This window comes from Artibeus jamaicensis, unplaced genomic scaffold (genome assembly GCF_021234435.1).
Source record: "Artibeus jamaicensis isolate MK-2021 breed Jamaican fruit bat unplaced genomic scaffold, CSHL_Jam_final contig_786, whole genome shotgun sequence".
Lineage (NCBI taxonomy): Eukaryota > Metazoa > Chordata > Mammalia > Chiroptera > Phyllostomidae > Artibeus > Artibeus jamaicensis.
In genome coordinates, this window is record NW_026521971.1 from 4,686,031 (window position 1) to 4,828,135 (window position 142,105).

General features: G+C 47.1%; 4 protein-coding genes and 1 pseudogene across 16 annotated transcripts; 3 read left to right on the forward strand and 2 right to left on the reverse strand.

Annotated features, from left to right (window-relative positions):
• The first annotated feature begins 11,491 nt into the window (after positions 1–11,491).
• SLC25A48 (solute carrier family 25 member 48) lies at positions 11,492–50,939 on the forward strand. 12 transcript variants are annotated; one of them, XR_008392905.1, is made up of 8 exons: positions 11,492–11,646; positions 16,493–16,536; positions 21,013–21,084; positions 23,319–23,577; positions 37,995–38,252; positions 38,511–38,607; positions 40,623–40,756; positions 47,484–47,573. XR_008392905.1 is itself a non-coding variant. In XM_053672773.1 (8 exons), the coding sequence occupies exons 1-8, from the start codon at positions 11,553–11,555 to the stop codon at positions 50,830–50,832; spliced, it is 1,179 nt and encodes a 392-aa protein (XP_053528748.1). In that variant the 5' UTR covers positions 11,492–11,552; the 3' UTR covers positions 50,833–50,939. The 12 variants fall into 12 exon arrangements, 10 of the variants coding, with proteins under 10 accessions (XP_053528748.1, XP_053528747.1, XP_036994292.2 ...); XR_008392906.1 differs by lacking the exon at positions 47,484–47,573 and adding an exon at positions 46,888–46,975; XM_053672773.1 differs by lacking the exon at positions 38,511–38,607 and adding an exon at positions 50,623–50,939 and having other exon boundaries at positions 47,484–47,591.
• Positions 50,940–61,202: 10,263 nt separating this feature from the next.
• On the reverse strand, positions 61,203–64,110 carry IL9 (interleukin 9). The gene is made up of 5 exons (XM_037138388.2): positions 64,000–64,110; positions 63,840–63,875; positions 63,722–63,754; positions 62,483–62,614; positions 61,203–61,313 (listed from the first exon to the last, which is right to left on the reverse strand). Exons 1-5 carry the CDS (start codon positions 64,108–64,110, stop codon positions 61,203–61,205), a joined length of 423 nt encoding a protein of 140 aa, XP_036994283.2.
• Positions 64,111–71,199: 7,089 nt separating this feature from the next.
• On the forward strand, positions 71,200–72,604 carry LOC128628499 (40S ribosomal protein SA-like; annotated as a pseudogene).
• A 28,742-nt stretch (positions 72,605–101,346) lies between these two features.
• On the forward strand, positions 101,347–116,937 carry LOC119044150 (F-box/LRR-repeat protein 21). 2 transcript variants are annotated; one of them, XM_053672761.1, is made up of 6 exons: positions 101,347–101,537; positions 103,788–103,844; positions 110,989–111,355; positions 111,803–111,925; positions 115,299–115,470; positions 116,035–116,937. In XM_053672761.1, the coding sequence occupies exons 3-6, from the start codon at positions 110,990–110,992 to the stop codon at positions 116,676–116,678; spliced, it is 1,305 nt and encodes a 434-aa protein (XP_053528736.1). In that variant the 5' UTR covers positions 101,347–101,537; positions 103,788–103,844; position 110,989; the 3' UTR covers positions 116,679–116,937. The 2 variants fall into 2 exon arrangements, with proteins under 2 accessions (XP_053528736.1, XP_036994277.2); XM_037138382.2 differs by having other exon boundaries at positions 101,347–101,442.
• A 4,612-nt stretch (positions 116,938–121,549) lies between these two features.
• Positions 121,550–130,715, reverse strand: LECT2 (leukocyte cell derived chemotaxin 2). The gene is made up of 4 exons (XM_037138381.2): positions 130,465–130,715; positions 128,951–129,047; positions 127,311–127,456; positions 121,550–122,043 (listed from the first exon to the last, which is right to left on the reverse strand). Exons 1-4 carry the CDS (start codon positions 130,508–130,510, stop codon positions 121,877–121,879), a joined length of 456 nt encoding a protein of 151 aa, XP_036994276.2. The 5' UTR covers positions 130,511–130,715; the 3' UTR covers positions 121,550–121,876.
• Between the last annotated feature and the right edge of the window lie 11,390 nt (positions 130,716–142,105).

Sequence of the window (142,105 nt, forward strand, 5' to 3'; positions counted from 1 at the left end):
CATGTCCGATGTTGCTAGCAGCCCCTCCAGCACCAGGCAGCTGGGCCCCAGCCCGTGACTGCAAAGATGGAGGGGGCAGGAGGAGTGGGCTCTAATCCCAGACACGCCCCTGCTGCCTGGAGCCCTGGAGACCAGTGCTGCAAAGGAGTCTTTCCCAGCATGCCCACAGGCACAGGCCCCATAGACCAGTTCAGCCCTAGGTGTCTGGACTGAGCCCGGGGCCTGGCTAACGTCTCGTGTCCTCTGATCCAGGCTGCTTCAGGAGGCCCAGACCTCATCTCCTGGGTCTTGCTGAACCGCTGGCCCATCCTGACGGCCTCAGCAGGGCACCCCTGTGACAGCAGCCTGGACACCTCTCTCTCCAGTGATGCTGCAGTCAGTGGCCATGCACCGCAAGCCTCAGGATTCGTGCCTTACTACCGAACCCCCGAGGAGGGTCTCCACACTAGCCCCGGGCCTCCCGCCCCTCCGTCGGGGGCAAGGAGCCCACAGGGGAGCTGCCCCAGCCTGGTGTGGCCACACTTGGAGGAGGCAGAAGGTGGTAGTAGCGAGAGCCACCAGGGTACGGGCCCCCAGCCCCCGCGGGTCACTGAGGGTGGAGGGGGCTGGGTTGAGGGCCCCAGAGCTCAGCTGGCCCTGGGTCTGCCGCAGTGCCCACAGCCTACAGAGCTGGCAGGAGGTGCCCAGTCCCTGGCGGGCTCTGCCAGCCCCTCCTAGGGCGCTGAGCTGGCCTGGTGAAGAGACCCCACGTCCTGCTAGTGTGCGGCTCCAGGCCGGTGTCTGGCTCAGCAGGCCTGGGGTTGGCCTTCCTCCTCAGGAAACAGAGGGGAGCAGCCTGGCCATACCCCCAGGAAGTGGCCCCTCTGTCCTGGGCTGCTGACTAGAAAACCTGCCCCCACAGTGGCTCCGCAGAGGGGGTCCTGCCTGGTCTGGCATGCACACCTTCTCCCATTCTTGCTGCTGCTTGTCCCGAACCCAGAGGGAGGAAGCGGGGCCCACTGGACACCTAAAGGCTGCAGAGACAGGTTTTGTAAATAAATCGTTTTACTACAAGGTTGGATTGGTGCACTGATTCCATGCTTTGGAGTAATGTTTGCAGCTTCCATTTACTGAGCACTGACTACCTCCAGGTGCCTCATAGAGAGCATCTCCATAACCCTTAGGGGTGGGCCCAGGTGTCGCCCTCACTCTGCAGGTTAAGAAGCGGCTCAGAGAGGTGGAGGAGCGTGCCTGGGCTCACACAGTGAGCCGGAACTCGGACCCAGGTCTGTCTGGCCTGGCCCCAGTGCTCGAGCACTGCCCCTTACCCCGCCCCCCAGCCAGTCTTCATGCAGTTCTCCTGGCCGGCCTGGACCCAGCCCACCTCCCCTTTCCCTCAGGCCCCTCTGCCTTCCCCTCCCTGTCACCCCACCACTGTGTGGAGCACCAGGCTGAGGACAGTGGCATGGCACAGTCTGCCCAGGCCCCACCAGCTCGGACTCTGTGGGCATGTTTCCTGGTGCCCCCGCCCGACCCCCAGCTGCAGGCTTGCCCCACCGAGAGGGGCCTTGCAGCTGAAGCACAGGGTATGGCGACGGAGCATGTGAGCTGGGGCTCCTGTTTGAAACAGATCTTTGCACCCGGTCACACACCTGTGTCTCACCTTTGCAGCCACTGTCCTGTGGTGCTGGTTCCATGTCCCCTTCCTTGGACCCGTGCGCCCCTGTTGGCAAACCCCTACCCCTTCACGAGGGGAACACCCTCGCCCACCCCCGACTCTTCCCAAGGATGGGCATGTTGAAGAGGGGAGATATATCCGTCAGTCACGCTTTAGTTACAGTGAAGAATTTCTCCTGTGAAATCCACTGTTTAATACTTCCAAGGGGCTCCTGGGACCTCCCTAGGCCAGGCAACTCGAGGTGGGAGTGTGACAGGAGAAGTGCAGGTGCCCCGGCTGGCAGACGCCCCACTGCGCTCGGGAAGGGGTCGGGTCAGCCTGGTCCTCTTACATCCCAGTGGGTGGGCGGGGGGAGCTGGTGCCCTTGGGCCCTCACTGCCCTCGAGTAGACCAGGGTTGGGGGTGTCTGGGTGTGTATTAGAAATGGGGGCCGCCCTCCTTGCACAGTCCAAGCTGAGTCCAAGGGGTGGCCCCCCCTTTCCGTGTGAGTAACACCCAGAGCCTAAGCAGGGCCGGAGCCCTGCCGCCACCTGCCAGCGGCTCCTGAGGGGCTGGAGGGGCTTCCTTCGCTCATGAGGCTGACAAGACCCCCGAGTTTCTCGGGACTGAGACCCCTCTGGCAGGAGCGGCTGTGGGGAGACTCTGGAGCAGGGAGCCGTGGTTGCGGGATTGGGCCGAGCTGGAGCAGTCAGCCACCTCTGGTGCTTCGGGTGGCTCCGTGCGGGAGTCCACTCCTTATGGACACAGGCAGGGACAGGCGTCAGGACACAGAGGCCACAGTGGAGGTCAGAGTCACCCCTCGTCACTGCGTGCCAGCCACGGCTCTGAGCCCTTTACGTGCGTTGATTTCCAGTTCGACTTCCTTTGGATGCAGTTAACACCCCCACTTTACGAGTGGGGTGTCCAGGCACAGGCCGATTAAAGGGCTGACCTGGAGGACGGAGAGCCAGGATCTGGACCGAGTTTCTCTAGAGCCCACGCTCTAGCCGTTAGGTTCAGATTGTTAATAAACATGATGCTCACATTAACTCATACTGGATCTGTTTCTCCGCAATAAATTAGCTCAGACCCCAGTGACTTAAAATAACACTTGTTCTTATCGTTTTGGGTATCCGGAATCTGGGAGGCTTAGCTGGGTGGCTCTGGCTTGAGGTCTCGTGTGAAGTTGCCATCGAGGTCTTGGCCGGGGCTGCGGTCATCTGGAGGCTTTTTCCGGGGCCCGGGGACCTGCCGTCTCACTCACATGGCTGGCCAACCGGTGCCGGCTGTGGGAGGAGGGCTCCGTTCCTCAGGGTGGGCCTCTCCACGGCCGCCTGGGCAGCCTCCCCTAGAGCAGCTGGTCCCTGAGACCAAGACAGAGGTGGCAGAGCTTCTTACAGCTGAGCCTCAAAGTCACCCAGACCAACTGTCAGTCCCACAGATGAGGCACCATTCAACGTGGATGGAGGCTTCGCAGGGGCATGAGTGGGGGTAGCCGTGGGGACTGGCTGCCGCAGCGATGGCCTGCCCCTGTGGGGTGTATCACAAACAGTAGTGCCAACCCCTGGTGATTCTTGGGGACAGAGAGCCCATTCACCAAGGCGGGCCCGGGGTGGAGGGGTGGGGGCCGCGGCATTAACACTATACTGCACCCCAGCACCCAGCCCTGTGCCTAGTCCCTAGTAGGTGCTCCGGCATCATGGTTGGATGAATGTATGAGGCACCAATAAAGGCAGAAAGGCGGGAACATATGGAGCCTACAGTGAGGGAAGGAGGGGGGAAGGCGGATGGGGGGACGGTGAGCCAGCCATGGTCACTGTGGAGACTCCAAGGAAGGGGCAAGGCTGGCTGGCAGGAGAGAGACGGTGCGGCCGCCTCAGGCCGAGCCCCTGGTGCAGAGTGGTGTGGGGAGGAAGAACAGGACGAGCGGAGCCGAGCCCGGCTGCTTTGCTGGGCTCCGACCAGGAGCGGCTTCACCTGCCTCCCACCCTGAGCCGGCTGGCCCTCACCTCCGCTGAGCCCCTGCGCCTCCTGCCTGGCCCAGCTTCTGTCACTTGGGAAACCTCTGCCTGTCTGGGAGAAAAGCTAATGCATATGGTTTGGAAATTTTGTTGTTTTATGTTTTTTCGTTGTTCTTGCATCAAAAGTGAGGTGTCTTTGAAGTCCTTTGAAATCTCTTGTCTCCTAAAATCAGGATGTTTGTTCTTCGCCGTGTTCACACTGACCCCGAACAGAGAGCAGTGGGGTTCAAGGGGTTCAGAGCTGAGGTTCTGGTCATACCCGGTCTCTTCTCGAGGTGTAGGGTCTTGGTCTGGCCTTTCTTTTAAAGGACGGAGAGACCGAGGCCCAGAAGGGACAGTGTCTCCGAAGACCCACAAGCCAGCAGGAAGACCCGGGCTGCGCCTTGGAACAGAATGCACTGATATTCTTCTAGTTACCACCCCTGCCCCATGTCCCAGCCCGCCCCCACCCTCACCCACAGGGCCTTCGGAGACCGCCGAGCACGGGTGTGTGGGCTGCGGGTGCACCGCCCTTCTGAGAGGCTTCCCCTGAGGTCCCCACAGAGAGCAAAGGCCTGTTTGCAAGGAGCCCGAGCCCACCGCAGCACAGTGCAGGGAGCTGTGTCCAGGTGAGACGTAGTTGGCCCTTGACCGCTCCTGATCCACTCCCAGGAAGCAGCAGGAGGCTGAGGGCCCGACAACCAGCAGAGAGCACCGCCCACAGAGTCATGTCCTAGCCCTCCCATGAGGGCCAAGGCCCCTGCCCCCAGACCCCCAGTCCCTGCATCCTCTCCCAGATCAGGGGCTTGGGGTGGGCGAAGCCCCTCAGGCCCCCTGCATTCTCATGCTGGGTGTCACTCAGTCCGTGCCCTCTGTCCACCAGGCCAGCACCACCTCCACAGCCAAAACCTAGCTTGTCTTTTTAGAGCCAGTCCAAGGGCCACCGCCTTTCTCAGGCTGCCTCCAGCCTTTCTGGCCTCTGTTCTCTTCAGTCTGGGAAGGTGTGCGGGCTCCTGGTCTCCCCCAGAGCCCTACAGCTGACGCCCGAGGAACGCACAGCAGAGGAGACGTACTACCACAGGGCTGAGCTGGGCAGGCGTTCCAGCACAAATTCCCCAGCGCCGTCATCAGCGTGGCAGCTCTCTGCATCCCAGGCCAGTCGGCCCACAGCAGGCACTTAGCAGGGCCTTCTAGAAGTGACCTCAACCGCTGCAGTGGCTTGTCCCTCCCCGCCCCCCCAGATCTCCGCAGCTGGTTTCCTGGTCTCCTGACCTGCACGGCCTCCACTTGGTCTCGGCACTGGCCTTTCGTGTCTATCGGCTGAGAAGAAAAGGCGAGGATGGCCAGGCCGCCTATCCACAGATGTGTCCAGAGCCAGCCTGGCCCACGGGAGCCAGTCATAAGAGACAGGACAGATGCCATCCCAGGGCACTCCTCCTGACTGTGGAGGTGTTGGCTCTGGGAGACCTCGGAGTGTGAGTGTGGTGTGGGCCCTGGTGGGTAGCTTGGCTGGTTGGAGCATCGTCCCACACTCCATAGAGTTGTGGGTCCAATTCCCAGTCAGGGCACATGCCTGGGTTGCGTGTTTAATCCCTGGTCGGAGCACATATGTGAGGCAAATAATCAATGTTGCTCTTTCTCTCTCAAATCAATAAATGTGTCCTCAGCTGAGGATTAAAAAAATAAAATAAAAAGAATATGAGTGTAGTTGGCAAATTTCACTGATAGTGGAGAGACGGAGGCAAAGAAGTTAGGACATTTACACAGAGGGTGGGGTCAAGGTCTTTGGGGAACGTCCCTTCCACTTCCTGAGTCTTGGCCAGGAGGCAGCATCTTGGTCATGAGCTGCGCCCTAGAGTCAAGCAGCAGGTGGAAATCTGTAATCCTCCCCTTGCTGGCTGCGTGGCTTTGGAGAAATTGCTTAACCTCCCTGAGCCTCATTCTTCTCATCTGCAACATGGGGAATTGCCTCACAGAGTTTAATGAGGTGGTATAAGTTGAGCACGTAGCCCTGGGCCAGCTTGACACCCTGGGGTGGAAAAGAGCAGGGTGCATTGGAGGCCTTGATGAATCAAGGCAGGTGAAGAGTTGGGGTGTACCTCTGCTTACTGGGGCACTGTCCCTCTAAATACACAGTCAGCTCCCAAGAAGCCTCAGATTCTCATCAAGCCTCTCAGAGGCCCACCCTGTGGCCCCCTCAGGTTCCTAAGCCTCAGATCAGCATTGCTTTCATAGCCCAAGTATATACCGAGTCTGACTGCCAGTGCAAGGCTGGGGAACTGGGCCAGAAAACTCTCCCACTGGGACAGCAACTCTGGCCTTTCACTGTTCAGCAGCGCCCTCTGCTGGTGGATCTTGACAAAATACCCACAGCAGAGGTCTCCATGGCCCAGAATTTGAGATTTCTTTAACACTGCCTAAGAGGGGACCGGTGTCTACCCTCCAGAAAGACATAGGGAAAAACAGAGTCACAGACCTACCCAAGGAGCCCAGTGACTCAGCAGCAGCACCAGAAGCAGAACCCGGGCAGCCCAGCCTCCCAGCAGCTGCTTTGCCCCCTCACTTCAACGTCACTCGCCTTTGGCTGTGTCTTGACTTGGAGTGTCAAATCCAGTGGGGACTGGAGCACTTCAGATTGTTATCTGAAAGTGCTCTGAATAGACTTTCTCAAAGAATTCTCAGTAAATAAAGGAATTCTGCCCCAGCGAGAGGCTCAAATAGCACCCTGAAAATCACCGTATGCTTTCCTTCCTAGGGGACTCAGGGAAGGGACCTCGAAGCTCCCTTTGTCTGTGGTCAGTGCAGGTGCAAATGCCCGAAGAAGGAGGACAACACATGCCTGCATCCCACCCCGTCCACCCATTTGCCCTGGATCACTCAGCATCGTCTGCTGTGTGGATGAGGCTGAGAATGCCTCGGGGGTGGGCAAGTCAGGCAGACCTGCCCACCCTCCTGGGCCTCCTGGGCCTCCTGGGCCTTGCCCAAGGGCTGACCCACATGGCAGGGCTGGAAGAAAAGCAGGGATGCCTTGAGGGGGGCAAGGAGGTCTTGGCCTTGACAGAGGCCATCTGGAGAAGCCTCTTTGCAAAGGATGTTTCAGCTTCGGCCTGAAGAGGGTAGAAGCAGGCCCTGAGCAAGGCAAGAGAGGGAGCCAAAAGCCTCCCTCGGGTGATGTGCCTCCCGGGCAGTCATTTAAGAATGGAGCACAGTGGTTCATTCTGGAAAGGCGCCCACACCCTCCTCTTGGTTCCAGCTCATTAGCAGTACAAGTAGCTGCTTTCTGGGCTCAGGATTCCACCCTGGGGTTGCCAGGGCCACTGACTGCCAACTCAGGCCCTTCCCAATTGGTCCCATGGTGTCACAGGACTCAGGGAATGACAATTGCCCTGGCACCCATTAGGTGGTCCTTCAAAAGAGTGGGCCATGGAGAACTGGCAGGCTTTCCACCTATGGACTTGCTCCAGCATTGAACTCACAAAAGGCCACTCTTCGGAGACCTTTCATTTCTTCTAACTGCCCCAGCACATGCCCCAGCATGGCAGGCAGGACAGAGTCTGGGTGTCAGTGATGGTGATGACCACCACCCTCCATCCCCTGCCGGCAGGCCTCTCAGCCCTTTTAGGATCAAGCCTCAGATGTCAGACACTGCCTCGCTTTGATTGGAGGAGGCCTGGCTGGCAGTCGCTGCATGATGGCCTAGATGATGTGACATGGGTGTGACAGTGGGAGAAGAGCAGGCCCAGCAGAGCCCCTGGCTCCAGACCATACCCCTTACCATTCTCTATCATCCTGGACATCGGGGTGGGTCCCTGCTGGAGACTAGCAGGACACTGGAGGACATCAAGTCCTTTTCCTTCCCAGAGGGAGTCCAGGGAGCTCCCAGGGGGGCCCAAAACACCTTCCCCCAGCCAGGCCACATCTCTGCAGTGAGCATGGACCTCCAGCTGGGGCCTGCACAGGACCACCCCTCTCTGGGCTGGCCTAGGGCGGACCATGTGAGCTGGGCTGGGCCAGGATGGAGCTGGGCTCCTGGAGAACTGTACCTGAAAGTTAGATGTGACCCTGGCCCCTGAGGAGGCATGGCTGGAGTGGCAATAAGCATCACCACCCCAGGTTGGTATAGGGAAGAGCGCCCCCAGCTGACTGGGATCAGCAGTAGTGGCACAAGCCCAGGGGAATGGGAGCACCCCAGTAGGTGGCATTCCAGCAGGGGGAGCTGGTTGGGACAGTTGGGGGTGGGGGGAGGTGTGCAGGGATTGGTCAGAGGCCACAAGACCAGCTCCAGGTTGTCCCTAGAGCGCCTCCCCGCCTCACAGCTGCAGACTGATACTTCCGATGGATCGGATCTCATTTCACCTCTCTGAGCCTTGGGCTCCTCGTGGCCATTTCCCAGGCGAACACAGTCAGGGTTCTGCCAGAGAAAGTGGACCTGGGGAGACCTCGGCACACACCTCCTTTTATTGCACTACTGCACAGGTGTTGCGGGTGTGTGTGTTTACAAACTGAAGACAGCACCTTGCACTAGCAAAGACTATGGCTCACTCTATTGCTGAGGTCTGCAACCTAACCTGCATTAGCTCCAAGGGGTGTGTGTGTGTGTGTGTGTGTGTGTGTGTGTTGTGGGGGTGGGCTGGGCAGGTCACTACAGTCCACGGGGGAGTTTCTTCTTTCTCAGGGAAATCTCCACGTTGCCCTCAAGGCCTTTCAACGGATTGGATTGATACCCACCCGGAGCATCAGGGAGAAACTCCCTTAAAGTCAACCAGCTGTAGCTGTAAATCACATCTATAAACACCTCCACAGCAACACCTGGATTTGTGTTTGGTTGTGTCACTGGGGACTGTCATGCAGCCACCTTGATTCAGAAAACCGACCATCAGTGGGGTGGCCCTGGTGATTGCTCATAGCCTCTGTGAGGAAGAAGTGGGACCCTGTGAAGGGAGTGGGACCCTGTGAGGGGGAGCGAGACCCTGTGAGGGGGAGTGGGACCCTGTGAGGGGAGTGGGACCCTGTGAGGGGGAGTGGGACCCTGTGAGGGGGAGTGGGGCCCTGTGAGGGGGAGTGGGACCCTGTGAGGGGGAGTGGGACCCTGTGAGGGGGAGTGGGACCCTGTGAGGGGAGTGGGGCCCTGTGAGGGGGAGTGGGACCCTGTGAGGGGAGTGGGACCCTGTGAGGGGAGTGGGACCCTGTGAGGGGGAGTGGGACCCTGTGAGGGGAGTGGGACCCTGTGAGGGGAGTGGGACCCTGTGAGGGGGAGTGGGACCCTGTGAGGGGAATGGGACCCTGTGAGGGGGAGTGGGACCCTGTGAGGGGGAGTGGGACCCTGTGAGGGGGAGTGGGACCCTGTGAGGGGAGTGGGACCCTGTGAGGGGAGTGGGACCCTGTGAGGAAGAAGTGGGACAGTGTGAGGGGAGTGGGACCCTGTGAGGGGGAGTGGGACCCTGTGAGGGGGAGTGGGACCCTGTGAGGGGAGTGGGACCCTGTGAGGGGGAGTGGGACCCTGTGAGGGGGAATGGGACCCTGTGAAGGGAATGGGACCCTGTGAGGGGAGTGGGACCCTGTGAGGGGAGTGGGACCCTGTGAGGAAGAAGTGGGACAGTGTGAGGGGAGTGGGACCCTGTGAGGGGGAGTGAGACCCTGTGAGGGGAGTGGGACCCTGTGAGGGGAGTGGGACCCTGTGAGGGGGAGTGGGACCCTGTGAAGGGAGTGGGACCCTGTGAGGGGAGTGGGACCCTGTGAGGGGAGTGGGACCCTGTGAGGAAGAAGTGGGACAGTGTGAGGGGAGTGGGACCCTGTGAGGAAGAAGTGGGACCCTGTGAGGGGAGTGGGACCCTGTGAGGAAGAAGTGGGACAGTGTGAGGGGAGTGGGACCCTGTGAGGGGGAGTGAGACCCTGTGAGGGGCAGTGGACGGCATGTAAAGTCCTCAGGCCACATTTTGGCTTGAAAACATGAGTCAGGGTGAGGCAGCTCCAGAGTTCCTTTGCTTGTCTGGATCATGCAGGTAGAGAGATGGGGAGGGTGAGGGGAGCGTTTGGGGTGATAAGAAGAGTTTTAGAGGAGGTGGCAGCGCAAGTTTGGGGCCTGCTTGTCTGCAGGGGGTGGAGGCTTCCCCAGGGAGCCCTGGGGTCTGGGGGGCACCTGTGGATTCTGGGACCTGCAAGGCAGGCACTTCCAGAGGCACAGTGTGCCATGTGGCCCCCCAGTCTTCATGCCCAAGGGGCTACCAAAAAATGCTCAGCCTAGCCTCACCCCCCCGAAGGCCTGGCCAGGGCGCAGCAGTGGAAAATTGTAGGAGCAAGGATTTCTACCGCACTTCCTCATTCTTCTTAGGTTGTTGCCGTGAGTGCTCACTCTGGCACGTGGCTTGTAGATGAACAGTGTGTTTTTGTAAGAGCCCTAGGCACCTGCTTCAAAGGAGACTGACTCCGACCTGCAGGCACTCCCAGCTCCAGGAGATGTGCTGACCTTCAGCCGAGGGTCAGGATGATGTGAGGCGAGGATGATGTGAAGCCAGGATGCTGGGCACCGGACCGTCACTTATCTTATGGAATGGACTGGGCTAGTCTGCATGTAGGGACCTTTGCAAGCCCCTCCCTTGGTCTCTTTGTTCTGTTCCCCCCTCCCTCCTTATAAAAACCTCTGCCTCCAGTGACATGTGGAGATGGGCTAAGAGGTGCGAGTCCCCCATCTTCCCAGGAGATGGGCGTTCAGACAAGTGCCCCATCCTCCCAGGGGCTGGTACCTGAAAATAAACCACTTTCCTTTACGTCACAGCACCTGCCTCTTGAGTGTTGACTTTCATAGCAGCAGGCGACCAGACCCGATTTCGGTTACAAGGGCCAGGTGGAGAGCTTTCGGGGCTCTGGAAATTCCCACCTGGTCAGTATGGCCTCGGCAGGGGCCACCGCTGCAGGAGTGGAACCTTTGGCTCTGGGGGTGCTTTTCCCCGGATTCTCTACTGTGGCAGCCAGGTGCCTGGGAAGAAGCCGAAAGCTGTCCTTACATGGCTAAGCCTACGACTCAGGTGGAGAACTTTCACCTAGTTTTGGCATTTTCTAAAAGACTCAAATCTGTGTCACATACACATTAAATACACTGAACAGACGGGCCTCTTCCTCGCCTAGGAATAGGCGCCCACCCCCCAGGTTGAGTGAGGACGAGCCCAGGAACAGTGGGCGGGTTGTGATTTAAATGCTCAGGAACTGTTGGACATTAGTAATATCCAGTGCTGCTTCACAACTGACATGGAGCCCACCCCTGGACTGGGTGCTTTCTGAATGTTACTTCAGTTTCTTGTGAACAGATAGGCTTCTGAAACCCAGGAGCTGCGGAGAGGTGCGAGGAGCAGGCAGGGGGAGCGCCCCTCAGCTCTAAAGCGGCCTGGAAAACCGTGTTCCTATTTTACAGCGAAACTGCCCGTGGCTTCAACCAGCTCCTCAGAGAAGCAAGCACTCCTGGTTTAGTTGGACATTCAGTTAGAATTATTTCAGCGCCGTTTTGGTTTAAGAGAGTGCATCTTCACAGGTAAGTAATCTACATCCTGACCTTTGATAAAGCATCCTTCCCTCAGTTTCATAATGTACTTTGCAAAAAATGTCCCTGAAATCATTTCCTGTGTTGGGCGAGGTGTGAACAATGACAGGCCCCAGCAGGCACTGTCGTCGCCTCAGGGCGTCGAGGTGCCACAGTTGGCAGGGGAGAGGGCGAGAGGTCAGGCTCAGGGGATTCCCCCATGGCGGTGGCCATGGCATCTTCCAACCTGGGTGCCTGCGGCGCCTTTAAGGTCCGCCGGGGGCGTGCTGTCACTCGGCGGGGGACGGGAGACCGGGTTGGGCGTCGGACTCCCGTGCGCCCCGAGGATCTGGCGGGCCGCCCCCGCGTGCCCCTCCCGTGGGCCACGCCCCGCACACGCTACATGGGCCCGGACTCGGACCGGGGCGGGCGCGGCGCCGCAGCCCGGGCCATGGGCAGCTTCCAGCTGGAAGACTTCGCGGCTGGCTGGATAGGAGGTGAGCTCACCCTGGATGAGCGGGACCCCCAGAGGTGGGTGGGTTTTAGGGAGACCGGGGGTCGGGGAGACGGAGAGGCGGGCCAGGCGCCGGGTGGGCCGAGTTTACACCCCGGCTCGGGACGGGGCACTCGGCGCCGGCACGTCCCGGCCGCGCCACGCGCGCCTCCGGCTGCGGGGAGAGCCCGCGGCCCGGCGCTTGGGGTCTCGCGGGTCCCCGCCGGCTGCCGGCGAGAGCTCCGGATTTACCTCCAAGTGAGGGTGTACGGAGCTCGGTCGGGTAATGATTAAGCCGCTAGTCCGAGCCTGCAGCCAATGGAGCGTCCCAGCGCGTACACACCCTTCGGTTACCGGGTGCGCACTTTAATTTGGGGACGTGGCTCGTGGCTCCAAGAAACTTGTAGGTGAGGGTGGCGCTTGGTCACTGGCCCCAGGAGCGGGATGGGGAGCCCGACTTCGTGATCAGACTGGTCTTAGAGGGCTTAGAGGGCTTGGGGGAGCAGGTAGGAGGCACCCTTCCCGTCTTCGGCCGCTGCCAGCCGCTCGGTACCCTGCTGCCCACACTGTGGTCCCTTTGTACCGCCCCGGCAGCGGCTCTTTCTCTCTCTGCTCGGCCTGAGATGGGGTGGCATGGTGAGGAGTTTCATCCATTTCCTTCTCCATTCTTTTCTTTTGGAGAGGTCTATGCCTCCTCTTCTCAGATGTAGGTGGGGCATGGGGGAGGGCCAGTGGTACTCCACTTACTGTAAAATATTGTCTTTCTTTTGGCCCCATCTAAGAGGGCCATCAGCAAAGGGATGTTGGCAAATGCAGCTCCTCCCTGAAGACCAGATAAAATAGTACTGAGGTGCTGAGGCAGAGGCTATTGGTGGGGGGGGGGGGTGCAGGACAGGTCAGTTAGCATGCGGGTCCTTCCCCTCTGGCATCCCCTCCCAGCTGGCAGCTGTGTGCTTCTGTCCCCTGCAGATGGCTGCAGGGCACCTGCTTCCCCCGTCCTGAGCAGGGTCTGTTCCTTTCGTGGTGGGCAAGTCTGTTGACACGGCCTCTTTTGAGTTGGGCTGAGACCCCCCCCTAATTTTCCCACTCAGGGGGGCTACACCTGGAGACCCACCGTGCACACCCAGACCCTCTTTGGACACCCTTCAGCCATTCTGAGGGAAAGTGTTCTCTCAGCCACTTCCTTACATAGCCAGGCGACGTCAGCAGGGCTGTAGGGGGCTGGGTTTAGGAGACCCCCGAGTCCCCTCTGGCATGGAGACCCTCCCTTGTGCAACGGCGCGTAGTGGGCTGCCCTTTATCCTGGAACCGCCTGTGCTTTGGGGAAGTGAATATTTCTTTCTGCTTCCATGAAAGGCTGGTGAGTATAGCAACGGTGAGTGCACAGGGGGTGCCAGGTGAGCACTTCGTGCATGTTTTAAAAGTAACTCTGGTAAGGTTATTTTACACATGGTGAAATCCATCCATGTCCAGTATACAATTCTGTGATATTGTTAGTAACTTTACCAAGTTGCAAAACCATTACCCTAAACTTTCGCTTCCCAGCCTTTTGGCTGAGATCAGGTGCACTGTCTGTTCTTAGCAGTCCCCTTGCCCCAAACTAGTTTTGGGCCGTCATCGTCCCCGCAGGAAGGTCCTCGTTCATCCCTTGTTAAGTAAGATCCTTGTGCCCATGGCAGTTAAACTCCTTCCCTCCTTCTCCCTCCCGGCAACCACCACCCTCCACACCGCGGCTCTGCAAGTGAGCCTTTTCTGGACGTTTGATGTAAATGGAACCGTAAAACATGGGGTCTCTCGTGTCTGTTTATTTATTTCTTCACAATTCCAGTGAGGTAGCTACTATGATTGCGTCCCCACTTTACAGGTGAGGAAGTGGGCGTGCAGGGAAAGTCCCTGGCTGGCCCGAGGCCCCAGGTGCAGTGTGAGCCCAGGTCATCCGACCCGGGCAGCCTGGCTCCCGGGACACCCAGACCCCTGTTCTCGGCTATACTGTTTTCTTTCTTTTCCCTTAAAAAAAAAGATTTTATTTATTTATCTCTAGAGAGAGGGGAAGGGAGGGAGAAAGAGAGGGAGAGAAACATCAACCAGTTGCCTCTTGTAAGCACCCCGACTGGGGACTGAACCTGCAACCCAGGCATGTGCCCCGACTGGGTATGGAACCGGTGACCTTTCGCTTTGCGGGACGGTGCCCAACCAACTGAGCTACAATAGTCAGGGCTAGCTGTTTTCTCTCTTAATGACCTTGCATGATAATATTTTGCCACGATATCCTACACGTTTTGTTTGAAATTTCACTGGCCTGTGAAGTCCCAAGGGCTGGAAACCATTGATGTGATGGTCTGATTTCTCATATCTCATCCCTGCTTTCCGGTGGGTGGGCTACAGGGGCAGGGAGATGCTGGCCCAAGGCTGGACCCAGGGGGCTTCCCTGGGCTGAGGGATGCCCATAGTGAGGGATGCACTCACCGGGGTAGGGAGACCAGCTGGAGCCTTAGGACCAGACCCCTTTGTTCCCCTGATGGGAGGGGTTCAAGTGGCGTGCATACACCAGCTCCCCGCTGCCCACCACCGTCTGCCTCTGCCCAGTTCTGTGGGAGGGAGAGGCTGAGCGGGCTCTGAAGGTTTCCAGACCCAGGAAACGTTTGCTCTGGGATCAGCTGGTTTCTCTTCCCCTGTAAATATCTAAGGCTTCAGGACCCCTTCCCTGCCTTACCTGGTGAGCAGAGACACTTTGTTCCTCATCACCATGATGGGGAATTTGTCTTAGAAGGATGGCCCCTGCTCCAACCTCGAAGTCACTGACTTCTGCAGCCAGGGCTGCTTCCTCAGGGCCCCAGGGTGGCCTTCTCAGCTCCAGAATGGTTCAGGTCTCGTGAACCTGTGCAGACAGGCATGGTGTTGTGGAAAGACCCAGAGTATTCATCACCTTTTCAAAGAGGTCTTCTTTAAAAACAAACAAACAAACCAAAAAAACCCAGCAGCCCTGGTTCGTGAGGCTGAGTGGATTGGGCACCGGCGTGAGAACTGAAAGGCTGCTGGTTCGATTCCCAGTCAGGGCACATGCCTGGGTTGTGGGCCAGGTCCCCAGTTGGGGGTGTTCAAGAGGCAATGAATCCACATATCTCTCACACATTGATGTTTCTCTCCCTCTCTTTCTCCCTCCCTTCCCCTCTCCAAAAGTAAATAAATAAATAAAATCAATAGCAATAGCATCTCTTTTTGAATGTCCATGAAATGCCAGGCTCCCTCCTGGTACCTGGCATTCAGTTCCTCACTTTACTGTTACCCTCAGGTGGGTGCTGACATTATTCTCACCTACACATGCTAACCGTGAGGTGTAGGAAAGTGAAGTAACCTGCAGGCAACTGAAACGTTTCCGGGTCTTCTCCTCACACCCTCCCTGGTTTTTGAGGCGAGATTTACATAACACAGAACTAACCATTTTGAAGTGCAGGTCAGTGACATCTGGTGTGTTGCCAGAGTGTGCAACCCTCGCCTCTGTCTAGTGGCAAAGCGTTGTCCTCGTGCTCAGAGCAGTCCCTGGCCCGTGCAGGGCTCCACAGCCCCTCCCCACACCCTGGCGGTCGCTCGCCTGCTTCCTGTCCCCAAGGGTTTCCGGTTCTGGGTAAGTCATGCACATGGAATCGCACCGTAGGAGACCTTCAGGGCCTGGCCTTCCTCATTCTCACAGTGTTCCCAACATTCATCCCGCATCAGCCGGTCACTGCTGTTTCTGTCTGACAATACTCCGCTTCACTCACCCCTGAGTCCAGTGACGCACCGTTGGGCTGTCCCCACCGCCTGGCCATCAAGGCCAGTGCTGCTGTGCACACGCGTGTACGTGAACTAGTTTGAGTGCCTCTTTTCCCTTCTTTTTAGTATTTGCCCAGGAGTGGAATTCCTGGGTCGTATGGTGATTCAAGACTCACCTTTTTGAGGAGCTGCCAAACGGTTTTCCCCAGTGGCTGTCCCAGTTCATATTCCCACCAGCAAGGTCTGAGGGTGTGAATGTCTCCAAATCCTCTCCAACACCTACCTATTCCCCTCTGTTTGTGATTTACGTTACAGCTGTTCTAGGGTGTGAGGGGAATCTCATTGTGTTGTGATTGGCATGTCCCTCATGACTGACGATGGTGAGCATCTTCTCTTGTACTCATTGGCCCATGTGCATGCCTTCTTTGGAGAAATGTCTGTTCAAGTTCCTTTACCCATATTTAAAAAAAAGTTTCTTAGGTGTAAGAGTTTATATTTTCTGGATGCTAGGTTTTTACCAAATGTATGATATGCAAGTACTTCCCCCCATTCTGTAGGTCAGATTCACATTCTTGATAGAGTCTTTTGGTGCATAAAAGTTTAAAATCTTTGTGATGTTCAATTCGTCTATTTTGTATTTGCTACTTGTGCTTTTGGTCTCATATCCAAGAATCTATAGAAAATCTTGGTCATGAAGATTTTCCCGTGTTTTACTATATGATTTTTATAGTTTTAGTATTTCTATGTAGGTCTTTGTTCTACTTGGAACTAACTGTTTTATAAGGCATGGGATGAGGGGGTGCGGGTTTCTAACTTCACTCCTTTGCAGCCAAACGGTTGTCCCAGCACCTTCACCGCCCTTTTTGGGGGGCGGGAGGTGCTTGTTTCTTGACACAGAGCTGGGTTTTACTCCATTTTCTCTGCCGTCCTCCTTGCTGGGGCCAGTGCCAGGCATGTGGCGAGTCCTCTCTGGTGCCTGGGCTTTGCCCAAATAGGCTCATGCAGGAGCCTGGCCCCCTATCCTGTGCCCAAGAGCCAGCGAGTGCAAGCGAGGAGTCCAGGGGCCAAATGACCAGTTACTCTTTTTCAACCCACAGGCGCAGCCAGTGTCATTGTCGGCCACCCTCTGGACACGGTCAAGGTACGGTAGCCATGTTTGTCATTTCCTCTTGCCACATGGCCTGGTCTGAGTCCGCCTGCAGGACTGGGCCTGCCCTGTCTGCACCCCGGAGAGTCCCCAGCCCAGGTCCCCTGGGCCAGCCCGTGGGCGCGCGGTGCTGGGGCCTGGTTTGGAATGGCTCTGCCGCCTTACTTGGCAGTGATTTTGTTTTGGTGGATGTCTCTGCCTCTGGGTGCTCATGAACTAGGGGGGATGGGGGCACTGGTGAGGGTCCTGCAGGCCCCTGTGGAGCTAAGGAGCCAGGTACGGCTTCAAATGAGCCCAAAATTGAAGGCTGGGTTTTTGGGTGATTCAAAAGGACATTTGAGGCACAGACAACACCTTGGACAAAGGCACTGAGATGGGGCCACTCCGTGGGGCCTCTGTGGAGAGGCCTGCGTGCAGTGCGCCAGCACACCTTCTGGCCGCAGCCTTGAGTCCAAATCCAGGAGGGGGATGTCGGCACCCAGTGCTCAGAGCCCTTGGGTGTCAGGTCAGGACTCTGGACCCGGGTCGGGAACGGGGAGCCTCTGCCAGTCAAGGAAGCTCCCAGGTGTGAGGACTGAAGCCAGCAGGGCCACCTGGCATCTGCAGATGGAGAAGGCGGCTCAGAATGGGGAAGGGGCTTGCTCAGGTCACATGACAAGTGAAAGCATCAAGGAGTGAGACGCTACAAAGGGGCACTCTCTGGCTTCACTCCGCCCCTGCCACCAGTCCCCGCGGTGAGCAGGACGCAGAGCCGTCCTGCTCTGCGTCTGAGAGTGTGGCCCCCTGTGGTGACACCCAGGTCCGAGTCTAGGGCTCTGCCTGGCCCACGCACAGAGCAGCCTCCCAGGCCCTTCTCCCACGGCTGCTGCCGTCTCCTCTCTCCCCTTCCTGCCCCCTGCACGGCAGTGGCCCTGCCCGGGTCACAGCCAGGTCTGCTCTCTGTGTGATGGGGAGGTCAGCCTACTTGTCTTAAATACTTAGAGATATTTCCTGGCTCCTCCAGTCCCTCCTATGGGCCCTGCCTTTTGCTTACACATCAACCGCTTATTGAACACTTTGTGGGGGCGCGGTCAGGACGGTAAGGCATCAGTGGTGGACCGAGCAGGTGCCATCCCTGTGCTGCAGGCCTTACAGCCACACTCCTAATGCCAGTGAGCTGCCGCCACCTCCTTGCACAGGCAAGCGTGACCTCCCTGGGCCTGGCCACATGTCACCCGAAAACGCTCTCCTCCTTATCTCCCCTCAGTCCCTGAGCCTCTGGAGGGAACCCTTGCTGACACATAAAACCTGGTCTCTGCTCAGCCTGGCAGCCTCCCTGCTGAGGGCACAGCCTGGGATGCCAGCCTGCACGGATGCCCCCTCTGGGGCCAGCCCTTGTGGGCCCAGGCCCTTGTGTCTCCCCAGAACGTCCTCCTAGCTTCCTTCATCTGCTGACGTTTTGTCTAGAGCCCCCTGTCCACTGAGAAAGGTCCAGACAAGAGCGTCAGATAACCTGGAGCCCGCTTGCTGTCCTGCGGCTGGGACACAGCACCCAACCTCCCTGAGCCTGCGGGTCCGTGAAACGGGCAAAGAGCCCCTCCCCAGTGGGGCTGCCGTGAGGATGCTCGCCGTGACTTTGAGGGCAGGGCACTGATGCACCACTCTCGCCCTGATGCACACGCACGCTGGGGCGTGTCTGAGGCCAAGCTAGAAGGACCTGCCCGAGCTCCTGAGTTGGGTCAGAGTTTCCTTCCCCTGCCAGCAGCGGCCTCGTCACAGGTGGGAGAGCAGCTCCCGGCCTCGAGGTGACAGTGGGGCTGCAGTCAGGGCTCCTGCCTGGCCTGACGCGCTGTGACCAGGGTTTCCAGTCTGGGCCTGCCTGCCTTTCGACCAGCTAACCAGGTAGGAGAGAAGAGATGTGCATTGTTTTAAGCCACTAAGTCATTTATTACAGGCAATTAGACGACAATTAGTTGCGCCAGACAGTGAATACAGGGAGGCAGCTTCCTTCCTCTGTGAAGCGGGGATAGTATCCATGCCACATGGCGTTTCTGGGATTCAGTGAGATGGGTTCTGTGAGGCGCCCAGGGATTCCCCAGGCATTCAGCGGGTGCACATTAAATGCCAGCTCCGGCTGGAATCGGAAATTCCAGGGGCTCGAGCTGCGCTGCTGGCCTTGGTGGGTGGCAGCCTCCCACGCGCTCCGCACGGCTGGCAGACCTTTGCTCTGTGGCCATGATCTGGGTTTCGCTCTTTGCTTGAGTGACTTGACCACTCAGCCTTCTTAGTGGGGACTTGACCCTCCTGCGGCTCAACCGTTCTGTGGACTCACCCCTCAGGGCCGGCGGGAAGAGCGGTCAGCTGTGGTCAGCTGCGGGCCAGCCCTAAATGGGGCAGAGAGTGGCCTGCTCCCCCACCTGCCCTGGCCCGTGTCCATGACCTGGCTGGGGACACCCCAGCCCAAGGGGGGCCTCTGTGGTTCTGCTTAACCAGAGGACGTGAAGGCCCAATTCCCACCCGGCAGCCCCTCCCAGCGCCTCGTCCCCACCACCCAGCCCTCCGAGCCCCAGTCTGTTTCCCGCACGGCACTTGTCCTCTGGCACATCCGTTCACCTGGGGATTACTTTCTACTGGCTGTGCTTTCCAGCCCCACTCGGTATAAGTCCCATGAGGGCGGGAGTTCGTTTTCTCCGCTGTTCCCTTCCCCGAGATCGGGCCGGTGCCGGCTATAAAATAGGACTCAGCAAGTATTGGTGGAGTGAGTCAATAAGTACATTTCTCTGACTATGAAAGTAACATTTATGAACAGCGTCACACCATCGATGGATCATAGTGATGGGAGGGCTGCGTGTCTCCTCCGGCCGCCTGTCCTTGGAGAGCTGTTCCGGTGGAGGCCGGTCCGACGCAGCCGGGCCATCCGCCGGGCCCACTCGCTGCGGGGAGGGGGGGGCGGGCTGAGTCAGAGGGGTGGGCCTGGGCAGACTTCAGCTTTGTATGTAGCGTCGGAAATTTTTTATTAAGAGAATGTAGTCCCATATAAGTTTTGGACTTAGAATTATTTTGTAATTACATTAGCTGGAAATAACCAAAGTAACCCCTGCTCATCGTAGGAAAGTTGGGAAATGAAGCGAAGTTCAGCGCAGCAAAGCAGGACCCATGGTCTTCACCTCAGAGACGGTCATTTTCAGGGCTCTGCTCTGCCAGCGCCTCTGTTGCTGGCCCAGGGATCGGGCTCAGGCTGTTACTGTGAAGCGTTAGTGGCACCAGGGCCTTCGCTCCTCTTGGAACTCTGGGTTCGGGGCGGGGGGCAGGGTCCAGATCTCCTCCCCTATGGTTCTCACGGTTCCTTCCTCCCGGGCACAGCACGTTTGGGTGCTAAGGAAGTGTTTTGAGGGAGAATTATCCTCAGAGAAGTAGAACTCTCCAGGGCCAGGGTAGAGGGCACCCGGGCACTTTTGTGGGCTTACTCAGACCCTCTGTGCCCTCACGGTGCCCCTGGCCACCACAGCCAGCCTCCCTGCAGGACACTGCACCTTCACCATCCCTACAGTACCAAGGGGCCAGGTGAGCACCCCACGTGGCTCCAGGCACAAGAGGGAAGCAGGAAATGGCCCTGCTCCCCTTGGAGGGGTACCCAGGGAAACCCGGAGCAAACAGGCAAACGCGACGCCATCGCGACATTTGAGCTCAGGCCCAAAAGATGAGCAGGTCCTGGGGGAACAGCCTCTGGGAGAAAGAGCAGCGGTGGACAGTTCTGGGAGTGGGAGAGAACCAGTGCTCCGGGGAATGTGCTGTGTGTGTGTGTGTGTGTGTAGGGGGTGCGGGTCATGGAGGTAAGGGGTGGGGGAGATGGCCCAGGGGGCTGAGAGGCAGGTGTGGACGCTCACGCAGGGCCTCCTGGGAGCTGGTGGAGGGTGTACAGTGTATTCTGAGTTGGTAGGAGCGCTGAGTTGCACTGCAACGTTTCGCACAGCGGTGACACGGCTCCTCAGACCGTCATGAGTCAGTCTGTGTCAGGGAGTGGGGAGAAGCAGGAGGCATGGAGGAGGCCAGGCCGCCACCCAGGTGCGCCGTGAAGGGGCTCTGCAGGGGAGACGAGCAGGTCGCCCCGGGGAGGGTTTAGGAAGGCAGAGCCACAGGCAAGATGGGGCAGAGCCACGCCACCAGCCAGCTTTTTGTTCGCGAGAGGCAGGGATCAGACCTTCCCAGGCAAGCATCGTTTTTGCTCAACAAACTGACCTTTGTTCTTCTCTGGGACCAAGAGGGCTCCCGCTGCATTTAGGAAGGTCTGAATGAGAGGCTGGGGGACATGGTGCAGGTAGGGGAGAGAGGGTCAGCCTGTCCAGGACTGAAGCCCAGACCTCCCTCCTGCCTGGGTCGCTTTGGGCAGGGCCTGCCCTGCTCCGAACCTCAGTGCTGGATGCTCCACACCCTGGGGGCAGTGGGGATGTGAATCACCTCTGGGTCTCACACCCTTGCCTCTCTCTGCAGACTCGCCTGCAGGCCGGCGTGGGCTACGGGAACACCCTCAGCTGCATCCGCACGGTGTACAGGAAGGAGAGCGTAAGTGCCCCTCGGGCGGGCAGCTGGAGCTTTACCCACCAAGGCCTCCCACAAAATGGGGCAAAGCCCACCCGGGCCGGGGACCTCGGCCACGGCCCTCCCGCAGGCACGTGAGTGGGAGGCTGGTTTGTCCCCGCCATCGTGCTCGGCTCAATTCCCCTGCTCACCCGCCGCATGCCCCAGACAGCGTGCGTGCCCCAGACGGCGTGCGTGCCCCAGACGGCGTGCGTGCCCCACACAGCGTGCGTGACCTGAGCCAACCCCGCCCCCAGTGCCACGTTGTTGGAGAAAGAAACCGGTTTTGTGTAGCCTCTCTGCAGAAATTCTGAGGAATTTAGAGCCACAGTGGAAAATTACTGCAAAAAAAACAGGGTGCCTTGTCAAGTTTTTCAAAACCAATTGAGTGGCCAGGACTGTGTGCCCACAGGCATCCCTTCAGCCTGGCGTGGCCTGGACCGGGCGCCCCGGTGCCTACAGCTGGCTGGTGCCACAGGTCACTGAAGACAGTGGGACCCAAGGCTTTTCTTTGAAAAGGGGAAACCTGAGTAATATTTTATAGAAGACGCACCTGGGGCCCTTCCTGAGAGCTGCCGTATGCTTTAGGGAGACCTCCCAAGGCCCCTTTTTGGGGAAGTTTAAACAAACTTTAAAATTTAGGATGACAGGACCTGTTGATTTAAAGCGATGATCAGGCACCAGCCCCAAGGCAGCCCCCAGGAACTTGGGCTTGAGTCCTGGAAACGTGGCCCCACTGTGGACCTGGAGCTCGGGAACCTCCTGCCAGCCCCTGCAGTGTCCCCGCAGACTCAGCCTGTCTGGTGTCGGGGTGTCGTTCTAACTGGGATCCACTGCTTTAAACTCGGGCAAGTCTACCCACCTGCACTCGCTCTTCCGGCTCATGTGTGCTTGCTCAGTGCCCCGGAAAGCGGCTGTTGATTCTCCCTTGTTGCCACCTGTCCCTCACAGTGTCTGCCAACCAGTGTCCCAGCTCTGGGGCTCTGGTGGCCACCGTGGGCGTTCGTCTGAGAATCAGTAGCTCAGGGCTCTGCGATGTCCCAGGTTACCAGGGGAAGAGGCTGAAGCAGGTGTGTGTGTGTGTGTGTGTGTGTGTGTGTGCACGCACATCTGCTGCATGTGTGTGTAGCCACAAGCCCACGTGAGCTGCCCTGTGTCTGGCAGTTTAGGGTTGGCCAGTTTGCATCTAGCCTGGGGTTTGTGCGGCAGCTTCTGGCGCCTTTTCGCCTTTGGCAAGGGGCTCCTGGGCACTGCCCTGACTCCTCCATGGGCTGGTGGAATTTTCCGGTGTCCGCAATGCCTGTGTGGTGTCCACTGGGAATGCAGCAGACCCTGACCTCAGCCTCAGCGCCCTCTCCCCGGCCTCTTGTGCCCTGGGTGTGTGCAGAAGCCTGCAGGCGCTGTGTGTCCAGGGCATCCGCCCTTGAGTTATTCTTCCAAGAGACACTCGTGCTTGGGGCACCCCTGGGCGGCGCTGTGGGACCCTCTTCTTAGCCCCTCACCACAAGCTTGGCACATTATATATATTTTTAAAATTGTTATTGATTTCTTTTGAGGGACAGAGAGAGAGAGAGAAACATTGATTTGTTGTTCCACTTGTTTATGCAGTCATTTTAGGTCCCCTGACCGAGGATCAGACCCACAACCTTGGTTTATTGGGACTGTGCTCTAGCCAGCTGAGCTCTCCTGAGGGGCTCTTAGCACATTGTACTTTAATTTGTCCATCCAGGTTCACCACCCACCCCAGCCCCCAGACTGTGAACTTGGTGGAGGCTCTTCTTCCTTCCTGTTGTCCCCCAGGGCCTGGCGCGTGGCGAGTGCCCGGAGAATGTGTTTGTTGGAGTGGCCAGCAAGGAGGGTGTGTGTGATGCTTGGCAAGCTTGCCACCCTCCCCCCAGAGCTCCCCAGGCCCCTCCCCCAGCCACAGTCCGGGGGCACTGCCACTCCCATGACAAAAATGCTCCAGGCCCAGGACACCACCACTAGTCCAACAAGACTTCCCAGAAGCCAGCTCCTCCTCAGGGCAGGGAAGTCCCCATCCGCCCCCGTCTCTCCTTTCACAGCAGCACCGTTCTGTCCTCTTTGGTTTATTTTTGTGCTATCTCCCCCGAGCCCGCAGGACCCAGCCCACGGGAGGGCAGGGTCTGTGCCCGGGACTGCGAGGGGGCCTTGGCCCCGGCCTGCAGTTCTCACGCTCCCTCCCCCGGGTTTCCCCACAGGTGTTCGGCTTCTTCAAGGGCATGTCCTTCCCCCTGGCCAGCATCGCCGTCTACAATTCGGTGGTGTTTGGGGTCTTCAGTAACACGCAGAGGTTCCTCAGCCAGCACCAGAGCAGGGAGCTGGAGGCCGGCCCACCCCACACCCTGTCAAGCCTGCTCCTGGCCAGCGTGGTGGCCGGTGTGGTGTCCGTCGGACTGGGCACGCCCGTGGACCTCATCAAGATCCGCCTGCAGATGCAAACACAGCCGTTTCGGGAAAGTAAGAGGCCGGGAGGGGCCTGGTGTCTGGGCGCCTGTGACCCTCTCCCAGTTCGCCAGATGGGGGGTGTGGTTGGCAACATCCTTCTCATTGAGCAGGTCCCAGAGCGACTGCTACTTTATCTAGAGTAGTAATCTCAGAGGTCAGTGTTGACTACATGCCCGGCACCTGCCGAGGCCTCTGCTTGTGCTCTTTCCCTTCGTTTTCAGGGCCGTTCTGTTACGGACGGTTCGTTCTGTTATGAGGCAGGTGCTGTTGCTCTTCCCATTTACAGGGCAGAAAACTGAGGCTCCCAGAGGCTGAGACATTCGGTGAATGACTGGTGAGGGAGGACTGGCTGTGTAATTTGCGGCGCCCAGTGAAAAATGAGAATGTGGGATTCTTCTTAAAAAATTATTAAGAATTTTAAAAGGGTAGAACATTAAGCCAGGTGTGGGGACGCAGGTCTCAAAGCCGCACCTGTCCCGGGCACCTGCAGGGGCTGCGGGGTGTGGAGGGGCGCTCCGCCCCTGGCCCTTGCCGCTCCGATTAAAGCTTCGTGTCTGGGTCCTCGGGGTGCTCTGCGGCCAGTCCTGCACCATAGCCGGCCCCATCGCCTCCTCCTTGCTGGGAAAGAGGCCGCTGTGTCTTCTCCTGGGTTGGGGAGGGGCTCCGATGAGGCGAAGAGGCACCTCCCAGGCCTCAGTTTCCTTTCCAGTATAACGGAAGGGCTGGATCCATGATTCTCCCTGTCACCTCAGGTAGCCGATCGGGGCTGACCGTTCAGGTGGATAAGACGCCTCCCCTAGCCAGCCTTGTGTGTGTGACCCCAGTGTCTACAGAGGCGGGGCTCCGCTGCACCCACAGGTGGAGCTCTGAGGGTTTGCTCGGGACCACCCCGGCCCAGTACTTCTCCGGCCGCAGCCCAGATGCCTTGATTCAGTCCAGGATGGGCCTGCGCGCCTCTGAGCATGATGCCGGTGCAGCCCACGGGGCCTGCACACCCTCTGAGCATGATGCCGGTGCAGCCCACTGGGAAACGTGCAGGGCCAAGGGTCTGGCTTCCCTGGGGAGGCGGGTCATACCTACTGGGTGCCCAGTACCCCAAGCCCCACGTCACTGTCAGCATCAGGGAGACACGGGGCAGCAAACATGCTGGCTCGTCCATGGGGTCACAGAGTACACAGAGCAGGGGGAGCCCTACTTCCACCCACTCAGCGTACTGAGTGGGGTCCCAGTACAGATTCGTTTGATCAGAGGGTGGCCCCTCTGAGAAATGTTTGGGGCTTGCCTATCTGGTCCCACCCAGGGTGACAGCTGAGGTGTAGAGGAACGAAGGGCATTGTGAGAGGCTTGGATGCCACGCCAGCCTTCTGCTCTGTCCTGTCCACCTCAGGAAAGCTGAAGTTGTTCTCGGACACAGAGCAAATCTCTCCATACATCTTAAAACTCTTCGAGGACCTGGCGTTGGGGGATTCTCGGTGACAAGGCCCCTCAGCTCCTGGGGGCAGCCCTGCCTGCTCCTTCACAGCCTGGGTGCCTCGTTTCCGGCAGTGGAGGAAATGGGGGGGGGCATGCGGGGTGGGGCAGCCAGCCTGGGCCCCAGGGCAGATGTTTTTCGAGTAATACCTTCCTCCAGAAAGCCTGGGACATTTGGAGGGAGATGAGTTGGTGAGCGTTCTTCTCCTTCTCTTTTTAGCAAGAGAAAATAACCATATTTAATACACACATATGTGCGTGAGCCCCACATACATGAGAGCCAGAGGCCCCACACTCAGGGACGATTCAGATACAGAAAGGAAGCATGGGTACATATGGGGGACATTCGGAGCTAGGGACAAGGCGAGGTGCCTTGGACGCTTCAGAAGGTCACTGCCAGATGACAAGAGCAGACCTTTACTAAACAGAGGTTTGCCCTGCCCTGGTGGCAGGTCAGAAGAGGTTGTCTCCGACCATCTCTTCTGGCCAAGGCCTGTAATAATTGCTGAGCTTTCTCGACAGTGTTTGGATCCATCCTCTGTCCTGCCCTCACCCCTGCACCTTCCCCAAGGAAAGTGCTAGAATGATGGCTGACTTTGCAAGCCAAAGCCTGAGCTCTGGTGGTCCTGAGGCCAAGCTAGAAGCCTCTGGAGAGTAGAGGAAGGACGGGAGGCAGCCAGCAAATAGCAGGACCCAAGAAAGGCCCCAGAGTGGGGTGTACAGGCACCTGGGTTTGAGGGAGCCAGGCAGCCGCCACCAGCAGCTGCTGAATTGCTCGTGGCGTGTCTGACACTGTGTCAAGGGCGACGGTATTTGCATCATCTCGTTTAGCATCACCCTGAAAGTTGTGAGGTGGGTATGACCGTTAGCCTGCTCATTTACCCAACATGCAATCATTATGCACCCGCTGTATGCCAGGCACAGGGCTAGGTGATGGGGACCCAGTGGTGAGCAAAAGAACCCTCCCTGCCCCTCTTATACTGCTCTGCTCATGTCATACATGGTGGGTGGGAGGGAGTGGGTCAGGCTCTCAGCCAGGCTAGGGGTCAGGAAGGGCCCAGAGAAGCTGGTAGGAGGGGCAGCAGGAGAGGCTGGAGGTTGGGACTGTGCCCCTGGCCAGGGAAGCCCCGAAGGTCACCCATGCCTGCTTGCCTGGGGGCGGCCCAGCTGGGCTGGGATTCTCTAGAGCTGCCCATCCAGGACGTCTGGAGACATCTGGAGCCTGGCTCCCTGGAGACGCCTGGGGAACAGTGAGAACGTGGGGGCCTGGTGCCCTCCCCACGCCTCTCCACCGCAGGAGGCGCTGACCACATCTCCCGCGGGATGGGGTTCCCTGACCCTCCTCCTGCAGGGATGGGGTTCCCTGACCCTGCTCCTGCAGAGATGGGATCCTGACCTTGACCTCAGGTTGCCAGTTCATCGTGGTGCCAGAGGAGACCGCTTCTCCTAAGTAAACGCCTAAAGGCAGCCACAGAGAACGCACATGGATTTGTTAGATCCTCCCAGGGTGCCAGAAACTGGCCTCTGGGAACTCAGGGACCTCTAGGTGGCCACAGAGGTTCCCACAGGCTCAGCCCTGCCCTGTAAAGCTCTAAGTCATTAGTGCCTGGCCCCAGGGGCTGAGCTGTCAGTGCAAAGAAGAAGACAGTTTAGCTGAGTGGGTGGAAGGAGAGTAGAAACCGAGACTGGAGGGTCCACCTCCGCTGTGCCCCTCAACCCTCCAATCCGGGACGAGGCAGACTGGTCAGAGCAGTGGGGGCTGGGGAGCTGGCGTTTCCTGAGCCCTGAGCCCTGATCCTGTGCTGAGAGCTTGGCGTGTGTTCAGTCTTCACAACAACCTGGCCCCTAGACAATGACAGAAGAGGATGGAGACCCAGAGAGGTTCCCCAGCTGCCTGAGATCACTACCCTGGCGGGAGGTGGCGCTGGCAGGGGACCCAGGTGGTCTGACTCAGAGCCACCGCTGCTGTTTCTGCTTCTGGCCCAGGACTTTGTAGAAGCTGGGGCTTCCCAGGCCTTTGCACAAAGTCGTCAGGCGCCAAACCAGCTTTGCACTTCAGGGAGGGATGTGGGCCGGGAGCACGTCCTCAGAATGACACTGTTCAAGTAGATGGCTCAGCTCATGGGTTCCCGGGGATGGCTCTGAGTTCTCTGGCTTTGGGCAGCTCCTCTCCACATGGGCCACTCTCCTCACCTCCCACCCCCGCCGCCTGGGAGAAGGGCTTGGCCACTGCAGGGGCTGAGTAGACAACTTGGGTGGAGCAGGGGAGGCAGGTGAAGTGTCACCAGGCCATACTTCCTGCCAGGACTCGCTCCAAACAGGAGGACAGATGCTGTTTCCCTGCACCTGTTCCTCCGTAACCATCCAGGCCCGAGGAGAAAACTCAGAGACTCGTTAGGACCAGGGAGGTGAAGAAGTGAGCAGGAGTGACCAGCCCACAGGCCTCCCAGCCCACGCTCCCGTTTACCTCTTTGCACTGAGGCGTGGACACAGAATATATTTCACTTTCCGTATCACTCTGCTGTTAGAGAAGCAGTAGTTCAAGCACATGCGTCAGCTCGGTGTCCGAGAGGCAGCCGGGAGTGGTGGGCCCACATCAAGTCTGCGGGGCAGCTGCAGCCCCACACCTGCTCACTGTTGCCACATGGCTTGGACCTCCCGATTTTTAAGAGGAGGCAGAAAGCTAGGTTTTTCTGTGGGGCCTTTCAGTTGGAAATGATTAGATAATGAAATTAAACACAAAGCCAAACAACCAAACCAGCACAGCGCTGCATAGCCCAAAGCACTGTGTGGGCCATGCGGCGCGAGGCCGGGGCTGGCTGCAGGCTGCGGTCTCGGCTCTGGGTCCGTTCCCACTGTGTGGCAGCCTGGCGGACCAGGGCATTTCCACCAGCCTTGAGCAGGGCTTGTGGGATTGCTCAGGGCTTGTGGCTTTACCCCACAACTGCCCTCCCATTTTCTGGGTACCTTGACGATGCGCCACGAGAGATTACACCCATGTAGCAGAGCCCGGTGCCAGATGCCTCTGGCTTCTCTGCTTTGGGACATTGACAGGTGGGCTGGCCGGTCGAGGTGTGAGCTCAGGTCATGTGGTTGGTGGGTGTACAGACATGAAGCCTGGTTGTCCATCAGTGGGGACTGATGGGGACACCGGCCCACAGTGACGGCGTCATTATGGATGAAATGAGACAATCCCAGGGACTACCGAGTCCCGTGGAGGAAAAGGGACAGCATGGCCTTTCTCTCAAGGGGAGCAAAAGCCACAGCCCTTGCCATGACCAGCCTTTAGTGGGTTTCTCAGCACATTACATGATGGTCCTCATTTACTATAAACAGGTTCCCTTTAGGTGGTTACCTTTTACAGACAACAAAGGAGCCAGTGCCACTAGTCACATCACAGATATTTGCAAATGAAAAGGGAAAAGTGGTTGAACCGGTTACATTCATCCTGGGAAAGTTTGGCATGGATTTTAGGAAGTTACTTTGCAGTAAATGTTTGCCACAAATCCGGGTGAGGGATTTTTTTTAGCAAAAAGCAAGACTCAAAGTGGCCTAGGCACATTGCAGGCCTGATCCCCCACAGGAGAACCTATCTGTGGGCGTGGGTCCTGTGCATCGCTGAGTGGGAGCTGGGTCCACGCCACGCAGAACAGTCTCCTACAGGGGACCTTGGTCGAAAGTGGACAAAATACAGAACATGGACTCTCTCTCGGGAGAGAACACCCATCTGCTTAAATGCAGTTACTGTTAGTATGTAAACTTGTTTCCTTTTCTTCTTTATACACATAGATTAAATATCTTAGCAGATTGTACTCATTACAGAGTTTCATATCCTATTTTAACTCAACATTATAACAGAAACATGTTTAGGTCATTAAAATTGTGTATAAAATTACTTTAAATCAATGGGTAGTATTTTTTAAAGATGCTTAGTGTTCCATGGGATACGCATGTGTGCACACACACATGCACAGACACACACGTGCACACTCCCTGAGAGGGACGCTGTTGTGTGGTCGGAATTCAGTTTCCAGAGTGAGACCACCTGCCTCTAATCCTCTCCCGTGTCCAGACACTGTGGCCGACTCACCTGACATGGCCCGGCCTCAGTTTACTCGTCCGCAAAGCAAGGGCGATGCCTGGCACGTTGGAAACACGAAACCAGTGTTAGCTAGAATTCAGGAAACTTATTATCTACTGTTTTAGACCTTCACCTGAGGATCTATGTTTATTGATTTTTAGAGAGAAGGGAAGGGAGAGAGAGAAATGCTTATGTGAGAAATGTTGACTGGCTGTCTCCTGTGCTCACCCTGACCAGGGGTCAAACCCACAACCTAGGCGGGTGCCCTGCCTAGGGGTCGAACCCACGACCCTTTCTGGTTCACCATTGACCCTCCAACCGAGTGAGCCACCCAACCAGGGCAAGAAACTTATTATTTAACAATCACCCTAATGGTGAACAATTTCAGTTCTTTATAGTTCTTCCTTTTTTAAAAATAGCGATATGATCAGCAAATTTGTCCATACAGAATTGCCTTCATTTAGGATTATTTCCCTAAGTGTGTGGGCTCTTTGATTCGTGAGTAGGTGAGAGGCTATGGGCATTTTTAAGATTCTTGGTACAAATGTGAAATTGTTGCACAGAAAGGCTTGACCCAATGACATTGACAGTGGCTGGAGTTTAGAGGGAATTTCCGTTTGGCCTTCACCACCGCCACATCCCCACCGTGGTCCTCCCTCCTATACACGCTTCCACCTTGACCGAGGCTTTCTGCCGGGTCCTCTGCCACTTGGCCCACAGAGAGGAGTTGCCCTGAGTCCAGGTGGCTGTGGACTTGACAGTGAGTCCCCTGGAGAGAGACTCTCCCTTTTAAAGCTGTCATCACCCTTTGCCCAGGCATGCGCCCCGCTGGGTGCCCTGCCGGGCCTGTGCTACAAGCCCAGGCTCTTCCGATGCCCGGGCCAAGTCACATCCTGGAGGCCACGGCTGATGCCACTCATCGTCCCCAACCCCAGAGCTTTCGGGTCTGGGTTTTCATGAAGAGCCTAAGTACTGTGCGGAGCAGAAAGCCTTCGGTACCAGCAGAGGGCAGTCTGGGGGCTCCGAGGAGCAGGCGCACTCTGTGCTAGCCACCCTGGTGACTTCCCAGGCCCCGTGGGAGGCGCAGGGCTGACTGGCACGCCTGTCCGAATTCGCTCTTGGACGTGTTCGCTCGAGGGCATTTCCAGAGCTCTGCTCCGAGTCCAACACGGCAGGCAAGTCAGAGGTTTCAGACCACAGCCCCTGTCTTCAGGGAGCGCACAGTTTGACAGAGGGTCAGATGAGTAGGATGGGAAGGGCCCGTGGAAGGCTCCGGAACCTGGGAGCCTGGCTCTGCAGATCAGGAGGTCTCCAAAAGGGGTGGAGAAGGGAAAAGTCTTTTCCAAGTTGGGAGAGAAGGAAAGAGACAATTTGGAGAGAATATTGAGTGCAAAGAGGAAGGAAATGCTGGAGCTTGCCTCAGGGGGCCTGCCTCTCGCCTGTTCAAGATAACCTGAATAGAATAAGGGGGACAGGGAGAGGCCAGGATGTGAGGAGGAAAAGGTCCTCTGGGCATGCGGAGAGGAGACTCGCTGGGCAGGAGGGTCACAGTGGAGAGGTGGGTGTGGGCAGGCAAGGTCACCAACTGCGCACCAGGACGTGGAGCCCGTGTGAGTCCAGGAGTTGCCGTGCTGACAGCTGGAGTGAGACATTTCTCCAGTTGTCCTGAATCTGCAGAAAATGTCTGTCTGCGAAGGTCACCTACTCTGCCTCAGAGGGCTCCATATACCAGTTGGTCTCCTTGGCAACGGGTTTATTGCTACCATAAAGATGTGTGACAGCCCAGTCTGGCCTTGGGCAGGAGCAGCCTTCTGGCACAATGGGTTGTCCAACGGTTCCCTAGTGCAGGGCAGGAACTGCACAGATGCGGACTTCCTGGAGGGCAGCCTGCATGGGAAGGCAGGAACCCTTGGAGCAGGACAAGGAGCACGAAAAACTGGAGGCCAGCCAGGACCATATGGCCGGGGTCTTCTCCAGCAGGCTCTGGGCTGCTAACAGGAGGTGAGGGCTGGAGCAATGGCAGCCCAGAAGTGGAGGGAGGAGGTTTGTGGAGAGGCCAGCATTCAGCCACGTAGTTCCAGAGGAGTTCTTGAATTCTGGACAGTGTAACTGAGTCTTTTTCAAACCGTGGCCCCACACAGCTACCAGAGATTGATAAAGGTACACACAACAGAACACACCATTGTGAAGCTATGCCTATTGGGACAAAATTGTTTGTTCTTTGAATCAATGGATAAGAGCAAATATTGTCCTGATTTGTGGACTTGACGGCATGTTGGAAGTTCTTGGCCCTGTGTGAGGATTCACCATCTCCCACAGTCCGCTTGGCAGCGGGCCACCGCTGCCTCAGGTTCTCACTGCCCCAGGCCCAGCACTTCTGGAATCTGGGGTCACAGCAGGACAGGATAATAAAATTAGGAATAATAACTGTTTACCTCGAGGAGAGAACATTTGCCCAACGTGCATTTTAGGAGAGTAACTTTGCCAACATTCTCACTTAGTTTTCACAAAAGCCAACCGAGGTGCACAGGCTGCTACCCCTCCCCCTTTTGCAGATGATGAGGAAACCAAGGCCCAGTGTGGGCGAGTCCTTTCCACCGGGTCGTACATGAAATTGCACTGAGCAGGAAAGCACTTCTTGGCTGCTCCTGACCCAGGCTTCTTTCTACTAAACTGTCTGCATACCTTGGACCCTGAAGACCATGGGGAAACCGCTGGGCTCTTGGCAACGGGAACTGGGCAAGAGTCTCCCAATTGGCAGTATCCTGGGGGAGCCGACTGATAGGTTACACCATCCTGCTCCAACCCGGACCAGTGAGGTCACAGCCAGTCTGTCTGCTGGAGGAGGCCTGCCTGTGCCTGGGTGTTCCATAGCATTTTAGACCAGTGCAGTAGCTGGGACCATGGTTTGGAAGTTCCTTTTAGTATCTGCAGCCTCCAGCACAAGGAACAGCCAAGGCCAGGCCTGGATGAACCAGGAGATGGGAGGTATACCGTCAGGAGGCCCTAGTCTTGAGATCTGCCCGATCAGATGCTCCAGTGTTCACCGAATGGATGTGGAAGCACATATATGGGGCACAGTGTCAGGAAGGCACGAGGTCACGGTGCTCTGGGACATGCCACAGTGTGTGGTTCCTGCCAACTGGAAATTCGCGGATGGCAGGAAATCCAGCTAGAGCAAAATAGCAGCAGTCGGCACAGACCATACTAGGGGTGCAGCCTCGGCCTGGACTGGGGACTCTCAGCTCCCCCTAAGAGTGCCTTTTTAACGTGTAAGATGGGGTCCAGCCCACAGAGTGGTGGCCGTCCTTCCCGCACGCGTGGGTTAAGAAAACTCATATGACAAGAGACTATTATTAGTAATAATGTTTAATATTACTAACGATTATTATTAGAATATTTAAGTAAATATTTATGTGTTCCCGACCACGGTACCTATGTATATGAGGAAAATGGCTCTAATGAACCTGTCAGATATGTTAGGAGTTCTCTCAATCTAGACAGTGGCTGTGGATCCTGGAGTCAAGGTAACTCCACGCTGGCCACTTGCACTTGAGGACCCCCTGGCCTAGACGTACCTGAGCATAGACCATCTGGCGAGCCTGCACACCGTTGACTGGGGACCAGCAGGGCCTCATCCGTGGACCGCCGATTCATCCAGGATTTTCTCTAGCAAGTGAATCCCAAATCCACACATACAGGGGCAGCCTGGTGGTGATTCCCGTCCCAGAGAGCGACCTTGTGTTCCCGAGACCAGGCCCTCCTTAGCTCGGTAAACTGATGACCAGCCATGGTGTTTCCGCGAGCTTTCCTCTGTCCAGGGTCTCGGCCCATTGAGAAACGGGACCGCAGGTCTAGGAAGCAGAAAGAAATGAAACTTTTCCTGCTTGTGCCTGAGGAGAGCATGGTGGCACACTGTGGCGAGGCCCTGGGTTCTGGGAAGAGGAGCAGTGGTGGCAGATCTGTGGGGACCCTGCCCTGTGTCTGAGTCGGTCCAGCCCCCACGGAGGCGGAGGACCCCCAAAAGGTGGTTGTGTGGCTACCTCTTAGGATTGGCCAAACCTGGACGCCCTGCCCTCTGCAGAGCCTTCTTCAAAAGGACCCCTGCACGCCAGGGGGGCCAGAACCGCAGCATGTGGACTAAGGAGCAGGCCTGCCCTGGACACGGTCGGGCGGTCTTGAGGAGAGGGTCTTTTTAGAATTTCGCAGGCCGTCTTCCGCTCCAAGAGGAGAATTAGGAACACAGTGGGGGCCAATCTCATTGACCTTGAATATCCCGCCAGCCTTGGCACGGGGGCTTGAGCTGGTCCGAACGGAATTTGGGAAGACAAAGAAAAACACAGGCATTCAGAGTGTTTGGGGTGTATAATCCATACCCATTGTCGTAATAGGTAACAGGCTCTTGATTTTGAGAGCACAGCAAAAACTACTCTCAATGGAAAAGCACTCATGATAAGAAACAAGCACAATTTGGCTCATAATCTTAACCTCACTTAAAAAAGTTCTAGAGAAACCAAACACATTTCACCCTGAAGGAAGAGGACCGCCCTGCGGACTTGCACACGTGCACCCCCAGCCCAGGTCCTAAAGGCTCAGGGACAGCAGGCCAGGAGCCCGCGGTTCAGTGGGACTGGTGCCCACAGGGCTTCCAACGACGCTGTTTGGTTCAATGCCCTTCCCTAACAACAGTGATTTAGGAAACGAGTTCCGGGCTGGGGCCGCCTTCTGGGTAGAGTTTGCCTGTTCTTCCCACGCCTGTGTGGGTGTTCTCTGGGTGCTCAGATTTACTTCCACGTGCCAGAGATGTACACAGGAGGTGAACTGGCGTGTCTAAGGTGTTCCAGTGTGAGCGAGTGAGTGTGCCTTGTGTGTCCCCACCACGGAAGGGCGTCCTGTCCTGGGTGGGTCCTGCCACACCCTCAGCTGCTGGGACAGGCTCCGGCCCCCTTGCGACCCTGAACTGAAATGAATAGGCTGGAAAATAATTCTCTTTCTTGTTTCTTATTATTGTTTCTTAAATGTATGTATAGCTCACATTTATTCTACTGTTCGATCTTAGAAGTGTTTTGGGTCTTTCTTTAGAAGTTTGGTGGTGCTTTTGTGACCAGAAATATGCCAGAGGAACGTAACTCTTGTTTGTATCAATTAGCTTGTGGTGAAAGTGGTTCCTCGATGTGTTGTTTCGCTTAAAGTCACAGTGGGCAGGAACCTACCCATGACATTAAGTGGGGACGCACGGTCCCAACTGGCACCCAGCCTCCTTCCTTGGGGTCCTTGAGCGAACAACGTGCAGGCCTGTGGATTTCAGTTCACATTTCCCAGAGCTGCCTGCCAGCAACCTCCCAAGTCAGTTTTTAGGGATCAACAAAATTTGGTTTTTGCCAACTAAAATTGGCCCACCGCTGGAGTTGCCAGGAATCCTGATTCAGGATTCCAGCTGTCCCTGCTCCCAGGCCACACCTCTCAGGGCCACGCCTCCAGGCTCCCAGGCCACACCTCTCATGGCCACGCCTCCAGGCTCCCAGGCCACACCTCTCAGGGCCACGCCTCCCGGCTGAGCCAGGAGCGTTGAGCGAATGAGAGTGCTTTCTGCTGTTTTCTGCTTTGGGGTCCCAGATGACCCGTCCATACCACCATTGCTAATGCAGATGGTAACAACCATCGCCCAAAAGAAAGATTTGCGTCTCACTGAGTGACCGACACGTGGTGTCACAGAGTCTTTCACCTTGAAAAGCAGGAGAGGGTAGCTAGGCTTGGAATCTTTGCTCTGCCTGAGAGGGCTGTGACCAAAACAGTTTGTTTCAGACATAAAATGCCATTTTCTCAGTAGGGTGTGGTGACGATTGTCGGAACTCACCTGCTGTGCACTTGTTACCTATACCTTTTATTGAAGGTAAATTCTACCTCAATTAAAAAAAAATCAAACTGGAAAAAAAAAACAGATATAGGAGGCCAGAGAAGGCTCTTGGGAGGGATGCATCTTTGTGGGTAAAGAGGTGAGAACAGGGCACAGGACGCGCCAAGAGCGCCTAAGGTCTGTGTGGTGAAAAGGAAACATCGAACAAACCCCAGTGAGGAAAGTTCTGTTTACCAAAGGGGGGCCGCACGCCCTTAAAAATGTCAGAGTCGTAACAGAAGGTAGGAAGAGAGGCTGTGGAAAGGCCCCAGACTGGAGGGGGCTGAAGAGAGAGGACAGGGAAATGCAGTACCGGCCCAGCCTGGACGTGGTCCGGGGAGGGGAGGGACGCCGTGAAGGTCATCATGAAACCGATGGACAGTGGAAGACTAGACAGCAGGTCAGAGGGCAGTGTGGTCGGAGGGCAGTCTTACCTGACTGTGGGGAGGCAGGTAAGACTGTTCTCAGTAAACAGGCACCCTCATGTAAAGGGCCATTGTGTATGTAACACCCCCGCCCCCCCCCCAGAAAAGGTTGTGAAAATAAAATCACACGTGTATTCGCATGCTAACGGATTTCCTCACTGTTAACCTTGGGGGAGGGGGGGAGAAGTACAAGGCAGGGTCCTGTTCCCAGGGCTGGTTCGAGGTCTGGCCTGTTTTCTCTGTGCAGCAGCGAGACCTCCACCGAGACAGGCCCGGCCCACACCACCCTGCACTCTAGAATTCCTGAAACGCACATTGCACCCTGGCTGACTTGTGCAAACCCAGACTCCAGGCCAGGTCACTGTCACCCGGAGAGGAAAAAACCAGAGCGGGGCGGGGCAGGGCGGGGAGCTAGGGAACGTTTCCTTATTGCTCACTGTGGAAAGAAAAGGAACCAAATTCAGGTTTTAGTTAACGGGGCCAGTTCGAGTTTGGGCAAGTGCTTTTTTCAACCTCTGTTCCTCCAGACAAGGAGAGTGTTACCAGAGACCCTCCTCCTGTCAGTAACTCCTGGAAACCACGTGGTTCCCATTGGCGGTTCACGAAATCTTTGACTCCTGGGTCAGATCACTGCACTTGGACGTGAGCTGGCCCAGGCAAAGTTTGTGTGTTGGGGCAACTACATCTATTTTGTCTAATGCCAGGATTCTCCAGGATGACCCCAGCAGTGTCGTGGTCGATTTGGGAGAGGAAGGGGTGCCCAGGGACGTCTCAGCAGGCTTTCAAAGACCACAGTGTCTGAGCTCGCCCTCAGCTCAGGGGGCCCTGTGTGCCCCACCCCAAACGTGGCTCACTTCCTGTCGGATCTGCTGTAGAAGTGAATGGGACCCAGGCTCCTGTCCACACAGCATGGCTGTGATTACTCTCCCCTTGCCGCCCACAGAGGGAAAATACAGGATTGCTTTGTTCAGTGACATTTCCTAGGAGAAGAGAAACCACCACCTTGACCCCACCTACTCTGGGACGCGTGAAAGGTTGCACCTCACTCCCAGATCTCCAGTGTGGGCTGTGGTGTCGAGAAGCTGAATATTTTGTCCTAACCTTCCCTCTGAAGGTAGAACAATTTGGGGGACTTGGAAGTTCAGCTCTGTAATCAAACTGATCTGGCTCTCTGCCAGCATGTATAAAACCAAACCGAGGTGGTGCATACCGGCAATTAAAGCCCGGTGGCAGAATGGGTGCATGGCCGCAGCCCAACTTCTTTCCTGTGAATGTCATACTAACTCTCCAAGGAGGGCAAACGTTCAGAATAGCAGTCTGCTGTGTCCCCACAGGGACGGGGCGGCCTCTCTGGCCGTGAGTCAGTGGAAGCTGTGCGACAGGGTCCACAGCAGGAGAGGGGAGCGTCTGTGATGCAGACGGCAGGGGAGCAGGTGGCAGGGTTGAATCCGGAGGGAGACAGAGTCACTGCTTGTTGGCTACATGCACCCCTAGAAGATGCAAGAGACAAAGCAACCTGTGATCTGCCAGCAGAGACCCAGCAGGTCAGACAAGGGGACAGCAGCTGTGTGCTCCTGGACATCAAGGGACCAATGGCACCAGGGCTGCAGTGAGTCAGGGAGCCCAAGTCCAGCCCTCCAGCCAGTGCATCCTGCATCCGATTCGTGCTGACCAACCTGGGACTCAGAAATAACCTCCGGGTAGTGCAGAGCACCCCTTCCTAGCTGAGCACGCTACAGGTGTTGCTTATTTATACACACAACAGACTGTTCTTTTATATTTTGAACACATACTTTTCCAGCCTTATTGACATATAATTGACATAGAACACTGTGTAAGTTTAAGGCGTTCAACGTGGTGATATATGTGTATATTGCAAAATGATTGCCAAGTTCGGCTTGGTTAACACATCTATCGCCGCACATGGGTACCATTTTATGGATGTGTATGTGGTGAGAACTTTTCACCTCTACTCCCTCAGCTTTCAGAACACAATGCAGTGTTGGCCTGTGCTCTTCACAAAAACAAGGAAACAGAGGCTGAAAGAGGTGGCCTGCCAAGGACAAAATGTTTGTAATTGGGGGACCAGGATTTGGAGCTGGGTCCCAATCTCATGCATTGTACTGTTTACACACACACACACACACACACACACACACACACACACACACACACACAGAGTATGTTGGATTTCCAGTCTCTTCGTCAAGAAGGAGCTTGGTGTGGCTTTTTGTGCTTGATCCCAGGAGTTCTGCAGCCACACCTGCGTAGGAAGACACGGTGGTGTTTGGCCGGGAACCCCTGGGCGTTCTCAGGCAGCTGGTGCTTTGCCATCTGGATGGGACTGTCTGCAGCCGGGCCGTACCTGTGGGCAGGGCCTCTCTGCTAGGACTCCGGAGCCCTGGTTGGAGCTGCCAAGGAGGTCATAAGGTTTGGTAAAAACCCATGGGCCATGTGAGCAGGAGCTGTCAATGGGCCGAGCTGGCTCCAGTGCCAGAGAATGGCCAGTCTCTTGTTCCCTGGGTCACTTGTCATCTTCTGCCCCCTGTCTTTGCAGCCAACCTCAGTTTGAAGCCCAGGGCTGTGGCTCTTGGGGACCGGCCAGTCTACCAGGGGCCTGTGCATTGCATCGCCACCATCGTGCGGACGGAGGGCCTGGCAGGGCTGTACCGGGGCGCCAGCGCCATGCTGCTGAGGGACATCCCAGGCTATTGCCTCTACTTTATCCCCTACGTGTTCATGAGTGACTGGATCACCCCTGAGGCCTGTTCGGACCCCAGCCCCTATACCGTGTGGCTGGCAGGTGGCACAGCAGGTAAGGCAGCAGCGTCCATCCCCATTTCTGCACTGGCCACCGCAGAGGGAGAGCTGGGGGGCCGACCATGCCTTGCTCAGCCATGGGGAAGGTCAGGATTCACCTGCCACTCACCCAGCAATTCATGTTAAGTACCTACCATGTGCCAGAGAAGGGGCTCGGAGTGGGGAACGGTCCTTCCTTTCTCCATCTCCGCTCCACTGGACCCATGGGGGTAACAAGGACCCCTGTCTGAGCTCATTCACCTTTTTCAATCAGAAGATCCATTTGGAGCACTTCCTCTGTGCCAAGTGTTTCTGAGCTTTGCAGAGGAACTCGGTCGCTGGGGCTCACCGTTCTGGAATATCGGCGCACTGTAAGCTTTTCTTATGTGAGCGTTTCATTACCTCTAGAAGGTAGGCATCGGGCTCCCCGTGTTTCAGATGAGGAACCTCAGGCTCAGAGAGATTAGGTGACCGACCCGAGGTCACATAGCCAGTGCAGACGGTATAGCAGGGACTCGGCATCACAAAGATCCACGTTCAAATTCACACTTACTCATTTGGTGACCCTGGACCCATTACATAACCTCCCTGCTCAGAGCTCGCACCGCATCCCCACGCCTTGTGGGGTCGGAGTCAGTGTCTCAGGCCCTCTGGGCCCAGCTGCCCGTTACCTGCCCTCACTCTGCTCCCGCGCCTGACAGCTGAGCTCCAGCTGCACCGCTCTCTCTGCGGCAGGCTGCCCACGCCCGGCTCTCTCCCCTCCACGGGCCCTCTGTGGTGGCTGGAGGTCATCACAGACTTTGACAAGACCCTCTTGGGTCGAGAGAAGGTGTGATGGCCTGCTTGGAGTGGGACTGAGAGAGAGTAGGGTGAGAGACATTGGAGAACCCAAGTCTCACGGCACCGCTGGGGCGCCGGCTGTGCCGTGTCGGGGCAGAGAAACGCAGCGGCGGTGGGAGCAGCACCGCATTCCAGAGACGATTGCTGTTTAAGACGGCTGATGCTGAGAGAAGACGACTGTCGTTCCTCCTCTTCCTCCTCATCATAATTAGCTATGCTTGGAACTCAGCCAACACAGCACACAGCCCACCCCTTAGCCACCAAACACCAGTGTTTTCTCTCCCCCGCACCGGCTGAGGCCTGGCCCTTCCCAGCTCCAAGTTTTGCTCAGTGAGCACTTGCTGGCTGACAGAACAACCCCCTGTGCTCATCTCTGGTGAGAGCAGGAGCGAGTGGTGTGGCGGGCCAACCTCCACTCAGTGTACCCCCACCACGGGCTGAGGGACAGGGGCATGTGCCTGTCATGCCACCAGGGGGCAGAGGGGGCAGAGGTCCGGAGGGGTCCCTGAGGGCCGAGGGCAGGGGGCCACAGGGGCTGGGCGCCAGGGTGGGCAGAGGGCTTGGGGCAGCAGTTACAAAACCTTGCAAACCAGCTGCCTTGAACTTTGGCATCCGTTTGTTTTTCTCTCCCCATCCGAGAGTGTGCCAGCCTTTGTATTTACACAATAACCCAGAATGGTTTTCCTAGAGCTTCTTAAAGTCACAAAAGTGCTCAAACCAGGGCACCTGGGCTTAGGCAACGAGGATGACCCAGGGGCACGTGGTCCTAAGGCTTCTGTTCCACTGTCTGGAAAAGACAAGAGGTTTTTGTTGTTGTTTTTAAGATTTTATTTATTTATCTCTAGAGAGGAAGGGAAGGAGAGAAGGAGCGAAACATCAATGTATGGTTGCCTCTTGTGAGTCCCCTGCTGGGAACTGGCCCACAACCCAGGCATGTGCCCTGACTGGGAATCGAACCGCGATCATGTGGTTTGCAGGCCCGTGCTCAACCCACTGAGCTACACCAGCCAGGGCAGACAAGAGGTTTTTAAAGACCTGCTCTTGCTCTTCTTTTCCATCCCCAGGCTGGCCCCTCCTTGCCCAGCAGCCTCTTTTCGGCAGGTGTTGGTTCAGGGTGAATCCTGCCTCTGGGATCTGCCAGCCTTCACCTCGGGCCTCAGCTGGGCCCTCCCCTGCCCCTGCAAAGGCGCTGCTGAGGACTGGCGGGGCCTCATCCTGTTTCTCCACAAAAGCTACCAATAAAGGCTCCCACCTGAAAAGCACCGGCTGTGGGCCAGGCACTGGGCTGAATGCTCCACGTGCATCCGTTTGTCCATCCTCACATCAACCCCATGAAGACAGGGGCTGCGGCCCCACTTCACAGATGGCAGACCCAAGGCCTACAAGGGTCCCACGGCCAGTGGCAAGGGAGGCTCAGGAAGGCCCTAACCCTGAGCGTCTTCACTTCCCTCAGCACCTTATGGAGCCTCTGAAGGGGGAAACCTGCAGGGTCCCCTCCAGGCCCCAACAGCCAGCCCCCGACACCTGTTTGTCTCTCTCTGTACAGGAGCAATTTCTTGGGGGACAGCGACTCCTATGGATGTTGTGAAAAGTCGACTCCAAGCTGACGGGGTTTATTTAAACAAATACAAAGGTGTCCTGGACTGTATCTCCCAGAGTTACCAGCAGGATGGTCTTAAAGTAAGCCCTACAGCAGCCGTGCGGGGTCCGTGTCAGTCCCTGGAATGTGGGTCCAGCATTTGGGGGGATGTGAGATCATAGAGAAGGGAAACTGAGGTGCCGGCGGTTACCGCTTGCCAAGCACTGGGAGAGCATGGTGTCTCATCTCGTCCCTGCCCCGGGCTGGTGAGGAAGCCCCCACCCTGACGGAGCTTCAGAGACTGGTACCCGCCTGAGGTCCAGCAGCTGCGGTGTGGCAGAGCCGGGACCTGGACCCACCTCTGTGTGTCACCAGTGCTTGCCCTGTCATCGAGACAGGCTGGGCGGTCCTTCCTCACTCCCTGCTGTGGCTCCCCTCCCCTCCCCAACGTGGGAAGGCCCAGAACCACTTCCGTCGTCACATCTCACAGGTCCCAGCTCCCCAGTCTGTCTCCTGCTCTCCCACCCACATGAGTCCGGAGCCTAACACCTCTGGTCTCCGCTGTTGAGGCAGCCTCCAACCAGGCCTCGTCTCCCTCCTCCACTTCTCTCCTCCGCTTCTCTCCTCCCTGCGCCCAAGGGTCCTGTCCTAAACCCAAGCTCCTTCTTGCCTCTACACTGTCCCAGAGTGAAGACCAGACTCCCATGCCCAGTTCCAAGGTTATAAATGAATCCATCCCTGTCTTTCTTGCCTCCCACGACACCCTGAGCACCCTCCAGAGAAACCCTTGTTTGTTTTTCCTTGAGGAGGCCCCCGATTTTCCCGATATGCCTCTCAGAGTTAGCAGGCCTGAGTTCAAGGCCAGGCCTGGCTACTTGTGAGCTGGAGGAATCCAGACAAGTTGCTTCACCTCTCTGGGGCTCGGTGTGCCAAGGATAACACCATGAACAGCAGGGATATTTGTGGGTTAAATTGAATTATGCATATAAAAAATACCTACCTTTAATGCATCCCACACAGAGAACATTTACGATGAGTTATCCATTTGTCATTGGTATTAGTATTCATTTTATCTGTTTTAACGTTGCTACTTATCTCTGGGCCCTCTCTCATTTGGCTGCCTTGTGCTAAGCTCTCCAATGTTTATTAACCGCCCACTCTGATGCATCCAAATTTGTCATTTTTTCTCCATGGGAGCGCTGGAACCTCTCCTCTGAGAACCCGGACTTGCACAGAGGCTCTCTCACCTGTGGGCGCCTGCCCAAGCCGGTGGTCTGCAGGGGCTTGTGGGCCACGGCCAAGAGGGGCTAGAGCGGTTCCCCTGCTGGTACTGAGGTCTGTCTGCGTGATGTACACATGGGAGACACTCCCTTGGGTCCCTCAGTGTGTGGTGCTGGGTCCCGCAGCTCCCAGAGAGGCCCTTTTGCTCAGGGAGGGATGCCACATTTTTGTTGTTGCGATGGGGACAAAACAAGGAATGTCTTGTGCTATGCGATGCCGACATCATTCTTTCTATGAATTTGCCTTTCCTGAGGTCTTCACTTCATCGTACAGCTTCCAGTCACTGTCCAGTGTCATTTCATGTCACCCTGAAGGACAGCCCTGAGCACTTCTCACAGAGTAGGTCTAGTGGTGGTGAACTTCCTCGGCCTGTGTTTATCTAGGAATGTTTCAATTTCTCCCTCACTCTTGAAGGACAGTTTTGCTGGATATAGGACTCCTAATTGACTATTTTTTTCTTTCAGCGCTTTGACTGGATCGTCCCATTGTCTTCTGGCCTCTAAAGGTCCTGAAGATCCTTTGTGCAATGAGTTGCTTCTCTTTCGATGCTTTCAAGATTATTTCTTTGTCTTCAGCTCTGAAAAGTTTATTGTGTGTCTTGGTGTGGGTTTCTCTGAGTTCATCATACTTTGAATTTGTTGAGCTCCTTTGAGACATATTCATGTCTTTCACCAAATTTGGGAAGTGTTCAGCTGTGTTACTTCACATATTCTCCCCCCCCCTTCTCTTTCCCTCTGGGGCTCCCACAGTGCGTATATTGGTCAGCTTGAGAGTTTCCCACAGGCCCCTCAGGCTCTTTTCTTCAGTCCTTTTTCTTCCAGTAACTTGTGGTCTGAATCATTTTCATCATCTCATCTTCAAGTTTGCTGATTCTTTCTCCTGCCTGTTGAAATATGCCTTCAAATCCTTTTAGAGAATTTTTCATTTCAGTTGTTATACTTTTCAGTTCCAGAATTTCTATTTGGTTTCTTCATGAGGTTTTCTGTCTTCACTGATATATTCGTGTTGTTCATATATCATTTTCCTGACTTTTTCCACATTTCCCTTTAGTTCTTCAAGCATCTATAAGACAGTTGTTTTAAGTCTTTGTCAAGTAGTTTTGCTATCAGGTCTTTTGGGGGGGCAGTTTCTGTTGATTTATTTATTTTTGAATGGACCATACTTTCCTGTTTCTTTGTATGCCTTATGATTCTGTTGTTGAAAACTAGACACTTGAATCTACTAGTGTGGTTACTTTGGAGATCAGATTATTTTCTTTTCCAAGGGTTTAGTGCTTCTGGTTATTGCTTTTGTTCCTTGTTTTGTTTTTCCAATTTTTGCAGACAGTCTCTGTGCCAAGGATCAGGTGTGAGCCGAAGGTTTTTTCAGGTCTTTTCTGAGACTTTACCTTTCCCTGGGCATGTTCAGTCACTTCCTAATTTCCCCCAAACATGCAATTGCTTTTAAATGTCCTGGTCTTAAATGCCTGGCTCTGGAAGGGGAAAAAGTGAAAAATGCAGGGAGAAGGGCATGAGCTCTTTAAGTCCCCTGGAAGTCACTGCAGCCCAGGGGGGAGGGGCCTGTATCCATGGGAGTGGGGTGTGTGGGAAAACAACAGCTGTCAGAAACAGGTCTTCAGCACTGGGAGGACGGTCCGTTGCCTATCCTGGCTCCCACGCGCTGTGCGCACACTCTGCTCCAGGAACAGGTATGCAGCTCGCTGCCCTGCCACTGAGCTAAGGACTGAAGTTCATCACAACTTACCATCCAACCCTTCCCCTGGAAGTTGCAAGCCCTCAATAAGCTCCAGAATTCCAAAATCAGATGGATTTTGCTCGTATAGTTGTTGTCTAGAGGGGAAGGCAGATTCCTGGTATTTCCTGCTCTGCCATCTTCCCAGAATTCTCAACTCAAGTGTATTTTTTTTTGGCAGAGGAAGTTTGTGATTGACCAATAAGCACAGAGGAGCACATGAGAGAAATCCAAATGGGATGCTCCATTTTTATTTGAGATATTTCTGTCTGTTATCTGTAATATTAATGCCATAATCTAAAAGTGTCTATAAAGGCAAAATATATTGCTGGTATATTTCCTCCAAAATTACGGCGCTCTGTAAAAAAAAGTCCTCGAGGGCAACAAGGCCAGATGAGAAATTTTTTAATCTCAACAGCATTTGGCCCACATTTTAAGCAGAGAGAGCAATATACAGCCTGATTAATCAGCTCATGGAGATTACTTTTTAATTTTTTTATTAGAAGGTTAAAGGTAGATTGTGTACAAACACAGGAAGCTTCAAAAGGTATAAGAGGAGATACTGTCCAAATGTCCCTCCTGCGGCTCCGCTCTCAGAAGCAGTTGCTATCATTTCTGTGATATATTCCAAAAATATTCCAGCCTGTGCAAGCTTATAAGTGAGTATGTATTTATGTACATTGTATGTGTGTTTGTATATAAATAACATATAGTAACAAAGAAACCCCCCACAGTGCTGGAAGCTGGGCTGTTTCACGGCTGAATTCTTAGTGGTGGGAGGGACGCCTTTTCCCAGGGCTGAGGGGCGGCTCCAGCCCCAGGCAGCTCGGCCACGGGCTTTGTGGGGTGCCCTTTCTGAAGCACTTCTACTGCCACTCACAGAGGCGGGGTGCTAAGCCGCAGGCTGTTCCCACCATGGAGGAAGAGCTCAGCGGTCAGAGAGAATCGGAAAGCAGGGAAGTGATGGCGATGGTGCCCGATTCCAGGAGCCCTTTTTGTAACTCACATAGTGAGCGCCAGTCAGGCAGCCTTCACGACAGGGATCAGACGTCCATGGACTTTCAGGGCATTCCCCAGCCAGGACAGAAGAAAGGCCTGAGTCTGTTCTCTGCCTGCTGGGAGGATCGTCGTGGGCTGCGTGGGCGTACCTGGAGATCGGCTCATACCTGGAGAGCTGTCTCCGGAATAAGGATGCCAAGGGAGTGACAAGGTGTCCTTCAGCCCCACAGAGGTGGCTGTTGTGAAAGGGGTGGGGACAGTTGGATGAGACTGGATACCTCTAAGGAGAGCCAGGGAGGCACGTCTGTGGCGCCAGGCTGCTTCCCGAGGCACCAGGGCTGCCTGCTCTTTGGCTCTGCACCTTGGGGGTTCGGGAGCCTTTCGTCACTCCAGGAATCCCGACAAGGACCGTCACCACTGGGGCTCTTCCAGCTCAGAGGCCTTTCTTTTTCATATCACAGAGTTTTTCATTCATGTGTTCATTCATCCATTCCTTCATTCTTCCATCCACCCACCCATCCATCCATCCATCCACTGACTCATTTCACAGACTTCCGGAGGGTCCTCTAGGCCACACACAGTGCAGGTGCTGGGGACTCCGAGGTGAAGTGCACACACTGCCCTCCCCACCCTTGCTGGCAGTATTAGTGCAAGGACACACAAGCCACGAGCAATCTGAAGATGGTGTGAGAAGCGCTGTGTCAGCAGAGATACTGAGTGTGCAGAAGGCAACGGGCCCGATTCTAAGCTGGGGTGACCCCGGGAGGGCTATTCGAGGGTGCAGCCAGGTCTGGGGGCATTCCAGCAGGGGCCCACGGGTGCAGGGAAGTGGCCCACTAGGAGGAGTGACAGGCTGTCAGCCTGCCCAGAGTGACGGGTGTAAGGGGCAGCCAGAGAAAGTGCAGGAACAGAGAGCATGGATCCCGACAGGCCAGGAAGGGTGTGCACTTGACCCTGGGCAGTGGGGAGCCATTGAGGCTCCATGAGGAACACCTCAGTGTAGTGTTTTGTGTTCTGGAAGCTGCAGTAAGAGCCAGAAGGTCTGCACTTTTTTCGCCACCTTTCGACCTCGCAGAGCAGAGGCAGAGCAGCCACAACTATGAGAGGAGGTCACAGCTGTCTCTCTGAAGTGGCCCCTGGCTCCTGCAGGGCCCCGTGCTGTGGGACAGGAGAATCACACTCCACACTGGGGCCTGTCTGGCTTCTTGCCTCACAGAACCCAGCCCAGGCCCACAGGGGACCTCTGAGGGCACCTAGCAAGAAATTTCCCTCCAGGAGCGCGACCCAGTTCCTTGGGCATGCCTGTGGAATTCCGGGAAGGTTGGACATGAGGGGGAGTGCTAATGGTACAAAGGTCCCACCTGCCCCCCACCCGAATTGTTTCAGGGTTTGGAGGGGCCGCTGGCCCACCTCTGGGATCCTGGTCCATTGGCCCCCTTCCCTGAGGCCGAGGCTTCCCCTCAAGTCCACAAGGCCCTTCTCTCCCCGTCCCAGTCAAGCTGCGTCTCCCAGGCTGCCAGTGTCCAGGTGCAGGTACCTCTCCTGAAGGAAGGTCACCCGATGTCCTGGCCAATGACAGTGGCCTGCACCTACTCTGACACCACAGCACCTGACTACCAGGAAAAGAGGAAATGCAAAGGGCTGGATTTCTGCTTTCTTAAAATTACCACACCAGCTCTAGTTCATGAACTCAGCAAATCATACCGGAGTCAGTTCACAGGTTTGCCTCTAATGCCTGACTGTTATTGGTCCTTTGTGCTTGGGTAGGAGCTTGCCTTTAGATGGTGTGTCCAGAGAGGACCCTTGAGGACAGTTCCTCTCCATGCCGCTGTTCGCCAAAGCCCTCATCTGCTCTCAGCCTATTCTACATGACGTTTAGTTATTCCTGAGTGGGGCTCAGCTCCGCCCATAGGGTTAAACTTTCAAGGGCTGAAATTAGATTGAGTTGATGAATGTTCTTACAGCAGGCGAGGAGATCCGGGCTGGAAGGGAAGCATCTTATATTCCCCAGGAATGGGAGACACTGGCAGTCTCCTTATGTCAAAGGCTGGGCTAGCAGCTTGTCCCCACAGGCTCCACTGAGGGCCCAGGCTGATGCTTCTCTGTACAAAGCGACGGCTTGGTGATAAGGACGGCAACAGTGAATAGATAGGGAGCGCTCACGGCATGGCGGGCACCGTGTAAGGGCTTCACAGCATCGTCTCCCTTATTCCCTCAACAGCTGCATCAGGTCGGCGATGTGCTTCCCCCACAGCTGGGAAATCTGAGCACCCAGAGCCCAGCCAAGTAGCACAGCTCCTACATGGCAAAGCTGCACCTTGCCTCTGTGTCCGCCACCTCCAGTGCAGCCCCAGTTCTCCCTGACGCGGCCCCTCGGGGGACATATCTCGAAGCACCCATCGCAGCGTCAGCGGTGGCTGGGTGCTCTGTCTGCCATTGCCCAGTGGGGCGCTCTCACACCCAGACTCCTGAGAACTGTGTGCGTATATGTGCGTGCTCGTGTATCTGCACACGAGAGAGAGGTGACTGAGCAAGTGTGTGTGGGCATTCACAGGATTCACGGTGCCCCCATGGCATTTGGTGCTTGTGGACCAGGGTCTGGAAGGAAGGTGCCATCAGATGTCACCCGGGTCGGGGCAGGGGCATGGCGGGGGCGTCCCAGGTGGTCCTCGCCTGCACAGGTCCTTCGGGCCCTGTGGGCTCCGGCCCGAGATGGGGGCCTGCATGGCATCACCATCAGCCCCCTCTCTGTGCTTCAGCGGTGGCCCTGCAGAGGGTGCGGGCCAGTCCTTTGAGGTAACTCGTCTCCTGTCTAAGGTGTTTTTCAGAGGCATCACAGTGAACGCCGTGCGGGGCTTCCCGATGAGTGCGGCCATGTTCCTGGGCTACGAGCTCTCGCTGCGGGCCATCCGCGGGGACTACTCGGTGAGCGGCCCCTGAGTGCCAGGTCAGTGGGCTTCCTCCCTGGCCGACCACACCTCCCAGACCTCTGGACTCTCTTCTGTACCGTGGAAATGTCTCTCTGGCATTGGTCCGCTGTCCAGCCCGTGTTAGTCCTGGGGCTGGACTGCTGCCACCCTGCCCATCATCCAAAGGCCCCTCTCAGATGCCTCCCTGAGACAGGTGGTGAGCTGGGTGCTGAGGACTTACCTCCATAGCGTCAGCTCACCTGTCTGGTTTTCCACGCGGAGATAAGTGTAGTTTCACTGTACAAGGTAACAACCCGGGCTCGGAAGTGAGAACCCAAACCGGGGCGTCCACCCCGTCACACGGGCACCATCCCCCCATCTCCTTGCTGAACTCAGAGCCTGACTCTGAGAGCCGCCAACAGGCTCCCAAAACTCTAGGGGAGAGCCTGTGCCCCACTCCTCCCCCCACACCCTTCCCTTCTCCCTTTCTCATTGCAGAAAGGTCACGGTAGCCCAAAGGATCTAAAACCAGAAATTTGAGCTAGAGACTCCCTTGCTCAAATGCCTGCAATGGCTCCCCATTGCCCTCTAGGTAAAGCAACCGTCCTTGCCTGCCCTGCACTCACCACCCTCCTGAGCCTACTGCCCTCACTGTCATCTCTGGGTCTTTCTACATGTCCCTGAATGTCCTGCTGTCCCCACCCTGTTTTCACACCTTCCCCCTTGTCCTTGGCTACATCAACTCCTCTTTGTCATCCAGGCCTTGGTCTAGAAGACTCTTCCTTCAGGAAGCCTCCCTGATGCCTCAGCCAGGAGGAGTTGTGCCCGGTGTAGGCCCCCTCCCACAGCCCCTGCTCAGTCCCTGCCTTACAACTGCCTCTCGCTCCCCAGCCAGCATGAAAGTCCCGGGAGAGCTGCACTTCTTACTTCACCTTTGTGTGGCCTGTGCCTCTCCCAGAGCTTGGCACAAAAATAGCCAGAAACACATGGAGTGGCTGGATGAGCCACCTCCAGTTCTCCTCAGCTCTTCCCGCTGCTGTCCTCTCTCCACCTCTCACCCCAAACTGGTCACTGGTCACTTGCTGGGCTCAGCATACAAAGTGGAATAAGTCACTGAATTTTTCAGTTACCCAGAAACCATTTTGCTTGGCCATGGTAACTGCAGATTCTCCCAAGAAGGATGATCTTCATCAGGAAGGTTGAGCAAAGCCCCGGCTGCCTTCCTGAGGGAGCTGAGCCAGGACACCCGCTGGGGCCAGAGCCTGGAGCCACGGCCAGGACAGGCCGGGCCCGGGTGACTGGAGCAAGCCCAGGCTAAGGCCTAGACACGGCTCTAAGTCACATGTGCTAGCTCTTCATTGAAGCACCCACATGCACAGCTTTCCCGGCTTGCTGCCCTCTCACAAAAGGAAGGGGCAGCAACGCCATCTGCAGAGTTAAACACCCTGTGTGGCCAGTGACTACACGGAGTTCTGTCCAGGGCAGGGAGGAGAGGTCGGTTCTGAAAGCTGTGCTCAGATATTGGCCACTCCCCACTTTGGAGGGATAAAAAAAAATCCTATAATAAAACAAATGCATTTTTATTGTAGGAAAGTGGAAAAAAGAAATAAACTGAAAGAACAACAACAACAACAAAACCCCTGTAATTCCAAGACCTTCCTATTATTCTTCCGAGCGGTTTTCTGTGTGCAGCCCGGCGCCAGGCCCTGCTTCCCACGACGTTGCGTAACTCGCTGCTGCTTAGCAGTCCAGGACCGTTCTTCCACGTCCTTAAGTCTGCAGCCGCGGGGGGGTTTACCGCCAAGGCCTGGCAGGCCCGGAGCGGCTGGACGCTTGCCGAGCGGCCGCACTCTGCCACTTGGGACCACCCCGGTGACTGGCGACTGCAGGAGGAAGGAGGAGACCTTGAGCAAGCCAGGTCCTGACTGTTTTGGATTTGGCCATTCAGAACAGTGACCACCCCAACTGGAAGCTTTTCTTTCTGGAAGTGCTCTGAATGTACAAGGGCATAGATATCTGTCTGTCTATCCGTCCATCTGTCTGTCTTTCCTCTGCTGGCATGGGGAGGAGGCTGGTGCCTCTCAGCTGGGATTAGGGGGTTGCTGTGACTTTTGGGGCCCTCATCTTAAACTGGCCTCACCCAAGGAGTTCAACTTCCTGCCATAACCCAAGAACACCAAGGCCCTCTAGCAAGTCCTGGATTTGAACCTGCCGCGGAGCTCTGAGGTCTCGGGCAGGTCATGGTCCAGGCCAGGGTGACAGCCACACTCTGACCACAGAGACTCCGTGCCTCCCTCGTAGTCCAGACTGAGGACAGTGAGATGATGTTGTTAGAGGACATCAGGAAGTGGTGGGGTGGTGGCAGTCAGCGGCAGGAAGGACGGGGACCCGTATTCAGGCAAACAGCCCTGCTCCAAGCAGCCGCAGCCTCCGACCACTGACCAGACACAGAGCTTCCCGGCCCCTAAAGTCCCGGGAGGAGGAACACTTCCCGTCATCCACTTGCTCAGCTTTTTCTCTCCAAGCCCACATGTGAGTGCCCCCAGAACCATTTGTGACTGAGTGAACACAGCGTGAGGTGGTCGTTTGGTGATGTGGTTAGTTTTCTCTGCTCAGTGGAGAATCCAGAGTCAGACAATACGAGGAAGGGGACCTTCGGTGATGGAAAGGGGGGTTCCAACCACGGGCCAGCAGTCAGTTCTCAGGCTTGTCTGAGGCCTGTGAATACGCGGCACGCGTTCCTGCCTGTCCACCCGGAACCCCTGCTGCCAGAACCTTCCTGGAATAATGCTGCTCTGCCCTCTGCCCTGACTTTCATGCTCCAAACTTCACTGGCCTACTTTCAATTTCAGGAAAATTCATTTTCAAGGAAAGAAGATACATTCTTCCTGCATTTACGAATGACCTAGACAGCCTCGTTGGCCAAGTATCACCGTGCTACTGGCCGACTGCTGCTTCACTGAAACAGCTCCAAATGGGTGGGATGCCAGGCCTCGCTGACTGGTAACCCCAGGGAGGTGAAGCCAGATCTCTCCTCCTTCCCTCAGGACCAGCGCTGGTGTCACCTGACCAGGGCCACGTTCCCACGGCTGCAGGGAGGCTGTGGCCGCTCCAGAAGCTGTGAACCTCAGAACCCTGCTCTCCCGATGCCAAGCACTCTGTCCTGGCGCTCCGGGGGCCGGAGCCACCGAGCTGCTGCCTTGGAGAGACCAGTGCTCCGTCACTGCCGCTTGCAGATCAGCACTGGCATCCGGTGAAAAGTGGGGCGATGTGGACCCTGCTCCCCACGACTGCTGTAAACTCCCTGGGAATTTGCAGGGGAGCTGGAGTTGTCTCTAAGTTTCCAAATAAAAACACTGAGAACTTCTGCAGGTCCTTTCTGTGTCAGATGCTTCTTCCTGGAGAGAGACACAAGCCACTCTCGTTCCTCCCTCTGTTTAGATCCCTGTAGATGTCACCCAGAGAAGCAGCCTCTCCTGGCAGGTGAGAAGGCTCACTTGGCTTTCCCAGCTGCCCAAGGTGGGCAGGGAGGGCGCAGTGGTGGAGGGAGAGGAAGGCCCGGAGGTGCTCTCCCCACCCTCCCAGTGCCCACAATGATCCAGCGCTTCAGCAGCGAGGCCCTGAGCGCGGGTCATGTGGGCGTCCTCTGGGCCTCATTTTCACATAGAGAAACACAGCAAAGCAAAACAAAATACTCATCCACAGTCTGGTTTCCAGAATGACGCCAAGATTCTAAGTTGTATTTCTCAGTAGCGCCGTGTAGGGAGGCCACGCTCCCCTGCTGTCGTGTGGCATGGGCCCCCCTGCTGAGCCCACTACGGGGTCTTCACTTGGGCAGAGAGCCCTCTCCAGTGGAGCTGTGTGCAGCTTCAGAATTCTCCTCAACACAGTGCCCCGAACAGCCACCACCAGCCAGTCACAAGGGACACACAGAGGAATCTCTTTGCTGTTCCTGGCTTAAATCCCAGTGGGGAAAACACCCTTAGATTTCTTTTCTCTTTTTTCCCCCTAGATTTCCCCACACCCTCCCATCCCCACCTGAGTGATTCAGAGCGTGTATCTGGAAATCCCCTGCCCTAACAGACCCAGCACCAAGACAAAGCATTGCTGGGCACAAAGAAATTGAAAGTGTCCTGTCTCATCAGTTTATCCTGATGCCTTAGCAAAGGGTTCCCTCCTTGAATAAAAGCCTCAGTATGCCCCCCTTGATCTCTCTGCTTCAGGGCCCCTGGCAATGGGGCGGGGCTTTCCGGGTCACCTCTGCAGGCTACGCTGCCTGTCTCTCGCCCTCGCTGATGTAGCTCAGTTTGTTGGGGCGTCGTCCAGTAGCTGAAAGGTTGCAGGATCGACTCCTGGTCAGGGCACGTACCGAGGTTGCAGTCCAGTCCCTGGCCTGGGCATGGACCATCCCCAGTCTGGGTGTGTACGGGAGGCAACAGTCCATGTTTCTCTCTCTCCCTTCTTCTGTCTCTCTCTCTCTCTCTGAAAGCAATAAGAAAAACATGTCCTCGGGTGAGGATTTTAAAAAAATAAATAAATGAACTCTCCATCCCACCAGCTGTGGGGCATTCTTTCATTTCTTCAGTCATCATGTGTTGAAGCATGAGTTGAGCGCCTGTTACATGCAGACACCGTCCTCTGGGTTGGGGACAACCCAAAGGAAGGAACAGTCCTTCCATTCTGGTGTATGGTTCTGTAGACAGGAGAAGTGGGTCTGCCTGCCCACCCGGTGTCGCTGGTCCTGGGCAGGCATTGCGGATACTGGGGAAGAGAGGCCCATGGGCATCTTAGTCCATTCCCGGTGAACCCAGGGTCTTTTCTCTGACACGTCCTAGAATGTGTTAAGTCTGCCTCAACTAGGCCTTCTCCAGATGCTGGTGCTGGTGCTGGTGCTGGTTGCCCAGTTAGTTTGGAGGTGGTGGTGTATTCACGGTGTTACTGAGCAGAGGTCCAAGGGCGGGGGCAATATTTGGCCCACTGAGGGACGCCAAAAACTGCTACCGAACAACAGGAGCCCCTCCCAACGACAGAATACTAATATCTACTGGGCTCGTCTGTCTGCCACCAATTAGAAAGACATCTCTCAATGCCAGAGATTTGTGAAAAGGAAAGGTTTATTTAAAGTTATACAGACTTAAAGTAGTGATCTGTTGTCCTCATAAAAATATCAAAGTACTTTAGGATAACCACAGATGCCCACAGCACTTCCTTCTCCCCCTGCCCTAATTCAGGGTACCGTATCTCAGGAAAAGGAGCACACGTCTGTGTTTCCAGGCCGCTGGCACTGTCAACTGTGTTGCCGTCCAGGCAGGATCTCCAGTTAATCCAAAGTCATGTGTCACCTTCTCACGGTCCACTGGCAGGAGTTCTTAGTACCCATTTTTCCAGGCAAAGTCTCTCCTGCTTCCCAGGCCACACGGCCAAAGGGACCACCCCAAAGCCATGTGGGCCTCTTCTACCAAAGCTGCAGGGGTCAGCACTCTGATCAAAAACGTGTGGCTTTCTTCTTCACCTGGCTGCAGGGGTCCCCATTCTGGCAAAGCTGAGTGATACTCTTTCACCTGGGCAAGAGGGGGTCCTCACTCTGCCCAAAACCACATGGCTCCCTCCTCCTGGGTGGAGGGGTCTACATTCTTCCAAAAGTGGATGGCTGTCTCCTTCACCTGGCCAAGAGGGGATCCTTACTCTGCTGAAACCAAGTGGCTCTCTCCCCAATGGCTGCTGTGTCCCCAATGGCTGCTGTGTCCCCAATTGGTGCTGGGTTTAAATCCCTGTGCCAATCTTCTTTGCAGCCCCATTTCCAGCTCCTCCTACAATCAGTTACACCTGCCAGTAGCTCTGTATTATTACAAGTTTACTGGGCTGCCATAGTGAGTCTGGGCAAGTGTGGCCCCATGGTGTGGAGTCAATCAACTCCAAGCTCTCATGCAGGCGCTATAACTCAGGGGACCAGCCCCCAGTTACATCCTGGGTAGAAGCCACTCCTTTCTCCCTGGCTCAAAACATGGCCACGGCTATTTAACACATCTATGAAACCAGTTAAAGGTTATAGATATGTTAAGTGACCATTCTAGAGGTTAACTGCAAAATTGTTGCTATGCAAAACAGCTCTCAATGGCCCTGCTTCATTTGTCCCTTCCCCAACTGACACCTGGGGGGGCTGGGGGAGGACATCTTAATATTTTCTGGACATCCTGAGTTCTGGACCCCATTCCAAATTCTTTTTTGGGGCCCCCCTCCTGGCTGCACCCTGTTACAACAGTGTCTGACTGAGGGACGCCCCCGATAAGGCTGAGATCCTATGAATGACCTTCTGCAGGTATCAGGCCCCTCCCAGTTTCTCCTGATCATCTTATGATCTGCTCCGTGATAGGAGGCGGCAAGCGAAAAGCAGCACTGCTGACAGAGTTTACAGATAGAGGAACTGAGGCTGCAGTGTACCTGGGCTTCTGCAGAGAGCTTGGACTGCCAGTCCTGGTTGACAATCCTCTTGAGGCTACACTGCCCCCTGCTGGTCAGCCCCAGGAGCAGTTTTTTCATGGCATTATAAAGAAAGTTGTTTGGAGATACAGTGTACGAAGTCCCTAAGGCCGCTGAAGGCCTTTGGGAATTCCCATCGTGGCTGTTCTTCCAGGCTCCCCTCCTATTGTCCTATTCCAGGTTCCCTGTACTACAACCAGTTTTTCCATCCCATCCAGTGCCAGGAGCGTAATAGGCATTTAAATGTTTGTTGAAGGAATGACTGAGTGATCCACCCATCACACCGGACCAGCTCCTATCTGCCCACCACCTCCCAGGCTTTCCTGCCTCTGTGCTTTTCTCTAGCCTGGATACCCTGATCTCTGTGAACAGGAAACATTCCTGTTACCAGTAAGAAAAATAGGGCCAGTAATAAAACTAACATTACTCTTGTGAACCCTGAAGGCAGGGGAGAGGGGCAACACCTACTAGGAAGAGCTCCTGGTGGCTAACTGGGCTTACTTAAAAATAATAATAATAAAAACAGAGCCTAGCAGCCATTTCTGTAAGGGGCCTCTCGTGCAATCCGCGCACTTCACAGAGAAGCCCGTGCTGAATTACCTACCTGCACTGTTTCTGCCAGCTGAGCCAGCCCTTATAAAGGTTTCCTGGAATCTGATTTTAACCAATAGGATCGAGACTTTCCCCATCCAATCACAGCTGTGTAGCTGTAATCAGAGAGGCTCTGTTCTGACCAATCAGGGCAGGCCTTTTGGGTCCGTCACACTGTGAAGAGTTGGAGCCCTCATTTGCAAGAGGACAGACCAGTCAGGGACCCAGGACAGGGACTTCCGTCTGCATAAGCCATCTCTCCTCTCGCTTGGGGAGCACACGTTCCCGTTCCGCTGAGGAGGGAAGTTTGTCTCCCTGGTGAGTTGAAACTCTGCAGATGGGCATGGACTGGAGTGGAGTGGAGCTACCTAGCTAGAGAGAGGCCTGGCCCCAGGGCTGTTCGACAGCCACGCTATTTTCACAACCCGTGCTGTGTCACAATTGAGCTGTTTTTCATTGAATAGTTTCCTCCTGCACCATAAGGGAGATTTTTGCTGGCTTTGAATGGGCACCAATGACCATTAGTCGACACTGTAAAAGCAGTTCTCAACGGCGGTCCCTCTCTTTCTGCAAAATTGCCGAGGGCCTCAAAGAAACTTTGTTTCTGTAGATTATATCATTTTCCAGAAATTAAAACAGAACTTTAAACATATTTAAACTCTAATAACCCCACTACATGTTAACCCAATAACATTTTAATGAAAATAGCCATTCTCTCCAAAGATAACTAACGAGAGAACTGCACAGTTACATTTTCACAAATCTTCCGTGACTTCTGCCTTTCTCAGCAAACGGGCGAATCCCCACAGACCCCCGCTTTCACTCCGTTGTGCTGCCCTTGCCTGTACCCTTCGGAAGGCCCTACTCGCATCCCGGAGAAAATGAGAAGGGCAGGTCCTATCTCCGTGTTCTACGAAAGCGGTTTTGACCCAAGGGCCCCCTTTGAGGCCGCTGCTCCGCTCGGCAGCAGAATCTTTCCTGGCTGCTAAGCTGCAGAATCACCACTTGGTGACAGCAGAGGTCAACGACTCCGCAGGTGTCAGGTTCTGGTGGCTTGTGGCTTCGGCCTCTGGGGTGACAGCATCTGGGCCCTGTGACACTACTCTTGCTGTTTTCTGGGTCTCCTGTCCCCCTCGTTGCTGTCCTTTAACTTCTCTGCGGTGGAACAAGCCTCAGGCAAGGGAGACCTTCGCCTTGGGTTCCGGTTCCCGGTCCGTCACCAGCTACCGGCGTGACCTCAGCAAGCTCGGCCTCCGTTTCCTCATCTCTAAAATGGCCACACGGGTGTCCTGTACTTATTCCAGGGCTTCGGTAAGAATCAAGGGAAAAAATGGTATTGTAAACTATAAAGCACAGAACATAGGGGTTGAAGGAAGGCGGGGGCGGGGCAGGGGCGCCGTCCCTGTGATCGTTTTGTTTCCGGTTTCAGCCTGCCTTCCTCTCGGTGAGTCTGGCTTGTTCACATTTCTCAGGGGGGCACACGGGATGGCTGCAGTGGCATTTCCCGGGCCTTGTCCCTGCAGCTGAAACTCCGAGAGCTCCAGACGCCTGGCTCCTAGGTAGGCCTTTGGATCTGTAAGTGAGAGTCTGAAACACATTCTGTGGTTGGAGTGGCTGCAGTTGCCGGTGTGGTCCTTCTGTGGCCAGGGTGTCTGACAAGCCATTGATTCCAGCGCTCCAGGGTTCTGACCCCTCTCTACCAGGCTGACATCAGAGAGGTTTCCAGGAAAACACTTGGTCCAGTGGAGGAGTCTAGCCTCACGAGCACCTGGGTGCTGGAAAAGCCACCCAGAGAATCGCTGCTTCCCTCCTATGGCTGAGAGTGGCAGTTGCCCCTGCCAGTCATAAGACACCCCCCCACCCAGTACCTTGCCCCTCCTACCTCCCCGGGCAACACAAACCATGTCGCTCTGCTCTACACCTGCAGACCCTGAAGGCACTGCTGCCTGTTGTTGTCCTACTGAGTTCAGCACCTGGCACTCACTATGTGCTTTATTAGTTTGCTGAATGATTTAACCACTTCCTCAGGTGTACACAACGAATGAAGCTTTCCTTCCATTAACTAAATTGTTTTTTTTCAAGCATCCATTCTATCCGATGTCCTTTTCAGGGTGTGCCCTGGGCCAGTAATATAACCTCTCTGGGCCTCGGTTTCCTCATCTGTGCACTAGGAATGATTGTGTACAATATTGCTTATCTATCTCAGAGGGTGGTTGTAAAGATCCAACTATGGGAGATACTTAGCAAAACGTGCTGAGGCCAGGGAACATTCGGTAAATGGGAGTTCTTTCTCACGGGTGTCTTCCAGATAAATCCCAGCTGTGCGGGCACACAGAGGAGAGTGGGTACGGTGCCCTGGCCCAGGCCCTGACAATCCCGCTTTGAGCTGGCCTGCAGGGGTGTGTCCTGTGGGTTTCACAGCCTTTGCAGAGAAGCTGCAGGAAACCACGAAGCTATGCCTGCGATGAGTCGGTGACAGTGGGTTGCAGCTCATCCTGCCCGTCCATCTCCTCTGGCAGCGATTGGGTCCCCAGGGTCTGTTCTCAAACCAATCACCAGCATCTGTCCTCGCGGTGATCCCCGTGCAGGGTGAGCCTTGCTGAGCTGGTAGCTCTGAGGCCGGGGATATAAACCACATCGTGTAACTCGACACAGCTGTGTCTGGGGACAGTCATTCAGAAAGCCCAGGTGGGGGAGAGGCAAAGAGAAGGCCCTGCAACCTCGACCTGGGACTCCACGCAGCGGGCCATCTGGGTTGCTACACAAGCCTACGTCCTTCCTGGAGACCCCAGCCCAGCCCCAGGTAAGCCCTCAAGAGAGACAGCGCCCTTTGCCAGTGGAGCTGGAGCTGGAGCTGGAGAAATGCTCCTGGGTCCCTCATCATAACCCTGAATTCCCAGCGGCTCCCAAAGCCCAAGATTTGTTGAGACTCATTTGGCTGCCAAACCTGATCACCTCATGTGATGGCTCATGCATTTTGCTGCAGAATATTAATGTGTTTAATTGCAAAACCCTGTCCCAAACCCTGCTGTGGGTGTTATGTAATATGTGGTGCATGAAGTGTGTGTATTTCCTCCCTAAAAAGCTAAACGTTTTGACTGCTGAAGACGATCTGGCCCCAGGTGTCTGGATACGAAAGTGTGGGGGCTGTTTCACCCTCAGCCCGTACACAGTAAACACAATGTCCTTGCCTGCTACCCACAGAACAAGAGCAAAAAAGGGTTTGGAGTCCGAGACAGCGGGGCTGGGAGCCCTGCTCTAACCCTCACCAGCTGTGGGCTTCAGGGAGTCATTTAACCTTCCTGAGCCTTGATTTCCCCATCTGCAGAATAGAAACAACCCGCCCTGGCTGGTGTGGCTCAGTGGGTGGAGTGCAAGTCTGAGAGCCACAGGGTCACTGGTTCAACTCCCAGTCAGGGCACATGTCTGGGTTTCCGGCTAGGTCCCCAGTAGGGGGCATGCTAGAGGCAATCACACATTGATGTTCCCTCCTCTTTCCCCTCCTCTCTCTAAAAATAAATAAAATCTTTTTTTTAAAGGGGCAGAAATAATCAGACCCTCCCCCTCTGCTTATTAGCGGATTATATGAGATGATGCATGCTTAGTACATACAGAGCAAGTGCATAATAATTACAGGCTTAATATTAATACATAATGATAAATGTATTATTTGATCATTTTTTTTCTCAGGGCTTTGTGGGAACCCGCAGACCAGCGGGGAGACGGGCAGGACAGCCACCGCCAGGCATGTGCTCAGTGCATCGGGCAAGGCTCACTGTGCATGAGGAAGGAGGGCTTAGGACACCCAACGCCCAGAACTGCGCGTCTCGGGGAAGAGACCACGGAGGAGAGGCTGGGAGAGCCCAGTAAAGGCAGATTCTCAGGCCCACAGCCGTGGAGATCCTTGGGGAGTCTCGAGAGAACTGTGTCCCACCGCCACTGCCCACCACCGCCACACAGAGTTCTCACCTGTCGAGAGGCGCAGAAGGGTCTCAAACTGGGACTGTGGTCTGTTCATCTTAAGGTCTGTGTTGCCCAGAAGGTGCTTGGTGGCCCTTAGCCACCCACTGAAGGAGGGCAAAGGTTAAACCAGGGGTCCCCTTCTGAAATCCTCTAGACTTAGAAATCTAATTTGTTACCTTCTTATATACACACTCCTATAAATAATTCACTGGGAACTTTGTCTCTTTCAGTCCAAACTCAGATTTAAAAAGTTGTGATTGAATGTCCTCATGGACCCACCACTCCTGTACCCAGGAAATAATAAAACACACCCTGACATGGGCTTCCTTTGCTAAAACTCCTTCTCCATCTCTCCCATGTGGGAGGGGCACGGCTGCAGGCCACGCCAGACCTGCGCCCACCCCCTTGCTGAAGGTGCCGGGCAACTCCAGGCGCCGGGCTGCTTACCGTGCAGGTCACGTGAGATGTTGCTTGATGTTGTACTCGATCAATAATAAAAGTCAAGGAAAGTCCTTCAAGAAATTCTGTCTCTCAGTGCTCCAGACTTCCCATATTACTGTGATTGAAAGTACGCAAGGATGGCCCTGGCCAGGTGGCTCAGCTGGTTGGAGCGTCATACTGTACACCAGAACCACTGAGGTTCCATCCCCGGTCAGGGTGCATGAGAGAGGCAACCGATCAAAGTTTCTCTCATCAATGTTTCTCTCTTTCCTTTCCTTTCTTTCCAAAAATCAATAAAACATATCCTTGGGTGAGGACTAAATTAATAATAATAATGTTCCCAAGGATGGTCTAGGCCAGTGGGGAAGGGAAGCTCCCAAGGCCCTAAGCCTTCAGGTAGCAGGAGAGAGGACCAGCCTGATGGTCACACCACCGAACGCCAAGACACTCACCTCCACCTGCCTCCACCCACCCATCACACAGAGCCAGGGTGCCCTAGCAGCACAGCCACCCACTCCCACAGGGCCATGTCCTGTGAACCCCAGGCTTGGGGCCTGCCTAGGGGTGCTCGAAGGGATCTCACCTTTCTGAACATGTGTAGCATGTTCTGAGCGCCACCCTTTCTCCGGGTGAGCACATTCCTGACCTACACACCAGTTTATACTTTGCTTTGGCATCTCATAGGGCTTTCATGCACTTGATCAGTATTTACAAAGGGTCTGCTCTGGAACAGCAGTGGAATGGGCTCAGGATCGCATTTGGGATACGACAAAACAATGTTCTTGGGTTGCTGGCATTTGAGCCGAAAGGGACAGCAGTAGACAATAAACACAGTGAGTTAACGTATGCAAGTGTGTCTTAAAAAGTACAGAAAGTGGAACAGATCCTAGGAGCTGGGGGCCAGGTTGGGTGTTAAAGTGAGATGGTGGCCTATTAGTCAGGGTTCTCCAGAGAAACAGAACCAGTAGGACGGATGGGTGGGTGGATAGACAGACAGACAAGAAGACTGACTATAGAAATTGGCTCACAAGGTTATGGAGGCTGAGAATTCCTATAATCTGCTGTCTGCAAGCTGCAGGCCCAGGAAAGCCAGTGGTATCATTTCAGTTCAAGTCCGAAAAGCTTGACCACCAGGGAGCCGATGGCATTAGTCCCAGTTCCAGTGCAGGAGAAGACTGATGTCCCTGTTCAAGCTGTCAGGCAGAGAGCCTGTTCTCCCTCTGCCTTTTCGTTCCCCTCAGACCCTCAGGGGATTGGGCAAGACCCACGTAGGAGAGAGCATCTGCATTAGTCTAAGCTCATCCGGAACAACCTCACAGACACACCCAGAAATGATGCTCAATCAGACACCTGGGAACCCTGTGGTCTGGCCAGGTTGACACATACCATTAACCATCACTGAAAGCTATGGTGACATTGTGCCAGCCAGACAACCTAGTTCAAGTTCAAGGATCCCTCAGATATAACCCCTGTTAGCCTCTGCCTCACAGCCAGGCCCTGCCCCTGACCTGTGGTAGGTGTGTGCTAAAGGTCTTTCTGGTGAACCGGTGACTGTGGACCCCAGGGTTTCTGTGCTTTGTGCCCTGACCGAGTGTCAGCTCCAGGCCCTGCTGCTGACTCAGTTCAAGCACTCTCCAGCGCATGGACATTGGAAAGTGGACCCAGCGGTCACATTCTTGAGTCGTCTGCCACCTTCAGGGCTTGCCTAGCTGCTGCCCTCCCCCATCTCAGGTACAGGACCTCCAACTCCTGGGCAGGACCCTGAGCCTCTCACCCCCCAGCAGCCACGGCAAGGGTGTCTCAGGCATGCCCTTGATCTCCCCTGGTAGCAACCCTCAAACTCCCCCACACCCTCATATCTGCACCCCCTTCAGCCCTTCCACAGAGTTTGTGGGGGGCTCCTTTTTTTGAGTGAGCAAGGTGGGAATAAGCATCTAGAGCCCAGATTTGGGGTTTTTTTTCATCTATATATTTATTCCAAAATATATTTATTCCAAAATAAAGACAAAATGTTAAACAAATATTTTTTTTCAATTTTAAACAAATATTACAACTGATTTTGATTTAGCATGGCTTGCTTGATTTTTAAACTGCAACAACTTAAAGAGGAGACTTTTAAAATACAATAAATAGAATAAATACTACATTATCTTCATACTTGGCCTCCATTCCTTTGTTTCTGGAAAACCCCCAGGAGACTGGTCAGAAATGTCAGTGTGTTGCCTTCGGTGGTCTGGTTGCACGGAGGGCTGCAGGAGAAATGCTGTGGGGATAAAAGTCAGCAAAGATGGGGTGACTGAAACCGTTTGGAGCCCAGTGGCCCCGGGAACCACCAGGTCCAGAGCCTGGGGAGGGATGGGGGTGCTGGGTTGGGGGGCGGGGTGTGTAGGCAGCAGGGTCATAGAGTGCACAGATGGGGAGGCCCAGGGTGAGAATTTTGTGCAGACATGAAGCTGGCTGACTTTGCAGCAGGATTTCGGGGAACACACACACACACCTAGATGCCCGTCAGGTGGTCCTAAATCTCCTCATTAGAGGAAACCTTTCCTTGGGACTCTCCGAGGCCAACCCAGCATTTTGTTGTTATCATTTGGGTTGTCCTTTTAAAGTCATTTTATAGCACAGCGGCAAAGAGCAGGGCTTTGCAGTCACATAGACCAGAATTTAAATCTCAGCTTTGTCGCTTTAGCCTCAGGAAAAATGAGTTACCCTTGCTGAGCCTTAGTTTCCTCCTCTCTAGGGGGAGGGTGATAAAGCTAACAGCTGTCTGCAAGGCAGGCGTGCAGTGGAACGGTGAATATTAAGCGCTTACAACTACATGCTGCTGACAATAGGAACGTGGGCAGTGAAGTCGCTGAGTGCGGGGCCCGCCCTCTGCAAACTCAGGTGGAGGTGCTAACAGACCAGCAGCCTGAGCTCCCCTGCCCCTCCCTCCAGGGACAGCGCCCAGGCTGAAGGAGCTGATGTGCTGATGGGCATTTAGGACAAACGACAAGCTTTCACCTAGGTCTGGGGGAGCTTTCCTTTAAACACCTCCTTAGGCGATCAAAAATAAAATCTTTAACTTGCAAGTCACAACTCCCACTCAGCAAGCTGAATCTCCAGGCTAGTTTCATGTCCTGTGGGCTACAGCCCTGATTCTCTAGATTTTAGCTTCTAATGACAATCAGATGAATTTGTTCCTTATTCAGTAGGTGAGAGCAGTCAATGGCAGCCTGGACGTGAGTGTTTTTTTTTAAAGCCAGGAACGTCGGGCTAGTCAATACAGATCTCACTTAAAGTCTGTTGTTCTGATTAATTTTCTGAGATGTCTCTTATCGACCTTGAACTACCAGTTCCAATGTTATCATCCATTTACATTGAGATAGACTCAGCATCACATTCACACAGAAATAGCTAAGCAGAGCAGATTGCAGAGAAAAACAAACTCACTGGACATTTGCTGTGCCTCAGGTTCTGAACGGCCCTCTTCACCCGATTGAAGATCAGGGGGAAACTTGTCCGCACAGTGCTGTTGGCCATCTGGGCCAGACCCTCCTGGAAGCACGGTGTGGTACAGTTGTCCTGGGGAATAGGAAGGGTTTATGAAGAGAAACACTTAAAGGACCACTTTGAGACCAAATAAGAAAACGCTTTTAGAGACTTTTAATTTAACCAATGTAACCAAAAGCGACATTATTTTTAGACAGGTCCCTTGCCAGTCTAGGACATGATCAGTAGTATGTCAAGGTGAGGCCCTTCGTCCACAGTGACGCTCCCTGGAGGTTGTGGGCACGTCTCACCCAGGGACCACGAGGCCTGCGGCCCTGGAAGACAGCCAGTCCAGAGTCCCCTTTTCAAACAATGCTCCCCTGTTCCAAGTCTTGAAATAGTGAGTTTGAAAGTACAGAGAAGAAAAAGTCTTTTCACACCAGCCTGGTGGGATGTGCCAGTTGAATACAGCCCATGTTTCTATAGTAGCTAAAATCTCAGACTATAAGCAGGGGGGTGGGGCGGGGCATAACCGCATAGTGCCGCCCCATCCGGCTCTCATCTAACTGGTGGGTCCTGGTGGGGTGGGAGGTCCGACCTCAGCCTGGGCGGGAAGCTCAGATTCTCCCAGACTTTGCTTCAGAGAGGACAAAGCAGGACCCCTTGGATAAGTTCTTCCTCCTCACCTTAGCCGGAAAAATCCCGCCACATCACCTCTCAGCCCAAGTAGGTAATGAACTTCCCCTTCCACTCCTCCTCCACCCACAACCTCCATCACTCTGTCCTCCCAGAGGCCACCCTAAATGAGCTAAACAGATTGGAAGTGAGAAGGGAGAGAGTTGTCCATTTATTTACATTGCTTTGCAACCTTAGAGTCAAATGGTTTAGAAAGTAACACACTATGGGCTGTATCTCAGTTCCAGTTTGATTTAATCATGCACACGGAACAACTAATCTAAAAAGACAATCAAGATTCTTTTTTAAATACTGGAAGTGGTCAAACTTCTCAGGTGGCATAGAACTGACCAAAGACGAAGAAATCTGTATGATACAGAATTTCAAGAGCCTGGTGGTAAAAGGAAACGCCAATCTGTAACAATGAAAATTAAGTAGCACTTCTCTGAAATATCAAATAAAGCAAATATTTTTCCTTAAACGTTTAAGAAGAACAGGCTCAAGATTTTATCCTTTTATACTTACAGAAGGAATGGGCAGACACAAGCAATCGGTCACCTGCAAAAGAGTAATTTCAAAGTGAAGATTCCAGATGTGAAAGTTAAAGTTAGTTTGGAAAGCTTGTCAAAAAGCATTTACTCACGTTGCCACTACAGCTGCATTTTGACAGTGGATCTTCCTAAAGTAGACAGAGAGGAAAAAAAAACCCATAATGAGTGGTGTGTTTTTTTCATCCTCCTAAAAAAGTTCACTTACATTTTCTGGAGCTGCCTCTCCCACTGGCACCCGCCTCGGCAGCTTACCTGCAGGTTGTCAATGAGGTGCTTGATGTCCCTGATCCCTCCCGAGGTCAAGCACCCTTGGCCAGCCACGGAGCAGAGAAGGGCAGAGGCAAGGACCACAGCTGGGAGCATCTCGACACGGGGCTGGAGTCTGGCCTGCAGACACCGTCACGTCGAATTGTATTTAAAGGTCCCTTGCAAATGTGGAAAAACCCTGACATCAAACCGATACCAAGTGCCCACTTTTTCTCTGTAAATTCGGGTGACTTGACACTGAAAAAAAAAAAAAAAAGATAGGCATATTGTATCAAACTGAGTCACTTGGCAAACACTGTTACGTCATCTTAGGAAACATTCCTTAGAAAAGATGCTTTTGAAAAGGCTGGGTGCTGAGAGGCCGCAGGAAAAGTTAAAGATCTCACAAGCACACACATGTGTGTAGATGTAGATAAGTTTTTTAAGGCAGAGGTTCTGGTTGGGAGGGTTAAAACTCTTTCCATGAAAGCGCGGAGCTGTATTTTCCCTTTTTCACTTCATGGGAAATGCTGATACAATAGGAAGCCGCGTGCGTTCCGGTGAAGGAGGGGCTGGGTGGTGTGGGGAAGAGGGTGGCGGGAGAGGGCAGGGGGACGAGAGATAGTGCGGCTTCCTGAGCTGCTCTGGCTGTAGGGCTTTTGCACCCTCAGTCTTCGCAGGCTCTGTCTAGTCATTTCTACCTCAATCTCACCTCGATCTTACTACGCTTTATTTCCCAATCTTGCCAATGTCTTTTATGCCTGGGACCAGATTGCCACCTTGTACAAATGCCTCTTTATGCAAGTATTCCTTTGAACAAGGGTCACAAGAAGAACTCTTCAACTCCAAAGTGCAAGAATGCAGCAAAATGCCCCTCAGCATTGGCCTTGAAGATTCCTTACTATTTTTAGAGAACTTACGTAGCACTGTGCAACATGAAGTAAAAACTCTGTGCTTGAAATGGGATAGTAGCTAAGATTTATTGAGGACTAACTACATTCCAGCCACAATTCTAAGCACTTTACGGGACCTAAGCCATGGAACACGTAAAGCCAACCACAAGGTGGGTGCTAATTTGTCATTCCATGGTTTACCTTTCGGGCCACCATCTGTACCTTGGCTTCCCAGCCCTTCCATGGGGCTGGACTTATCACCAGGAGCACAAAAGCAGTTTCGCTGTAGCCCTATGAGCAAAGTATTATGATTAGCCTTATTATTTTATAGGTGGGGAAATCGAGGCACCAGTAATTTGCCCAAAGCCACACAGCCAGGAAGCAACAAAATGTGTACTTAAGGCCTGAAGCCTGGCTCCCGGTCTCAGGCTCTTACCCCGGCAGCGGTCGGCATCCCAGCTCCTCAGCGTGCTTCTGGCCCGCCCCTCCCAGCAGGGCAGGCACGCAAGGCGCTGGCCTGTGGGCCGGTCTGCCTCTGTGTCCTCTGCCCTTGGGAAGGCATCCAGGGAGCAGTGGATTATATGCACGGGAACTAAAGGAATGTTTACTAAGAACTTCATTTTGAAAAGGGGTTTTGAAATTGTAAGAAAGGTACACATACACAGATTTTAAAATAGGGTTTTAAATCTGGTGTCTGGGGTATGTGTTGGCAGGAATGTACATCTATGAAAATGTACGTTTTATGCACTATAGAGACTGAAAAGGTAGGGGCTCTTTCGTTTAGCACTCTGAGCTGCAGGAGCCAGTGGGGACAAGCGCATAAGATTTTTCTCACCACCACTGTGACAGGGTTGGGCACCACTGTTTTTCTCACTGCACATTATTCCAGGTGGGGTTTGGTGGCACTATGGGGAGAGGGGTATCTTGGTTCCAAATGAGGTCAAAGAAGTTGCCCTTTGCTAAGTTCCCTAAACCCTCCCGTGGTTCTGACTTCCATGTCTGTGCTCTGCAGGCACCAAAGAGAACGTCCCAAGGCTTCCCAGCCTGACTATGGCCCAAACTCTGATTACAGTCTCATGTGTACACCCCTTTCCTGCTGAAGGCATCCCGACTGGTTTAGGGTGACAATGTGAGCAGCTCAACACCCACTTTTTCAACCTCTCACATGGTGGCCGAGTCACGTGTTCAGATCAATGCAACATCTGTCGAATTCTTTTCATTTCCTGGGCATAGGAGACGAAAGTAGCTGAAACCTGCCCTGACCTTTGATTTCGATTTGGCCATGAATGTGATGGCGGGAACTTCAGCAGCAATCTTACACCTGTGAAGGAATGGACACGAGAATTGCAGCAACAGTAACGCGAACACTTTGTACAAACAGAAACTCATAAAAAGCAACAAAAATAAAGCCATGAATGCAACAATGGAAAGTAACAATAACAATACTATAGTGGCACTAAATCCGAGCTCGATTTCACTGCCTACTAAAGACCCTGGGCCTTGAAGCTCGGTAGAAATGGAAAACACTTATAAAAATAAGATAACACGTGCTGGAAAGATGTTAAAGATATGCTAGTGTCAGATTGAAACTTTCGCCCTGACACTGTCGGGAGACTTATCAGAGAGTTGAAAAGGTAACCATCTTCTCACTGTACGAACCGATATAATTTAATGCTGTGTGTGAACCATGGGAATGGTTTCACATGCCACCAGGTATGCCTCTTACTGTGCAGAGGGGGGGCCACACCCAGGAAGAAAAATGGGCTTGTCCAAAACCGTATCTCTGGTTGCTAGTGGGGGATAATATAGAGCAGTGGTGAAGAGCAGTGGCCCTGGAATCAGACAGCCTGGGTTCAAATCTTGCTTCTATCACTTGTTAGCCTCATGAACTTGGGCAGTTTGCGTGACCTCTCCAGGCTTCCATATCCTGACTATTGAACAAGAATGAGGATGTAGAAAGTGGGGGTGGGGGATGGGGTAGGGACAGTATAAGGCCTAACTCAGATAGGCCTATACTATAACTTTTAATATTCTTGTAAATATTAAAAGAAATGTTTACTTGGTGCCTCACACAATTAAGGTAGCCTCACTTTGAAGTTTGGCAGGGCAATGGAGTGTCGTATTTTGGGACATCAACAAATCATAACCTACTTGGCCAGATCCATTTAAGGCCTGCAAGTTAAGAATAGTTGTTAATCTTCTTAACAACTGGGCTGTAAAAAACAATTAGCAAATAAAAACAAAGGAGGATGTGTGACAGAGACTGTACAGAGCCTAAGCAATTTACTATCTGGTCCTTTACAGAGAGTCTCTGCCCATGCCTGGCCCAGTTCCCGCACTGCCTTCCTCATCTTCAGAAGACATCATCTATTGTCTGCCCTTCCTGGGAAGGGCAGAGCTAGGAGACCGTTGTCCGAGTGTCCCTGACCCCATTGCCACTCTGGTTACTCAACTCAGGCCTCTGTGTGGAGGGAGGGGCGCAGCAACCCCGGGCTGCCAAGCTCTCAGAAGGGCCAGAGGCCCATCACTTCCCACGGCCAGCGTCTGCAGGGTGAGCTTGTTGGCTGCGTGAGCCAAGGTCTGGTTGTGCAGTAGCCAGGGGCCCAGCGTCAGCGGTACCTTGGGTAGGCCCTGGATTACTAGGAAGAGCCCCACATATTAAAGTCAGAAACAGAGTGAACAAACTGACATTTTTTTTCTTCCCAGGACAAATCCTGGTGTAACCAGTGGGGCTTGGGTCACCCGGTCTCCTACCCACCCCCAAGACCACCTTCTACCCACCTCCTAAGTACCTCCAGTGGACACTGGAGCTCCTCGAGCTGGTTACCCAGCCCTTCCAAGCACCAGTGCAGCAGCAGCCCTGGCCCACACAGGAACCCGGGGTGGATCACCCAGCCCTATCTCAGGGAAGGACTGAAGCGTTCCGTTTGGGATGCTTCCTCAGGAGCGGACCAAGTTCCCGTGTGGGAATGTGGTCTGGCCCATCCCGTGCTCTGCTCGTGCTCTGCTCCCCCCACCTCCCACCCTCCGGTCACGTTGGTTTCTTTCCATTTCCAGCCTCCAGGCCTTTGTTCTTGCTGAGCTCTGAGTGGAGTGTTCTTCCTCAATTCTTCCATGTGCAGCCCATACTCATCCTTGAGGTCTCAACCCAAATGCCTCCTCCTCCACGAAGCCCTCCCTGACCATAGTAATCATTACAATCTGCATAATTCTGTCTCAGTATCTATTCCTCCTAGGGGGATAGAAGGTCCATGAGAGTCAACAGGACACCCAATTGTTCTTCATCGCCGTATTCCCAGGGCTTCATCTACAGTAAGTGCTCAGAAATTACTGCGTAGATAAATAAATGACAGATTTAATTTTATAAAATGTTCTTAAATTTACATTACTTATGAAATGACCAATATACAATGTTCCCAGTGGATCAGTAACAGAGAGTAGATATAACATTTAGAAAACCTGAGTAAAGTGCCCAGTGGCTGAGCATGGCCCTGTAAACTGAAAGGTTCCTGGTTTGGTTCCAGGTCTGGGCACATGCCTGGGTTATGGGCCAGGTCCCTGGTTGGTTGTGTGCCAGAGGCAACTGACTGATGTTTCTTTTACACACTGATGCTTCTCTCCCTCCCTTCCCAGCTCTCTAAAAATAAATAAAATCTTAAAAAAAAATACTGAGTAAAGGAAGACATTTCACAAATCATGAAGCAACAAGCAACGTACACCCACTTGCTTGTTGTGTAGTCTCCTGAGAATTTTAAAGGGCTTTTCGACCTCTTCCCCCTTTCAGTTCTTATAGTAACTACATGAGGAAGGCATGAGTATTTGGGAACTCCAACTCTGTAAAGGATGAGAAAGAGAGCGAGGTGACTATGCTTTCTTGCCCAATTCCCCACCTGCTAGTTATAAAAAAAAAAAAAAGAATTAAGAATATTTAAATGGCAGTTCAGCAGTTCAAAACACCATCAGATGTTTATCTAGGCACTCAGCAAGTTCTGAGGTTTAGCTTCTAGGATTTCTTTCAATATCGTGTAAATATGCAAATGATCTCCTGCAGAAAAAATACACCAAGCTCAGAAATTAATTACTCACTATTTTAAATATCAAGAAGATTGGAGAGTGGGATGCTCACCAAGATTTTGTGTAGATAACATATTTTACAATAAATGACAATACTCAACCATTTATTTCGTTCCAAAGATAAAGTCTGACATTTTTATTTTGTGATAAAAAAAACCATGTGTCATGAATTATTTCTCTAGGAATAAAACAAAATAGTTATTTGTTCTAGGAAGCCACAGCACAAATGACACGCACAAAACGGCACTAAATTTCCAAGTAAAACCTATTCTTCTTTTTTCTCTAAATAGCCAAGAGATAACTAATTATGAGAATCCTTAAACACTAATTTCTTCATCAAATAGTTATTTCTAAGTTGGTATTTCCCAACCAGGTGGGATGGGGCAAGCCCCACTGGATGGCCTGTCCTCTTCCCCAGGGAGAGTGGCTTCCGGCTGGGCGTCCTGCGCCTCTCTCCTCTCTCACAGCCCTCCCAGCAAACTCTGGGCCTTGCCTGGCTCCCATGCCATTCCTAGCGCTCCAGACCTAGGACCTCGTCCTCCTCCCATCCCTGCCCCCCTGTTCCTCCCCGTTGTGAATAACAACCCAGGCCATTCTTGTAAGTGGATTTTTTATCTTCACTGGAGAACATGCTTATTGACTTATGAGAGAGGGAGAGAAACATCGATGTGAGAAAGAAACATCCATCCGCTGTATTTCTCCGACCCCAGAGCCTGTGCTCCTGTCTGCTGTGTCATACGTCTGTCTCCACTTCTGCTGACTCAACTGCAAAGCCTATAGTCCAGGTCCACTTAACACAATCGAATAATTGAACTATAGTTGGGGCTGGGGGAGGCAGATTCTAGAGATCAGCCGCATTCAAGTGGCTTAAACAGTGAGGAAATTTACCATGTCACAGAACACTGGGTCTGTGAATCGAGTGGCCCCAGGGGGCCAGGGGGACTGGGACTGTGGCTCCTTTGTCTCTCTGTGTGTTGGCTTTGCTCGTAGGTTGCCTCCGCTGGTGGCTGCAAGACGACTGTCTCAGGTCCGTGTCTCACATCCAGACATGGTACAGATTCTAGATTTTAATTTGATGTCAAGCAATTTTAATGTTTTCACTTTAAACGTACATGACTAAACTGTCCCCCAGAAAGTTGTTCTAACATATAACTATATAGTTGATATCCATAATAGTCTTATCGGTCAGGTCTAAGAATGTCTACTTCTGCCACCCCTGCCAGCAAGGTTTCATTCACCTTGGCCAGTATGCTCAGCATATGTCTAACTGTATATGGCTGGGAATGTCTGCCTGCCTCTTATTACTTGTCATTTGCAAAAGTGGATAATTTCAAACATTTGTAGGTCTAGATTGTCTCTAAATCCTTTTGATAAGTCCCCTCTCCCCCCAAAATCCTAAATTTTTAAAATTGTGATTTAATTGAAATTTTAATTGTGATTATTTTCAACTGAAGTTGAATTTGGGAAAAACTGATACTTAAAAAATTTGAATCTTGCCATCCAAGATGATAATATGACTGTATATATTTGAGCCTTTTTTATTTCTCTCAATTCAATTATATAGGTTTTTGTTGTTGTTATTGTTGTTTTGTGGTTTGTGTTTTTTTTGCCATACAGGTTTTGCATAGTTGCATGCAGTTTATTCCTAGGTTTAACTGTTTCTTTAACAATATTTACTGAGAATTTATTGTAGCCAGCCCAGTGTTCTAGGCTTTTGGGATAAAGCAGTGAACATAACGAAGTCCCTGGTCTTGCGAGGCCTACATCCTCAAAAGCAGAGAAAGACAATAAACCAATAAATATGTTGGTAATATGTCAGGTGGTACCAAGTGCCATAAAAACCAAAGGCATGTAGGAAACAGAGAGGGGAGGTTGTTTTTTAAGGTGGCTGGTGAAGGCCTCTCTGATACAGTGCTGTGAGTAGAGCCCCAAAGAAAATGAGTGAGTAAGGAAGGTATCTTGAGGAAGAACATTTCAGGCAGAGGGAAGAGAAAGTGCAAAAGCCCCATGACTAGAGCATGTCCGCCATGTAGGAGGACCAGCACGGAGGTGAGCCTTTCTACAGCAGAGCCAATGCAGAAAAGAATGGAAGTGGGTGCCAGAGAAGGGGCAAGAAGGCAAATCACATAGAGCCTTACAGGCAGTGAGGAGGACTTAAGGTCTTACTTAGGTGAGGTGGGAGCTCTTGGGGGACTTTGAGCAAAGGAATAACGCAAGTAACGAGGATTACTTCGGTGGCATGGGCAAAGCTGGGGTACAAGAGTGGGAGACTGGATCCCCTTTTACATTTTGGAGATCAGTTAGGGTTCTGCTGAGATAGTCTGTGTAAGAGCTGATGCTGGCTTGGACCAAGGTGGTATCAACAATGGTAGTAAGAATAATCAGAATCAAGATATAACTTTTAAGGTAGAGCCAATAAATTTGCTGATGAGGTGGATGAATGATGTGAGTGAAAGACAGGAGTCCAAGATGACTCAAGGGTTTGGGGCCCGGGCAGTAGATGGGATGGAGTGAGACAGGGAGATTGCAGGAGAAGCAGGGGTTGACCTGGAGGAGCTGGTGTGTGTGGACTTTGTTTTGGGACATGTTTAGTTTGAGCATCCATAGGGCATATTGAGCAGTTGGATATAAAAGTGTAAAGTTAAAAAAAGAGGAGAGGTGTTATCTATTTTAATAGCTATTGTGTACAGGTTGTATTTTCTAACTGGTTGTTACTGGTGTGTAGATCAGAGTGAACTTCTGTTGAGTAACCAATAATCACAACTCCTTCCAGGCACGCCCCGATAGTCTGCCGGCCTCTCTGCGTGCCCAGGAGAGGGGTTCGGGTGGTGCTGTTCCGGTTTCCTGTTGTAATTTAAAGGGGCACTTTCATGGCACCCGGAGCCCCAATGTCCCACGGATGAAGGAAGAGGATGTCCTCAAACTCCTTGCAGCAGAAACCCACTTACTTAGGCGGCACCAACCTTGACTTCCACATCAAGCAGGGCATCTACAAACGGGAACGTGATGGCACCTTCACATGCCATCTGAAGAGAACCTGGGAGAAGGTTTTCACCGCCGCTCATGCCATTGTTGCCTTTGAAAATCCGACTGCTGCCAGTGCCGTATCTTCCAGGAGCACTGGCCAGTGGGCAGTGCTGAAGCTTGCTGCTGCCGCTGGAGCCACTCCTGCCACTGGCCGCTTCCCTCTCAGAGCCGTCACTGTCCAGATCCAGGCAGCCTTCCAGGAGCCACGATGTCTGGTGGTTATTGACCCCAGGCTGACCACCAGCCTCTCACAGAGGCGTCTTGCGTTGACCTGCCTACCGTTGTTCTTTGTAACAGACTCCACTCTGAGCCACGTGGATGTTGCCATCCCGTACAACAAGAGAGGTCACTCTGCCAGTCTGTGGTCTGGATACACGACGCGCAGGACGCACCATGTCCCAGGAAGCACTGCGCGGGGTACTATCCTCTGTGAGCATGCGCAGAAAGCAAGCTCTGCAGAAGTACAGTGGAGGGACGGAGGAGGGACGGAGGAGGGACGGAGGAGGGACGGAGGAGGGACGGAGGAGGAGCAGCGGTTGGTGAGAAGGCATGGCAACGGGAGGGATTTCATGGTGGGTGGATGCTTCAACTCCCAAATTTACTGCGATTTGACTTGAGGTCACAGGCTGGTCTGAAGGTGCAGGAGCCCTCGGAGACCATTCAGCGGTTCCCCCACTGGAGACTCCACCTCTGAACTGGTCCGCAGCTAGTGGGTAGGAACAAACTGAGTGGCCTTCAGCTGTACCCGCACAGGCTGTTAAACAAAATGGCAGTCAGGCTGACGGAAAAGAAAGTCTCTTAAATTTATTTATTTATTTATTTATTTATTTTGCTGAATGAATTAAGTTCTGTTAGAACTTGTCCGTGCAATATGGGTCTGATGACTTTCTGAGGCTAACAATTTGGCATTTTCTGTTTAGAAGAAATAGGCTTCATAAGAAGTCTTGTATAGTTCAGTGGTTATTAGCGCAGACAGTTCCTGCCTCTTACAATCTGACCTTGTGCCAGTGACTTCTCTGAGCTTCAGTTTCCTCATCTGTAAAATGGGAAAATCAGATCATCTACTTTATGGGGCTGTTACGAGAAATAAATAAACCAGTACACAGTAAGCCCCTCGAACAGTGGCTGGACATAATTAGCTCCATGAATGTAGTTGATATTATTATTACTTAAAGATGAGAAAATGAAGCTTTTAAAATATTAAATATCTTGCACATAAGCGACTTCTTACTAGGCAAGGAGCCATTTTCCTCTTAACATAGTCTGGGCAGCATCACATGGATTTTGGTGTGTGATTTGCTCACTCTTATAATTTCTTAATACTCTGTAATTTCAGTTTTGGTTTCTTCTTTGATGCAGTTCCTGTTGTTTTGGCCTCTGTGGGAAACTTATTTGTTTCTTCCTATCGGCACGATCTTTATCCTTGAAACTTGGGAACTTTATCATAATTTGTCTAGTTGTGGTTATTCTCTCTTTATGCTTACACGTGGCCTGTGTGATCTTAAAATCACGCTCTTTCTCTGGTACACAGCTTTCCTAGTTGTTCTTTGATCTCCACTCTTCTTTTTTCTCCTTCCATAAGTCCTATTGCGTACATATTGAAATCTGCTAAATTTCTTTTTCATACCTTTGCTTTTCCCTTAAATTTCTTATTGTTTATTTCTGATTTCTGAGGGAACTTCTGGATTGGATTTTTTTTATCCTCACGTGAAGATGTGCTTATTGATTTGAGACAGGGGGGAAGGGAGGGAGGGAGAGAAATTTCCATATGAGAGAGAAACAGTAATTGGTTGCCTCTCACACACACACCCCAACTGGGGACTGAAAGAACCACCTAGGTGTGTGCCCTGACTGGGAATCAAACCTATGACTTTTCAGGGTATGAGATGATGCTCCAACCAACTTGAACACACTGGACTGGGTTGGATTGGATTTTTTAATTCTCAATTCAGTTATCTAAAGAATTCAATCTGTTGTTTAACTGTCCCTATTGAGGGCTTTTTTTTTTCCACCAATGAATATTCTAATTTTAATATTTTTTAAAGTTTGATATGCATTTCAGAAAGCATAAACTCATAAAGCCCACCTTACATTATTTTTATAAAAATGAGAAAGAAATATGATACATGAATGACAAAGCCACATAAAAAGGCCTTTAAGTTTTCTATTAACATTAAATTAATTTAAAATTCTACTGAAACTTTTATTTCCATTAAAGTTCTACCTTAGGTAAACTCATCTAGTACTTCTTTCTCCAAAATCTGATACCCACCAGCAAACCCTAAAACCAGTTTTTTGGTTCTAGCATATTCTCCCCACACTTCACCTCAGCATCTTTGCATTTTAAAAAAATTTTTAATAAAGTTTTTATTTAGAACAGTTTAAGATTTACAAAACAATTGTAACTATAGTACAATAAGTTCTCATATACCCCACATCTAATTTCCCATATCATTAACATCTTAACATTTATTACAATATGTATACGGTACATATGTTGCAATTAACAACCCCATATTAATACCTTATTATTAGCTAAAGTCCTTGCTCTATTCTGATTTCCTTAGTTTTTACTTATTGTCTGCATTCTGTCACAGATCCCATCCAGGACAGCACACTGCGTTTAGGTCATCGTGTCTCATCAGGCTCCTCTGGGCTGTGACAGTTTCTCAGACTCTCTGTTTTTGATGACCTTGACAGTTTCGAGGCACCCTGGTCAGGTATTTCATAGAATGTTGCTCAGTTGAAATTTGCCTGATGTTTTTCTCATGAACAGACTGGGGTTTTGTGTTTGGGGAGGAAGACCACAGAAATAAAGTGCTATTTTCAGCATAAAATGCCAAAGGTACATACGTCAGTATGACTTATCCCTGTTGATGGTGACCTTGATCATCGGGCTGAGGTCATGTTTGTCAGGGGTCTGCCCTGTCATATTCCTCTTTTCCCCTCTATCCACACTGTGCTCTTCGGCTGGAAGTCCCCTTACACAGCTCACAGGTAAGAAGTAGAGAGCGATGTCCCATTTCTTTGAGTGCTGAGTATCTACATAAGTCTGCAAGGGGTATTTGTCTTCCCATTTACTTACTTGTATTAACATGGACTCAGATCTTTATTACACACTTCGGATTACAATCCAGTACTGCTGTATTTATTTCGTTGCTCAAATTATTCCAATTTTAGCCATTTGGAAGCTGTTTCTATTGTCCCCTCTGTCGCTTTTGATCTCATCATTGTGGATTCTTTGTTTTTATTTTTTGAGCACTGAATTACTTTCTGGCACTACAAGGTGCTCTGGGCTCATCTTGCCTATTTCTTGCACCAGTCCTGGAACCAGCCATTTCTCCAAAGACTGCTGGTTCCTTTTATTGGGGAATGGCATTAGAAGGCAAGATTAGAGCTAGTTATGCTCACTCCTAGTGGGGTTCTCTTTTCTTTGAATTGTGCAATTATATTTTTATCTTCAAGAATTGTTAAATATTGTTTCCTTTCCATGACAGTCCACTCTTACTTTATCAGTGCAATGTAAGTGTAAAAATTATAAGGTATATTATAAATCATATGTACATATACACACACATACCTCTATACAGGAAACAAGTGAGGAAGAAGCTCTTTTATTAGGTGCTTTTTCCACCCAAGGTTCTTTGCCCTGAATATTCCATTTAAAATGCTGAGTATTTATATCCATCTGGTCATTTTTTTGCTCTGCTGATGTACAGGAATAGTTGTTTAGAAAGATAATCAGGACTGGTAACAGAGATGGGTCCCTACAGAGACTTGTTGAAGCCAATGTAATTTCTTTCCATTCTTAACAAAAGTAGAAGGCACATTAAGATGTATGCTTTTTCTGTAGCAGCTTAGAGATCCAATAGTTTGTTCACAGGGATGCTGGGAACTACTTGGGTGGAATTTCACCTTAGCTCAGTTATGGTCTGTATCTCACAGGAGACAGGGCCCTCTAGGTCAGCAGTTTAGGATGGTAGTGGGATCCACTTCCTGTGCACCCCTCAGATCTGTTAACTTGATCCCTAACTGGTCCCAAATGCAAACTCTTGGCCTCTATCTCAGTTTCCACCTCTCTGCCTGGTTGCTCTGGATGGAATGCATTAAAAGGACTCTCTCCTTAGTTCCTGGCTCAGTCTTCTCACAACCTTGGCAAATGCTCCTCCTCTTCAATGCCTAATGACAGGTCCTAGCAACCCAACCAAACTTAGGGGCCAGATTTCTCACTCCCCACTTTCCAATATACCAGATTACTTAGGTACCAAAGGTCACTCAGCTGGTGAGAGGCAGAACCAAGATTCCACCTATTCTGTTCATATTATCTCATTCTGCCTCCCAGCTTGACCATTAATGTAAATGGATAAGTCAAACTCTAAACCACACTATTCACAGACTATTATTTCTGTGGATAGTCTAGATACTATCCATTTGGTGGAATAGACAAAATGAGTAATGTAAATCGTGTGAAGGTCAGGGAAGGGGCAGTAGGCACCAGGAGCTCAGAGGAATGGTGGGGACAGGCAGCAGGACACGGGCGTTGTGCGCATCCCAAGGATCGGTTCCCCTGCTCCTTTTGGTGTAAAAGGAGACGTTCCCTCTGGGTACCTTCTACCATCTCCAGAACACCCAAGACACCAAGCCTAGGGTCCCTGCAGAGGCCTCACCCACAAAACCATGTGCTTTAGTATCTGCCTGAAAGAATGAAAGACTAATGTGTTTCCCAAGTTGATTTCAGAAAAAGATAAGCAAAGAAAAGAAAGAAACAGTCATGATGCTCCGTGAGCGGCAGGCTGGAAGAGCCTGAGGAGTACCTCTAAAAGTTCCCAGTAACAACGGGAGATCCCCAGGGGCTGGTGCTCAGCACTCCAGTCACCCCGATGGGGTTTCAGTTTGGCTCAAAGAGCACAGCATTCACTGAATAGAGCATCATCTTAATTAAAAATGGTGACATGATTTTAGGAAGTTTTGTTTCCAGTGGGCCTTTCAGATAAGGTATTTTTTGATTCATTTCAACATGTCCTCATTATCCTTCTAAGGAAGAATTGAGGGTCAGAGACAGGGTCCGGGTCAGTGTGAAGGTTAAGATCCTTTTATAGGCTTGACTCTTGAGAACATTTGACTCCATCAAGTGCTGCCTTCCTCTGGAAACTGGTTCCTCTTGTGGCCCCAGTGATACCACACTTGCTCTTAACTTCGTTTTCCCACACACACTATGTCCTGGTGTCCCTTGCTGGCTCCTTGCTCCCGGTCTGGCCCCTTCATACAGGATCACCCCAGTACCCTCTTCTGGGCTCTCAGGTTTCTCTGTCATAAGTTAGATGTTCTTATTCAGATGTTCTTGTCCTGGCTTTGCCCCATCCACATACTGATGACTCTCAAGTTGTATCTCCAGCAGTGACGGCTTCACTGAGCTACAAATGCACCTTACAAGTATACTATATTTAAATATGTCCCGATTTTTTCTCTTATGAATAATCATATCAGCGTTCCCACACTCCCTCAGCCATCAAGGTGTGGCAGTGAGACCGAAAAGGATTTTCACATCCTCCGTATCCTGAGATCCTGTAGGTAAGGAGAAGATTGCCCCCCCCCCCACTGGCTCTGCTGCCTGGGCTGCAGTAGTTGCTGTCCCAGGCAGAATGAAAGTAGGAAGCCCATCTCTTCTGGTACCAAGGAACTATGGGGGGAAGAAGGTAGGGCAGAAGAAGCAGAGGGAGACATGTGGTATGATCTTTGCTCTCTGAACTTCCGTCCAGGCAGGGCACAAGCGTTACAACTCTTGGGGGCAATACTGAGAGTTTTTGCCCAATTTCCTTTGGAGCCTTTGAAAGGAGATCATCACCCAGTTGGCCCATATGCCAACCTGGGCAGTGAGGAGGAGGCAGTGGACATATCAGGGTAAAGCAGTGGTACAGCATGGTCGGGCCGAGACAGGGCGGGATGGTAGTTCTCTGAAGCTATCGCTGGTTCCCAGGTAGTAAGGATGGGACTCAGAAATTCCCGCAGGTTCCCAAAGTGTCCATGGGCCAGGAGCTGGGTGGAGAATGTGGCAGGTACCCACGGGGGCGCAGGGCCAGCTGACATGAGTACCCAGGGAGTCCCAGAGCCTTCACCAAGCTTTCACCAAGCCACACTGGATGCCAGCATCAGCAGTGAACAGCAGCAGGACAAGTGACCAGAGACAGGTGAATAAGATGCATTGCTGTTGAGTGCAGAGGAGGTAACAGACACCAAAAGGTATAAGAACTCCTGGCATAGTGTGAAGGGCCCCCTGAACTCCCACCACCTTGGGGGACAGAGGCGTGGTGGGGTGGAGATCTGGAAGATTGTGAACCTGTTTCAGTTCTTCCTTCAGATGAAGAATCTCAGACTGGACTCATTTTAGTTCCCTCCCTCCACCAGCCCTTCACCCCCCAGGATGGATCAGGAATCACAAGATCTAAGAGGCTATGATTTCTTTGTACTTCTAAGCTATATCGAATAGCATCATACATTTCCTCAGTTCATAAACCCATTGGACATTTAACCTATATCTTAGGCTAAACCTGGTCACACTGAATTCTTGACCCGTCTCCTAAAAAAATACACAACTCTGGTCTCCTCCCAACTTTCCCACCTCAGTCAGTGACAGCACCACACCCCAATGGGTTTAAGTGTCACCCCTCACTCATATCTAATTGATCATTAAGTCCCGTCAGCTCTCCCTGTAGACGTCTCCTAAACCCACTCCTCTCCTTCTCCACCATGGTTATTGCCATGTCCTCCCCTGTCCTGAGGCTGCGTCCTGCCCGGATGGCACATGGCGCATGCTAGGAAGAGATGCCGCTCTCTGCTGGTGAACAGCACGAAGGCTGAATTTCAACCCCCAATTACCCATTCTGCCTTGCAGCCTAGTGTGGGATCCAACCCACAAAAACACAGCCAGCAGCCCTCCTCACTCTGTGCTTCTCCCTATGATCCGTTATCCACCAGAAGCCAGAGTGACCTTTATAAACCATGGATCACGTATCGCTGCCCTGCTTGGAGACCCTCGATGTCTTGTCTAAACCCTTAGAACAAAGTTTCAACCTCCTACCACAGGCTGCGGTGCTCTGTGTGCTGGGACCCTGCTTCCTTCTCCCGCCTCGTCACACTCCCTCACAGCCCCTTTCTCTCTTGACCTCCCACACGATGGCAGTTCGTTTTTTGTGCTCTTGCCAGTTTCTCACCGCCAAATGCACACTGGCTCCTTTTTGTCATTTGGGTTTGGGGTCAAATGTTACCTCCTTAGTACGGATTTTCCTAAATGACCCATTCATATTGCCCTCCTCCCACACCCTCTGTCATATTATCTGTTTTGTTTCCTTGATAGCATTTTTCCATGTCGAAATTCATCTTTTTTATTTAGTTAGTTCATCCATTTCTTCATTGTCTCCTCTGCCTCACACAAGAATGACAGTTCCAAAAACGGGGACCGTTTCTGCCTGGCCCACCTCCGTTTCCACAGTCTTGAACAGTGAATGGCACGTATTTGTTGAATGAACGCTTGAATGAAAGAATCGATGGTGAAAATTGCATGTGGTGCTATTGTAGGTGATGCTATTGTAGGTGATTCATAAAAAGACTGCAAATTGCTGACCGGAAAAGCCAACTTTAGTATTTCTCCAAGCAACAATGATGGGGCCCTAGAGACATAGAGATGGAAAAATAAACCCAAGAAACCAATGAACAATATGCTGCGTGGTGAACAATGCAGCACATTGTTAATTGTTTAAATGTTATAAATTTTTCAATAATAAATGTCATGGCAAGTTAGTACCAGTGCCATCAGTGAGTCTTAACAAAATTCATGCTGCAGTAAAGTTTTTAAAATGTGTCAGAAGTTCAAAAGCAGTTACTATCATGTGCTGTGCTTGAAACATGAAATATTGATGAAAACTGTCTATAACTGAAACTAGATTATATAGATTGCCCTATGAGTTTGCCTGAAGATTTCTTAGCTACAGAAAACCTTAGTTAATAAGTAATTCCTGTACTACGCCATCAATACATTTTGCTAATTTGATGAGGGTGATAGTAGAATATCTCCCTCTGTCCTTTTTATAATGTCTAAATTTTAACTAAATACAGCATGGTAGATAATGCCCTTTAGTTGCATGATTATGATTCTAGGAAATCTTCTGGGGTGTTGTCTTTCATTACTAAATTTAAAACTAGAAAAGAGCAAGTTTTAAAGTGGTGACTACTTTTACAACCCAATGCAAAACAGATTCTCTTGATGACTGTCTTATTTTCTGACTCTGATACTTTTTTTTCACCATTTGTCTACATCCTGTTTGTGGGTTAAAAATTCTGATCACAAAGAATGATACAACATTACTAAACAGTAATTCAAATAGAATAGTCTTAACACCTACCTATTCATCATCAATGTTCAGGTTTTCTAAAACATTATTCATTGTGTTACTAAATCCAGGAACTTCCCACTTTCACACAATTTACTCTAATATGCAGCCCTTGTAAATGAATATCACTGATCGTGACTGAGTCCTGTTGTAAATAGTTCACAGAACTACAACAATTAGGACATTTATCAAGAGTCATTATCTTCTGTTACCTCATTTGCTCCTAATGTGGTCTAAGGCTCTGACTTGGAGTTTCTCTTCTCACAGTTTCTTCTGTTCAATTTAGGAAAAGCAGTAATTTCATAATAGACTAGATTTCATGGACATATTTTAAGATCACTATAAGATACTTTTTATTAATATAAACTCTATTGAACAATAGAAAAAAATTTTTTTGAAACCAACTCTACTTTTCATCTTCCTTCTTTCTCTCCCTTCTTGTCTTCTTCTTCATTTTCTTTCTTCCTTTTTTCCTTCATCTACCGAGTTTCTACTACCATGAAGCCCAGTGTGAGGCAACCACATGTGACCATATTTATGGAATACGCTATTGCTGTGCCTAGAACACATTAGACATTCCATTGGTAAACACACGCCTGCACACACCAAGAATCGAGTCTATGGTTTCTACTTTTGACCCTGTCATAATTGAACCTTTTATTTGGATTTACCTAGACACAAATGAATTAGTCAAAGTTCTTTTATTATATCACAGACTCCTTAATAAATGGTCCTCCATATTTTGCTTGAATGAATGGATTGTGTCCTGATCCAACATGGTAGGGAAGAAGACCTGCACTGTCATTCAGAAAAAGTTGAATAATTTACAAGATATAATGCATGAAGCTCAGTGCAGAAAAAAATTCATTGGAATGAAAATCAGTAGATCTGATTTCACATCCAGATTTTGTCTCCAATGTGCTGTGTAGCCTTGAGTCAGTCATTCCCTCCATATGAGCTTCTCCTTTCTCATTTGAAAAATTAGAGAAGGTATTACTCAGGATTCTTTCAATCAGAAATGACACATCTAGCTAAAGCTAGTTCAGGCAAAAAGAAAAATATATTCAGGCCTGGCTGGATCCAGGAATCGGCATCACTGGAGCACCGTCTTCCTCTCAGCTCTGATGATCTCTGTTAGGCTTTTCTCTCCTCCTAGAGCTGGCTTCCACTATGGGCCCAAGGGACTAGCCTATCTAACTTCAAGTTTGTATCACCTCAGCTTGTTTACTTTACAGGAAAGGTCTTCTATTTCCCAAGATCTGTATACCAATTTGAGGGAAGAACTTAGATCAGGTCTGCTTGGTCACGTGACTGTCCTTTGCACCTATTGCTGTTGCTTGGGGGGTAGGTATTATCACTGGCCAAGTGTGGATCACAAGTCTACCACTGAAAGTAGTTTGGAGGAGCCATCTTCTAGGTTCCTTCCCTGGTGTCCATTTTTTCTGGCTACAGAAAGAAGCTAGAAAGACTTCAGATGGCACAGTGAGCTCAGCTTTTCCAGACTATTTCTCAAAACCTCTGATAGGTGAGGAGACACTGAGCCCGAGACATTTTACCTTAAAGCAAAACTATTGCCTATTTGCTTTGCTCATCTGTTTGCCCTGTCCTGCCAGTGATAGTAAGTTTGGTTTCTTAATAGGAGGGTTCCTAGATCCCAAATAGAAGAAGTGCTTGCCCAGTGTAAAACGGCTGGATTGTGATGAAACCTGGGCTAAAACTCACTCCTACCTCCTCCCAACCAGGGTCTTATCCACACCGCCAAGATTTTTCTTTGGTCAAGCAGAGAACATTCATTCACTACTTGGTGCCTGTGGTCATGCTGTTAACTCTATTTTAGAGACGGATAACAAGTTAGTTCCTCCTGGGCCCTGTGGGGGGGGGGCTCTTCCCACAGGGTCCCCCCTTCATCCACCATGGACCAGAAAAAGTCTACCAAGACATGATCTGCTTGGGGAGAAAAGGTGGCCAGTCTCTCAAAGGAGAAGGGCTATAAAACTTTGGGGAAACAAACTCATTTCATTCTTGGACCCTTATTTAAATTGAAGGTATTAGCAAAGTAGGTTTCATAGGATTTTATACATTCTTTCTTAGCCCTATTTGCCCCAGGGAACCTGCCCTTTCCAGCACAAGGCCACACCCACCTCTGGCATTGTTTCAGGCTTAAGTCGGGTAGGGGAAGTAAGGCAGCCAAGAGATTAGGAGACTTATTGCAGACAGAATGAGGACTCAGGCTATGTCAAAGCCAAGGAGTGAGGGTCCATCACCCCCTTTTTCTGTAGCCCCCCAAGTCCTTCCCTAAGGGCCTGTTCATGACCATGCCTGTCTTAGATCATCCCTCCTTTGAGGAATCTTACCCATCATTGGCTAACCAGTCATCTACCTGGGGCCAAGCAGGGTGAAGTAAAGGGAGCAGAGACAGGGCCCCTAAAAGGAAGATAAGCTTTGTCTCCTCAATGGCATGTGGTCCCAAGGTCTTTTTACTCAGCCTTAGCCGTGAGGGGTTATAGTTTCTGAAACCAGGCAGGGCAGTTCCCAACATTGCCCAACTCAAAACTCTCCTAATTTATCTGATTTGTATTCCTAGAACATGGGCATGTTTAGATTATCCAGACTGCCAAACTCAGTCAAATACCACTGCCTCAGTCTAAGAGGATGTGCAGAATGACTATGCTGAATGACGAGAACTTGAGCAGGAAATCAATCTGGTCATTTCCAAGCACACTCAAAATCAAGACATGGAATGGGCACTGAGAAGCTCACAGGACAGTAGTTAACTTTTTGGAACCCTAATTTCCTCACCTATAAAATGAAAGGGTTAGACCAGATGAGTTCTGAGATCCTCCAGAAGATGGTAAATATATTACTTCAGACCAGTCGGAGTTTCTTTCAGACCTTAAGACTCATGGGTCAGTTTATTTTAATAAGTCGAGCACTTGGGTGCTGGCTGTGCTTGGGGTGTGGGGTTGTGAGTGTCTGTCCTACTTGACTTCATCTTTGGGCCTTGGCAGTCATAGTCCTGCCCCCTAACACACAGACTGGACCTGGCTTTCTGATTCCTGAAACATCACCACTGACACATCAGTGATTTTGCTTCTGTCTTTGTTCTCTCCAAAAGGGCACACAACAACCCTGGACAAGGCAGCTTGTTTAACTTGTCATCAGAGGCCTTCCTGTGTGCCAGTTTCAGGAGGAAGAAGAATGAGGGTTCTGGGCATTTAAAGAGGGTGTTTAAAGTGCCAAGGGGCATGCTATCTGGAGACCAGGGCACCCAAGCCACACTCGAAACAGTTGGCAACTTCACAGTAGCTCAGTCTCAGAAAGAACACTTGTCTTTACCTCGTAAGTGTGGTCAGCACAGAGCGTGTGTGTCACTCACACTTTGACCTCAGGAAAACACTTGGTTAACCGCCAAGAGTGAGCCCCACTTCCTTTTCAGAGCCTTCCTGAGTAATACGTTCAGGCGTTCTGCGCTGAGTAAACAGGAAGAACCAAATGAAGTTAAGGTGACTGCGGGCCCAAGGCCACCACGACACTCTGTTGACAGTGTACAAGTCATTTCACTTTTTTCTTATGCTAACAAGCCAGACAGTAATAGACTTTCTAAGGTTTAAATGGCATACTGTACCACGTCCACATTGGATCCCTTCCTTGACAAAGTCAGGAGGGGAGGTCCAAAACTTCAAAGAAGCATTTTCCAACCTGGTGGACGTGGCATGAAGGGCATGTTTACCCCCCTGAGTCAATTTTAGACATATCTAAAACACAGAATAAGAATAGGCCCCCTGCGACAGCCTAACCAAGGCAGACAGCCAAGTTCCTGTTCAGACCAAGAAGCATAGCAACAGTAACTGCAAAAGCCAACGAATCCAAAATTGCTTGCCAGCTAGAATAGTATAAAAGCTTCAGCCTTACTTTCAATAAAGGTCTTCAGAGCATCACCTGCCTTGAGCTGCGTAGTTGCCTGATTTCCGCGCCGACTCCTACCTTCACCTCCAGGGGACCCTTAGACCCGCTGCGGCTGGACCGCGGCAATACTATAAGTGTCAAGCTGATACTTGGGCTTCTCTTGCATTTTCTGTTCCAATACAAAGGTGTCGAAAAGCCAGTGAGATCTTGAATGCATTAAGCCTTCTACTGCTAGTTGATGTATAACAGTGATGTGTAACTACATATAATTATGGTATTCCTTTTAAAAAACATTTTTAAATGTTCAAATGAAAGGTACTATTTAATACATAATTTCTGAGAAATATAAAATGTATAATGATTATATGCTGTCCTTAGCTTAAAATGGGAGAACTCTATCTATAATTCTGTATTGCTATTGTACTTGTATTGGTATTGTACTTTTCCTGAAGTAGGGGTGGGGGAGAGGTAATGACAAGTTATACCAGCCTATCTATAGACATGTTCTTTCTTTCTTTCTTTCTTTCTTTCTTTCTTTCTTTCTTTCTTTCTTTCTTTCTTTCTTTCTTTCTTTCTTTCTTTCTTTCTTTCTATTTATTCATCCATCCATTTATCCATCCACCCATCCATCTTCTGTCTACTGGACCATTTTTATGAGATGACAAGACATCCATTTTCTCATTCCTTCTATAATTCATTATTGAGTACCCACTATGTGCCAGGCACTATTCTAAGTGATAAGGATATAGCAGTGAACATAATAGACCAAAAATCTCTGCCTATCTGAAGTTTACATTCAAGTAGGAGAGAAGCAAAACATATTGTATATATTTTTAATATATTTTATTGATCATGCCATTACAGTTGTCCCATTGTCCCCTTCATTCCCTTTCACCCTGCATACCCCCTTCCACCCACCTTCCCCCCTTTAATTCATGTCCATGTGTCATAAGTTCTTTAGCTTCTACATTTCCCGCACTACTCTTGCCCTTCCCCTATTTTCTCCCCACCATCTATGCTACTTATTCTCTGTACCTTCTCCCCACCTCTTCTCCTCCCACTCCCCTATTGCTAACCCTCCATGTGATCTCCATTTCTGTGACTCCAGTCCTATTTTTGGTGTCTGCTTAGTTTGCTTTTGTTTTAGGTGTGGTTGTTAATAATTGTGAGTTTGCTGTCCATTCGCTGTTCATGTTTTTTATCTTCTTTTTCTTAGATAAGTCCCTTTAACATTTCATATAGTAAGGGGTTGGTGATGATGAACTCCTTGAACTTGACCTTATCTGAGAAGCACTTCATCTGCCCTTCCATTCTAAATGAAAGCTTTGCTGGATAGAGCAATCTTGGATGTAGGTCCTTGTCTTTCATGACTTGGAATACTTCTTTCCAGCCCCTTCTTGCCTGTAAGATCTTTTTTGAGAAATCAGCTGACAGTGTGATGGGAACTCCTTTGTAGATGACTGTCCCCTTATCTCTTGCAGCTTCTAGAATTCTCTTCTTCATTTTAATCTTGGCTAATGTAATTATGGTGTGCCTTGGTGTGTTCCTCTTTGGGTCCAACTTCTTTGGGACTCTCTGAGTTTCCTGGACTTCCTGGAAGTCTGTTTCCTTTGCCAGCTTGAGGAAGTTCTTCTTTATTGTCTGTTCAAATAAGTGTTCCACTCGTGGCTGTTCCTCTTCCCCTTCTGGTACCCCTATAATTCGGATGTTGGAATGTTTAAAGATATCCTGGAGGTTCCTAAGCCTCTCCTCCAGGAATTCAATTTTTTGAGTTCTTGTTTCTTGAGTTCTTTCATTCTTTTCTGTTTGGTTGTTTCTTTCTTCCTTCTGGTCCACTCCATTGATTTGAGTCCCAGTTTTCTTTTCATCATTATTGGTTCCCTGTGTATTTTCCTTTATTTCACTTAGTGTAGCCTTCATTTTTTCATCTAATTTGCCACCAAAATCAATCAGTTCTGTGAGGATCCTGATCACCAGTGTTTTGAATTGTGCATCTGATAGGTTGGCTATCTCTTGGTTGCTTAAAAGTATTGGCTCTTGGGCTTTGATTTGTTCTTCTGATTGAGCCATTTTTTGTCAGGTTGCACCTGTTACATATGAATGGCAGAGCCTTAGATGTTTACCAGGGTGGGGCAACCCACATCACTGGGTTGTGACGCTGTATGGGGGTGCAGGGTCAGAGAGGGTGCAATGGCGCTTATTCTGCTCTCTCGGATTTCAGTCCCCTCTGCCACTTCCCACAAGACGGCACCTTTTTAATCAGTGCTTTTAGGCTTTATTACCCCCATTGCTGGGGCCCTGGGTTGAGCGGGCCCTGTCTTGGTACAGACCACTTTTGCCTAGTTTTCCTGCACGCAAATGTGTGACCATGGTCGGCCCAGCGGCACTGCCTGCACTCCTGGGTCTGGCTGCCACCATCCTTTCCGGCCATAATCCCTCTCTGCCAGCTGCCGACTCCGCCCCTCTCATCAGTCTGGTTAAATGGTTGTCGAACTTCTGTACAGTTCAATTTTCTGTCCTGGTTGTGGTTTTGTTTCTAAATCTTTGTTGTTCTTAATTTTGGTTGTGCAAGGAGGCACAGTGTTTCCACCTACGCCTCCATCTTGGCTGGAAGTCCACATATTGTGTATTATATAGAGGTTAGTACTAAGGAGAAAAAAGCAGGTAGCAGTTGAGTACAGCCCTGAAGGAGAATAGAGAGTAAGACTTGTAGACGTCTATGGAAAGAACCTTCCAGGTTTAGGGAAAAGTGTACCTGGAGGGTCTGAGGAAGCAGGAAGAGGAGCCTCTTGTGCTTCGAGTTAGAGGGAGGGAGAGAGGGAAGAGGCAACAGAAGGTGAAGTGACGGAAACAGAGTGGGGGATAAAAAGATGCAGGGGAGATTTCATAGGTCCTTCCAAGGAATGGCTTTTACTCTGAGTAAGGACGCAGTTGAAAGGTTTCACGCAGAGAAGGGACATGAGCCGACAGCCTAACAGGACTGCTCTGGCCACTGCATTGAGAATACAGTGCAGGCATGCAACAGTGGTCAATAGACTCATCATGGTGACCACATCATAGGGCGTACAAGTGTCAAGTTAGCTATGTTATTCACCTGAAACTCATACAATACTGTATGCCAACTATACTGTCATTTAAAAAAGCTTCTTTAAGGAATATATTGTAGAGCCCTGGCTGGCTGCTCAGTTGGTTGGGGCATCATCCCACCAGCAGGTTGTGGGTTCGGCCCCCAGTCGGGGCACATATGGGGGGCACCTGATCCATGTTTCTCCTTCACATCATGTTTCTCTCTCTCCTTCTCCCTTCCCCTTGCTCTAAAATCAATAAACATGTCCTCGAGTGAGGATTTTTAAGAAAAAGGACAGATTGTCAAAGCAAGAGTAGCGGCAGGGAGGACTGTGAGGACGCCACTGCACACTGCCGGTGAGAGATGCTGGTGACTGGACCAGGACGGTGGTAGTCCAAGCAGTGAGAGGCGCTCAGACTCTGGGCGTGTTTTACGGCAGAGCTCAGATGACTCACTGACAGGCTGCATGTAGAATGTGAAATAATACAGAGGAGTCGATGATGATTCCCACGTTTTGGGCCTGAGCGTCTGAAAACATGGTATTGCTGTTTCCCGACATAGGAAACACAACAAGAGAAGCCGGTATTGAAGGAAAAGATCTGGAAGTTACTCTGGACATAAGTTTGAGATGAGTATTGGAAATCCAAGGAAAGTCAAATAGAGAATTGGATATAGAAGTCTGGAACTAAAAAGAGAAGTGAAGCCTGCAAATACGGATTTGGGAGTCAGTAACACACAGACTAAGCTTAAAACCATGAGAAGGGCCAACATCACCAGGAGAACCAGCACAGACACAGAGGAGATGTGCTTTCCGAGCTGGGCTGCGGGCATGCTGATGTTGAGAGGTTGAGGAGACGAGGTGGAACCAGCCAAGGACAGGAGTGTCTGGAGCCACTGGGGGAAAACCAGAGACCGGGTCCACAGTCTTTCAGCATCGAATAGCACATCCGTAAATAGTGTATTCAAAAATCATTTTACATTATTGTCCTCTGTGTGGAAAAATGTCTGTGGCTGGGGCTGTGAGTCGGACAAACCAAAGCTAAGAGAACAGGATAATGTGACCCAGTGACCTGGTCGGCGAGCTGTAACAGGGAGATGCCTTCCCATCATCTTTCCTACTTTACAGGAGGCTGCACACCCAAGTTTAAAATCTGAAGCATTTTATTTAAAACTATTTGGAGACATTTTTCTGCATAATTCAGGAGTACATTCATAATTTTCAATGTACATCTATGAAATAATAGCAAAAATAAGTCTAAAATAAATTGAGGTGATTTGAAAATAGGTTTTATATAATTTCCACAACATAGAGGAACCTGAATTTGTGAAAAGGACCTTTTGCTCAAATCTATTACATTTTATGGTTGGATGATGGTTAAACTCTATACTGAGAACAATTAGGAAAAGTACTAGGATGTTATGTTGTATAGGAAATGCTGTGATTTATTAATTAATGATTCTAGCACAGTTTTCCAGGTAGCTCATTCAAGGAAATGCAACTAAATTAGACTCAGGAGTCCATGTAGCTGTTGCCCATCACCAACACCACCTGCGAGTGGCCACCTGTATTTGTAGTTCTATAAGTTTAATATTAGTGAATTTTTCTGGGCTGAAAATGAAAGCTGTTCCACAGGGAAATACATCAGTATAATAAGAGTTTGGGTTCGCTTCTGAAGCACCTGTGTAATTATTCTGTTAAAAGTAACGACTCACTTTCAGGATATGACTCAACCGCCATTTGCTCTTATTGAAACACACTTCATTCAATAGCGGATGGTGTCGTGATTTCCTTTCAAAGGTTTGAAAAGTTCCCTGAAGGTAAGAAGGTGTGATCAATGCTGATAAAAAGAAAATGAGTAACAAAATTGTCTCTGAAGAGAAAGCCTCTTTCTTTAAATAGAAAGGCAAAATTGTTCAACAAAGATTTGGGGATGTGAAATATACTTGTTTACCGTGATGCAACCCAAACTGAAAATTCACGGCAAGTCACAGAAGAAAACAGCTCCAGCTGTCACAGGTGACATCTGCTCCCTCCTGCTGGAGGAAAATCACTCCTCCTACATCCAGAGCTTTCTGCATTCTCAAAACTCTGACCTTTCCTTCAAAGCCCATCTTAGACCCCACACCAAGTGCTGGGAATACATGTGGTCAGCCAGGTGGTTTCACTGAGATTGTTATTTGTGCATGTTTTGCATACCTCGCCCCAATTTTTTGTAAGGTTCAAATAAGAAGACTCATAGGAAAGATATGGAGATGTAACTCTCCCTATTGGAAATGTTGAGCTTTATAATTTTACTCAATACATGGAGTCCATACAGGGAAATGGAAAAACCAGATGTTCTGTGCTCTGCATTAATCTCTGCCATGGTGATGGCTTTAATTAACACAGCCACCCAGGAGCCTTGCCGTGTGTGTGTGTGTGTGTGTGTGTGTGTGTGTGTGTGTGTGTTCAGTGGCAGTGTGAGCTGTAGTGAATGTTATTGTCACTACAAGTACCTAGCTGTGTTGCACAGATGACTGTGTGGCTCATAGCTTGTACTTTTGCACTGTTCTCTGTCCTGGATTGGTTACCATCGTGACTGGCAAACTGTGCTGATGTCTGTGAGCCTGTGTTTCCAGTGTCTCCTTAATGACTTATAACAAAGAGCTGCCCTGTTTCTGTTTCAGTACTTGATTGGTGTGTTTGCTGCTGTGCTGTGGCATTTTAAATATTACTTCCATTAAATATTATAGTATTTTTCTACTTCCTGTAACAATTGTTCTACTTTATGACCTCAGTATAATGACTGGCAATACAGCATATTCCTTAAGATGATGAATAATAAGCATTATAAAAACTGCCTCTGGATTTCTAAACCAGTAAGTTAAATTAAACTACTGTGTACTTAATTTTCAATCTTAAGACAGATCATTTTTCTAAGATTTGGAATTAACATAGGGAAACTTGCCATAAATGAGGAAATTGAAATTTAATAACCTGAAAGCATTTACTGCTCCTTATAAAGAAAATATTTCAGTGTTAATTTTCTCTCTTTATTCAAAAAACTAAGCAATTTTCATTTTTGCTAATGACTACTTTTTGAAATGCTCTTAAAAATATCTGGCTGGTGTGGCTCAGTGAATTGAGTGCCAACCTGTGAACCAAAGGGTCGCCAGTTTGATTCCCAGTCAGGACACATGCCTGGGTTACAGGCCAGGTCCCCAGTGTGGGGGCGTGTGAGAGGCAACCACACTTTGATGTTTTTCTCCCATGCTTTCTCCCTCCCTTCATCTCTCTCTAAAACTAAACAAATAAAATCTTTTTTAAAATCTTTAAAAAATGGTAGATCACCAGGACAGCTATAAAATATGACCTACTAACCCACTTTTATTACACCAGTTAGAATGACTGACCCTGTTTCTCTCAATGATCCCAGGCTTCTGCTGACAATCACAGTAATAACACAGGGTTTTGCCTTTCATAAATAAAGGACTGTAGAAAATTACCTTTAGGTTAACAGTGTATTTCTATGAAGTGTTTAGTCAAACATGGCAATACATTCACTTTTCTTTTTAAAACAAAGTACATTTGCAGAATTATTTCATTTCAGTTACAGCTTTTAAAACCAGGTAATCTACAAAGTTGGAAAACATAATTCAGTGTTACATTTTATTTTAATGACTGTGCACTAAGAAAGCATAAGTGAAAAGCAACAGATGAAAAATCATTTTTCTTCTCTAATTTTAAGAAATACTAAGTTCAGATCCACAAGTTATGCAAGACAAGGTACCTTGCATCAGATAGCATATGGTGTTAATGAAATCTTGAGCTCTACGCAATCCCCTTGACTTTATTCACTCTTCAAAACAGGGCAATGGCTTTGAATCAATGTTGTCAGTGATGACTAACCCTGACCCATTTAGGAATACTCATTTCATAACAGCCCCCTATTTACAGGGGCTTCATACTGTGTTTGAATATGGTGCAAACAGCAGTAAGTTCTTCCACATTTAGAGACATGCTAGTTGGCATTTGTGATTTTTAAGTGAATAGCCTTAATGTTTTAGTAAAGTTAAATAGTTCCTTTACTAATTTCCTTTGGGGAAAGTTTAATCTAAAAAAAATGAAGTGAAGGCTGAATCTCAAAAATCTCTTGAGTAGGCAAAGAAAAAATCTTACCCTATGTATAGCCCATGAACACATGCAATAGTGTGGCAAAGGCCAAGGAAGGGGGGTGGGGCTGGGTGGAGGTGGGTGAAGCGGAGAAGTGGGAATATCTGTAATAGTGTCAACAATAAAAAAAATCTCAGCCTATTTAGACAATAGATCACATACCTTTTTAAATATTAAAACCCCAAATTTTTAAAGGAAAGCAGGATAGATCAGCACAATTAAATTAATTTTAGGCCTCATATGGAACAAGTGATAGCAAATCAAATCTTTGAGTATCTTTTTATGTAGGTTATGCATTTGGTAACATGGAAGGTAAAAAAAGTGGGAAATGTACCTGAATTTTTCTTTGGGAAGTAGACAGTTTACATAGTAAGGCAAATATGGCATTGATTTTTCTCATCACAGTGCCAAAAATAAAGGCTTTTTCCTAGGTAGCAAATATTACTGATACAGTTCAAATGTATTTTTCTTTCAAATAGAATCCATAGACAACTTAATTATAACATTATGAAAGGATGTTAAATCAAGTACAATTTAACCACTATGTAGTAAAGAATTAGTCTTACCTAAAAAGAAATGTGGTCTTTGCCCTCAACTCCTACAGTGTGATCTCTAAGGCCTTGGAAGGTTCTGCCTGCTAAGACAGGCTGTCTTTGTTTACTCAGGGTTCTGGGCCTCACCAAACATCTAACAATGTGATTCATGGTGAGGGTTTTGGGCCACGCAGTTACCAACTGGACCTGTGGACTGAAGGGACCTGAAGGTCCAGAGGGGACTGAAGACTAAAAGTCAGCCACAAAGGCAGCCAACCATGTCTGTGTGACTCATCCAGTAAAATTGCTGGACACCAAGGCTCAAGTGAGTTTCCCCAGTTGGCAATTCTCCACATATGTTGTTATGCATTATTGCTAGGAGAACTTAGTGCTGTTTATGACTGTGCTGGGAGATTGCAACTGGTAGCTCCCATATGGAACTTTCCTAGACTCTGTCCCATGCATATTTTTCCTTGGCTGACTTTAATCTGTATTTTTCCACTGTAATAAAGCATAGTCATGAAGATAGCAGCGTTCAGTCAGTTCTGTGAGTCCTTCTAGAGAATTATCAATCAACCTAAGGGTGGTCTTGGAGACCTCCCAAACTTACAGTTGCTAGAAGCAGAGCAGTCTTGAAGATCCCTGATACCTGCAGTTGGTATCAGAAGTGACTGCTGCCTTGAGGACTTCCCCTCCCCAAACTTTATAAAAGTGAGACCTTTTTTTATGCTTAAAAATATTCTTTGGCCCTGGCCAGTATGGTTCATTTGGTGAGAGCATCCCATACCTGAATGGTTGTGGTTTCGATTCCCAGTCAGGGCACATGCCTGGGCTATGGGTTCAATCTGCAGTCCAGGTACGTGTGATCCCTGGTCCAGTCACATACAGCAGGCAACCAATCTGTGTTTCTCTCTCACTCCCTTCCTCTCTCTCTCTTCCTTCCTCTCTCTCTAAAAGCAATGAAAAAATGTCCTCGGGTGAGGATAAATACATAAATTTTGTGAAATTCTGATTGCACAGTTTTACTAATGTGACACTTACGGCTATTTCCAAACATTCCAGGTTTCCCCTTCCCAGCATAGGGTGACACTGGATTATCTCACCTGCTTAAAGGTAGGAGTGGCTATTTTGACTAGCTTTGGCCAATGAAGTGAGAATGGGATTGATAAATGGTTGGAAGCATAAGATGCAACGCGTGTGTCCCACTGTCTCTTTCCCTCTGTTACAGACTGACAACTTTTTATATGGTAACTGTTCCATTGTCTTTGGGCCCAGAATGAAGACAACAGGGACCAGGACTTCTAGCTGAATTGTGAGAGAAATGTAGTATGACTGAGAATAAATCTTTGTGTGTCAAATCACTAGACTTTGCAGTACGGTACTGCAGCATAACCCAGACTGTTCTGATTCTAACCATCAGAATCACTATTTTCTCCAAGCATGACAATGACTTCCTGCAAAAGAACTATACAGAGGTGCTTTATTTTAAAAAGTATTGGTATAATTGTGTGCTCCTTAGTTTAAAATCAAGTATATTACAATATACTTGTTTATTATCTAACCTATGTTTAGTTTAGATATGTCCATAGCTATTAAAATCTAAAATATTTGAACCAGCGATTCCAGTTCTAGGAATAGTCTTCAGTAATATTCACAGAAGTATACCAAACATATGATCTTCACTGCACGCTTCTGATAGTAAAAACTAAAATTCTCCCAATAGGGGAGTAGTTAGAGGACTTGTGGTGTTTCCATATAAGGGAAACTTCTCCCTCAGCCATTGCCAAGTGTGAGATCTCTCATTCCAACCCAGACAGAGAAACAGGGATGGCAGAAACACCTCCCGCCTGCCACCCACAGACGACAAAGCATGTGAGGAAACAGCTTTTGGGACAACATACAAGTCTTAGGAGTGCCTACATTTCACCGCCTTGAAAGAGTTTTTTGACTGCTACAGAGGAAGGGGGAACCCATTCTGAATTTACTAAATGCACTTAATTCCAATATCGGTGACCTGCAACTAAGGCAGTACTTACAGCACTAAAAGAAGGTCTCAAATCAATGAATTCCATTCCAACCATGAGAAACTAGAGAAAAATATCAAATTAAACCAAAAGGGAAAAAATAGAGGAAATAAAAATCAGAGTAGAGATCAATGAGATAAAAAACAAAAAAACAATTCAAAAAATCAGTAAAACCAAAAGCTGGTTCCTGGAAAAGACCAATAAAATTGGTAACCTTTAGCAAGACTGGTCAAGTAAAATAGACTGTAGAAACAAATTACTAATATTAGAAATTAGAGAAGTGACATCATTACAGACATTAAAAAATACTAAGAGACTATTATGAACAATACTATACCAACCAATTTAACAACTTAGTTGAAAAAGACAAATTTCTTGAAAGACAAATTTCCAAAGCTCATTCAAGAAGAAACAGAAAAACCGAATAGTCCTATATCCACTAAAGCAATTGAATTTATGATAAAAAAAACTTCTCACAAAATAAACTCCAGGCTCAGATGACTTCATTGGTGAATTATACCAAACATTTAACTAATAGATAATACCATTTTTACATAAACTTTTCTAGAATATCGAAGAGAAGGAAGCACTTCTCAGCATGTTGTGAACCCAGTGCTACTTGATATCAAAATCTCGCAAGACTATTATAATAAAATTACAAACCAATATCACCCATGAACATAGAATCAAAAATTCTAAACAGCCCTGGCTGGTGTGGCTCAGTGGATTGAGTGTGGGCCTGGGAACCAAAGGGTCCCTGGTTTGATTCCCAGTCAGGGTACATGCCTGGGTTACGGGCCAGGTCCAGTAGGGGGAGTGCAAGAGGCAACCACACATTGATGTTTCTCTCCCTCTCTTTCTCCCTCCCTTCCCCTCTCTCTAAAAATAAATAAATGAAATCTTAAAACAAATCTAAACAAAATTTTAGCAAATTGATTTTAACAATAGGTAAAAATATAAAAAATATGACCAAGTGAGGTTTATCCCAGGAATGCAAAATTAGGTTAGCATTTGAAAAGCAATCAATGTAAGTCATCATTTTAACAAACTGAGGAATAAAACTCTAAGACCATCTCATAGATACAGAAAAGCATTTGACAAAATCTAACATCTACTATTCTAAAAAACAAAACAAAGAAAAAACTTCTCAGCTAAGTGGGGAACTTCTTAAACATGTTTAAAGGCATCTGCAAAAAGCCTCCAGGTAACAACATACTGGTTAAACATTAAATACTTTTACCTTAAGATCAGGAAGAAGCCCAGGGTATCTGCTCTCATCACTACTATTCAACATTGTACTGTAAGTAAAGTGCAATTAGACAAGGAAGACAAATAAAAAAGTGTTTATGTTGGAAAGGAAGAAGAACAACTGTCTTTATTCACAGATAAAATGGTTGTCCACATAGTAAATCCAATAGAATGTGCTAGACTCCAAAGGCAGTCCCTAGAACTAATAAATGATTCTATTAAGGTTGAAACAGGACTTCTGCCAAGATGGAGGCATAGGTGGATGTGCCGTGCCTTCTCACACAACCAAGTTTAGAGACAACTAAATATTAGCAACAGAAAACACAGCCAGAACACAGAAAATTGAACTTTTCGGAAGTCCGTTAACAACAAATTCTTCAGCCTGACTGGTAAGGGGCGAAACCAGTGGCTGGTGAGGGGTTGCACAGGAGCACTTGGTCAGACGGACTCAGGCTCGTGGAATCCAGGCGCAGGGTTGGACCTAGTGAGCGACCACGGAGGAGACAGCGGGGAAGTGGTGCTGCGTGTTGACTATGGTCGCCCATTTGTGCGCGAGCAGACAGGTAAGGGAGTGGGCGGTTGGACCGGGGCCGGAGGGTCCCCGCGGCAAGCGGCAGTAGAGGGCACCGCCATTTCCCCCGCTCTGACCACGCCCCCACATACAGCGTCACAGCCCAGCGACCTGGGAGTCCAAGGCACTGCTTCTCACACTTAAAGAGCCAGAACAGACCAAAAATGTCGCCAGATCTCAAAGCCCCAGAGCCCATAGATCTAAGCGATGAAGAAATAGCAAAACTCTCAGACGCACAGTTTAAAACACTGGTCATCAGGATCCTCACAGAACTGGTTGATTATAGCCACAAATTAGACAAATATATGAAGGCGAAACTAATTGAAATGAATGGAATTGCACAGGACACCAATAGCAATGAAAAGGAAACTGGGACTCAAATCAATGGAGTGGACCAGAAGAAAGCAAATAATGGCCAAACAGAAAAGAGTCAGGAAGCAAGAATTTAAAGAAATGAGGAGAGTCTTAGGAACCTCCAGGACATCTTTAAATGCTCCAACATCCGAATTATAGGGATACCAGAAGGGGGAAAGGCACAGCCACCAGTGGAAAACTTATTTGAACATATAATAAAGGAGAATTTCCCCAATCTGGCAAAGGAAATAGACTTCCAGGAAATCCAGGAAGCTCAGAGAGTCCCAAAGAAGTTGGACCCAAGAAGAAACACACCAAGGCACATCATCATTACATTAGCCAAGATTAAAATGAAGGAGAGAATCCTAGAAGCAGCAAGAGCTAAGGGGACAGTCACCTACAAAGGAGTCCCCATCAGACTGTCAGCAGATTTCTCAAAAGAGACCTTACAGGCAAGAAGGGGCTGGAAAGAGGTATTCCAAGTCATGAAATCCAAAGACCTACAATCAAGATTGCTCTATCCAGCAAAACTTTCATTTAGAATGGAAGGACAGATAAGGTGCTTCTCAGATAAGACCAAATTCAAGGAGTTCATCATCACCAAGCCCTTATTATATGAAATGTTAAAGGGACTTATCTAAGAAAAAGAAGTTAAAGAAACATGAACAGTGAAAGGACAGCAAACTCACAGTTATTAACATCCACACCTAAAACGAAAGCAAACTAAAAGGACAGCTAGATCAGGAGTGGAAACATAGAAATGAAGATCTCAAGGAGGGTTAGCAACAGGGGAGTGGGAGGAGGAGATGGGGGGAGAAGGTACAGAAAATAAGTAGCATAGACAGTAGATAGAAAATAGATGGGGGGCAAGAATAGCATGGGAAATATAGAATCTAAAGGACTTGAGACACATGGTCATAAACTAAAGGGAGGGTAATGGTGGGGATGGGGGGTAGGGTGGAGGGGAATGAAGGGGGAATAGAACAACTATAACAGCATAATCAATAAAAAAATTTTAAAAAATTGTCTTGAACTGAACAATTAAACTGCTTTAAAATAAATTAATTCAAAAAAAAGGTTGAAACATACAATTTCGATACACAAAAATCAATTGTATTTCTACATACTGGCAATGAATAATTAGAAGTTAAAATTTGAGAACCAATACTATTTACAATGGTATTTTTAAAATGGTGAAGAGCCTAGGTATGTCTCTGAAAAAAATGTTACAACATCTATATGAAAACTCAAAAATTGCTGAGAGAAATTGAAGAAGACCTATATAAATGGAGAGATACATTGTGTTGTTGGGTTTTAAAAACCAATATTTTTGAGACAGGAATTCTCTCAAAATTGATTTCTAAATCAATTATTCAGGGCAATTTATAGCAAAATCCCAATATGGTTTTTTGAAATATTGATTTCTAGATCATTACTCAGGGCAATTTATAGCAAAATCCCAGTATGGTTTTTTGAAAATACTGAAAAATTGAATCTAAAATTTCTATGAAAATGCAAAGACCATAGAACAGCCAAAACATATTTGAAAAAGAACAAGTTGAAGGACTAAAATTACCTGATTTTAATAATTATTATAAAGTTGCAATAAACGAGCCCGAATAGCAGCTGCTCTTTTGAGAAAGAAGAACAAAGTAGGAGGGATCACAATACCTGATATCAAACTGTATTACAAAGCCACTGTAATCAAAACAGCCTGGTACTGGCATAAAAACAGGCACATAGACCAATGGAACAGAACAGAGAGCCCAGAAATCAACCCAACCCTCTACAGTCAATTAATATTCGACAAAGGGGGCAGTAACATAAAATGGAGTAAAGATAGCCTCTTCAGCAAATGGTGTTGGGAGAACTGGACAGCTACGTGCAAAAAAATGAAACTTGAGCACCAACTTACACCATACACAAAAATAAATTCAAGGTGGATAAAAGACTTAAATATAAGCCATGACACCATTAAAGTCCTAGAGGAGAACATTGGTAAGAAAATCTCAGATATTCCACGCAGCAACTTTTTTACTGATATGTCCCCTAGAGCAAGGAATATAAAGGAAAGAATAAACAAATGGGATCTCATCAAAATAAAAAGCTTCTGCATGGCTAAAGAAAACAGTATTAAATTAAAAAGACAACCAACTGTATGGGAAAACATATTTGCCAATGATACCTCAGACAAAGGTTTAATCTCCAAAATATACAAAGAACTTACACGACTCCACTCTAGGAAGACATCGAACCCAATTAAAAAATGGGAAAAGGACTTGAACAGACACTTCTCTAAAGAGGACATACAGAATATCCAGAGACACATGAAGAGATGCTCAATATCGTTAGCTATCAGAGAGATGCAAATTAAAACCACAATGAGATACCACTTTACACCAGTCAGGATGGCTATAATAGACAAAGCAACAAACAACAAATGTTGGAGAGGGTGTGGGGAAAAGGGGACCTTAGTTCACTGTTGGTGGGACTGTAGACTGGTACAACCATTATGGAAAACAGTATGGAATTTTCTCAGAAAAATAAAAATTGACCTGCCTTTTGACCCAGCAATTCCACTGCTAGGATTATACCCCAAGAATCCTAAAACATCAATTTCAAAGAACCTATGCACCACAATGTTCATAGCAGCACAATTTACAATAGCCAAGAGTTGGAAGCAACCTAGGTGCCCATCAGTAAATGAATGGATCCAAAAATTGTGGTACATATACACCATGGAATTTTATGCAGCAGAGAGAAAGAAGGAGGTACTACCTTTTGCAACAACATGGATGGAACTGGAAAGCATTATGCTGAGTGAAATAGGCCAGGCATTGAAGGACAAATACCATATGATCTCACCTTTGACAGGAAGCTAAAGAATAAAACAAACAAGCAAACAGAATAAAAACAAAGACGCTGAAATAGAGAACAAGTGGGCAGCGACCAGAGGGGAGAGGGAAGGGAACTTAAGGGGAAAAAGGGGGAGGGATTTTGAGGAACAAGTATGAAAGACACAGAGATGAGGACTGGGGGGGGGGGAATGGGAGGGAGGGGGGAGATCAGGCGGGGTGGGGAGAGAAAAAAATGTACTTGAAAAGTAACTAAATAAAAAATAAATAAATAAATAAATAAATAAATAAAAATAAAGTTGCAGAAATCAAGACTGACATTGGCATGACAATGGGCAAATACATCAATCAGACAGAATAGAGAGTTTAAAAATAGACCCACACATACATGGACAACTGATTTTCTGCAAAGAAGCAAAGGCAGTTCAGTGGAGAAAAATAATAGTCTCTTCAAAAGCTGGTGATAGAATGATTAGATATACATATACCAAAAATAGTGCACTTTGATTCATACCTTGAACTATATACAAAAGTTAAGTGAATATAAACCTACATGTGACATCTAAAATTATAAGCCATGTAGGAGAAAATCTTTGTGAACGTGGCTTAGGCAATGATTTCTTGCATTTGACGTCACAATCCATAAGAGAACACACTGATACACTGAATCTTGTCAAAAAATGAAAACGTCTGCTCTTCAAAAGGAGAGTGGAAAACAAGCCACAGACTGGGAAAAAGGTAGTTTTAAGTCATATCTGATGAAAGACTTGTGTCCAGAATATATAAAATATTTTCCAAATTCAATAATGAGAAAACAAGTTGTGAATAAAGGCTGTACCGAAGAAGATGCACAGATGGTAAATAAGCACGTGGGAAAAATGCATTAGGCAAATGTAAATTGAAACTGCATTGTAATGCCTTTAGTCACCTGTTAGATGAAAACAAGCGAGTGAGGATGTGGAGGAATAGAGCTCTAAGACTCTGCTTGTGGAAATGTAAGCTAGGCGCTTTGGAAAACATACAGGCAGTCTATCTTAGAAGTTAAACATATATCATATAATGTAGTCATTCCACTCCTAGGTATGTATCCAAGAGAAGTGAAAGCATATGCCCATACAAAGATGTGTACAGATGTTCATAACAGCTTTATTTGTAATGTCCATCATCAATGAATGTATGAACAAACTGTGGTTTCTCCATATGATTGAATATTACTCAGCAATATAAAGAACTATGATACATGCAGTGACATGGAAGACTCTCAAAACAGTTATGCTCAGTGCAAATAGCCAGACAACAAAGAGTACATACTCTGTGATTCAATTTATATAAAATTCTAGAAAATGAGAACTAAGTCACAGTGTCAAAGTGTTGAAGGAGGGATTGTGAAAGAGCATAAGGAAATTTGGGGGAAGATAAGCATAGGTTCATTATTTTGAATCCAGTGATGGTTTCAAGGGTATCAGAACTTATCAAAATTGTATACGTTAAGTATGTGCAGTTTATTTTGTCAATCATACCTCAATAAAGCTGTTTGTGTGTATACGTGTGTATATATGATTCTCATGTGTCAGTATGAAACTAAGTCCATGATGTAGTAAGCGAAGAGTAAGTTCCAGAACATTATGTATAATTTGACCTCAGATTTTTTTTTTAAAACTAATCAATAAGAGTTGTGACATTCTTACCTCTGACTGTATATTTTGTGTGTGTGTAGGTCTGGTGCTTTACACCACCATGAATAGTGGTTATCCCAGGGAATGAGATGTGGTACCGGACAGGGGGGTGATATATACGTATTCAACACTGAGCTGTTACCACTTTTGTTATTTAAAAGTGTCCTTTCAAATATTTATATATTAATAAGGTGGTGCGCTTCATGGGGAGAAACAAACCACTCATGCATGGCCACTTACTGAAGCTGACCGACTGTTTTACCTCGCGAGGGGTAAGAGCGAATTAGTTGAAGACCAACAGAGAGACACCTTGCACTCACTCGCCAAGGGTCCGCCCCTGGCCCTCAGCAGGCGTGAGTGGGAGCACACTGGTCTCCCTTGAAAAATGGAGCAGTGCGCGTGCGTGGCGGCCTGGGGGCGGGGCGGGCCAGTGAGACGCCCCCAGACTTCGGGGTTCTCGCCAACGACGAAGCGCTGCCAGCTGGGGGCAGCCACCGGAGCGCGGATCCGGCTGGTCGGCTCCCGCCAGCCAACGCTGGGGCGCGCGCGCGAAGACGCGCGCGCAGTTGTGTGTTTAAAGGCAGCATTTCCTTCTGGCGGTCGCGGTGGTCTTCGAGGAGTTCGCCTCGGCGGACTTCTAGGAAGCTGCGGGCCGGAGTCGGGGTCCAGCCTCTCTGTCAGGTGGGCGGTGACTTGGAACGGAGGCGTCTACGGTCAGCTCGCTCTTGGAGAGCAAGGAGGCGTGACCTGGCATTCCCAGCCACCGGAGACGTGAGGTGCAGGGTCCCCCAAGGCGCGACCCCCATCTCCGGCCCTGAGGCCAGAGGTGCCTCGCAAACTCCCCGCCTCCCCACCCCTGCGTTCGCGCTGCTCCGAGGTCGGGGGCGGGGGGTCAGTGGGGCTCTGCAGCCCCAGTTCTCGTTTCCTCCGCGGCGTTTTTCTGCAGGGCGAGCGCAGACCCGGGGTCCCCGGGTTCAGGCATTTGCTTGCCGTCTGGGGAAGGGGGAGCGGGAGCCTAGAGGGACTGGCCGTATCCCTGCGTTCGCTGGCCGCCGGAGGGTGTGCCGTGCAGGAGGTGCAGAGGGACCGCTGGGACGCGGTGGCTTCAGCGGCAACCCTTCTAGTACTTTGCAGGACGATAGTGTGAGAGTTGGTACGTAGGCACGGAGAAGTAAAAGTCCGAGAGGAAAGTAGTTGCAAAAGCCCTGCCTGAGAGTTGGAAGAATCTAGACTCTTTAAGAGGGATTGGTTTTATCTTTGGCTGGTGTGCCCAGAAAGAGTCCCCAGACTATGAAGCGGAATAAGTTAGGATTATATTCTCTTAGCAGAATGTTGCAAAATGCTGTCCTGAATCATCTTTACTGGTCGTTAGACCCCTTAGTCTGTCCTCGCTACCCGCTTTCTTCCAGAGTCCGGGAGGAGAGAGCTGAGGTCGCCCAATTCAAGTTCTGTGCAACTCCCTCTTGCCTCTCAAAAGGTGTTTTGAATCCAAATACATTTTGAAAACTTCAGTTTCTCATATGAGTCATTTAATTTTTTTAATTATTTATTTTTAGAGAAGGAGAAAGAGGGAGAGAAACATCAATGCGGGGTTGCGTATTGCGGCGCCCCCTACTGGGGTCCTGGCTTGCAATCCAGGCCTATGCCCTGACTGGGAATCTAACGCAAGACCCTTTGGTTTGCAGGCTGGCACTCAATGCACTGAGCCACACCAGCCAGGGCCTCATATGAGTCATTTAAAAGCAAACCTACCCATTCTAAACTTAAAGGATTAAAAAGATAAATACATCTTGATATCACATGGAGGCTTTCGAGAGAGTGGAGAAATTTGCTAAATCACTGATAGAAAGTAAGAACACCAAAAAGCTGGCAATCACTGCTTTCAAAAAAAATGAGTTTGACATAAATACTAGTCTTTTGTCTTTGTTGAGACTTTGATGATATCATCATTTGACTTTCACATTTAAAAAATGGTAGATTTTGGATTTAGAAAGGAACTTAGAGGTGATGTGGGATGCAGAGAACATACATGTTTAACACCATTCCTAAAAAATCACGTTTTTTTCTCTGTTTGGGTTATATTTAGTAGGAGGAGGTAAACTTGAAGACTATGTGTTTTAAAGCTGGATTTTGGAGCAAATCTTCAGCGTTCCTGTCCAGGCCACACCTCTGATAACTGGGGTTTCAGACCCCATCAGCCTGTGGTGGCAGCAATCTGATTTCTCAGTGTGCCCCTTTGGAAAGGAACTTAAAAAAAGGACACTTGCTGACTTCTTCCTGCTCATTTTCATTTTGCTGCTTCCAACAGATTTGTTTAGCCTTTTAGATACTTTTGAATCTTTATTCTGTTATCTGTGGTATTTATGCAACATTTCTAGTGTTGTGGTGATGGAAAACTCCACACTTTTAAAAGTACTTTCTGTATTCATGTAAACCATCTGGAAGAACCTGGTGATGGTGCAGAAGATAGTTGCTCCCATTGCTGCCACCAGCTTGGCTTTGGATGTTTACTCTTTCATCTAATGTCTTTGACTATCGTTCCCTCGAGAATACTGTGGGAGATTTCTTACTTTTAAAAGATTTTATTTATTTATTTTTAGAGAGAGGGGGAGGGAAGGAGGGAGAAAGAGGAGAGAAATATCTCTGTGTGGTTGCCTCTTATGTGGCCCTCAACCCAAACATGTGCCCTGACTGGGAATTGAACTGGTGACCCTTTGGTTTGCAACCCATGCTCAGTCCACTGAGCTACACCAGGGAGGGTGGATTTCTTACTTTAGAGGATCTGATTCACATGGTCACCTGATCCACCAAATTAGTAAACATATCCAAAAGAGGAAATTGGGTTAGGGTAGTTAGTGAAGCCACTAAGTGGACTTTGAGTCATTACACTCTCTCAAATGCTAGTAAACCTATTCTGTACTCTAGAATTGTGCTAAATATCACTGTGAGCTTGCTCATCTCTCCCTTTTTGGAAGTATGGCTTATTACTTGATGGGACCCTGTATTCTGATTTTGTCTTCTGCCAGCCCTCACAATTCCTGATAGTGACTCTGAGACAGCAGTCAAGTTCCTTCAGCAGTCAGGTAAGTAATTCATCTGATCCCGAAGACTCCAGTGAACTAATTTGAGAAAGATACTTGTTTTGCTAGACAGCAAAGTCTTAGGGATCTTAGGTAGTGACTCTTTATTTATATATCCTTATTAGGTTACTTCTTTATTTTCTAGTATAAAGAATGGCCTGCAAACATAAAAGTAGCCCCATTGATAACTTAATATAGAAAAGATTCTGCAGTGAACAAAATTGTATGTCATCTGATTCGGGGAATACACATCACTCGATGACTTTCTCTTATTTGTGGTGTTCGTCTAAATGTGTGCCTGATAGCTCCTTTCTCCTAGTTCTGCAGTGGAATGTAAAGGAGAGAGAGCCAACCTTGCTGTTGTCTGGAAAATAGTGGTTTGGATAATAGCAGAACAGATGGCAGTGGAGGATATTAAATTGTAGATACTGGTCTCTAATATGTTCTCCCTGTCTTGTCCTTCAAAGCTCTGTTTTAGGAATAGGGTTCAGAAGGAGGTTGAGAGCTGGCAGGTGGTAGTAGAAATTTAAAAGAAGTTGTTAGTTGCTTAACAGGTTGCTTCTTCCACCTCCTGTATGTAATTTAATTGGGCTTACAAAAGTCATAGAATGCATTTATTTTTTTACTTTATGACATTTATTCATGATGCCATGGCAGTGAGTTTTATCATAATGTAGATGAGTTATTATTTTCTTCCATGTCCATAAACTGCTCCTAAATCTAACAGGTAGCTGTGCCTAAAACTGGCCAGACTTCAAAGAGAATATGAATGAATCAAGTAAGAATGAGTCAATTCTATCTGTCAACATAAGTGAAAAATTTAAAAACCAGAGGAATATGTGTTCTACTAACAGAAGGCTAGTCAAACAAACTTTATTCCTATGGGAATGTTAAGTAATAAAAGTTTTATCTGTTTATTTAATTATTAGGTTGGCCAAAAGTCCCTATGGCTTTTTCCATAAAATAAAAGACACATTTTTCATTTTCACCAATAACTTACTGATTTGGATATTTTGAGAATGTCAGCTATCTCCTGGGTGGTATAACATTGATTGTTCTCAATTTATGTCTTGATTTGATCACTATTAACTTCAATTGGTCTGCCTGACCATGGAGCATCATCCAGAGAGAAATCTCCAGCACAAAACTTTGCAAACCACTTTTGACACACTTGATCAGTCATAGTATCTTCTCCATACACTGCATAAGTCATTTTTTTGTATTTCAGTTGCATTTTCACCTTTCTCAAAATAATAAAGCATAAGATGCTGAAAGTTTTGCTTATTCCATCATCAATATGCAAGTGGCTACACAAAAATTCAGTTTTGATAAGTTCACTGACACTAAAGCTGTCACAACACAACTTAACAAAATAATTTAGAATGAAGTTAAATACAACTAAGTACTACTAGAACCATCTTATGGGCAAAAAACAAAAAAAAATTTTGGCCAACCCAGTATTACAACTGTAGTAGTATTTATTATGTGCTTCTAAAAACTGGAGCTAAATGATTACATGGCCTATTAACAAGTAAATGTAATCACGGACTACCTTAAATTTTTTGTAGTATCTCTCAATATGTGTTCACTAAAATGTAAATTTTCAGAGCCATTTGGCTGTTTGGTCTACTGCCTCCTATTTTATTTTAAAGCACCTTTTTTATATTTTAATTTTTTCAAAATTTCAGTATAATTTAATGTCTTACTCTATTTTTTCACATTTTGTCATCGTTGTTCAAGTACAGTTGTCTCCATTTCCCCTCCACAACTCCCCTTTAAAATGATATTTTATTGATTATGTTGTTACAGTTGTCCTGATTTTTTCCCTTTGCCCCCACTCCACCCATCACCCCCACTCCATCAGGCAATCCCCCCACCCTAGTTCATGTCCACAGGTCATGCATATAAGTTCTTTGGCTACTCCCTTTCCTATACTGTACTTTACATCCCCATGGCTATTCTGTACCTACCTATTTGTGCTTCTTAATCCCTTCACCTCTTTACCCATCCCCCACACCCCCTTCCCATTTAGAAACCATCAAAACACTCTCCGTGTCCATGATTCTGTCTCCATTTTTCTTGTTTGCTTAGTTTGTTTTTTAGGTTAAGTTGTTGATAGATTTGTATCTTTTACCATTTTATTCTACATAGTTTTGATCTTTTCCTTAAATATGTCCCTTTAACATTTTATATAATAGTTTGGTGACGATGAACTCCTTTCTTTTCTGAGAAGCTCTCTATCTGCCCTTTGATTCTAAATGATATCTTTGTTGAGCAGAGCAATCTTGGCTATAGGTCTCTGCGTTTCATGACTTTGAATATTTCTTGCCAATCCCTTCTAACCTGCAGATTTTCTTTTGAGAAGTCAGCTGACAGTCTTATGGGAACACCCCTGTAGGTATCTAACTCCTTTTCTTTTGCTTTTAAGATCCTCCCTTTATCTTTAACCTTTGGCATTTTCATTATGATGTGTCCTGGAGTGGGCCTCTTTGCATCCATCTCATTTGGGACTCTGTGCTTCCTGGACTTGCATGTCCGTCTCCTTCACCAAATTAGGGAAGTTTTCTTTCACTATTTTTTCAAATAGGTTTCCAATTTCATGCTCTCTTTTCCCTCTTTTTGGCACCCCTATGATACAAATGTTGGATCTCTTGAAGTTGTCTCAGAGGCGACTTATACTATCCTAATTTTTTTGGATTCTTTTTTTCTTCTTGTTGTTCTGATTGCTTGGTTTTGGTTCCTTATGTTCCATATCATTGATTTGATTCTCATTGATTTGATACTATTGTTTCCCTGTAAATTGTTCTTTATTTCAATTAGTGAATCCTTCATTTCTGACTGGATCTTTTTTATGCTATCAAGGTCCTCACTAAATTCCTTGAGCATCCTTATATTCAGTGTTTTGAACTCTGTATATGATAGATTGATTATCTCCATTTTGTTTAGCTTTTTTTCTGGAGTCTTCGTCTATTCTTTCATTTGGGCCATGCTTCTTTGTCTCGTTTTGGCCGCCTCCCTATGTTTGTTTCTATGTGTGAAGTAGAACTGCTTTGACTTTGTGTCTTGGTAGTGTGGCCTAATGTAGTAGGTGTCCTGTAGGGTCCAGTGGCACAGCCTCCATTACCACCCATGCTGGGTACTCAAGGTGCGCCCTTTGTGTGGGCCGAGTACACCCTCCTCTTGTAATTGAGCTTTGGTTGCTGTTGGAAGCAAAGCTCCAATCCCAATGAGAGGGATTTACCAAGGCCAGTCAGCTGCAGGGCTGCTGACCACTGACCACCAACCACTGATGGCTATGACCACTGACCACCAACCTCTACCCTCCATGGAGTATCAGCTGTGCAGGGGCAGGGTGTTGGTGCTCTGATGTGGTCTGTAGATGTCCACTGGGTGCACTGGCCCTGGGGTGTCCTGACTGTTGCAGGCCAGTATCAGCCCCAGCCTGTGTTTTGCCTGGGGCACCCTGCCTGAGCCCTAAAGCAATCTGAGATGGCTGATACTTGTGCTGGGCTTGGAGATTCCCAGGTGAAGACAAACTGTGAGTCTAGGCTGGCTGCTGCTAGTGCTGAACCTGGGGCTCACTGAAGCCAGCTGTTGCTTGTTCAGCAGGATTTAGGAAATTGTGAAGCATGAGCCAAGACCAGTCATCCATATGGAAAAGCAGCTTGGGTGGGCCTGTAAATTGGATGGGGTAGAGTCTCTAGGGACCCGAAAGGCCAGTTAAATAGTGTTAACCAGTTTGATGGAGTCTCAGATATGGCAACAGCTTGTTGGCTCTGTGGGGAGAGGGTTAGAAGAAGGACAACGGCCTCTGCTCACCTTGATGGCAGACACTTCAGTGTCTCCCTGTATACCACTGATGACTTTCAAACTGCTACCCTGGTGCTAAAGCTCAAAGGGAGTGAGTCTGAGTAGGTGAGTCCATGTGTGGGTTCTTTAAGAGGAACTGCTTGGGACTCCAGAAGTTTCTTCCACCACTTTAATCCCCACTAGTTTTTGCAGCCGAAAGTTGTGGGGACTTTTCTTCCTGGCACTGGAACCCTGCTCTGAGGGGCCTGGTTTGGATCTGGAACTCCTCGCTCCTTAGATATTCCTTCCAAATTTTTATCTACCACACGTGGGTTAGGGGCCAGCCTATTCCGTGTCTGACCCCTCCTACCAGTCTGGGTGGATGCAGTTCCTTCAACTCTGTAGTTGTTGGACTTGCATTCAACTTTATTTCTGGTGATTCTGACTTATGGTGGTTCTACATTGTAATTGTAATTTTGATGTAGTTGTGCGAACAGACGAGTCCTGTCTGCCTACACCACCGTCTTGACCAAAAGTTCCCTGCATTCTGTTTTAGTAGAGTTTCAAGTATAATTTCTGGCAAGTGTTGCAATATTTCCACTAACCAGGCTAGATTTTTTTTTGACAGGTTTACTTCTGAGTAAGAAAAAAGTAGTTTGGTAATTGATAATTTCCTAACAAAAACTTTCAATATACACAGTGATACATCTAAATATCCTAAGTTTCAAAATTACTGGATTTTTATTTACACATTCTGATAAATGTGTTTTTATGGTGTTTCACCAGCCTAGGAAGTGAAATCACATGAATGTGGGCGAGTACTCCATGGCAGCGGTTACTTCATCCATTCATTCACTGTGAACTGTAACCTGGAAGCCTTCTTTAGGTAGAAAGTTGGTAGTTTGATAAAGAAATGATCAATTTCTAAAAGTGATCATACATGTTTAAGCTGGAATTTTTGTATATTTTCAAGCTAACAATACTCATTTTTTTTGCATTCTAAAATGTAGTTTACTAATGCTCACATGCTACAAAATTATTTTATATGAAATTTATGATTTCTTGGTGAGTTTTATGGTCTGAAAGCTATCATATTTTGCTATGTATAATGTGTACTTTTTTGCCCAAATTTTTGAGAGAAAAATAAGGATATGCATTATCCACGGGTAGTACTAATTCTGTATTTACATAAATATTTTTAATTCTTTTATTTATACTTATTCATTAAACATGTAACTCTAGAAAGCAATTATAATACTCGTATGCAAAATAATGCCCTGGAATACAATAATCAGTTTTGTTTCTGAATATAAATAAATAATCGAATTAAAAAATTAAAATTGAAAGATTTTTTTTCTGAAAGTTTGGGCTAAAAACATGGGTGCACATTATACATGGCAAAATATGGTAATGTATGTAAGGAGAAGGGAAATTAAAATGTTATTTCTAATAGAATTCTTGGTACATAAAATCCTTTAGTTATGCTGATTATATCAATTAACTGGCAGTTAATGACTTTATTAAATAAACAATTTTAACAATCAATTCATATTACATACAGTCCCATTTAATACATAGCACAATTGCTGTGTTTAGAATTGCAATAGTTTTTTTAGCCTGGTATTTGGAAGAATTTGTTTCTTTTTGGCTTCATTGCCTTTCTAGTGAGGGATTATATTTGGGATAACTTTTTTTGTAGTACCTTAGTGAATTTTTAACTATTCTATAGGCTACCAAATAAAGCAATTACAAGCAAAATGTCAATAAATATGCTCCACATCAGAGTTTAGAATTCAGTGTCCATTCCTTTACTTTCCCCAGGCCATCAAATTTTATTTTAGGGAATGATCATTAAAGAATAAATCGGCTCTTTCAAAATAGCATATGCTTTGAATTATTGACATCAGCAGTTTCATATATCCTGTATTGTATTGGTGGACCAGTTCTCCATCATGCATGTAATTTTAGTCAGATTAAAATGTATGTGGTAGCTCTTTGCCTGATGCTTGAGGCACAGCTTTGCAACTGTTTTTGCATTCCATTTCAGTTTTCCCGACCCTAAAGATGACCTTTTATTTTGTTCAGTGACTAGGTCAGTCCTGCTTCTGGGATCCAACTGTATGTTGTGATTAAGAAATGTTTCACATCAGAGTAACTCACCAGACAGAAACATTACGTATTAAATAGATATTTCATTAGATTTAAAGGTATGTTTTAATTATGACACTGAATCTCCCACATATATGTTCCTGGCATTCAAGGGTGAAATGAGGATTGAACAGTCAGCCAACGTTAACGTTCAGAACTATTCTTATCATTATTTTGCTTTTCAAATAATTGTATGCTTAAAATATATTGCATTCTTATATAAGAATATGTGTAAGATAATCCAATATATTTAGGTTAATCTGGACCTGAAATTTGTTGAAACTCAGTTGTATTTCAGGCTGACTAATACCTGGAGATTTATCATTTCTTTTTGTTGGGGCAGAATGCTCTTCCCTTTGCTATTTACACTGGCAGGTAGTGGTCAGATGTGTTGCTCACGCAGACTGTGTCCCTGCTCTATCCATCTTCTCTAGAGCTCCTGTGTCTTGAGTATCATCTGAAAATTGTAACAGATCATTTGACATTTTGTTAGAATTGTGCTTCAACTCAATGAAATTTATTGGAGAATTTAAAATAACAGCAACTGCAACATTTATTGAGCACTTACTATGTGCTGGTACTTAAGGTATATTAATTCTCTCAACAGCCTTATGAGATGGTACTGCTGTTCTCCCTGCTTTTCAGATGCAGAAACTGAGGCTTAAATTAATTTGCTCAAACAAGATCACATGGCTAGTAAATGGCAGAGCTGAGACTCATTGAAACCTATGCTTTTACTTGTGGTTTACTGTCTCCTAGACCCCCCAGAAATTCTTCGCACAATTGCAGGGTAATGCTTCCTTCTGTGTAGGAGATAGTAAGAATATAATAATGGACCAGGAATAAACCTGGGACATACACAGCTTTCTTGGACATTTCCTCTCTGAAGCCTGCCCAATCACCCCTCCCCCATACAAACTCAGTTGTATAGCATTGCCTTATTTTTCCATTGCAACTTGTCCCAGTTTCAGTGATGGCATTTACCACTGCATTTCACCATTTGGCCACAGCTCTTTGAGAACAGGTTCCCTTTTATTTATTTCTGTATAGAGGCAATATTGGAAGATTACTTTTGTCTTACATTGTGTTTTATTGTCTAATGTTATTCTATACAGTTAGAGCACAAATGTATGATGAAATCATACATTGATTTCATCAATGTATGGAGAGTGGTGGAAAGTGACCATTTAACATTTTTTAATGTTTACAGAATGAAGAGGAACAATTTATCTGCTGTGAATAAAATTGTCCAGTCTTCACCAGCAGTGAAACAGCCAAAACTTGGATTCTGCTCTTCTCTCAACCAGACTCATATGCACACAGTTCTTCTAGACTGGGGGAGTTTGCCTCACCACGTCTTGCTACGCATTTTTCAGTACCTTCCTTTAATAGATCGGGCCCGGGTATCTTCTGTATGTAGGAGATGGAATGAAGTTTTTCATATTCCTGATCTTTGGAGAAAGTTTGAATTTGAACTGAATCAGTCAGCTACTTCCTATTTTAAGTCCACTCATCCTGATCTCATTCAGCAGATTATTAAAAGGCATGCTGCCCACCTCCAGTATGTCAGCTTTAAGGTAAGAAAAATAAGCACTAAACAGAAACCATGACTTATAGTTTAACAACAATTTCCATATCTTTGTGTTGAAGCAGTCAGTGAATTTTGCAGAATTATTATCTCAAATATTTTCTGTTTTTCTGTAGTTATTTGCATAGATTGACATGTAGCACTTGAGTTATGATTGAATAACTTAAACTTCCGTTTCTTTCACCCAGGTGCCATTATTAAAATTCAGGTCATTGTAAAAGATTTGAAAGTACGAAGTGCTTAGAAAGTTAATTTTGTCATCATGTTTCTCATGTTTTTTTTATCTGAGACATTTTGTATAAAGAAAAAATACTAATTTATTTTATAGCTTAAGGGGTAAAACAGTTTTGCAAATGAACTGTATTAAGTAAGTATTTGCCAGTAACTTTCTAATAAGTTACCTTCATTAAATTAAGATTTAAAATTGTCTTTATAGGTTGATAGCAGTACTGAGTCAGCAGAAGCTGCCTGTGATATACTTTCCCAGCTGGTAAACTGTTCTATCCAGACCTTAGGCTTGATTTCAACAGCCAAGCCGAGTTTTATGAATATGTCAAAGGTAAGTATGGTATGCTTTTTTGGTACAATTTGTAAATATTGTAAAATTCTTAAATATTGTCAAATTAGTAGAAAAGATTCTTTTCTTAAAAACAGACAATATTCTGCTTGTACTCAACAAAGTATATTTAAAGGAGTTTTATGACAAGCACTTATTTTTGCTGAAATAGTTTATGCATGGTTTCATTCTTTAAATAAACTTTAGTAAATGTTTCCCCTGTAAATGGCATTCATATAAACTTTAGATGTATGGTTTTCACGTGCTAATTTACTTAATCACTTTGAATATGTGTAAATGGATGTCTTTCCTGTAATTCTAGACTCTCTTCATTGGAGGTAGAACAGCATAATATTTAACTAAATAAACTACATTTGTTAGGATGATGTTTCAGTCCATGTAGTAGAGATTCCAAAATAACAATGACTTAAAACACAGGACTGAAGTTTCTTTCTCTTATGTTAAAGGAATCCCTAGGGGAAACAGTTCATAGCTGGTGTAAAGGTGTTTGGAACCCAGGCTTCCTCCAGGCACCGCATCCTCTCCAAGATGTTTTCTTCATTTTCATTGTCCAACATGGCTTTCTGAGCTCCAGCCATCACGTCCTTATTGTAGACAGCTGGATGGAAGTGATGGGGAAGAAGGATATGCCCTACCCTTTGCAGGGAGACTAGCCATGAGTATCACATAATGCTGCTGTTTGTCTCCTTGGCCAGAATTTAGCCCTGTGGCCACACAGATGTCTTTTAGCTGGGTGCAATATGCCCGGCTAAATATTGGGACTAGATCACCAAAGAAGAAAGTGTGAATGGTTGTTCAGAAGCAACCAGCAGTCTCTGCCACAGAAACTAGTAACAGTCTTCTCTTTATTCAGGTTTCAGCTTGAATGCCATCTCCTCAGAGAGGCGTCCTTGACTACTTTTGCTCAAACAGCGCCCACTCTTACAGTGACCCTCTACTCTATGACAATATTTTAGTTTCTTTCTATTTGTCATCAGGACTATAAAATACATTATTGATTTAATATGTTTATTCTCTTTTCCTCAGACCAAATAAAAAAATTCTTGAAGGGAGATATTCTAATTTGTTTACTTACTGTTCTAAATCCAGAATTAGGATAGTGCCTGCTATATAATAAACACTAAGTTATGGTTGGCAGTACAATGGGCTAATGAAGAGGGGAGAGGAATAGTAACATCTTTTCTCTCATAAAACTGTCATGGCTCTTTTTTTAGCGAGCATTTCTGCTAGCTTGTTTATCTTTTCAAGAGGTGTCCTTAAAAAAAATGGGTCATTCAGGGATTAGAGTAATATAAGTAATCAGATGGAAGCTTACTAGTTCTAAATGGTTATTTCCTTATTGATAAACTGTGGAATCAGACTGACCTAAAATTTTTAGATTCTAAGCTGTCTCTCATGTTGCACATCAGCTTCAAGAGCCAGCTTCTAGGTCAGCTGATGCAGACACCAGAGCAAGGCAGCAGCGACTAGCAGGCTCCATTCCCAGCTCTGCCTCTACAGTAAAATGAGCTCTGGGGCTTCTGGTCAAGTTGTGGATCTCAATAAGCCTCAGGTTTTTGTTTTTGTTTTTCATTTGTAAACTAAGGGAAAGTAAGATAAAAGTACAGCATTTTGCTAGGCATAAAAGGTGCTAAAAACTATGTTGTTACTATAATAAAATTTGTACAGGTTTCCCCTGCTATCCAAAAGCAGAACTTTACTATAAAACCTTTTGTAAGGCAAAACAGCATAAAGCACAGAAGCCATTATCTTAGGACACATCTTACCAGTGGACACGCAAAACAAATTAATATGAAGCACGGACGTTCACGGACACAGCTCAAAGCTGTGGCAGCCTGGTGCAGAGAGGCTGAGGGGAGCTCCTGGAGGAGGGGCGGGCGGCCGCTCTCACTGCTCCACTGCTCAGGGTGATGCTGCCTCTGCAACAGCTCGCTGCAAAACAAAGTGCCGAATGTTCCTTTGCCTTTCTTCATAAAAATTAAATTCTCTCTGGATTTCTAGTTCATGAAGACAAGTACTAATATAGGTCTTTTGTAAAAGTAAAGTGGTGTAACACAAAACTTTCAAAAAGTAAGGGAGACTTATATTTTGATGTGTAACCGTGTCCTTCAGGATTGAATGTCCACTGAGAGTCAATTAAAGGGGGAAAAACCCTTATCTTTCTTAAAAAGAGTGACATATTTGTGTTTCTCTAACAATTTTTGGCATCATAAAATTAGGTAAAGAGGCCAGCCAAATGTTATATAAAAATCTGTGTAAATCAGTTAGCAATTAGTATATGCCAATAGGTTTTCTTATAAATTAATTTAGATTTGTAACCAATTTGGTCATTCTAATAGGGACAATAGAACCTTTGGTAGGATCCAAATAGATTCTGAAAAAGGAAAACTGATCATGCATGAATTTGGTTTCCAGACTTTCTGTCTGTATCCAAAAACACTGGGTCTGAAAACTTGTGAAACCCCACCCATTTTGAAAGTCAAACTATAAATAAGCTTTAGTTTGTCAGTCTTCAAAACAGAAAGTTTTCAAAACATTTTTGTTAAATTTGCTAGCAAAAAGCACATCACCAAAGAATGACATCATTTGTTCACTTATTCATCAGCAAATATTTATTGATCTTCTACTATGTGCCAGATACTATTTTAGGTGCTGGGAATACAGGAGTGGATAAACCAGATAAAAATTCTCTTTCCTCCAAGGCAGGGTTCAAACAGGTACAGATGGTAAATATTTTAGGCTCATGCAGTTTTGCTGCAGCTCCGCTGTTGCAACCCCATCACCTCCGCCTGGCACAGTGTTGAAGTCGATGGAGACAATACGTACTTGGAGCAGCATGGCTGTGCTATCATCGCTTTGGTTATGTACACTGAAAGAGTTTCATTGTAATATTCCCATGTCATGAAATAGTCTTCAAGACATTTTTTCCAGTTATTTAAAAATGTAAAAAACATTCTTAACTCAGGAGCTATGCAATAATAGACTGGATTGGATTTGGCTGGCAGACCATAACTTGCTAACTTTTTCTCTTCTAGGAAATAAATATAATTATACCCTTTTCATATTGAAAACAAAATCCTTAAGATTGAAAATAATTGAAAGACATACTTAATGAAATTTTTCAAACTTCTCCCCTTCTCACCATTCCATTTATGAATTGTGAAAGTATTTAAAAAACTATACTTTGTTATAAAAATGTCTTCTACTAGCTAATGGTGCTATGAAAAACAGTAATATGTTGATTGCTTTTAGTATGTTATTATAAGCATATGTTGATATATTAGTTTTAATGAATTATTTGATTGAATCTATAGATATTTAAATAATGTTTTCAATTTTTTTATTGCCATGCAAGTCTCATTTTGTGTCAGCACTTACAGTTGTTTTTATCAACTCAAAATCGTTGTCGTCAATCAAAATTGAAGACACTCCAGTAGATGATCCCTCATTGAAGATTCTCGTGGCCAATAATAGTGATACTCTAAGACTCCTAAAAATGAGTAGCTGTCCTCATGTCTCATCTGATGGTAGGCTATATTTTTCTAAGTTTGCATGGTATTCTTTTTTCTAAGTTTGCATGGTATCTATAGTGATAGTAAGAATGCAATTTCTTGTAGAAATCTACATGCTTTTGAAACATTAAGCTTTCAAAAGAAGTCTTAATCTGTAAGCTAGAGATAATTTAAATTGCTTCTCCTAAGAGTGTTTTAATTATATATACAGGGTCTAGCACAAATAACACCTTTTTATTACATAAAAATCTTTTATTACAAAATAGTAAACATGGAATTCTGTAACATAGCAACATCACACTGAAGCACACCATATGAAATTTTAGGTGAAATGCTCAAATTGCTGTTTGTCTTGTGTAGGACATTCACACACCCTACCAACCACACTCAGTGGCATTACTTCTGCCAGATCCTGTATATTATTATATATAATTATGTATATCTTGGCATCCATCTCCTCAAAAATCATTAGATGTCTATTTTAGGAAATAATGAATGACTGATATCAAATGTAAATTGACAAAACATTATTGTTAGTATGATCTTCGTTCTAAAAATTTTTTTCCTCATTTCCCACAGGAATCCTTTGTGTAGCTGATCATTGTCAAGGCCTTAGAGAACTGGCATTGAATTATTACATGCTGAGTGATGAACTTCTCCTGGCACTTTCAAGTGAGACTCATGTTAACCTCGAACACCTTCGAATTGATGTTGTGAGTGAAAATCCTGGAAAAATTGAATTTCATTCCATTAAAAAACAAAGTTGGGATGCGCTTATTGAACACTCCCCTGGAGTTAATGTTGTTATGTACTTCTTTTTATATGAAGAAGAATTCGAGACATTCTTCCAGGAAAACACCCCTGTTACTCACCTTTATTTTGGCCGTTCAGTAAGCAAAGCAGTTCTTGGACGGATAGGTCTTAACTGTCCAAGACTAATTGAGTTAGTGGTGTGTGCCAATGGTCTCCAAACACTTGATGATGAACTTGTTTGTATTGCTAAGCACTGTAAAAACTTCACAGCCTTGGGCCTAAGTGAATGTGAAGTTAGCTGCAGTGCCTTCATGGAGTTTGTAAGACTGTGTGGGACCAGGCTAGCCCAGCTGTCTGTAATGGAGGAAGTTTTGGTCCCCGACGACACTTACAGCCTAGATGAAATTCACATTGAAGTTTCCAAATACCTTGGAAGGCTGTGGTTCCCTGATGTCATGCCTGTTTGGTGACTGACTACCAAAGAGTCTTAACTTTTTTTTAATCAAAAAATTAGCTTCTTTCAGTCTATGCAAATGTAAAATTTAAGATGCATTGCTGAAATATTTTAGGTAAGTATTTCATCATTTGCAAACTGTCTTAATAGGTTGCAGCAGAAACATTTGAAAAAATACAAGAAATTTGAAAAGCCAGAAATTTTCCTAAATATAGCACAGAGACACACAGTCTCTTGGTTAGATATGCGAAAAACTACAAATAGTTTCTAGAGAAATTGCTTAGCCTTCCTTGAAGGCATATTTTACCTTGCTAAATAAGTTTATAATATTGAGCTTTGGATCCCTTAAATTATGCCATTTACAACTTTATATTCTAATTGTTTCTGTGTCATCTTAATATATTTTACAAAGTATTTAGTATTCAAAACTAAGAGTAAAATCAAAATATAGATAGATGCTGACTTAATTATACTTCACTTTTAGCACTATATAATATCATGTTATGATTTAATAAGCAACTTTTAATTTCCAGTACACTTGGGATTCTACTTTATTACATTAACTTGAGAGTAAATTGACATTAGACTAAAATTAGATAATGCTAACTCATTTTATGAAGATACTGTGATTGTTAATTGATTAAATATACTACTGAGATAAAAAAGTAAGTTTTGCAGAGTGTGTTTGGGAGGGAATCAGTGTTTACTGACTTATTACTGTGTATCTGAAATGATGCCAAATGCTTTGCAGGGCGATCTTGTGATTTAATCAGTAGTAAGCAAAATTCCTTAATAGCAATGTATTGACTTTAGGATGAAGATACATCTTTAAAATGATTCATAAGATCCTACAAGGTCTGGCTCCACCCTGCTTTGCTACCATTCTCTTTCAGGTCCTTAAGACTGCTGCGCCCTCTAAGAGTCAGAAGGCATTTGTACATAGTAATCATTCTACTTTGATCGCTCTCTTTGTTCCCTCAGATCTTCCTTTAGATTCTTTTCCTCAGGGAAGCCTCCATGACTCTCAGCACCCTGTGGCTGTTCTTTATGGCCCTCATCATCATCGTAATTTGCCCTTTACTTGTATGAGTATCTGCTGCTTCTATTGCACAGTGTAAGATCGCTGGTGGGTTTTACTCACTGTTGTGTTCCCAGCATCTGCCATGATATTTAGTACCGTAGTAGGCACTCAATAAGTTTTACTTAAATACATTCTGTTTCTTTCCCTATAACCTTTCTCTAGCATTTTTTAAATTTATTTTATTTTATTGTTGTTCAGGTACATTTGTTCCCACCAAACTTGTTCCCTTCAAAATCTTAAATTTCCTTCTAAGATAATCAATTTAAAAATAAAAAGAAAGTTAAAAATATGTTTATTGTTTCCAGTTTTTGAGTATTTTTGAAGAACAGAAATCTCATTTCATTCACTTTCTAGTCCAAACCTCTCAAAACAGTGTGTAGTATGTTAGCACACACTAAGTAAGTGCCAGTGGAGCTGATATTACTGGTTGGAAAAAAACCAGTGTCTTAAAGACGGTTAATATTATTGCAGATTGTATCAGCTGTACCTTGAGATTTCTGTGCTCTCCTAGAGTGCAGAAGCAGCAAATGACAGGGAACTTAGGGTCTGGTTGGAGTAACAGAACTAACAGACAGAAAGGAAGTGATATAACTGAGATGGAGGGATCAGACTGCTTGGAGATCAGAGTAATTAATGGTGGAAAAACTGAAGTCATAAACCTCCAGTCTCACCTGGTGGTAAGGTATGTATACCTGAGTGGTAAGGTGATGGAATGCCAGTGGCGTTTGTACTAGAGGACAACAAAGCAAAAAAGAAAGGGGCTAAAAGAGGGGAGAGGTTGAGGGGGAGTTTATTCCCATAGCCTACCAGCATAGAGAAATAATGACTGTAAGTGGCCTCTTTTACAGTGAATGAGAAATTGCTGCTCTAAACAGTGGTCTTTAGTAGTCAAACCTAGTGAACTGAGCACTGTAATAACTCTTAGAAAAAAAGGTAGACTAAAACTCATCAGCTCAATTAAATGAGACCATGGTTGATCTTACTAGGCTGATACATTGAAGAACAAACAAAAACAAGATGAGGAAATATGAAGTATTCTTGATGTTTCCATTGTCTCCATGGAGACAATGAAAATGTCTCCATTTACCGTGGAAGTCAATGGAAAGCACTGTTCACCTAACATTCAAGGATTCTGAGTAAATGAAAGTGTTTGATATTAGATGGCTTTTGAGCTTTAGGCTTTTCAAAATATTTTAGTTCTGTAAGCAGACTTGTTCATGTTAAATTTGTGTTTTTGCATGTGTTGAAGAATTCTGGAAAAGTTAGGATAATTTTGTAGGCAAAATATAAATGGAGAGAATGGGAGAACAGGTTCTATCGTAGGTGCACTGAAGACACACAAAAATAGGATTCTTGAGTTTTTGTTTTTTCTTTCTTATGAACCTTCCTGGGCTCATCTGTTTTGTACTAAATACTAGGGAGATGGACAGATTTTAAAATTATACACATTGCTGTTGATATGCCACTAAATGTGATAAATGTCACAAGGATATAGGAATTCTTCCATATATAGACCTAGTCCTAGATTGGCCACTTAACTTTTATTTCCATGAAGTTACTTTCCTGCAGAAAACTAAAAAAATATTTGTAAAATAAATACTGATTTTGTTCATATTATTTACAGTCGATGAGACTAATACTTGATACCCCACTTTAAGTATGTATTATAACCACTTTCACGAAGGAAAAATAAGTTACTCAGTACTGTTACTTCTCTGTCAATTGAACCTTAACAATACTTTAAGCTGAATATTTCGACATTCAAACCTAAAAGTACATTAAAAAACAAAAACAAAACTCTGATACAATGCACCAGAGGGCGCTGTATTCTAGTTCTTCCTAAGAAAGAAGTCCTTTAGCCTAAAGTCGGCATTTCCATCCAACAGATGTGAGAGTTCTTGTGGAGTGCTAGGCAGAAGGGAACGTTCTTGCTCTACCTGGGGAAGCCCTCCATTCCAGGTAATGAGTCTGGTCTTTAAAACAGTCACTTTGGGAGGCTGATTATTTAGAAGGCTATGCACATATTTCATTGTTGAAACATTTTAGAGCTCTTTAAAAATTTTCTTTAAAGTCTGTGTGTTGCGTCCTTTTTTGTGTTCTCAAGGGGCACAGCCTTGCCCTTTGAAAACAATGTAAGTTTTGGAAATAATCTGAAGTTACTGGGCACTGAGGAGATGAAAGGAGAGATTATCAAACCAGGTCGTGCTGGTTACAGTTTTCTTTTTTTTAATAACCCAAACTTAATTTTCTAGCCTTGTATAGGGCATTATAATGTAGAAAATATTATCTAACTGGGTATGAGAAACTACTGATTGTGTTGTATGGACTCTGAACTATCTGAGAACCATCATTACCTTTCTTTGCTGGCCACCTACCTGCAAGTCCAATTACATCTGTAACATACACATCTGTAACATACACAGGGGTACCTCGGTCCTCATCAGCTTCAGAACTCATCAAACAAACCCTGTACTCATCAAAAACTGAGCAGAAGAAATGTTTCATTACTTGGCACTTGCTCACCACTTGCACTTGCTAGAACTTGTGAGTCACGATGCCAACCCGCAAGAGAAAGTGCTTCAGCAGTCCTCGCTTGCTCGCCATTCATCAGAACAAATTAATGACAAGTACCAAGGTGCCACTGTAATTTGTGATGATAAATACTTATGCAATCACCTCCTAACTGCAAAACTACAGCACTGATAGTAACGTAAATTTGTCTGAGTAGTCCTTTCCTATCAAGTCTTTAGGTTACTAGTGTTTATTATTTGTTGGATTTTCTTTTTATATATTTTTATCACATACTTATGTGTTCCTAAAAATTATGTTTTGGCTTTAGTTGTTTTAACTTTTTAAGAGGAGTGTCATGCTATATTTGATCTTTTTGACTTTTTTTACTCAATATTATATTGCTATGATTGATTCATTGTGTTAGTTAGCTAAGAATTATTTATTATGAGTGCTATGTACTATTCCATTCTATAACCACAATTTATTCATCTATTTCATTGTTGATGGTCATTTAAGTTGTTCCAGGTTTTGCTCTGATGAATAATGATGTCATGAATATTCTTACAACTATGTCTTAGTGTACAACTGTAGCCACTGCTCACCAGTAGTAAAGTTCAATGAGTTACATTTTCCTCTAACAACTGCTCTAAGAATGGAGTCATTCTGCTGCAGTTTTCTACATTCTAAAAGGATTTACGCAAAAGTTTATGAAAGAAGTTTCCAGAATGATGAGTTCAACTTACTCATTTCTTACTGACTGACTAAAATCTAGGGAGCCATATTATTTCTGGTCCTCTGAACACTTGCATGGTTTTATTTCACACTGGTACCTGTTGGAAAGAATAATATAGATACAGAGTGTTGTGAAGAAATAAGTGGCTATTATATGGCTACATGAGGCTGACTGACTTGGTTCCATGAGATATTTCAGGTTAGGAGAGACCTCTTTCCTTTCTAGTACTCCTTGTCATGCAATCATGCTGAAATCTAGAGAATATTGCCTATTTTCTTAGACTACAGTTATTCATTACCCAGAAGATCTACCACTTACACACTGTGGGAATGTGTAGCTATAAAGACATGCAAAGTCCATTTCGTCCATGCAAGTAGCTCATGATCCAACCAATTTGACAAACCTAAGGAAATTGCTAAAATTATCCAGAAGCTTAACTCAAAAGGAGCGTCCAGTTTATTCAGTCAGTATTTATTAAGTATGTATGTGTGTCCAATACTGTACAACCCTCTATTCTTACACCATAAAACAGTTTCAGGCTTTTTAAAAAACAAATCTAGTTTTAGAATCATTAAAAATGCAATCTGAACCAGCTTTAATTTATATATTTTTATTCTATGTATTTAGGACTAAGAGATCTTAAAAAACAAACCCCGCACCATCCCAGACATCATAGGTTACAGGAAGATCTGTAAGCCCCCGAGAAATGCAAAGTAGTGGTTGACATGCAACAACATGAAAGTGGCAGTGGGTTGAAATCAACATACTGCTTCCGCCCAGGCATTTATTCTGTTTCTGTTTGAACATGAATTTCTTGAAAAGCAGGATATGCATTCAGGTTCTAAGAAGGTGGCTTTCTATGTAGAAGAGCTAGCCATTTGTCTTTCATTTATAGGTACATGGTGGGATCACTCAAGTCACAGTTTTCAATGTGTACATGGGATTGGATGCCCGGATAGACTTTCTGCAAGGGCAGTAGAGTTCCCAGTTTCTCTCCTTTCTTGATAGAACCTTTATATTTAATTGGCTTAATGTAGAACATCTTAATACAGAAGCCTAAAGGAAAAGAAGAAGTAAAATTATTCACTATCTGAATTTTAGTAGTCTTCAATCAGAGTTTAAAAAAACAAGAACAGAAATGAGGGGAGAAAAGAGTTAAGTCAATGAGGGAAGAGTAAAATGTCAAAATCATGCCAGGAATAAAGACAAAAACTGCAAGATGCCCGAGAAGAACAGATTTAAGTGAAAATTAATAAAGATATTAAACAATAGCAGATAAACACTAGGTACCTGAGAAAATTGACCTGGAACAATATTAACTCTAAGACATATTCTAATTAAACTATTAGACTTTAAAGACAAGGGAAAATGGAAATAACTGTCACAAGAATACAAATGCTTCTAAATACCAAAAGAAAAAATGTAAAGACCCAGCCAATAGTGAAATCAAGTTAATATAATGCTATAATTATAATATGACAATGTTGGGACCAAATACATGTTATATCTATAAATGTTATCTATTAAGTAGATTTTCTTATTAACTTGAAGAGGAAAAACTCAGTTCTATACTGTCTGGGAAAAAAACCCAGTCATTAAAGGCTAAAAATTAAGGTCTGGACAAATATTTGCCAAGAAAATGGAAGCCAAAAGGAAATTAAAAGTTAGGATCCTGTTACCAGAGATTGGAATTCAGGCCAAAAAGCACTGAAACAAGACAGAGGAGGACAATTTACAGTGCTAAATCCAGTGAAGATGGGACAGTGTCAATTACCCACGTGCTAAGTGACACAGAAAACAGAGACTTCGGGAGGGGCCAGGAGAAATAGAGGGAAATCCGGCAGTCATAGAAGACTTCAGCACATTTCTGCCATTGCAAACACTGAAAGTGGATAGAAAACATGAGTAAGGCTGTAGAGCTCTGCCGTCCAATGTGGAGGCCACCAGCCACATGTGGCTCGTTAGCACTTACAATGCAGCTCATCTGAATGAGATGTGCTCTCAGTACAAGGTACACACTGGATTTTGAAGACAGTAACCAAATGAGGTAAAATAATAATCTGTATATTAATTGCATTCTAATGAAAATATTCTGGGGATAGTGGCTTAAGTAAAATATATTATTAAAATTAATTCCACATGTTTCTTTTTACTTTATGTGACTCCTAGAAAATTTAAAATAACTTCTGTGGCTTTTATTATATTCCTGTTGTACACTACTGCCACAGAAAATCTAAACAAAATTAATAAGTTGTATCTTATGTACCTACAGGGTCTGGCACAAATAACATCTCTTTTTTTTTAGGAGTAGATCTTTTTTTTTTCTAATATTTTATTTATTTATCTTTAGAGGGGAAAGGAAGGAGAGAGGGAGAGAAATATCAATGTATGGTTGCCTCTCATATGTCCCTGCTGGGAACTGGCCTGCAATCCAGGCATGTGCCCTGACTGGTAATCGAACCAGTTGTTTGGCCCACGCTGAATACACTGAGCTATACCAGCCAGGGCATAACATCTCTTTTTTTTTATTACAAAATCGTAAGCATGTAACTGTAACATAACGATATCACACTCAAGCACAACATATGATATTTTAGGTGAAATGTTCAAATTAACACTATAAATTATTATTCCCATATTATTAGCCTACCAACCATAATCAAGCAAGCATTATTTCTGCCAGCCTCACTTCTGCCAGCCTCTGTATATAAACAGAATATGTGCAAGACATCTACATTGAAAATAATGCAAGACCTAAATACATGGAAGATATGACGTATTCTTTGGTTGGAGGATTCATTACTGTTAAGATGGCAGTTCTTTTCAATATGACACATTTAATCAATGAAAATTCAATCAAAGTCCCAGCAGGCTTTTTGGTGAAAATTGACAAACTGATTCTATAATTGGAAATGCAAATGACCAAGAATTGCCAGGGCAACCTGGAAGATCAAAGTTGGAAGATTTATACTATCAGATATCAAGATGTATTTTAAAGCTGTGGTGGTTAAGTCAGTGTGGTATTTGTGAAAAATGGACAAATGACCGATGGAAAGATGAGAAGTTGAGCCATGTATATTCATACCCTCATTTATGCTAAAAGATACTGAAATGTAGTAGGGGAAAAAATGGTCTTGTCAAGTTAATGGTACTGAGTCAGATGTGAATATGAAGAAAAATTTGACCCCATCTCAAATTTTGTAAATCTATATAAATCTATAAAATCAAATTATATCTAAATATGAAAGATGATGCAATGAAGCTTGTAGATGAGAACATGGAATATCTTTATGGCTTCAGGGTAGAAATATGTGTTAACAATAAAGGAAAATATTACTAAATTGGGCTGCATTAAAAACAAGAATTTTTAATTATTGAAAGAAACATTAAGAAAGTAAAGAACACCCTGGCCAGGTAGCTCAGTTGGTTGGAGGGCCGTCCTATACACCAAAAGGTTGCAGGTTCCATCCCTGGTCAGGGTACATGCCTAGGTTACAGGTTCAGTCCCTGGTTGGGGCACATACAGGAGGCAACCAATCAATGTTTCTCTCACATTGATATTTCTCTTTGTCTGTCTGTCTGTCTGTATTTCTGACTTAAAAAATCAGTAAACATATCCTTTTGTGAGGATTTAAAAAAATGAAAACCCATAAAGTGGGAGAAAATATTTAGAATATGTATATCTGACAAAGGACTCATTCAGAAGACATTGCGTTGGCCAAAAAGTCCGTTTCGTTTTTTCTGTAAGATAAAAGACATAGTTTTCATTTTCACCAATAACTTTATTGATCTGGATATTTTGAGTATGTTGGCCGTCTCCTGTTGTTGGCTTCTAGTCAGTAGAGGCAGGGATGCTGCCAAACATCTTCTAATCCATAAGACAGCCCCACAGCAAAGAGTTATCTGGCCAAATGTCAGTAGTACCGAGAAACTTCACTAACGGCTTTTGACATGTTCAATCAGTCACAGCACCTTCTCCATACACTGCACAGATCTTTTTGCATTTCAGTTGTGTTTTTACCTTTCTTGGAACAATAAAGCATAATACACCAAAAATGTTGCTTATCTTCTTCTATCTTCAATGTTAAAATAGTTGCACAAAAATTCACCAACTTGGATAAGTTTTTTTAAATGACAGCTGATATGACAGCTGTCACAACACAATCTAACAAAAATGTTTCAAAAAAAGTTAAAGACAACTAAGTACTACTAGAGCCATTGTAAGGAAAAAACTAAATACACTTTTTGGCCAACTTGGTACAAAAAAACCTCCTACATACCAGTAAGAAAAAGGCAGGCAAGAAAGACAGGGTAAAATACTTGAATAGGCACCTCACAAAAGGCAGTGTCCATGTTATCAATAAATATGAAAGGATGCTCAATTTTATTAGCCATCAGGGAAATGCAAATTAAAGCTAAATGAGATACTACTACATACCCATCAGAATGGTTGAAACGAGAAAGGTAGATAAGTAACACCAAGTACTGCGTATGAAGCAACTGGAACTTCCATACACCCTTAGTAGGAGTGTAAGTTGGTACTACTACTATGGAAAACTGGGCCAGTGTCTGTAGTCCTAAAATTGAAGGTACACATACACCAAGTGACCCAGCACTTCCTCTCCTACAGCGCTCCTCCAGTTGCTGAGTATACTGATTCTAATTAGAAATGCAACTGGGAAAATTATAATGCCACAGGGTGGATTTGTGGATGCACTGGGCCCACTGTAAGATGGACCCTGGTGAAAGACGGCATTGATTACCTGAGCCTAGGAGCCCCTAGTCTGACTGGTCATGTTAGTCTTCAGGGATTAGTATCAGTTTTGAGTGAGTGTCCAGTAATCTCTGAAAAGCCTAATTCTTCCTCCCCAATGTACAGTCATTCTGCTACATGGCTACAGGTCCCTTTGAGGATAGCTGGATGTCAGGTTTACAGTATAAATTGTTGGCTGTGTGACAGAGCACTTTCTCAGAGAGTCAGCCTCCCTTTCATTCAGGGAGCTCTGAACTGGTTCAAGTCTAGGAGTTGGGGTGGGGTGGTTTGTGACCCATAATTGTGATGATTGAAGTCAGAATTCTGTTCATCAGACCTAGAGTGTTTCCATTAAACAAATCAAATAGGGTTTTAGTAGGCTACCCATCTCTTTCATTCTAGGGTCACCATAATTAACTGGACAATGCCTCAGATCTCTGTGCTTCAGAGGAAGCTGATTACTTCTTCATCTCTGCTGCCTGTTAGTTAACCATGCCAACCTTGGCCTTGGCTACTAACTGGATTCCATTCAATGGCAGCAACTTCTCTTGTCATTCAGGCCTAAGCTACCCCACAACTCCTCAAGGATGTGAGCTCTCTCACAAAGTGCTGCTTGCTTGGTGAAGGGATTGTCCTCTGAACTCACTCCCAACAGAAATGCATGTTTATGTTCATTAAAAGACGTGCAAAAAGTTCATAGCATTTTCACAGTCACCTAAAGCTGGATGCTACCTCGATGTCCATCTAACTAATGACTATATAGATGAAGATATATATGTGTAATGGAATACTCTATAAAGCAGTGAGAATGAAGGAGCTAAAACAACATGAAAAATATGAATGAATCTCACAAACATGATGTGGAGTGAAAGAGACTGCGTGCTGTTTAATTCTATTTATATCATCTTCAAAAACAGGCAGAACTAAGCTACAGTGGGAAAGTGATTGCACTTGCTGGGAATAATGATAAAAGGTGGCACAAAGGGTCTCTTGGGTGCTGCTGATGTTCTTTCTCTTGATCCGAGTGCTGGTTATGTGGGTGTATTTACTTTGCAAAAGTTCATGGAGCTGTATAATGCTTTGTGCACTCTTCTGTGTGTACCTCAAACAAATTAAAACAGCCAAACAACAAGCCCAGTACCTGGAGCACCAGGAGAGCCAGCTTTACCTAGAATATAGAGGCCTTGGTAAATATTTCACAGTCAGTTCTTGCAGGAAGGCCAACATTATCCAATTGTGGGATTCTGGTATATCTGTTCATGATAGTTAATATTGCTGAAAGTGGGTTTGTTTCTAGATTGTTAAGCAAAACCACATGGGCCACAGGAAGAACACTCTCAGTCAGATGGATAGTTAGGTGGTGTGTGTGCATGAAGAAGGTGATTCCACGGAAACCAGGGGAACATCTTTGGAAATGCATTAGCTGTTTTAGTTGGGTACCCTTTGTCCGTTATGGGTTTTGTCATCTTGAAGGAAATATGAAACTTCTAGTATGGAACATGCATTCAGTAAGTAAACGTCAAGCATCCATGTGGGTCCCATACATATACAAGTACGCACTAGCTCTTACCTCTTCCAGATATCCGAACACCATTATTGATGGCATTTTTGGTTTTATAAGGCTTCTCCTGGCCCACAATCAATCCGGTGAAAGGTGCATACACAGTAGATCCATCGGAACACAGGACATCCACACCCTGGTGAAGCCTATGATTTCTAGGATGTAGATAAGAATGAGCAGACTGAGGAACTTCCCTGGGAGTTCTGTCACCCAGCAATGTGGTGTCAGCCCTCTGTTCTCAAAGTAGGTCATCAAAAAATTGAAGCTGCTAGATCATGTGGGGATGTCCTAGGTTACCTCACTCTGTTTTGTCCATTTTTAGCCTCCTCCCCCAAGGGGAATAATAATCATGTTGTAAAGAGTAAAGCATTTAAGATAGTATTTGGCACTTGGGAAGTCTTGAAAAATATTAGTTATTATTTTTATATTGCATTTTGGGGGAATGAGGCAATCCATACAAGTAAATTTTATAAACCACTTAGGAAAGAGTTGTCTTTTTATGGGAGTCTATCATAAAAGAATCTTATCTTACTCTACATCTATTTTTCCCTCAGTTATCCAGAAGTTATTATAAACATCATTTACTGTATATGGTATTTTAATGTAGTGAGTGATACTGTGTGGGCTTATTAAAGTATATGTGGCACAAACACAGCATGTTCCCAGATTGTGAGGTTTCTTGAGGTTGTTGCTAACAATCCTCGCTGTTGTCACTGTGCCCACTCCTACTTACCAGCCTGTTCTTCTTTCTGATAGGCTACCACCTGAAAAATCAGATTCACCAGATTGTTCCATTATGTAAACAGCACTGAGCAGGTTCCACGTGAAGAGCCAGAAAATTATCGTGTAAGTCAAGTGCATAAACTTTAGGGTATGAACTAATTGAGTCTTGATATTAGCAATTCAGAGGTCATTTTTTTATATTTCCCATCTCTAGGTCTGTCTCCTATATGCCTAAGTGGTCATGATCATGTACACTTGAGGTGTTTGAGGTTACTTTGTAAGTAGTATCTGTATAAGTGAGAGTTCCACTGTAATTAGGATGGAGATCGATAATGAAATCGGACACACAGCTATTTCATCAGAGTGGTACTCCCAGTGTGATACTGTCATTACTGAAAATTCACAAGTATGTCCCTCATTGTCTGGAAGAAATTGCCTGTTCAGGGCCAGCCTCTGACGCTGAACAGCACCCAGAGCCTGGGTCAGTAACAGTGGTTTGGTGGAAAGAAGATCCTAAAGCCCAAATCTTAGTCCAGCCTTCACCACTTCCAATTGTTTGGCAGGACCCTTATTCCTTTGCTACCATTCAAGTTCCTCATCTATAAAATGAGATAGTAATGTTTGATCTTCACCTTGGAAAAACCTGGTGCAACAAGCCACTGTGTGAAAACATTTGAGGGAAAACTGTGTGTTTGCTCCTCTTCCTCTTTTCCTCATTCCAGGCTGTTTCCACTCCTGAGCCCCTAGTTGAAGCAGAGTTCTTGGAAGTAGAGACAAGAACCTGCTCCAGAGACAGTAATGTAAATGGTTTCATCTCTGAGTTTTTCTGCTGATCATGAGCCCTGAGGAAACACAGGGCGAGGGCACGAAGTGAAGAGGTTCAGGGCCCCAGGAGCTTGTGGTTACTGGTGAAACCCCGTACGTACCTTTGAGCAGTGTACTGGCCACAGCCGTGGCTGTCACATGTCCTGATCTCATTGGAAGACTTGCCAGCACATATATTAGCCCACGGTCCAGCCAGTGCTAAGAAAGGAGAAACATGGGAAGCAGATTTCCTGGTCTCATGTGGTTCCAGTCTCCATTTGCCTTGTAAGTCTTTCAGTGGATTCTGAAAACCTTGTTTTCACTAAGTTTTCCCCTTTCTGTAGTTTATGGTAAGGTCTTCCTTAACTCCTGATTTAGACATAAAATTGGCTTTTTCCATGGCCACAGAAGTCCATTTTATGACATATAAAGTATTTGTGTGTTTCTTTGTAAGTATTAACCTCCATTGTTATAGTTTTCAGATTATTCACTAGTAAATGGCATAAAGTGTGCTTTTCAAATTTTCTTTGTTCGTAGTTTGGCATGGGGTTAAGAAAAATAAACAGCAGAGCTCAAAGAAATAACTACAGAAATTCTGAAGTCACACTGAAATGTGTTCCCTTATTGTTAGTCCTAATAACCAAATCCAAGAAAATGTTTGCATTAAAGGAGAAACGAACTCCAAACTAGCAAAGTTTATTTAACATTAAATAGATCTCTCTCATATTTGCAAACACGGAAGAGGGAGATTCTTAGAAATAGGAACATGTCAAACCAGTTTAGCTTAGAGTGGAGTAAGAAGATGGGGAAGAGAGTAGAAAAATTATATAAAAATTACGAAGCAGTAAAACATGGAGGAGGGGGTCGGCTGTCTCTGTGCAAACTTTGTTCTAAGTGCAACGTCTCTTTAATATAGTAAGTGCTTCATAAATGTTCGATTGAATTCAATTTCTAGGATTTCCAGTGTTAATGTTCACAGAGATGTGCAGTTTGCAAACTCATTCTTTCATGTCCAAACCAGCAAAAATAAGTACCTGTTTATTTGATCATTGATTTTATTTAACAATATTTTACTATTAATATATGTGCTATGAAGAGAAGGCACAGAATATGGCCATTATGTATATTCCTTAATATTCTTTCAGAAGGTCTTATACCTTGAGGTCAACACCTTGATCAAGACACAATGCCATCACTTTGGCCACTAATATTTATCCTCGGGAACTAAGGCGTATACTAGGCAGTATGTTACTCGATTCACTTTCCTCTCATGCTGTGACTAGTAAGGGAGCACTCCCTTTGTCCTAGTCCACACCAGGCTCTATCAGGAATTTTCTAAATCCTATTCTTACTTAAACTTTTTATTTTCTAACTATGTTCCAGTTAAGTTCTAGACCAAGAATGAAACACTTGTCTTAAGTCCTCCCATTCCCCTTTTATGTTTCTGTCATTAAAGACCCAGAACATTCAGGTGGAAACTACTGAGAACCCCCACACCCCTGTTCTTCTTATTCCATTTTTAATAACCATGTACACAAGTTTCTGTTGTGATTGTGCTATTAATGACTTTTAAAACTGTCCTTGAAATAAGTTTTGAAAACTTAGCCAAGATTCTAAAATTGTATCTTTGACTTACCAGTTGAAATCGCAACAGCCAAAAGGAGAACTCTTGAGGAAAACATTTGGCTTTTATTTCCCTGTGATGTTTCTTCCTCTGATAATTATAATTGCTCCACACTCTCTTTGAAGACTCTTCAAGTCTGAGTAACTATTTTCTAGCTACTTAGCCTCACAATCCTGCATCTGTCATTTCTTTAACATGAGACACACAGGATGAGACTGGAGCAAGTCAAATCCCAATATTCTGTGGGTAGCTATTTCGTTCACATGTGGGACCTGTAGAGAAGCTTTGGAGCTGAAGAAGCTAATTTTATTGGAAATGCTGACTAAATATTAACAGAAAGTGATAAGACTGGGTGAAGAGTGACTGTCTTCAGGGCTGTGGCTTCGTGAATAACTGCAGATGTAATAAAAATACAAAAACATGCACAGACTAACTTTAGGATAACAGTTACTTCAGAGCAGGGAAGAAAACAGAATTGTGGAGGGATACGCAGGGTGCTTAAATTCTAAAATACTTTATAAAAAATGAAGGAATCAGAAGCAAATATTAAAAATATTAATTATTCATTATTGGAGGTGGATACATGAGAATTTGTTATATTGTGCTTTGAACTTTTCTGTATATTTCTAACATGTATTAGCTTCTTCTTTGTTTTATGCTTAATAGCAGACGAGGCCCTGGAATTTTCTGTGGAAACAGCCCCATTTAAGGAGGGACTGTTTACCCCTGCCGGCACCCACACCCTTGCCACGTCTCCTAGAGGCAAAGGGACTTCCTCACCCTTTGATTTGTGGTTCAGTTATATGGTGCACCTTGGCCAGCACAGCGAGGCAGACATGACCAAGAATCCAAACGGCCTGACCCCTGAGGGGCCTTCTGTCTTTCCACTTACCCGTGTCCTGCCATCGCCATGAGGGGAACATTCCCAGACTAACCTACTGGCCCAGGGAGAGAGCGACCGTCGGGTGGAGCAGACTCATCCTACCTGGCCAAGCCTCCCCAGCTGAAGCCGGCCTAGCATAGCGTGCCCCTTAACTTACATTAGAGAATCCCCAGCTCTCAGAATTATTGAATATAATAAGCTCCATTGTGTTTAAGGAAATATTAAGGGAATTGAAGCAAATGTAAGCTAGCTAACTGAACATTGGCTCTGATTGAGGCTGGCTTCTGACCCTTTTGAAGTGGCATCCAGGGCCAGAGGTGCTGTCCTGTTGTTTGTGTATCATCAGTGATGGTGAGGAGTGTTCAGATGATTGCTGCAGGTTACAGATCTTTTGATTAGAAACACTGGTCATCTCTGAATGGACAGCTGTGAACGAGACCTTTATCCTCTCTGAGCTCTACTTCCTCATAAGTAAATATATGTGGATGTACAGTTACTTGTTGGCTACGGTTACTGAAGGGCATTTAACTTTTGCAAGATGTCCTCAACTATCACCAGCATTATAAGTTGACCTCATTTCTCCTCATGTCTTGTGCCTTGACCATTTTATTTTTCTTAGCACTTTTGCCAAAGATAGAGCCTGGAGGAGGCAGAGAGATTCAGATTAGCTATAATTCAAGTTTGATGGCAGTGGTGATAAAAACTGTTTTACCGACATGGAGGCTGAAAGTTACTTGCCTCTTCCAGCACATCATTCCCATCTCTCTTTAGAAAAGCTTGAGTTAAATTATTGCAGTAGAGCTCACCCAACTGCAAGGCCTGGTTGTTCCCCCGGTCTTACCTCTGGTTCTCTGTGTCTTCTGCTTTCCACGAGGTAGGCAGTGAGCTCGTGTGGACACGTCAAAGTGAGAAGGCTGGCCATATTCTAGGAGCTTATGAACAAATTGATTTTTATGTGTTAATATTTTGTGTTTGTCTCAGTCCATTCAGGCTGCTATTATAAAATACCATTAACTGGGTGGCTTATAAACTGAAGAAATTTATTTCTTACTGTTCTGAAGGCTGGAAGTCTAAGGTCAGGCTGTCAGCGCGGTCGGGTTCCGGTGAGGGCTCTCAGCCAGGTGGCAGACTGCCGACTTCGCCTCCACACGTGGTGGAAGAGGCAGCGGAGCCCTGGGGTCTCTCTTGCAAGGACACTAATCCCATTCACAAGGGATCCACACTTATTACCTAAAGCACGTTCCAAAGGCCTCACCTCTTAGTACCCTCACTGTGGCATTGGGATTTCTACATATGGTTCTTGGTGGGGACATTCAGACCATAACAGTGTTGATTAATATTAAATCAAATACAGAAAACAGTGGAGAGAACGTATGTCATAGGGCAAAATCACAAATTTGGAGGTGACCTCCTAGCATAGAGTCTTATTCTCCTCCAGGTTAAAAATACAAATTTACAGGAGAACATTTTTAGAGATGTAAAAACATTTGAATTAGCTGGAAGAAGAAAAGGCTGGGGAACCTGCCAGTGTATATGGCTATACAAATACTGTATGGAATATGCAGTATATTGTTTGGGGTCACTGAATTTGTGTAGATAACTAGTCTTAACTTTTCTTGAGTCTAAAAACAGGTTCAAGACTAAACTACTGCTACCATCTATATGCTATAAGTTTAAGTGCATGTCCTCAGTGTAAGGAATAAAGAAAAATTAGGCTCAACACTGGGATGGTGAGAAAGCTTCTGAGGCCAAACCCCAGCGCAAAGCCTCGATAAGTGTTCACAGAATTGATTTGAACCAAACTACATCCCCACCAGTGAGGAAGTAGCCTCCTTGCTTTCCACTTTAATAGAGACAGACGAGCTCCAAAAACTCAGCATATGTTAGAATGATGACTAGCAAATCCCTAGACTTTTGGTAGTGTTAGCGGCTCCTACCCATAAGCACAACATGGGGCAGTTCTTCCTGAAAGTCAGTCATAGGTAGCATTTTTCTGTTAAAATCAGAGCTCATGTTTGCTTTGTCTGGCTGTTTCTTTCATTCAGTGAGGGCAGTGAACTAATGAGACTGGTGTCATAACGGTGACCTCTGTGCGGGCCAGTTCCCTCCTCCTGTCCTAGCACCCCAGGCAGAGCCCTTGACCCTGGCCTAACATCTCGCTTGTCTGCTGAGGGGCTGAAGTAGAGCAGCACGTACAGGAATCAGAACAAGTTCATTCCTACTCATGGGCTGATACCTTCCCTCTCATCTACTGGAAAGTGGAGTTAGACGTAAGCCTTAGTCTGTCCCCACTTAGTCTGGTGGCTGGAATAGGTATATGAAGCCCTGAGAGGATCTCATTAAAGGTCACCTTGTTTGTGGGCAAATTCTGGCAGCCTGTGTATCATGCTTATATCTGGGATGTGTACCCCAAAGGGACTCTGAGTCCTATGTTCTGAATCTGAGCCCCGTGCTCTGCTGTAGATAAATGTTAACAGTGTTTGTATACCTGGCGTGCATAGGCAGACATCTTTACCCGCCAATTTTCTCTTCTCCTACTTCTCTCTGATAAGCTATAAGCCAAAGTAAACACTTGATTTTCTTCTCTTAAGGCTAAATGTGTTCTTTTGTTGATAATTTCCTTATTGGTTTTTAAGAAGTAGCTATATCATTGTTCTGATTATATAAGTAATACCTTCTTCTTGCAAAAATTACCCAAAACTTGAATAAACTATACAACCCAATTTCTCACAGACACTTGGGGTATATGTGTTTCTCCATTTTTATCTACTGTCTCTTATCAGGAAAACATCAATGTTCTATTACATAGGTACTGTCTTCAACCAAGCGTCACACTCAAAGTTACATGCAAAAGCAAGGGTTTTAATAGAACATTTCAACAGAACGCTAAATAACAGAAGAGTTCAAGTGTTGGGTATGTCCGAGGGCTGCGTTTGGGTAAGGTGTAAATGAAACCCTTTTGGTTTTCCCAGCTGTGGGAAACATGGGTGAGAGGGTATGGGAGTTACTTTTTCTTCTCTTGGATCTTGGTGTGGATCTGCAGTGTGACAGTGTTTGTGAAAGGCATGAGGCCACTGTGCTTTGCAGAGGGGTGGCCTGGGTGACCCGTCCAAGCACATGGGCTCCTGCCTCTCTCTTCCTCCTGTGCTTCACTGGAAGGAACCTGCCTGTAAACACCAGGCTGTGTCAAGCTGCTGATTTACTAACCAAATGTATTCAGACACCAGGGCAATACCCAGAACAGCTCTATGAAAGCTGGCCTTGTAATGATGACAGTGAAGAAGGCTTAAACACACTTGTCTTGGCTGGCGGAAGCCTTGGTTTAATGGTGAGTCCCCACTAGGAATCATCCATGATTTGAAAACGCTAAGTAAACATTTAAACCCCAAATTCTGCCTGCCCTAACCCGCACCCAAATCCTCTGTGTGGACAGAGAATGGAAATAATTACAAGTATGAGTCATTAGTCACCACTGCTTTGGGGTATGCAATAAGCAAGGGAATGGGATTTGATTACAAAATTAATTTCAATGTGAAGAATTGTTTTTAAGTTTTCTAAGATGTGGGATTATTGACTGATCCTAGAAGACAGGAACCTAAAGAAGCATTTTCTAATAAGCTATTTCCTTTTTCAGTGATGGAATAAGGAAGGGGACTGACTGGGGTCCTTACCATGGAGTATCAGGTTTGATTTGTTTTAAATTAGGTTGTAAATTACTGAGGTAAAAAGCTCTCTGTTCTAGAGGACACACAGTACAACTTTGTACCGTGTCGAATGCAGCACTGCAAGGTCAGAGGGATGTGGCCAGGGGCTTTTCTGGCTGGAGGCCCTTGAGGAGGCATCGGCTAAGTCAGGGTGGCAGGTGCGCAGTGCACATACTATACTTTGCTCCCTGTGTCCAGGGGAGACAGTCCTGCCAAGCATGCTATTCTGCCACACCGTACTCAGATGTGTCCTCGTGATCTTGCTCATCTGAGAATCTTTCCAGATCGTTGGTATATTGAAATGAGCATATGGATTAAAATCTACTTGTCATACTTAATTAAGGGGAATTTATCTTAATCCAGAGTCTGGCCCTTAGTTTTTGTTTAGGGTCCTAGACTCAGAATCAGGGAGAGTGATTCAAGTTTATCAAGTTACTAGAAGCCAAATAAACAAACACAGAGTCGGAGAGAGAGTGAGATAAGAGAAGAAAGAAAACTGATTTTCAGTGGGCATGATTCCTCCCTAATGGGGGGATGAGATCCCTTCTTGTTAGAGCCCTTGGAGAAGCGGCTTGATATATGTGGAATGAAAGCAAAAAGAGATGAGTAAGTTTCAGGACATTTCCAACCCACCGTGCGGCCCAGCCTGAAATTGCCCTTTCCCACAATAAAACAGACTAGAAAATGTTTCCCAGTTGAGTGACCCCAAATGGGCCCCTGGACCTCTGGCTCCTGATTGCCCTTCTGGCTCCCCAGGCTCATGTTTTCAACCAGGAGTCCTGGAGGTAGGCCCAGTGCCATAAAAGGCCCAGAGTAAACATGGTGACAAGGTGTCTGTGTTTCTCTAGGACTTGAAAGTGAAGGAACCATTATATATGTTCATTGTGTGTGCTTCTTACATCTGCTAAAAGAATCATTCTTTAAACTGAAATTTAATTCGCGTACCATAAAATTCACTCTTTTAAGTATATGATTCAGTGGTTTTTTAGTATAGTAAAAAGTAATACAATCGTTACCACTATTTAATTCCAGAACGTTTTCATCACCCTAAGATGAAAAACCATACACATTAACAGTCACTCACTATTCCCCACCTCTCCCAACCACCGGCAACTACTAATGTACTTTTTCTCTCTATGGATTTGCTTATTCTGGACACTTCATATAAATGAAATCATACAATAGTGGCCTTTTGTGTCTGGCTTCTTTCACTTGGCATATTTTCAAGGTTCATCCATGTGGTAATGTCTGTGAGTGCCGTGTTCCTTTTTATGACTGGATGATATTTCACTGGGGGGATATACTACATTTGGTTTACCCATCCATCGTAGATGGACAGTTGGGCGATCTCCACTTTTGGCTCTTAACTTTCATGCACAAGTTTTTGTGTAGACATATGTTTTCAGTTCTCTTGGGTACATATTTAGGAGTGGAATTGGTGGATCCTAGGCTGACTGTGTTTAACCTTCTGAGGAACTGTTAAATTGTCTTCTGAAGTGGCTGCATCAGTTTACATTCCCACCAGCAATGTATGAGTTCCAGTTGCTCCAAATCCTCACCAACACTTGTTATTATCTGTCTTTTTAATTATGGCTATCCTAGTAGATATAAAGTGGTATCTCTTTGTGGTTTTGGTTTGAATTTCTCTCAACATCTTTTCTTGTACTTATTGTCCATTTGTCCATCTGCTTTGTAGAAATGTGCATGTAAATCCTTTGCCCAGTTTTTAATTGTATTACTTATCTTTTTATTGTTGTGTTGTGGGAGTTCTTTATATATTCTGGGTACTAGAGCTTTGTGAGCTGCGTGACTTTCTGTATTTTGTCCCATTATGTGAGTTGTCTTTGCACTTTCTCGATAGTGTCCTTTGAAGCACAGAGGTTTTTAATTTGCATGAAGTTTAATGTATCTAGTTTTCCTTTTGTCTCTTTGTGCATTAGGTATCATATCTGAGAAGCCACTGTCTAATCCCAGGTCGTGAAGATTTAAACCTCTGTTTTTTCAAAGAGTTAAAATTTTATCTCTTGCATTTAGGTCTTTGATTCACCTTGAGTTAGTTTTTGTATTTGTTGTCCAGAGAGAGAGTCCAAACAGAGAGTCCAAACAAAGAGTCCAAATTCATTTTTTGTATGTAGATATTGTTTTCCCTTTTTCATTTGTTAAAGACTGTTATTTCCCATATTTAATTTTCTTGGCACTCTTGTCAAAATTGAATCAACCAATCTATTTTGGTTCTGGACTCTCAGCTCTCTTTCATGGATATGTCTATCCTATGCCAATGGCACACAAACCTGATTACTGTAACTTTATAGGAAATTTTGATATCAGGGAGTGTGAGTCTTCCAACTTTTTCTTCTTTTTCAAAATTGTTTTTAGTTATTCTGGGTCCTTTGCATTTCCATATGAATTTTAAAATCAGCTTTCCATTTTCTGAGAAAAAGCTGAAAGGTACCTGAAATTTTAATGAAGATTGACTTGAACCCATAAGTCAGTTTGGAGTTAATTAAATTATATTAAATCTTCAACAATATTAAATCTTCCAATCCTGAGCATGGGACGTCTTTCCATTTATTTAGGTTCACTTTAATTTCTTTCATGAAGTTTTGTAGTTTTCAGGGTACAAATCTTACACTTAATTTTTTAAATGCATTATCAAGTATTTTATTCTTTTTAATGCTATTATGAATGTAATTGTTTCCTAATTTCCTTTCTAGAAATGAAAAGAATTAACTCTAATAGTTTTCAATTTTTGATTGACTCCCTACAATTTTTACTATGCAAGGTTGTGTCATCTACAAATAGGTTTTTCATTACTTCATTCCTCTATTACTCCCTTCTTTTGTGTTTAGTGAATTGTTCAGATGTGTTCATTTTCTAATATACTCTTAATTTATTTTACTACATATGTTGTAGTTATTTTCTTGATGCTTGTCCTGGTGATTGCAACTTAACTTATAATAATCTAATTCAAATTTATTTCAAGGTAACTGAAATAGTATACAGAAATTCTGCTCAAACATAGCTCCATTCTTTTCTTCCTCTTTTGTGTTTAGTTGTACAATTACACCTTTTACATAGTGTGCTCATCAACCTAGAGATTTATAATTATTGTTTTAATTACCTATGTAGTTACCTTTACCAGTGATCTATATTTTTTCATGTGGATTTAAGTTATTATCTAGTGCTTCTTTCATTTCATCCTGAAAGAGTTTCTTAGCATCTCCTGTAGAGAACTATGCTAGCAATAAATCCTCTTAGTTTTTATTTATCTGGGATTGTCTTAGTCTCTCATTTACTCTCGAAGGATAATTTCCCCAGACACAGAACTCTCAGCTGGCCATCTGTACACTCAGCTGTGTGGCTGTCTCTGGCCATCAGAGCCATGACCCCGTAGGAGGTGATCGTACCTTTGTAGAATGTGAATGTCCTCCGTCTTTCTGTCTACTGTGTGCTAGTGACAAAGGATCAAAATTGCTTTCACAGTTTGCAACCACTAATATTTTATCTAAGGCTGCTCTCAAGAACTTTTGTGAACTGATTAACTCTCTGTCTCTGGCATAACTTTGTAGCTAAATGACATTGGTGATCATCTACACGAAATAAGGTCACTGTAGCCTATGAGATTTAAATTAGACATAAACTTTCCCAGTAAAGGTTTTCTGTATTCCACTAGGTACAAGTATACAATCAAGGAACACTAGATCTACTGTATATTTAAAGTCATCCTATGCAAGTGAGAGTCGCTTGGTTTTAAAATCCTGCCTGACTTCTGGTCAACATGGAGGCATAGGTAAACATGCCTTGCCTCTGCACACAACTATAGCAAAAAATACAACTAGACTACAAAACAAATATCACCTGGAATTAGAAAACCAAACTATATGGAAATATGACAACCAAGGATCTAAAGAAGCCACGTTCATCCAGGTGGGTAGGAGGGACAGAGATGCAGAGAGATGGGGAGGCGTGGAGATGTGGAGAGGTGAAGAGAGGTACAGACATGGGAATGGGCAGTCCCACATCCATGTGTGGTGGATAAAAACTGGCAGGGATACCTTGGGATCAAGGGGTCCCAGCCCCAGTCCAGACCACCCAGCCCAGGGTTTCAGCGCCAGGGAGATAAGTCTCCATAATTTCTGGCTGTGAAACCCACTGGAGGTTGGCATGGTGGAAGAAACTGGGAGACTCTCAGTGGACTTAGGACCCACCCGCTCTGGGATTCAGCACCAGGGCAACAGCTGGAAGGGCACCAGTGGCATATGGGGAGAATGTGAAGTGTGAGTGCTAAGAGACAGATTCTTCTTGGACAAAACTCCAGAGGCCAGGTAGTGGCATTGTTCCCTCTGTGAGCCCTCCCCCTTACAGAACAACAGAACAGTGACACAGGTTGCCTTTCCAGTGATTACCTAAGGCTCCACACCATACAACTTAACAAATGCACCTTTCTACAATACGGCACACTACCAAGGGAATCAAAGTAGCTCTACCTAATACACAGAAACAAACACAGGGAGGCTGCCAAAATGAGGAAACAAATAAATATGGCTCAGTTGAAAGAACAGAACAAAACTCCAGGAAAAGAACTAAATGAAATGGAGCTCAGCAACCTGTCAGATGCACAGTTCAAAACACTGGTTATCAGGATGCTCCAGGAACTCACTGGGTACTTCAACAGCATAAAAAAGGTCCAGGCAGAAATGAAGGTTGCAATAAGTTAAATCAAACAAACAAACAAAAAACATACATGGAACCAACAGTGGAGAGGAGGAAGCCGAGAATCAAATCAATTTAGAACACAAGGAAGGAAAGAGCACTCGATCAGAATAGCAGGAAGAAAAAACTTTTAAAAAATGATATGCTAAGGACCCTCTGGGGCACCTTTAAACATACCAATATCTGCATCATAGGGTTGCCAGAAGAAGAGGAAGAGCAAGAAATTGAAAACATATTTGAAAAATTAATGAAAGAAAACTTCCTTAATTTGGTGAAGGAAATAGACATGCAAGTCTAGGAGTCACAGAGAGTCCCAAACAAAATGGATGCAAAGAGGATCACACCAAGACATAGCATAATTAAAATGCCAAAGTTTAATGATAAAGAGAGAATCTTAAAAGTAGCAAGAGAAAAGCAGATAGTTACCTACAGGGGAGCTCCCATAAGACTATCAGCTGGTTTCTCAAAAGAAACCTTGCAGGCAGAAGGGACTGGCAAGAAGTATTCAAAGTGATGAAAAGTAAGGACCTACAACCAAGATTACTCTGTCCAACAAAGCTATTGTTTAGAATTAAAGGGAAGATAGTGTGCTTCTCAGACCAGGTAAAACTAAAGGAGTTCATTGATACCAAGCCATTATTATATGAAATGCTAAAGAGAATTATATAAGAAAAAGAAGATCTAGGGATTTCTGGCAAAGTTGGAAGCGTAGACACACTGTACCTCCTTGCACAACCAAAAGAAGGACAACAACAATTTCAAGACAAAACTGACAGAAAATCAAACTGTATGGAAGTCCAACAACCAAGAAGTTAAAGAAGAAATATTCATCCAGGTCGGTAGGAGGGGCAGGGACAGGCAGCTAGGGAGGAGAGGACTCACGAGAGGACTGGCGGCTAGCAAACCAGGGTGCACAAGATGACGGATTGTGGAGCTGGGCATGCAGTACAGCAGCTAGTAGAGCCAATGGTTCCACATTCATGAGCAGATACACTGGGAGAAACTATTGGGGAGCGAGACAGACCGAGTGACCCAGAGCTCCAGCTTGGGGAAATAAAGCCTCAAACCACTCATTGAAAACACCTGTGGGGGCCGAGGCAGCAGTGGGAGAAACTCCCAGCCTTACAGGAGAGTTCGTTGGAGAGACCCACACAGTCCTAGAATGAACACAAGCCCATCCACCAGGAATTAGTACCAGAAGGGCCCACTTTGCTTGTGGGAAGTGGGGGAAGTGACTGAAATGCAGCAGAGTGGACCAAGTAACATTGTTTCCTCTCAGACCCCTGCCCCATATACAGTGTCACAACCCAATGAAGGGGGTTGCCCCTCCCAGGTCAACACCTAAGGCTCTGCCCCTAACTACGTAACAGGTGCACCAAGAAAAAAAAAACGGTCCAAATGAAAGAACAGATCAAAGCTCCAGAAAAAGTACAACTAAGTAACAAAGAGATAGCCAACCTATCAGATACACAGTTCAAAACACTTGTAATCAGGATGCTCACAGAACTGGTTGAATTTGGTTGTAAATTAGATGAACAAAGGAAGGCTATGCTAAGTGAGATAAAGGCAAATGTACAGGGAACCAACACTGACAGGAAGGAAACCAGGATTCAAGTCAATGGTGTGGATCAGAAGGAAGAAAGAAACATTCAACCAGAACAGAATGAAGAAACAAGAATTCAAAAAAAAAAATGAGGAGAGGCTTAGGAACCTCCAGGACACCTTTAAACATTCCAACATCCAGATTATAAGGGTACTAGAAGGGGAAGAGGAAGAGCAACAAGTGGAAACGTTATTTGAACAAATAATAAAGAAGAACTTCCCCCAATTTGACAAAGGAAATAGACTTCCAGGAAGTCCAGGAAGCTCAGAGAGTTCCAAAGAAGTTGGACCCAAGGAGGAACACACCAAGGCACATCATAATTACATTAGCCAAGATTAAAAATAAAAAGAATCTTAAAAGCAGCAAGAGGAAAGGAGACAGTTACCTACAAAGGAGTTCCCATCGGACTATCAGCTGATTTCTCAAAAGACACCTTACAGGCAAGAAGATGGCTGGAAAGCATTCCAAGTCATGAAAGGCAAGGACCAACAACCAAGATTGCTCTATCCAGCAAAGCTTTCTTTTAGAATGGAAGGACAGATAAAGTACTTCTCAGATAAGGTCAAGTTCAAGGAGTTCATCATCACCAAGCCCTTCTTATATGAAATGTTAAAGGGATTTATCAAAGAAAAAGAAGATAAAGATATGAATAGTGAAAGGACAGCAAACTCACAGTTATTAACCACCACATCTAAAACAAAAACAAAAGCAAATTAAGCAAACAACTAGAACAAGAACAGAAACACAGAT

Bases quoted from the DNA above. Each gene is read 5' to 3' on its own strand.
- SLC25A48 (XM_053672772.1), top strand. From the start codon at position 11,553: ATGGGCCCGGACTCGGACCGGGGCGGGCGCGGCGCCGCAGCCCGGGCC. The intron at 38,253-47,483 runs GTAAGGCAGCAG...CTCCTGTCTAAG, and splicing joins GCTGGCAGGTGGCACAGCAG to GTGTTTTTCAGAGGCATCAC. The intron at 47,614-49,164 runs GTCAGTGGGCTT...TTTTTATTGTAG, and splicing joins GAGCGGCCCCTGAGTGCCAG to GAAAGTGGAAAAAAGAAATA.
- IL9 (XM_037138388.2), bottom strand. From the start codon at position 64,110: ATGCTCCCAGCTGTGGTCCTTGCCTCTGCCCTTCTCTGCTCCGTGGCT. The intron at 63,876-63,999 runs GTAAGCTGCCGA...TGTCTACTTTAG, and splicing joins ACCTCATTGACAACCTGCAG to GAAGATCCACTGTCAAAATG. The intron at 62,615-63,721 runs GTAAGTATAAAA...CCTATTCCCCAG, and splicing joins TGTGTCTGCCCATTCCTTCT to GACAACTGTACCACACCGTG.
- LOC119044150 (XM_053672761.1), top strand. From the start codon at position 110,990: ATGAAGAGGAACAATTTATCTGCTGTGAATAAAATTGTCCAGTCTTCA. The intron at 111,356-111,802 runs GTAAGAAAAATA...TTGTCTTTATAG, and splicing joins TCCAGTATGTCAGCTTTAAG to GTTGATAGCAGTACTGAGTC. The intron at 115,471-116,034 runs GTAGGCTATATT...CATTTCCCACAG, and splicing joins TCCTCATGTCTCATCTGATG to GAATCCTTTGTGTAGCTGAT.
- LECT2 (XM_037138381.2), bottom strand. From the start codon at position 130,510: ATGTTTTCCTCAAGAGTTCTCCTTTTGGCTGTTGCGATTTCAACTG. The intron at 129,048-130,464 runs GTAAGTCAAAGA...CTCCTTTCTTAG, and splicing joins GGCTGTTGCGATTTCAACTG to CACTGGCTGGACCGTGGGCT. The intron at 122,044-127,310 runs GTAAGAGCTAGT...CTTTTCCTTTAG, and splicing joins TGTTCGGATATCTGGAAGAG to GCTTCTGTATTAAGATGTTC.